Source organism: Kogia breviceps, chromosome 8 (genome assembly GCF_026419965.1).
Source record: "Kogia breviceps isolate mKogBre1 chromosome 8, mKogBre1 haplotype 1, whole genome shotgun sequence".
Taxonomy (NCBI): Eukaryota; Metazoa; Chordata; class Mammalia; order Artiodactyla; family Physeteridae; genus Kogia; species Kogia breviceps.
Window position 1 is genome coordinate 35,010,550 of NC_081317.1, and position 125,632 is coordinate 35,136,181.

At 38.7% G+C, this 125,632-nt stretch overlaps 1 protein-coding gene across 13 annotated transcripts; it reads left to right on the forward strand.

Moving 5' to 3' along the window:
* The first annotated feature begins 13,758 nt into the window (after positions 1-13,758).
* On the forward strand, positions 13,759-118,768 carry CDC14B (cell division cycle 14B). 13 transcript variants are annotated; one of them, XM_067041183.1, is made up of 15 exons: positions 13,759-13,998; positions 21,746-21,772; positions 61,851-61,941; positions 62,486-62,561; positions 64,855-64,947; positions 84,779-84,855; positions 90,905-90,971; positions 93,563-93,625; positions 95,713-95,800; positions 96,047-96,277; positions 99,352-99,490; positions 99,663-99,822; positions 100,534-100,631; positions 110,063-110,179; positions 115,109-116,298. In XM_067041183.1, exons 1-15 carry the CDS (start codon positions 13,842-13,844, stop codon positions 115,143-115,145), a joined length of 1,521 nt encoding a protein of 506 aa, XP_066897284.1. In that variant the 5' UTR covers positions 13,759-13,841; the 3' UTR covers positions 115,146-116,298. The 13 variants fall into 13 exon arrangements, with proteins under 13 accessions (XP_066897284.1, XP_066897290.1, XP_066897285.1 ...); XM_067041189.1 differs by lacking the exon at positions 115,109-116,298 and adding an exon at positions 114,744-114,891; XM_067041184.1 differs by lacking the exon at positions 21,746-21,772 and having other exon boundaries at positions 13,795-13,998.
* Positions 118,769-125,632: the final 6,864 nt, after the last annotated feature.

Here is a 125,632-nt window from a genome sequence, read left to right on the forward strand (position 1 = left end):
CTGGACAGTGTTTCTTTCCTGGCACTGATGAATGACCATAGGCATGGAGTACTGCCAACCAGGGAAGCTCATCCAAGCCAGTATCCAGAGTCTTTACTGGGGATCTATTGTTAACTCCCCAAGTGGCTGACCTCAGTCTCCAGCCCCTCCAGAGGTTAAGCTGATACCACATGACTCAAAACTTCTACCCTAAATTGCATTTTTTAATAGCTTAATTTTTTTTGTTTGTTTTTGTTTTTTTAATTTTATTTATTTATTTTTGGCTGCATTGGGTCTTCTTTGCTGCGTGCAGACTTTCTTCTTTGCTGGCGAGCGGGGGCTACTCTTCGTTGCGGTGCGTGGGCTCCTCATTGTGGTGGCTTCTCTTTGTTGTGGAACACGGGCTCTAGGCACGCGGGCTTCAGTAGTTGTGGCACACGGGCTCAGTAGTTATGGCTCACAGGCTGTAGAGTGCAGGCTCAGTAGTTGTGGCACATGGGCTTAGTTGCTCCGCGGCATGTGGGATCTTCCTGGACCAGGGCTCGAACCTGTGTCCCCTGCATTGGCAGGCAGATTCTTAACCACTGAGCCACCAGGGAAGTCCCAATTGCATTTTTTTTTAATTGAACAAATTTTACATTGTGTAAATTTAAGGTGTAAAATGTGTTACTTTGATATATATTATAATATGATTGCAGTTGTAACAAAATTTATCACGTTATATTTTTATAGTACAATACTGTTGTTTATATTCATTATACTGTGTATTAGATCTCTATGGTTTATTTACTACTTGTGGCAAGTTTGCACCCTAAACAACATCAATCTTATCCCCTCACCTCTTATGCCCTGGTAACCACCATTTTACTCTGTTTGTTTCTTAATGGGCTTGACTATTTTAGATTCCACATATAAGTGACATCATACAGTACTTGTCTTTCTCTGTGTGACTTAGTACAATTGTACTAAGTCCATTAATGGCCTCGAGGTCCATTAATGTTGTCACATATGGCAGGATAACCTCCTTTCTCACAGTTGAATAATATTCCTCTGTGTGTGTGTGTGTGTGTGTGTGTGTGTGTGTGTATCTCACATCTTCTTTATCCATTTATCTGTTATTGGGCACTTAAGATTGTTTTCCTATCTTGGTTATTGTGAATAATGCTGCATATATCTCTTCAAAATCCTGTTTTCATTTCCTTTGGGTATATACCCAGAAGTGGAATTGCTGGATTGCATGGTAGATCTATTTTTAATTTTTTGTTTTCTGTAGTGGTTGGACCATAAATTATTGGTGTTCGGGTTTTTCCATAAGATGATACGGAAAAACCTGAACTAACTTTCTGACCAACCCAGTATATTGTTAATCCTATCATTAGCCTATCTGGTATGACCCAAGGCCGTCAGGCAAACTAAAACACTCCTATCAGGCATTCCAAGGATTTAGAGATTATCTCTAAGAAGCTGAGGCCAAAGGCTACACCTCTTTTGGGGAACGACCATGTTCTTTACTATACAACCACAAATTTATAGGGGAAAAAAACCTCGTAAAAGGTTAATAAACATATGAAAGTATGTCGAACCTCACTAGTAATTAAGAACTTGCAAATTAAAACTACAATGAGATACTATTTTATACTCAGGAATTTGGTAAAAAATAAAAAGTATGACAATACAGGTGTTGGGAATACAGAGTCATGGTACTTTCACACACTGACAGTGAGAGCATAAATTGAAGAAACAATTTACAGAACAATTTGGCAATACCTAGTAAAATAAAAAACATGTACAGCTCTAGAGTCAGTCTTATATAAATCAGAAAAATGCACAAGAATGTCTACAGCAACATTGTTTGTTCATAGCTATAAACTGGAGACATCCTAATGTTCATCACCAGGAAAATGGATGAATTAATTGTGGCATTAGATTTCAAATAGTATGTATTGCTTAAGGATACCTACATATGTATTACAGTTTTAAAGAAATGCAAGGGAATGATAAATAGCAAATTAAGGATAATGAAAATGTTTTAGGGGATGAAAGTCGAGATAATTAGAATGGTTATGGTGGGCTATGGCTGAGCTGGCAACACTTCATTCTTAAGTGGCATAGTGGGTACATGGGTATCTGTAATGTCATTCTTTATACCTTTTGTATTCTTAAGTGGTGTATAGTACTTTTGAAAATTAAATGTATAGGTGTATATATACGTACACACATAAATATATATAATATATTCAAAAAATATATATATACCATAGCCTGTTATGTAGATGTATTAATTGCTTTGTGCCTTACATTATTATCCAATAATTGCCTTTACAGCTTATGCATTGAAAGAGAGGGCAGTCATCAATTTTATATTTATACATGGGAAGTGGAAAAATAATTTGTACACCTTTAGAACATGTAGCTCTCCTTTCAGTTCCCACCTAAAATGATAACAGAGGTATATTTCTTGCTTGGGATCTGTGCTGCGGTTCTGTCTTACAGGTGATGACTGATAATCAAGGAAAAGATGTTTTGGAGTTCCTATTATATGTTAGGTAGTGTGGGAGACTTAAGGGATACATAAAGCAGAATTTCTGCCTTTAATCATTCAGAATATATTTGGGGAAGGCAGGAAGAATATCAAGGTAACCAACAATATAGAGTAGTAAAATAAATAGCCCACTGGAGGGGCAGTAAACCTCACAGTGGTTTGAAGAAGGTCCTGCAGGGAAATGCAGGAGACTGAAGAGCTCAAAGAAGGTTTGCACATGAATTTCTAAAAGCAGCTCACAAGGACCCTAAGTGTAATTGGCCTTATTCATCATGATGAAGTATTTGATCAAAGCTCTTTTGGAAGTAAAGCTGGTTTCTAGAAAATTATTTTAAATATTATGCCAATCTTCTTACAATGCCATTTTTAAAAATAGGTAGCACTCAGAATATTTTAAATGTTTCTTTAGAAATAATTCCAGCTCTGTTAACTTTACTCTGAGAGCAGCCTGTAATCACTGACATTTCCAGACGTTGACTCCTAAGGACTTAAAATGCCATATGTGAATGTATTTACTGATTTGATGTAAATAAAAAATAGCTTCATATTTCCAAGCAACATGCCTACATCTCTTATAAACACAACATTTCATCTTTCTTTCTGCCTAAACCAGCGCATTTTCCTCTCCATTTTTTAAAACGGAAAGCTCAGCTTTTGATGTTTTGTTGCTTGTGTCTATATTGGCAAGTATCAGGGTCTCCTGTCAATTAATTCTGTTTGCCACACAAGAGGAAGATGAAGCAAAAGAAAATGCTTTAAAAAAATGTATTGGAGGGTCTTCCCTGGTGGCGTAGTGGTTAAGATTCTGCCTGCCAATGCAGGGAACACAGGTTTGATCCCTGGTCCGGGAAGATCCCACATACTGAGGAGCAACTAAGTCCGTGCGCCACAACTACTAAGCCTGCATGCCACAACTACTGAAGCCCTCGCACTGCAACTACTGATGTCCACATGCCTAGAGCCTGTGCTCCACAACAAGAGAAGCCGCTAAAATGAGAAGTTTTCGCACCACAACGAAGAGCAGCCCCCACTCACCGCAACTAGAGAAAGCCTGCACACAGCAACAAAGACCCAACACAGCCAAAAAACAAAAAAGTATTGGATGGACTTCCTTGGTGGTCCTGTGGTTAAGACTCCACACTTTCACTGCTGAGGGTGCGGGTTCAATCCCTGTTTGGGGCCTAAGAACCTGTAAGCCGTGTGCAGCGGTCAAAAAACCCAAAGAAAAACAAAACCCAAAAAAACCCCAAAACAAACAAACAAAAACCCAAAACAAACAAAACAAACAACAAAACAAAACAAAACTGTACTGGAGACATTTTTCCAGGAAGACATACAGACAGGTACATGAAAAGATGGTCAACATCACTAATCATCAGGGAAATGCAAATCAAAACTACAATGGGGGGTGGGATAGGGAGAGTGGGAAGGAGGGAGATGCAAGAGGGATGTTAAGTCCATTGTAAGGATGTTAAGTTTTCTGAGTTTGACAATGACATTATGGTTATGTAAGAAAATGTCCCTGTTCTTAGGAAATACAGTCATGATGTCTGTAACTTACTCTTGGATGGTTTAGATACTAGAGTTTTTCCCCTAAATTAAACTTTCCATAGGTTTGAAACTTTTAAAGCTAAAAAATAAAAAGTCCCAAATCCTTATGCTGTACACCTTAAACTTATACAGTGATGTATGTCAATTATATCTTAATAAAACTTGAAGAAAAAAAAGACAGAAAATAAAGATCACTCTCATAGAAATGTATAGGATGGTCCAGCAAATAAACTCAAGAAGACTTTCCCTACATGGGGCAGGGAGCATTCTAATTGATAATATGATGCTATTAGATTCGCCGTTTCGAAATTTTACTAGGGGAGCAGGGTGGAACATAGTCCAGGACAAGTCTGATCCCCAAACCCATCACTTGGATTCTCTAAATACATTTTAGTGTTACTTTGGCAGCTAGATTTAAGTCAGAAGCATAGGTTTTAAATATAATTTTTAGTAGTGCACAAACTAAAAGAATTAATACATTAAATGTGAAAACATAATTGCTTTTCTTTCAATAAATATTGTTAAATGAAAATTCACTTTTACATACAATTTCTAGAAACCGATTGCCTATATTATGGATCTTTTCAGGCTTCCGATTTTTTCTTTTGCACAGTCCCTACCTTTGGATAAAATAATTCACTGCTCACGTGAATCTGTATTTAAAAATGAAAAGAGGAAATTCATGGAGAATCCAACTTAATCTGCCCATTTGTGCTCTTGTATCGCTGAAGGAGAAAACAAGTCATGAATAGTGAAAACCTCTCACCATGTAAGAATTTAAAAGTACAGATCTGTGGATTTTATTCTTTCCTGCCTTCCGTACTTCTATAGGAAATAGTGGGTGCAAGTGGAGAACCAAGACTTGGCCAAGATTTCCTCATAGATGGGAAAATTTATAACAAAAAGACAGAAAAATCACCCAATGTATTGGAATTGGTAGCTAGTTTTCTCTGAAAACCTTTACAAGGAATTTCCTTCCTAGCCATAACAGGAGATAAAGAATAAATTGCTCTTACACTTCTACAATTAGAGAAGTGACTTGAAATTGATGGCTTTAATCTACTTCTTTGTGGATGGGGCAGAGTCAGACAAAGATGTCTTTCTTGTCCTGCAACAATTGGAAAGAAAAATGTGTGTAATAAAGTGAAGGAGGCTATTAGCTACTTCAGATTACCTGGTTGTCTCTCCTGATTACTAACCTTGCAAGCTCTATCCTACAACGACCAAGCCCCAGTGGGAGGAGACCTGGTGGGCTTGGCCCAGCAGCTGGGGCCAAAGGCAGGGACAACTTGGGTCTGCAGAAAATTTTGCAGAGTCCAAGAGAGAACAGTCAAGTCCTGTATGAAGAAAAAGACTGAGACTCTAGCCAGCAGAGACCATCCAATTCAGTCAGGGTGAGAGAGCAGGAAGAAAGTTTCAGAAGCTGAGGTATGGCACCAAGCGGTGTCAGAGACGATGGAGAGCAGTAAGCAGGGGCAATGGAAGAGTGGGGGAATGGATTGGAATGGTAAGGGGGATTGTCAGGATAAAGGCCTGACACAGGGAACCATGCTCACCTTTGCATGGATGGTATTTTTAAAAGGTCTGTGATTCTGTATCTTGTTTTGGGTGGTGGTTACACAGGTATATATAATTTTAAAACTCATTGAACTAATATCTAAAATCTTTGCTTTTATTGTATGTTAATTATACCTTGATTTTTTTAAAAGCCTGTTGGAAGTAAATACAGCAGGAAACTTCTGTAGCTGAAATCACAGTTTTACCAACTGTACCCCCAGAGTTTACTCTGAACTTAGGTTAATAAATCCTCACAAGGCCTCCTTTACACTTATAAAAATGAGATGATGAGAGACTGCACTGCCTAGAAATCAGGCTAAAATAAAGAAGAGTTTAATTTTGAAGTTGTGTTTGGCCTTGGTGTAAATAAAAGTGTCCCAGATGTAGTAGATTCTCATTTTTGGTCAGACTGTAATAGGTGTAATTTCTTTTGGTCCAGTAGACCTCTGGGCCTTGTGAGAAGCCAGGAGAAGGAACTGAAATTAGTCTGCACAATAATTTAAAATACTGTCTCCCTGGTGAACAAAAGAAGCTGAGAAATGTATGTTTAATAAAAAAAAAAAAACTTTGCATTTCTTAGTATGGATATAGGCTGTACCTTGTAGAAACAAACGTAGGATATAAGAACAATACGTAAAATCAATAAGCTTCCCTGTCCACCAGCATTGATCAAGTAGAAACTGTATAAGAGAAAAAAAGAGGCCCTTTCACAATTGCAGCAAAATCATGCAATGCCTCATAATAAACCTATGATGATTTACTTACTGAAGGGCATAAGAGGACTTAAATAAATTGAAAGCTATATCGAAAGCTATACCTTTTCCATTAATTAAACAAATTTGGTATTCTATGAAATTTCTATTAAAGAAATTCAATATTATAAATATATCAATTTTCCTCAAATTAGTGTAGCAATTGAATGCTACCCCAGGAAAAATCTACGTAAGAATTAAAAAATATCTAAGACTATAGAGAAAAATTGACTTTGATTATAAAAATTCCAAACACAGAAAAAAGTAGAAAGACAATGAAAAAACAAGTAACCATTACCTGGACTCAACAATTCTTACTGCTTTGCCATAGATGCTGCATAGATAGATGGACAGGCAGACAGAAGGTGATATAGGGTACACATTTACTGAACCATTTAAAAGGGTTACACTCTTAACACTTAATCCATAAATTCTTCAGTATGCATCTTACTGGATGTATTAGATAGTTTGGGTGCTATAACAAATACCACAGACTGGGTGGTTTAAACAATAGACATTTATTTCTCATATTTCCAGAAATATTCCAGCTGGAATCTGTCCCCTGTGGACAGATACTCAAGAAAAAGATAATGGCAGGAGCAAGGAGAAGCTGAGCCCCGTTTGGATAAAAGATAAAGAAAGCACATATTTCTCATTCTTGAGGTCAAGGACACCTCCCTGACTAAACATGCGCAGAAAGGCTCCTTGGGGGTCAAGGTGTGGGGGTGGGGGCGCCACCACATAATAGGTGGTGTCAGCCTCCTCATAGGCTTCTGTACTGGAATCCATCTTGGCAAAAAGATATGCATGCATGTCAGGCAGGGGCCTAGGACATGTCCCTGTGGAAAAGAAATGAGATAATTGGCCAAAGGTAAAAAAAGACCTGGAAGAACTGCCCTATATAAGTGATGTGAATCACCTCTCTGGTGCACTCATACTCATTAGGGAGGACTCCCACACCCCTTCTCTCAGGGTGTCTATATCTGCCTTGCTTCTGTCTAAAACAAACTGTTTCTCTGTGTGCTCTCCCACTTGTTGTGCTGTGTCTCGAATAATAAACTTTGTACCTGTTTTTACAGTTTTTGCCTCCTTGAGAAATTCATTTTTCAACAGGGGCAAGAGCCAGGGCAACTTTGTTTCTAGCCTCTAGCCCCTGGTGGGCTGGTGGCTAGGATTTCTGGTTTTCACCCAGGCTACCCAGGTTCAATTCCTGGGCAGGGAACTAAGATCTCATTTCAAGCCACTGCTCACTGCTATCTCCTCGAGATCAAAGGTGCTGGTGGATTCGATTGCTGGTGATGACTCTCTTCCTGGTTTGCAGACAGCCATCTTCTAGATGTGTCCTCACTTTCTTCCTCTTCTTACAAGGGGGGGGGGTGCTAACCACCACATGAGGGCCACACCCTCTTGACCTCATCTAAATGAGGTCAAGTAAATGTAATTACTTCCCAAAGGCCCCATCTCCTAACACCATCACACTGGGGGTTAGGATTTCAAAAGATGAATTTTGAGGAGACACAATTCAGTCCATACCACCAGAATAAGACCATTCTCCTACATAACCATATTATTATTATCATACCCCAAACACACAACAATATTTTCCTAATATCACCTAGTGCCCAATCCATATACAGATGCCTCCAGTTGTCCTAAACATGTCATTTACAGCTGGAGAGTATATGCATTGCATTTGGTTGTTATGCTTCTTAAGGCTCTTTTCATTTACCACAGATCCCCTCACTTAGTAGACTCCAGTTTTTTCCCCCAGCATTTGCTTGTTGAAGAAACAGTTTGTAGAAGGTCCCACATTCAGGATTTGTCAGATTGTTTCCTTATAAGTCATTTAACTTCTTCCTCTACCCCCTATATTTCCTGTAAACTGAAATTAGATCTCAAAACTTGATTAGATTCAGGGTAAACATTTTTGGCTCTAATACTTTATTGGTGATGCTGTGTTCATCAAGAGGCACATCATCTCTTTTTGTCTCAGTCTTAGAGAGGCAACATTTAACATTTGGCTTAAAGTGGTGATAGTATTATAAAAATATTTTTGGAAAAGAAAAACTGTAAGGAGGAACTAATCCCATTGGACACCAAACCATAGTATAAAGCTACAGTAATCTAAATAGTGTGCATAGACACAGAAATAGACAAAAAAGATCAATAAAAAAGAACAGAGATTAGAATCAGGCCACAGTATATATGAAAACTATACATACAAAAGGGTAGCATTTCAAATCACTGGAGAAAAGATGGACTATATGATAAAAAATGTTGGGGGAAAAAATAGATGCCTACTTTATCCTACTCCTCCAAATAAAATCCAGGTGGATTAAAGACCTAAATATAATAACATCTCTAAAAATATAGAAAATAAAGAATACTTTTAAAATATTGGGATGGGACAAACAAGATACAACATCTAGAAGCCTTAAAAAGATTGGTAAAATTGATTTGACATTAAAACACAAAACTTTTGTAGCAACATGAAGAGAGTAATATGACAAAGAATAGACAGGTAATATCAACCAAAATTGAAGGGATGATATCCATAATATATAAATATTCCCACCAATTTAAAAGAAAGTGAAAACAAACAGAGAAACGAGCAAAGGACATAAATAAGAAATTCTTAGAAAATATACTGTAAACATCCAATAAGCACTTTTATAATATGCTTAGCTTCACTAGCGATCAGGGAAATGCAATGAAAATAACTGATATCATTTTTATCCTCAAACTTAAAAATACTAATTATATCCAGTGATTCAGGGTGTGGGTGTAGGGAAACACCCAAAATATTGTTGGTATCTATTAAATTCTAAAAGTGAATACCTTTTGATTCAGCAATTCCGTCTCCTGTGGATATACATATGTTAGAATATTCATCGCAGCACTGTTTGTAATAGCACCTCACCCAACACAACCTAAGTGTCTATCTATAGGAATATAAATATGGAAAACACACAGGGAAGCCTATGCAGCCATCAGAGTGGATGAAATTGGCCATAAGGACTGACATAATTTTCAAGACGCAGTATTAAGTGAAAAAAATAAGTTCACAGAACAATATGCACAGTATAAACCAATTTATTTTTACAAATCTTTAAAATCTAAATATAGACTGTTAAAGGTGGTTATCTATGAAGGTAGGATTGAGGTGTGAAGGAGAACTTTCATATATATATGTACATATATATACATACATATATATATTTCTGCTTTTCATTTAAATTAAAAAAAAATACAACCACATGTTCATGCATTATTTGGTCATATGCTATAAAATCAAAGAGAAAGAAAAACTCCTTACTAAAAAATCTTTGAGGTAAAAAGCCACTATCACAAAATAAGACCTAGATTTAAGAAGCTAATAATGAGCATGTATGTTCATTCAGTCTTGGTAGAAGTGTTTAGTTAAGGAGCACATGAATGTGCTAATCTTCATGTATCATTTTCCATTTTTTCCAAATTACTAAATTCCACTCTACTGACATACTGAATATTTGACAGTATGTCAAAGGCATGTCAGCGTGTTTTGAAAGGTAATGTGAGAGAGTTTGGTACTGCTCACTCAGCCCCCTAGGCACAGAGCTCTTTGGCTTTGCGGTGAAAGCATCCTCAGTCATACTTGATCACAAGACTCAAAATAACCAGAATTCTCCTCATTCTCTACCCCACCTCCACCCCAGCATTCCATTATTATTACTATTATTATTATTATTTGGTGGGAAGAAGCGTACATGACCAAAAAGTCCAAATTACCATCAGGAATATTGTTTTAAAAATCCACAATGTTATAGTCTGATCTGAGGTCCAAAAAATTAATCAAAATTTACAATATTTACACAACTATAGAGGTTATTCAATTTCAGAAACCTACCTACAAGGAAAGATCCCTTTAAACTCTGTTCTCAACCTGTGATGAATGACACTGGCCCCAAGAAAGAGCCATGGGTTTTCAAACCAAACTCACAGCAGGAGGTGGGTGGGATGACTGCCTTGACCTGTCAAATGAGGGATTTCTCACCAATAAAATAAGAACAATACCATCAAACAGGGCATTTGTGTGAAGCCCTTAGCACTGTGGCCAGCATGTGGTGGTAGCTCTCTCTCTATATATTCATTTTCTTCCTTTTTTGCAGTTCTAAGAGATTTTCAGTCTCAGGGTCGGGAACATAGGGGATTTCAGATTAACACTGAGTTTACCAGAATAACCAATGAAATAAAACCAACTCTTCTTAAATATGCTGTGAAGATTTTAGTGTGTTTTCCCATATGCCTGCTACCTAAACCCTCTAGTTTTTATGGAAATTTGACCTTAAACAAATTATCTTCACATAATTAAAGCTATAATTAACTGATTCTGATATTTATATTATCATTTGAAACTTTAGCATCATATATATACCCACCAGTTTTTACTAATTTTAGGGCAAGATTTAAATTCTTCAGAATATGAGTTATCTAAAATGTATAAGAAAATGTTCCATAATTGTTTTCCTTTCAGGGTCAATTTACCTAGTAGAAAGGACTATTTTAAAGAACCCCTCCCTTCCCTTTTAAGCTTTTCACTGTGCTGCCCATGATGTTGAGGAAACAACCAGAAAGACAATCAGAATCCTGGAGAGTGTCTGGATTCTGGGCCCAGGGCTGCCAATGCCACTTAGGTGGGTCCCCATGTCCTGACTGTAAAAGAACAGCCTTGCACCAAATATTGTCTAAGGTGCTTTCAAGCTCTAAAATTCTATGATCAATGGCCAATCTGAACAACAAACTAGCCAACCCACCAAGCAAACTAAACTACACTTCCTGTGGCCAAATTCTCAGAGCCCAGGAGCCCAGAGGTCAGCTTATTGAACAGTGGGAAGAGTCAATTTGTTCAAATGACGTGCTACACACAAAACAAGTATCAGTAAGAAATAGCACTTTTCTGCCACTATGTAAATACGACCTAAAAACAAAATATAAATAAGGTTTTAAACTTCAATATGTATACTTAGCATATGGACTACCTATTCCCCAAAATGGAAGATATTTATGCATAATTTCAAAGTGTAATCATATAACTTCTCTCCTAATGTTATACTAACAAAACCATAAAATTTTAATGTTTTTAAAATGTGAAAATACTTAACAGTATAGTTATCTGTATTTATAACACTTTTTCTTTTATTTAAATCATATACATTTCATTAGAATTTCTAGCCCAAACATTGTATTTGAAGGTGAGAGAAAACAAACTGATATAGGTGAACTTCTTGGCACTTTAGTCTCAGTCTGACATTTAGATAAGTCACTCTCAAACAAATACAATGTCAAAGCGTACATGAATTTCTTTAATCTAAGGAGCCAAGTGGACAACATCCAAGTATTATCTATTCAAAACAAGACCTACTCAGTGTTAACTACATTTATTTTGATCATTTTGCAGTATATACAGATATCAAATCACTATGTTATACAACTGAAACTAATATAATGTTATATGCGAATTATACCTCAACACAACAAAACAAAAACCAAGACCTACTCTTGTAAAATGCCAGATAGTCCAGGAAATGGCAGCCTTTCTACCGCTGAGCCTCTAGGCCAGTGTGAAAGGCCTCCTCTTCTCGGTCAGAACAGAGGACCTGGGATGGGTAGGTTTCTGCTTACCTAGACTCATTTGCACAGTACTTCACAGCCTCCCAAGTCTCTTGCTTCTTTGCTGCCCTTACAGACAACACGTAGGCCATTTTTAATTTAAGGCCTTCACTGACTGATTTCCTTATGGGAAATGGGAAGACTGAACACGATTACTAAATTTCTGGTCTAAGTGTCAGATCTCTAGCTCCAGACTGTTCAAATGCCAGTGTCATGCAGAGCCCTCTATCCCCCAGCCCCCATTCCTCCTTAATTAGTAGTACTTAAGGTAAAGGGCTTCAATAATAGAAGTCAAACACCCTCCCGCCCCACCCAGGTACTCCATCAAAATGTGCATTTCTGAGAGGCTTCCTGGAGGACTGACTCAAATTCATCTTTTTCTTCTAGAGGTTGGCAGTAACTGCGGAACTGCAGGGTAAAACGTTAAAATACTGGTGAAAAATTAGGAAGAGCTTCCAAGATGTAGAAATTTGGGGTATGAAATCTAAATACTGCCCTCCAGTCTTAACACCCTTTTCTATGCCACCATGGAAACTCATTTAAAAGCCTTCCAAAATGACAGTTTTGGTGAAGTTCTAGAAAGATCAGGCATTATTTTAACCCAGTAGAAAAAAAAAAAGAAATATGACTACACAGTTTGCAAGATAAAAGTTAAAGGATTAAATTCGCCACTTGCTTCAATATTTCAATAATTGGACCTGTCGATACCTTAGGTAAGAAAAACATAGCAACTGCTGTATAAAACTACTGAGTCAATTCGGGCACAGGATTCCGATATGAAGAACTTAGAGGTGCAAACCTTTACAGTATATCGTGTTTCCACGGTATTTTATTGACTCCTTAAGAAGCCCTTGCTTGGTCTATTTGAATCCTGGGCATAGGTCAATAAAAAGACTGTAGCTGATTTAGATAGTTCCTAAGTTCTGACATCAACTCTACCTTAAGTCTATATAACAGCAGACAATTTAAGAAGTCCATGTTTCTTCCAAGCCAGCAGCCATGGCAAGAGTCCCTTTCACTTGGCGCTATTACAGGAAAAAACAAGAAATACTTAAAAATATATACAGGCCAAAGAACTGGAGTTAAGTTACTACGGTGGGGCTGTGTAAAGCTTTGGTGACTCACTAAATGAAGTTGTGAACTGGGGTCTTGGCACTCGGGGAACACAAAAGAAACAGAAAAGTTGGGGGTCTTGCGTAAGGCGGCGAGCACACCTTTATCTTTGATTGGCGGAATCACTCAGACTTTTCTTTATGGCGTCACCGGCTACCTGCCTGTAGAAAAGCTCCGTCTCTGTGACGTCACGCCTCACTGACCAATGAAGGCCTCAGTCTGCGGGCCCCGAGGAGGGTTGTGGGCCCTTTTTTTGTGAATGAAGCTTCACGGACCAGCCCTCCGCGGCCCGCTGTGCTCGGGCGCCTCGGCGGCAGCGTCCGCGGCTGCGGTGGGCGCGCACGGTTACTTCGGGTAGTCCCAGCCGCCGGCGGCAGCACCGTCGCCTCTGCCACGCCAGCGGGCTGCAGGCACCTGGGGGCGGGCTGGGGGTCGCCGGCTGCGGCAGGAGGCGCTGTAGCGAGGGCTGTGGCGCGGGTCCCGCGGGGGCCGCAGGAGGGAGCGGGACAGCCGCGGTGGGCCAGGCCCCTCATCCGGCTCCTGCGCGGCCACCTCCCGCCGGGCTCCGCCGGCGCCTGCAGTCGGCGTAGCGCCGCTCCGCGCCCGCAGCCCCGCGCGCGGGGCCAGCGGGGGCTTCGGCGGGCTAGCGGGCGCGCGAGGCCATGGTCGTGGTCCCCTGACGGGCCGCGGCCGCCTCCATGAAGCGGAAGAGCGAGCGGCGGCCGACCTGGGCCGCCGCGCCCCCCTGCTCGCGGCAGTGCTCGTCGTCCTCGCTGGGAATGAAGAGCCGCAGGTCGACGTCGCAGGAACTGCACCACCTGGACCGGCAGGACGACCTGTACCTGGACATCACCGGTGAGCCGGCGAGCGAGCGCATGGCGGGGCACCCCGGACACGCGGCACCCGGCGCGGGGGTCCTAGCCCACCCACCCGGGGCAGTAGAGGCGCCTCCCCGGGCCAGACTGACACGCCTCCACCCCCACCCCCATAAAAGCCCGATCCGGCCACACCCCCTTCAGGATCCGGGCCCTGGGAGCGCCCCCCTACCCCGAGTTTTCTTCTGCGTTTGTTGCAAGCTGTAACTTTATCCGTTTTGCACCCTCCTACCCCAGCAAGATGGCCCCAGGGGTCACCTTTCTAAATTGCGGGCGTCTTCTCGGCGCCTCGGGATTTTCCTAAATTCGAGTTGATACCGCCTCCCGGGTTGCAAGCTCGGTTGGCCCTTAAGGAGTATGAACCTTCGAATCACTCCAAAGGATTCCCCGAGCGCGCCGAACACGCTGGCGCGGGAGCTGCAGTGTTTATTTGGCGTTTGCCAAACCTCCGCTGCTCTGTGGGAAATGGAGTCCCTCCCGCCTGGGGCGGCGTTCCCCGGCCCGGCGCGGAAGCCAGGTCCTTGCCCTGGTCCTCATTGCCCTCGCTCCCTCCCCAGCGCGCGTACGAGCACGCCCCAGACCTCCTAGGGATAGTTCCCCTGCCTTGCTTATGGAATGTCACTTAGATGGCATTTGAACTGGTCAGCTTGATGAATGTCCAGAGTTGTCACTTTTGAGAAATCACAGGTAGAAAAGCAGCCGTTTGATAACTGCTTTATTATTAGTGCCTACCTATTCTACAATTCTTGAAGACTTTATAAATCCAATTTGGGAGCCGTTGGGTTTGCCAGGATTGACACTGAAGCGTGTGAAGGCATTAAATGAGATGATGTTTGTGGAAATGCTTTGTCTACAATTTTGAGGGATTTTTCAGTCTGTTTTCTGTGGCGCAGAATGTGTAAACCTCGGTGTGTTGGATTTTTATAAACTGTTTCCCGCCCATTGATAAACCAGGTAAGCTGGAGTGGTCAGACATTAATTAAGAAGATGCTCAAACACAGAAATTTAGTAGAAATTATTTTCTAGGTCGATGGACAGTTGTTTTGAAACTAAGGTCCATTTCACAGAAAGTTGATAGTAGAGTGGAAGGTATCTCGGCGTTGAGTGAACGGACCTTGGCGACAGAGGAGGTAGGCAGGAAGGGGTTGCCTTAAGTACCTGTCTCCAGCTTGCATCTGCCCAGGTCCACCGTAGCGCCTGCCGCTTTAGGAGGTGAAGCCCACTTGATGAGGCTGAGACCAGGTCCCACCACGTTTTGCGCTACCGGGGAGATGGCCCCGCAGAGGAGGGCCGCGGGTGCAGGACCCACACAGGCCTTAGGCCTTGTTATGTATACCTCTTCGAAGGACCTTGTTGAATAGCATTTAATTTGGGGGCAAGTAACACACTTACTTGGTACAGAATTCTTAATTACAAAGGTAAAGAGGAGTATTATATATAGTGAAAAGTTGGTCTCAGCCACCGGGTGTTTTTCCCCAGAGGCAACTTATGTTCCTAGTTTCTTGTGAATCCTAACAGAAATGGACTGCATGGTTACACGTTACATTCTCTACCGTAAGCAAGTACGCAAGCACGGCAGCATACAATACGTTGTTTTGCACATTGTTTTCACAGTATTTCTTAGCAGAAAGATTGTTCTGTATTAGTACTTGCAGAACTGCCTCATTTGGTTTTAATTACTGCTTCTGCCAAAATAGATAAGGTTTTAAAGTATAAGACCATAAAATGGTATATGTGGACTTAAATGTATATGTTTTATGACTTGTTTATATATATGTGTATGTTTTATGACTTGTTTAGACAGTTCCCTATTGGAGACACTTGTCTCCAATCAAAAAGGAAGTGTCTGACAGCAAAGTCGTTGGGGTAAATCTTCCTTTTTTATGGAGAAAAAGATGCAATGTGGCTGGCTTTCCTGAGGTAGTGATCAATGAATTTATTTCAGAAAACATCACCAAGCAGAATATTGAGGAAATAGTTGGTGCACTATATAAAATCATAATACTCTTATTTAGATGACGAGCCCAGATAATGGAAGGGTCCAATCTCAGTGTAAGATCACTCCAGGGGAGTTAAGGAAATCAACTTCCCCTACGATTTCTCCAGATGTCCCTTAGTGACAGTCTTGTATTCCTGGGAATAATGATACTTAATCAGTTTGATTGGGTGTGATATACAAGACAAAGTAACTTTGGATGCAAGGTGGGGATTTCTTTTTACTGGGCTTGTAGGAAACGCTTGAGGCCTCATCCTCAGCAAATGGCAACCTGGCACCATCCTTCCCAACTTGGTTTTCCCTCAGTTATTGTTTTCTAACAGCAGTGCATGCACATTTTAAATATCAAACATTACTAAAGGAGATATATAAATATAGTTAGTCCCCCTCGCCTGGTAATATTTTCTTTCCCTTCAGTTTTCTACTCATATTCAAGTTTCTACAAATTGTGCCGTACCAGTAAGAGTGGTCCTCTTTTTAATGGCTGCATGTTGTTGCATTGTATGGCTGAATTGTGATTTATTTAATGCTAATAAATAAATGGTTATTTGGGGGTTTTCCAATCCCTACTGCAAATGGCTGCAGTAGCATCAGTGTACATGTCTACCTACATGTGTGACTGTGTAAATTTGAAGTGAAGAGGCCAGGCCAAAGTATATATAGGTTTATCCATTTGTGAGTGGGCTTTTGGGGCAATTATGAATAATGCTGCTATGAACGTTCATGTACAAGTTTTTGGGTATATACTAAGGAGTTGAATTCCCTTGGGTATATAACTAGGAGTAGAACTGCTGGATCACATGGTAACTGCCAGGCTTTTTTCCAAAGCAGCTGTACCACCAGCATTCTCACTAGCAATGTATGGATTATTCCACATCCTCACCAACACTTGTTATAAGATTGTGAAGATTCTTTCCCAGTGGGGTTGGTTTGTAAACATTATTACTTCTGCCCACTCTGCCTTTAAATACATTACTTTTTAATTTTTTTAAACTTTGGTCCCTTCACATTTTTATTACAGTCTATTTTATCTATAGGTTGAATTCCCATAGATCCCAGGGTATTTCATGTGTGTACATTTAACATAGGAGGCTTAATTCCTATTTTTGTTCCTCTCTCTTTTGTAACGTGGCCACTGTTTATTGTCTATCCTGCCACCCCGATATACTAGACACTACTCTTTCTAGGAACAGACTGACCCAGGTTTTATTCCTAAGCAGACCCCATCAACCTCTCATTGAGCATTCATTCAGTTCTTGCCATATGCAATGACATGGAATTTTACCTGTATTCCTGGTGCAGTTCCAGTGCACCATGTGAAAGAAAGGTTATAAATACAGTATAAATTGTATATGTTAATGCTAAAGAGATAACTGAGTAAAGACAAGATCCTAACGAGTTATCAGTCAGGAAGCAGGGGGAAGAAGGGAAGTGAGGAGGGCTTTCAGTTGGATTTGGAACTACTAGGTATCTAGATGAGAGAAATACCAAGGGAGAAAATGTTGGACACAGTCAGGTTTTGTTATAGTTGTTTGTTTGGTTTTGGGGTTTTTTTTGGCCATGCGGCTTGTGGGATCTTAGTTCCCCAACCTGGGCCCTTGGCAATGAAAGAGTGGAGTCCTAACCACTGGACCACCAGGAAATTCCCCACAGTCAGGTTTTTGATTTTCCTATGAACCTCCTTGCGGCCAGACGTCTGAATCTTTTTGATCTCTATACATTCCTGTCCCTTAAATAGGGCCCTCTGTAAATGACATTGTACATTTTCATTTCCTCTTTATTAATATAGAAAAAAAATTAAAGGCTATAACATTACTGCATAATCCGTGTTTGATAATTTATAGGATTTAATAGTTGGTACAGAAGTTCAATTTATTTTACTTTTTTTTGTTTTTTAAATTTCTGACTAGTAACAAAAATTGTCAATAACTGCTGGCTTAAAAAATGTTCTTGGGGCTTCCCTGGTGGCGCAGTGGTTGAGAGTCCGCCTGCCAATGCAGGGGACACGGGTTCGTGCCCCGGTTCGGTTCGGGAAGATCCCACATGCCGCGGAGCGGCTGGGCCCGTGAGCCATGGCCGCTGAGCCTGCGCGTCCGGAGCCTGTGCTCTGCAACGGGAGAGGCCACAACAGTGAGAAGCCCGTGTACCACACACAAAAAAAAATGTTCTTGGTGGTATGTCTTAAATTGAAAAATACTTTTTTTCAGTGTCTGCCATTATATTCTACCTTTTAAAGAGTGTCTATATTATAACAGTAAATAATTTTATTGGAGAAGCTCTAATTGAGGTCAGGATTGTTATTTAAAAGCATTGATTAATGGTGTATTGGATACTCATCAAATAAAATTAAACAGATACAGCACTACTCCTCCCCCCTTCTTTTTAGGATTTTAAAAATCATGCTAGACATCATTAGACAGGGAAAATTTATTCATTAATTGAAGTATTTTTTGAATGCTTACTATGTAAAGTAGTCATGCGTATTCATTGTTTGCAGTGATAGAAATATATTTTTCTTGATAGAAAAGGAATGCTGTTAACCTGGGGCACTGATTCAAGGAGGAAATAAATTAATTTTTCTTCAACAGTTTCATGTAGTCGATTATTGAGCTTCAGTAACTGAAACTCATCAAAGTCTATAGTGTTCATTTTTCTTCTTACTTACGACTTATGTCTATACTTACTGTCTGCATAATGTGAATTTATTTTCTTGATTTATGTGCTTGCTTAATTCTTCAACATCTTTACTTCTGATGGTATCATGTTAGTCATCTGCTTTGAGTCTCATTCCTTAGGCACCAATAAAAAGGCAAAAACAACACAGTTTCAGTGTTGCTGCCACATAACGAGTGGGCATAAAGATGAAGGGGAGGTGGAATAACTGGGTTACAGAGATAGTTTTTTTTTTTTTTTTTTTTTTTTAATATTTCTTTATTTATTTGGCTGCACTGGGCTTAGTTGCAGCATGTGGGATCCTCATTGAGGCATGTGGGATCTAGTTCCCTGACCAGGGATTGAACCTGGGCCCCCTGCATTGGGAGTGCGGAGTCTTAACCACTGGAGCACCAGGGAAGTCCCACAGAGATGGTATTAATGCCAGGAGTTGACAGCACAAATTAACTGCGCTGTGCCTTAGAATGGGAATGAATTTCTCCAAATTTTGTTGGGGTTGGGGAGTGCTGGAATGAAACCACTTTGTGGATTTTTAGGATGGGAGGAAGGCACTGGCACATACCAATGACATTTCTTGGAAATTTCTGAGATAGTCTCTGGGGAACTCTGAATTGATGGACCTGGTATTTTTTGAAAGAATTCCCCTAGGAATTTCACAGTTGTCCATTTTTCCCTGTGAAGAAGCCAAGACCAGAGATAAGTAATTTTGCAAATTTGTAAAATAAGTTTGCAAACTGCAAATTAATGCAGTTTCTTTTTGGGAAAGTCATGATCACTGCCTTTTATTCTTTCTGACAGATAAAGCTGCTTCACAGTTATACATAAGTGATTTCTTGAACATCTACTAGTTAGTCCTTTGCTACTTTGGCTAGTAGATGATGTCATAGTAGATGCTCCATAAGTAGTATCTATGAAGTTGAATTTAGAGAGATGAATAATTATCTAGTGAATTTGGAAAAATGAGCAAACTAAGTACACAATTCAGGTCTTTCAGAGCTCATGCTATTTTCCAAGTTGACCATCATTTACACCCCTGATCTTCCAGATATTTCATTCCTTCAGCAAACATGTAATGAATATCTATTCTGCCAGCCTGTTTTTTTTTCCCCCTTCAAGTGCATAAAATAGGTCAGTGCTGGAGATAGTCCCTCCTCTCATGGAGGTTAAGTTCTCTGCTTTATTTGAGAAAATATAAAACTTGGAGGGTTTGAAGGAGAACTAGCCTGAAGAGGAACCATATCTTGGTTGAAATCTTTGGGGAAGAAAAACTTCGATGGTAGAGTTTTTGAAGAGCTAATTCTGGTAGTTAGGCTCGAGGACACCAGGGAAAGCTGGTGTCACCCCACACGGGCTGAACACAGCCAGATTTAATAACCTTTTGGAGCCTGGATTCTTTCATCTGTATAAAAATAAAAAGTCTGCAGAGTTGTTGGGAGGATGAAATGAAGGGGATGCATGTTAAGTGCCTGGCTTGGTGCCTCGCTGACAACCGGGGCGCCATAAATGGTCTCTGGTATTACAAGTGTGCCAGCAGTGGGCAAGGCCGGGGGGTACAGAGGGCACACTGAAACAGTCATCATGGTTGGGAGGGTTTCAGGCTCAGAAGCAAACATTTCCCCCATACGTGTACTTGCACAAAAGGTTCGGTGAATCAAAACAGTGAAAATGGGACTTCCCTGGTGGCGCAGTGGTTGAGAGTCCGCCTGCCGATGCAGGGGACACGGGTTTGTGCCCCGGTCCAGGAAGATCCCACATGCCGCGGAGTGGCTGGACCCGTGAGCCATGGCCGCTGAGCCTGCGCGTCCAGAGCCAGTGCTCCAAAACGGGAGAGGCCACAACTGTGAGAGGCCCGCGTCCCGCAAAAAAAAAAAAAAAAAACAGTGAAAATGCAGTGTGTTCCTCTCCCTGCTCCTGAATGTAATCTTAAGGGCAGAAACGCTGCAGATGAGGCTGGCTCAGTATTTGTCGGAGACGTGGAGGAGGTTTGGCGCCGTGTTGATCTTTCTGCCTTGGGAAAAACGTTACAGTTTCACTTTAAAGATTTCTTGTAAGAGGAAGAATAAACCAAAACTCTTCGGAGGCTGTTGTTACATGCTTTTATTATACTGAAGAGTTTGTATGTTGCCTACTATTAAATTGCAGCTGTTTATGGGGGGTGGTTCTTAATAAAAGTGCAAAGTCCTCATGGGAGAGCCTCAGGTAGAAGGTTATTTTTTAAAAGTGTGTTATTTACTGATAAAATACAAATTTTTCAGAGTGGCTAGCTTAAAGCATGACTCTGCCCTAGTACATCCGTTTTAAAAGAGTATTTCACAGATCCAAAAGCTTTGATACTGGTGGTGCATATTATTGGCAGACAGGGTGTTTCTTTGTTTTGGGTAAAACTAATTATCTTTCAAAAGGCCTTTCTAATGTTTAATGTGTGGCACAGAGACCCAATTTATTTGGAAGGGGTGGGAGTTAGAAAATAAGATAAATAAGTAATGATATCTTTAAATCTATTTTTTTAAATTACACTGGGAAAAAATAATTTTAGTAGCTAGTATTTTGTTTTTCTTCCCGTCCTAGCTACAGAATATTTTTATTTTAATCTTAGTAAGTCCTTTAAGGTCCTTCACATTAAAATTACTTTTATAATTGTCTTTAAAAAGAAATGAAAACATGGGTAGATTAGTTTATCTGAGTATTTAAAAGCCAGTCCTCACTTAGCTCAGGTACCATTATGAGTGAGGTAAGTAGGTCCAGGGGTTACTCTGGGCCAAAAGTGGAGAGATTGTATGGAGACAAAGAAAGTGGTGCAACAGGAGCTAACCAACTTTCAAATACTGTTTCTTTACATTTTTTGATTTTTGGCTTCTAAGGTTGGTTAGTCACTTAATTTGTAGAAGTGCTGACTACCATATTAGCCAGAGATTACCTTAGAAAACAATTTCAAAAATAAAATTGATTTTAACTTCTGAAACACAAGGTTTTTTAACTCTAATTTGTACATCTCATCTGAATTCTCTAGTTTATTTGAAAGTTTTACGCCCTTCTCTCTCTCTCTTTTTTTCTATAGCTTTTCATGGATACTGCTCCAACAAAGGTATTCAGATCATTGACTCTACTTTGCAGTTCTTTGATGATTTTAAAACTGTAGATTTAATCTGTTGTGATTCTTGGTTCCGTCTCTTCCTGTTTGCTTGTCTTAATTTTAGTCTTAGGTAGCAGTTTTAGTTTTCTATAACTGTAGAGTATCTTTCATATGTTTACGACTTAAGTTGAAATCTGTCTTTATATGAAAAGTTCTGTTGGTTTCTGTGTACAGGTAATGCTGGAAGTAGTTTCTGTGATATTTTATGGGGTTAATTATGAATGCTATGTTTTGGATGGTGGATATTTTTGGTAATACTAAAATTTTATTTTAATTAAATCTCATTTTTGTAAGCGCTTGCTGAAAGGATACTTAGAATGAGTTGTTATGATAGCTGTTCTTGATTTTTCCCCTCCCAGGTTACTTTAGTTATTTCTAGGCATTTCTTTGCTTAGTGGACAGGCATATATCTCACTTACTGTGTTTGATAAGAGGGATATCTCATGAAATGCCAACCTGAACTTTGGGAACAAGGGGAGTTCTTTTGTATCCTATTAAAACAATTTTTAAAAAAATATTCTGATTCCCTTTGATTTTCAGGTTCCTCAACCAAGGCCATTTACCAAAAGAACAAATCTGAATGGCCCCATATACTTACTATTTTCAATTGAAAATTTTCTGACTTTATCCTCTTCATCTTTTATTCAGCTCCTTTAATTCTTAGTATCATTTATATTCTAGAGGAGCAATTCTCTTAAGAGTCCTTTATTCACCAGTCAGTTCAAAGATTTGGTCCCATTTTCTTTGAGTCTGAAGAGCTGAGGAAGCTAGGCAGGGTAAATTCATTCTAATTGCTTAATATCGCATATTGATTTCATTTCTCAGGTAGTTTACTTTTATACCATTAAAATTTGGTCGACAGTGCACTTTTCACAAAAGAAAAAACATCTTGTTCCTGATGTCAGTGATATTTGTTGTTCCTTCAAGTTCTAATTGGACAGTAAAATTACTTTCTTGGCACTGCTGTGCAGTTTATGACATTGATCTTTTTATACCCAATCTGTAATGCTATAATATTATAGATTATGAATTCTGCAGCGTCCTCTAGTTTAGGACCATCTCAGCTGAATCATTCTCTGCATTTTGCTCATTTATGCTCATTTGTATTCGTATGAATTGTGCTGTGGAATTTATTCAACAAATATTTATTGAGCAACTACTTTGAACAAGGCAGTGGGCCAAGTATTACTGAGGAAGGGAGGAGGGGATATGAAGATTTAATAACAACATGCTCATTATCACTGAAAGATTGAGAAGGCATACACTCTTAAGTCATCATCTCAATGAAGACAGGCAGTGAAGGAATCAGTCATTATGTGATTTTGCTCTCTTAATTCAAACAGTGTCAGTTTGAGAGAAATTTGTGATGGAAATGTTACTTGATAATTCCTACACAAAGTGAATTATTTTTTTCAATATGTGGTCAAAATGATCTGTCTTATGGTGTCGTGTGTGTGTGTGTGTGTGTGTTTTAACCTTTAAAAGAAATGAGAAAAAGCTTCATTTTGGTATATAACTAATCATATATATGTATGATATGAATATATGCATATAGTTAATAATATCCTGAAAACTATATCTCTACTAACACAGAGCCAAAGTGAAAGGTCTGAATTCCAATTAATTCTGTATCACTAATTTGAATGTTAAAGTATCCCACAGGGCATAACTTAAAATGAGATACTTCGTTTTATTTTTAAGAATACCTTATTTATTGGTAAGAAGTAATTATAGAGCACCTTTTAAGTTGAGTATTGCTTTTTAAATTGGAGGCACTAAAGATGGCTAAATATTTTAAGAACTATATTTGGTATGTGTGACTTTTAAACTGAAAAGCATTCTGATTTTCACATTCTTTTATAGGTGCTGAGGAAGAATTGCTTTGACACGAATGTGTAGCAGAATTAACATTATGGTTTTACATTTTTGGGAGCTGTTCTCAATCTGCTCTTAGAATTTTTTTATTGTACTGCTATCATTAGATATCTTTTTGGAAGCACCTAATACATGAAACAAGCATCTTAACATTCATTTACTTCCTTTTTTACAGTGTACTGTCAAAAAAGCTTAGAATTTAGCTAACAAACACAACTGAGGTTGGGATTTTAACTCCACTATTATATTCTAATTTCAAACTATTGTGACTAAAAGGGCTTGAAGTAAAAATCCACTCAGGATATGTTTGAGTGCGTATTATAGTCTCATCCTTGCAATGGGTGCTGCAAGAGCTGCGATAGAGATTTCATAGTCGACCCCAGATCTCTGGGAAGTGACACTAGTACATGGAACTGGGTGATATTTATATATCTTCTGTATCACATAGAGGAACTTATCTGTGAATGTCATGGACACTCAAAGATAGATGCCTCTGAATGAATGTGATCCTTGGAAAGGAGGCTTGAGCTATGTTTTAAAAGATTCTCGTATTTTCCACTGCAGAACCAGCAGGAACTGTTCTTGATCACAGTAACACAGTAGTCTCTGCTTTCTCCTTCCTCCTGACAATACCATTGGTACTACTGTGGTGGCATTTGTATGTGTGTAGGGTGATTGCTGGGATTGGGGATAGACTCTATCCCAGCATGGGATATCCCCACTCCCCGACCTGTCCTGCTCTTGTATTCAGCAGTTAACCTGAATTAAATAATAACTTTGCTCCAAAATGGAAAAATACTTTATTTAGTGAAATCTCTCTTACTCAAGAGGGCAGGAAAAGGAAGATAAACCTTAAAACATTCTTTATTTAATAGGACCTATTCAGATTATTTTGAACAAATACATTTTTAGAGGCTAAATTTGTGGATTCAGAAGACAATCATTTCCAGGTACAGTGCTAAAGGAATTTTTTTTTTTCTTGTGGAACACTTGAGAATTTCCAAAATAAAAATGTTGGCTATTCCAAAGGCTAAGCAATAAACTTGGATTTTTTAAAAAAATCCATGCTTTGGTTTAAGGGCTGTATTTTAAAATGATTTCAGAAAACAAGTATTATTCTAATATGGAGATTTATGAAAAGGATTAATAAATTTTGTTTTATGCCACAAAAGCAATTTTTAAATAATGCCAATTTCTTTTGTGTACCTTTTACACACCCCATTTAACATAACCATATGCAGTGCTGCTTTGTTGTAATTATATTGTCTTCAAAACATTTTACTAAGAATAAATAGGCATATATAAAACTGCAGTCAATGTCTTGTTTCGGATTCCCCCAGAACAGACTGAGTCAAGGATTCCAAGGCAAGTACTTTCTTTAGGAGATGGTCCCAGGCAAATCTCAAAGTGAAGTAGGTAAGTGAGAGGATCAGGAGGTGCAGGCCATAGACCACTCATTAGCAAGCAAGTTACTTACTATGGTAGCTGTAGTTTGATCCCACAGGGGAAATCTAGGAGCCAGTGTAGAACAAGTGAGGATGGAAGGGGGCTGGGATATTTGTACACTAGTAACTCACAGGGTGAGTGATAATTTTGAAGTGCTGTGAGGGCAGCCCAAATGGGCTCTGCAGGTGGGAGAAAGTCCTGAAAGAAATGTTGGTTTAATTGGAACGTGTGCTGAGAAGGGGAGGGTGGGGAGTGGTGACTCCTGCAGTCTGTCATAGTATGGTTAAATTTTTTCTGTGTGCTCTTAGTGCTAATAGTGTTTTTTCAGCTATTTAGCCCTCAACCATTATCCCAAGTTGAGTGTGTTATTGTCACTGTGCTGTGTCCTGGTGAGGCAATTTTGATAGCAAATGTTGGGAAAAGGCACATACGTGACAGGGCGGGTTTGTTAGAAAGAACCAATGGGAGAGTACTAAGCTGGATGTTTATGATGTGAGCTTAATGAACCATTTGCAAGGAATTGTTTAAGGAAACTAGGTAAAGATCTGTGTGCAGTTAAGGACAGTTGGAAGTTCTTTGATTTTTATGAAAGGCTTTATAAAGATCACTGTAGCCTGGAGATTTAACTAACAGTTGTGATTAGCATCTAGAAGAATTATGGCCAGAGACAATCCTGACTTCAGTGAATGTGAAGTGACTGGAAGGAGCTGAGCCATTGCCAATGTAGAATGCCAGGACTGATCTCCTTGGACACTATGGATTCCGTGCAAGTACCATTTCCAAGAACTCCTCACCCCCAGCTAAATGGAGTTTATGCATACATGTGAAGTCAACCACCTTATGTCATTTATTTCCAATAAGGCCAGATAACAAGCATTAGGTACTCTTGTGAGTGGTTCAAGATAAATAAATATACTGACTTAATTGCTCAAGAGTTTATAATCAGTGTATCATATGCATGTACAAAGTGTTACACAAAGTAGGGAAATAACAGTTTACCTTGTGTAAGTAAGAGTTATTTTCCTGCCTTTTGGATGTTTTTCCCATACTATTAAAGCTTTGCATAGTCCCTTTTCATTTCTCTTTGGAAACAATAATTCAGTCTGTTTAACAGAGGGGGAGAATAGTCATACTGCTAATCTTGTGAGAGGTAGACTTTAACAATAATGAAGCTTTCACAGGGTATCAAGATTCAGTAATAAAAGCCTTGACTTTGGAGAAATTAGAAATAGTTTTTCATCATTTTCCTAAATATGAGTGGGCAGCTTTTAGAACTTATTAGAAAAACTAGTGCTGGTGATGTGTCCTGCCCTATAATCCTGTTCCATGTTCTTGAGGTGCATTCCTGATCCTGGGTTCCTGACACATTTATCATTGGTCCATGCAAGCCCCTTTATTAGGCTTTCTGTTTTTGAAATATGGCCCACTAAACACTCAGTATACTCTTCAGCTAGAGTTGCTTGTTTTTCTTTTATGTGTTTTCTTTCTTTATTTTTTGAATAGATAATACATGCACATGGTTCACAATTTAAAAGATACAAAAGAGTAAAAAGCACAGAGTAAGACTCACACTTTCACCTGTCACCTAGCTGCCTGTTACCCCTCTTCAGAATCAATTGACAAAGCTGACCTCTTGTGTCTTACCAGAGGTTTTCTATGTGTTTACAAATATATGTATATATGTGTATACAGATGTCTGTGTGTTTGTATCCTCTCATGCAAATTATGGTCCATTATTCCCACTGATCTCTACCTTGCTTTTTTTCACTGCTCTTAGGTTGCTCATTGAGCCCAGAATTGGAATAAAGTGAGCTGGAGGGTCCTAGTGGGCCATGTTTTCAAGATGCTTTAGATTAAGATGTGATGATAATAGCCTCTGGGTTAGTCAGTGTATGCTCCATGCTAAGGCCCATGCTAAAACCTGTGTCTGTCCTCCACCTTCAAATAAAGTTTCTAAGATATAGGTGCTCATTATTATTATTTATTATTATTATTATTATTTTGCGGTATGCGGGCCTCTCACTGTTGTGGCCTCTCCCGTTGTGGAGCGCAGGCTCCGGATGCGCAGGCTCAGCGGCCATGGCTCATGGGCCCAGCCGCTCCACGGCATGTGGGATCTTCCCGGGCCGGGGCACGAACCCGTGTCCCCTGCATCGGCAGGCGGACCCCCAACCACTGCGTCACCACGGAAGCCCCAACTTTTTTTTTTTTTTTCATTATTTTTTAAAAAGACAACACATAAGAAAAAGATCAGTGATGCTACTAGCAAGGGTGTTTTCTCTATCAGTTAGTTTAGGCTTGGTTATACTGTAATAGCAAGCCCCCTCCAAATCTCAGCAGTTTAAAATAAAGATTTAATTCTTGTTTCTGTTTCACAGCCACTGTGGGTTGGCAGGGGTTTCTGCTTCCTGTAACTGTTTGGGAACCTAGGCTTATAAGTAGCAATGGTCTCTAATATTGCTGGTCCCTGTGCCAGAGGAGAAAAGAATGCTGTGGAGGGTCTTGATCAACAATTAAATGCTCATTTTCGTCATAGTTCATTGGCCAAAATTAACCATGTGGTCCCACCCAACCACAGAGGGGCAGGAATGTGCCTGTTAGGTGAACAGCATTAATGAGTACCACAGCCTTTTAGATTGTTCAGTGTATATTTGTATACATAGATATCTATAGAGAGATATATTTCTATATCAATAAGATAAACACTAAGTAATTTTATCATTACTTTTTTCCACTTCATATGTTAGAGTAGAATCTTTCCTTGTCCTAAGTATGTGTCTAAATATGTATCTCTTTTGGATGCATATTATTCTTTTATATGCCTATATAATAATGTATTTCCTTGTGGCTCCTCTCCTGAGGAAAATGTACATTAATTTCCATAAAATTGGTAGAAATATTTACAGGTTGTAGACCCTCCCCAGCCAAGCATTGGATTCCTATCATGGTCTCTAAGTTGTAAATATAAGTGCTATTTAGAATAACCTCTCTTCATCCCCTTTGTCCCCTCATAAAGTACCATTTTATAATTTTTTAAACTTGGTATTTTGTTTTGTATTGTTTTTTGTTTTTGGCCATGCTGCAAGGCTTGTGGGATCTTAGTTCCCTGACCAGGGATTGAACCTGGACCCTTGGCAGTGAAAGCGTGGAGTCCTAACCACTGGACCATAAACTTGATATTTTGTATAGGTAAATACAGTTGTCCCTCAGTATCCATGGGGGATTGGTTCCAGGAGCCCTGTGTATATTATTAGGGAAATTATTATCTGTGATGATTTACAAATGTGTTTTCCATTTGTCATTTGCCTTTTGATTATCTTATAGTTGTGGTTGTGATGTGTGTTTGCCATGCAAAGTTTGTAGGTGAACCTGCTAATCATTCCTCTTATGGCTTCTGGATTTTAAGTCATAGTTGAACTCAACAAAGCTATTAAGGAATTCTCATGTGTTTAATTTCTCCTGCCCTGGCCTGTATGCTTTTGTTCTTAAGCGTTTTACTCACACATATCATATATTATAAACCCCACAATATTGGGTCGGCCAAAAAGTTCGTTTGGGTTTTTCCATAACACACGACCAAAAACCCGAACGAACTTTTTGGCCAGCCCAATATATTATTACTTTTATTAAAACAATCATCTTTTAAAGAGATATAATTGAGAAAAATCTTATATATTTACCCATGTAGTTACCATTGCTAGTGCCCTTCATTCCTTTGTGTAGATCCAGAGTTCCAAAAGGTATCGTTTTCCTTCTGCCTGAAGTATGGAGTTTGTTTTGTTTTGTTTTTGAACATTTCTTATAGTCAGGTCTCTTTTACCTTTTTTGTAAAAAAGGTAAAAAACATTTTGAGTGTTTAAAAAGGTCTTCATTTTTGAAACGTTCTTGCTTACTATGGGATTCAAGTTTGGCATTTTTCTTTTTTCTTTCTGTACTTGTAAAGACATTGTTCTACTGTCTTATCACTTACATTGATTGGTTCCTACAAGAAATCTGATGTCCTTATCTTTGTTTCTCTGTATGTAATATGTACTTTTTCCTCTGGCTGCTTTTAAGATTTTCTGTTTTTCACTGGTTTTGAGAATTTGATTATGGCATATTTTTCTTCACATTGTGCTCAGTACTTGAATTTCTTGGAACTGTGGGTTTAAAGAGTTTATCAATTCAGGAAATTTTCAACCATTATTTCTTGCAATTTTTTTTCTGCTCATTCCACCTCCTTAATATACAATTACCTGTATATTAGGCCATTTTAAGTTGTCCAAGAGCTCACAGATGGTCTTTTCAGTTTTTTTGGATTTTTTTTTTCTCTCACTCACTTTCATTTGGATAGGTTTACTGCTATGCCTTCATATTTACTAATATTTTCTTCTATTTTCTTATCAGCCATTAATCAAATCCAATGTATTTTTCATCTCAGATTGTAGTTTTCATTTTTAGAAAAGCTCGATTTGGGCGTTTTTTTATATCTTCCATGTCTACATTTTTTTACTCTATTTAAAAAATAATAGCCCTTTGAGATGTAATTCACATACCATGTAATCCACCCATTTAAAGTGTACATTTCAGTGGCTTATTTTTTTGTAATAGTACATTTTATGTAGTATTGAAATACTAAATATTAAAAAAATAGTATTTTGGGGGGGGATAAATAGTATATTTACAGAGTTGTGCAACTATCCTCATAATCTAGTTTTAGAACGTTTTCATTATCCAAGAAAGAAACCTTGGGCTTCCCTAGTGGCGCAGTGGTTGAGAGTCCTCCTGCCAATGCAGGGGACATGAGTTTGTGCCCTGGTCTGGGAAGATCCCACATGCCGCGGAGCGGCTGGGCCTGTGAGCCATGGCTGCTGAGCCTGTGCTCTGCAGTGGGAGAGGCCACAACAGTGAGAGGCCCGCATACAGCAAAAAAAAAAAAAAGAAAAAAGAAAAGGACCTTGTACCTAATAGCAGTTACTCCCCATTCCCTTCACCTTCTCTACCATCCCAGCCCTGGGCAACCACTAATCTACTTTCTGTCACTATAGATTTCCTATTTTGGACATTTCATATAAATGGGATTAAACTATTATTGATATTTTGTGAGTAGTTTCTTTCACTTAGCATAATGTTTGAGGTTCATCCATGTTGTAACATGTGTCATACTACATTCCTTTTTATGGCTGAATAATATTCCATTGTATGACTAGATCACATTAAACTTATATGTGTGTATATATAACTTTATGTGGACATAATATTTTATGTGGACATATATTTTCATCTACTAACTGAACAAATGAATGCAGTTATGATAACTTTTAATGTTTTTATCTGCTAATTCTAACTTGTGCATCAGTTCTGAGTCTATTTTGATTCCCTGTGGTTTGATTCACTATTTCATTATGAAGAGTAGCTCTTCATAATGGGTCATGCTTTTCTGCTTCCTTGCATGCCTGGCAATCTTTGAATCTTGAATTTTACCTTAGTGGATGCTGGATATTTTTGTATTTTTATAAATCTTCTTTTTGTTTTGGGATGTTTTTGTTCAGGGATGCAGTTAAGTTACTAGTTTCATACTTTCAGTTCTTGCTTTTATGATTTATTAGGTGGGCCTGGATCAGTATTCAGTTGAGGACTAATTATTCATTATTGAGGCAAGACCTTCCCGGGTCTTATCCAATGCCCTGTAACTTGGGAGTTTTCACAAGATGACCTGGAAAACAAGTGCTCTCCCAGCCTGTGTGAATGCCAGACACTGTTTGCTGTAATCCTTTCAGATGGGCTCCAGTGGTTTCCTAACATGCGTGTTCTGTATGCTCAAATACTTGAGAGTTTTAACAAATCTCCAGGGTTCCCTCTCTGTGCAGCTTCCTTCTCTTTGGTACTCTGTACTATGAACATTTGCTGCTTGGTTTCCCTGGATTCAGCTTCATCTCAACATGGAGTCTGCTGGGTTCTGCCTTGGTTTACCCTCTCTGTGCAGTGGCTGTAAGCTGGGGTAATTTCAGGACTCGCCTTTTTTTGTTTACTGTGTGTTGGGGATCACTGTCCTCCATTGCCTGATATCCAGAGTCCTGAAAACCATTATTTAATGTATTTTGTCTGTTTAAAAAAAATTTTTTTAAGGTGGAATGGTAAATCTGGTCCCTGTTATTCTATCTTGGCTAGCAGTGGAAATCATGTGTTTTCTTATATATTTTATGTTTCATTTTCTTACATTTAAATATTTTCTCCATTTGAAATTTATTCTGCTGTGAGGTCATGGGACCACTTTTATTTACTTTTTCAGATGACTACCTAATACCATTTATTTATTCGACATCTGGTTTGATTTATCATCTTTATCAAGCGTTAAGTTCCTGTATATGGCTGGGTCTGTTTCAGAACTTCTGTTGTATATATGTCTGTCAGACACTAGGAACATTCTGTATTAGTAATGGAGTAATAATCTGGTAGTGCTAGCTCCTTCTTAGAACTCATTAAAAAAATATTTTTCCTCCAGCTATTCCTGTTTGTTTATTCTTGCATATTTTTCCATATGAATTTTAGGATCAACTTGTCTATTCCATAAACAAACAAAAAATCCTGGTAGTTACTTCCATGAATTAACCTGGAGAAAAATAATCTTTAGGATGATGGCTCTTCTGTCCACAAACATGGTATATCTTGTTGTTTGCTCAAGTCTTCTTTTCAGTAGCTCATTAATGCGTTAAGATTTCATACCATGCAATGTCTTACACTTTACTTGTTAAACTTTTTCTTAGGTACTTTAATCTTTGTTGTTACTATTATGAATGTGATCTTTTTTCTCTTTTGTTTATTTCACATATTAACAATTCTCTGAACAATTAGCTGAACTCTTTATGGAAAATATATTTTTTTTTTTTTTTTGCTATGGAAAATATTTTAATTTTATTTAACTTTGACTCCACAGTGCCTACCAAAGGGTTTGAAAAGTAGAAGTGGCAGTTCAATGTTTAGATGTTAGAATAAAGACTGAGGAGTTACTGTAACTACATTAATACTACATTTACAATGTAGATGATTACCTCATGGCTTTGTTTTTAATTATTTAAGTTTAGGGATAGGTCATTTTGATCTTGTTGCTATTTTCTTGTCTACCCCTTGTAAATAAGACTCTATTAATATCATTGTTTAGCTACCTGTTTTTGAAATATGTAGAGTAAGTTAGTATGGCTAATAGTGATTGTAATTAGTGAATAGATTTTTATATTTGATAAGTGAGTAGGAATTTGCTTGAGCAGCCAAATGGTCTTTTATTTATTTTTATTTTTATTTTTTTTTGTGGTATGCGGGCCTCTCACTGTTGTGGCCTCTCCCATTGCGGAGCACAGGCTCCGGACACGCAGGCCTAGCGGCCATGGCTCACGGGCTTAGTTGCTCCGCAGCATGTGGGATCTTCCCGGACCGGGGCACGAACCCGTGTCTCCTGCATCGGCAGGCGGATTCTCAACCACTGCACCACCAGGGAAGCCCCCAAATGGTCTTTTAAAAACTTCGGGTTGGACTTCCCTGGTGGCGCAGTGCAGGGGACACAGGTTCAAGCCCTGGTCTGGGAAGATCCCACATGCCACGGAGCTACTGAGCCCACGCACCATGAATACTGAAGCCCGCGCACCTAGAGCCCGTGCTCTGCAACAAGAGAAGCCACTGCATGAGAAGCCCACGCACTGCAACAAAGAGTAGCCCCTGCTCGCTGCAAATAGAGAAAGCCAGCGTGCATCAACGAAGACCCAACGCAGCCAAAAATAAATAAATAAATAAATTAATAAAAACAAACAAACTCTGTGGAGCTAAAACATAAAAAAACCCACAGGGGTTTATGCTGCTGTAAGAAATTAAAGCAAAGACACAAATAAATGGAAAGACATTACATGTTTGTGGATTGGAAGACTTAATATTGTTAAAATGTCCATAGTGCCCAAAGCGATCTACAGATTCAATCAATTCCTATCAAAGTCCCAATGGCATATTTGTAGAAATTGAAGAAACATCCTAAAATTCATATAGGAAGACAAAGCTAAGACCTCACACTTCTGATTTCAAAACATACTACAAAGCTACAGTAATCAGTAAAACAGTGTGGTACTCACCAATAAAAAAGGCAAAAATTTTAAGAACTCCCCATACCAAGTGTTGGGGAGGATGTGGAGCATTTAGAACTCTCATATCCTGCCATAAGGAGTGTGAAATGATACAACCACCATGGAAACCAGTTTGTCAGTTGCTTAGAAAGCTAAACATACATGTCCCAGTGATCCCACTCTTATGTATTTACCAAAGGGAAAAGATAACACATATTCACACAGACTTATATATGAATGTTCAAAGCAGCTTTCTTTGTAATAGGCAGAAATTGGAAACCACATAAATGTCCATGACCAGGTGAATGGATTATCAAATTTTCATATATCCACACAGTGGAATAATACTATTCAGCAATATAAAGGAAAGAATTATTGATAAATGCAACAAACCATATGGACCTTGAAATCATTAGGTGGAGTGAAAGAACACTGGTAAAAAGACAAACATACTCTTTTTTTTTTTGGAGTATACTCGCTTTACAATGTTGTGTTAATTTCTGCTGTACAATGAAGTGGATCAGCTATATGTGTACCTAAATCCCTTCACTCTTGGATCTCCCTCCAACCCCCCTCCATCCAAACCATGTAGGTCGTCACAGAGCACCAAGCTGAGACTCCTGTGCTTTATAGCATGTTCCCGCTAGCTATCTATTTTATGCATGGTAGTGTATATATGTCAGTCCTGATCTCCCAGTTCGTCCCACCCTCCCCTTCCCCCACTGTGTACACATATCTGTGCTCTACGTCTGTGTCTCTATTCCTGTCCTGCAAAGAGGTTCATCTGTACCAGTTTTCTAGTTTCCACATATATGCATTAATATATAATATTTGTTTTTCTCTTTCTGGCTTACTATTCTCTGTATGACAGACTCTAGGTCCATCCACATCTCTACAGATTACCCAGTTTCATTCCTTTTTATGGTTGAGTAATGATTCCATTGTATATATATACCATATCTTTATCCATTCATCTGTTGATGGACACTTAGGTTGCTTCCATGTCCTGGCTATTGTAAATAGAGCTGCAATGAACATTGTGGTACATGACTCTTTTTGAATTATAGTTTTCTCAGGGTATATGCCCAGTAGTGCGATTGCTCGGTCATATGGTAGTTCTATTTGTCATTTTTTAAGGAACCTCCATACTATTCCCTAGAGTGGCTGTATCAATTTATGTTCCTGGCCTTGCAACCATCAGTTGCTTGTGCCCTTCTGATCCCATACCTTGGTGCGTTCAGTTCCCTACCCCCCTCGTCGATTGTTGCTGCACTTTGAGGACCCGCCGCGGCTGGCGGCAAGTGGCGCCCGAACAGGGACTTGACAAGAGGGACATCTGAATCTTGGTAGGTGAATCCCCGGAGTGAAGAGTGAAAGTGTGGCCACATAGTAAAGTTGATAGTAACTCGGGGCGATAGTCAGAAGTAAAAAAATATGGGACAAGAAGTATCCAAGAAGCGACCTGAAATCACTGATCAAGAGAAGGAGTTGTCCACCAGTGCTTTCCAGGCTTTTACAGCTGGAAATTATGATGTCTGTCTGCAACACCTTGCCTGCCTACAAGATATAAACAAAGACGATTATAAAATAATTTTGAATACGGCAGTAGCTGAGTTTTTCAAAAGTAACCAGACAACAACAGATAGTTTAAGACAGACACTTAACCAATTGAAGAATCAGGTGCACTCGGCTGTTGAAGAAATGGATGGACTAGATGATCTTGAAAACGGTATGTTGTATTACAATCAAGCAGTCATCCTGTATCATGTCCGACAGTATACAGAAGCCATATCCATTGGTGAAAAACTTTATCAGTTCATAGAACCTTTTGAAGAAAAATTTGCCCAAGCAGTGTGTTTTTTGTTCGTAGACCTGTATATATTAACCTACCAACCTGAGAAAGCTTTACATCTTCTTGCTGTTCTAGAAATAATGATTTCACAGGGCAACAATAACAAAAATGGAAAGAATGAGACTGGTAAAGATACTGTTTTTGTGTTGAAATATATGTAGGAGGACAAGGGACTTTACTGGCCGGCCATAGTTTAAAGGTAGTTAAAGCTGTTACAAGTTTGAAGTTTCCCTCCTTTTTTCCTTCTGATTTTCCCCAATCTGATTTTGAATTCTCAAATCTGGTGCACCTTAAGTTATAATAATGGTACCATTCTAATTTCTTCAGTTTCTGTTACTGATAATAATTTGGTTTTTTATAAGCATTGGGATTTTGGGAAGTTTGCATTGTCTTATTCTTGTCAACCGGTTATTACTTGTGTTACACCCTCATATGCCTTGCTAATAGGAGATTTACAGATTGAGTTTACTTCTGGTTCCTTAGGATATAATATAACTTGTCAGAATTGTATTTTTAGTACTTGCCTTCTGCCTATGAAAGGAACTTTTTCTGTTATGATGTTAAAACAACCTTCCTATGTAATGCTGCCTGTAAATATTTCTGAACCATGGTATCATAGTACTAGCATACAAGCTTGGCTAGAATTATCTGAAGCTTTAAAAAAAGACCTAAACGATTCATTGGAATAAGTGTATGGACTGATGGATACATTAGTTTGAACATACAAAAACTTAATGCGGAAATACAAGCAATTCAAGAAGCTCATCTACAAGAAGACGGGCCCCAACAATTAATTCAAGGACTCTTGGATCAGCTTCAATGGTTAAACCCAATGCATTTGGTTTCAAAATGGACTCACAGGATTGATTACCGTGGGGTCATGTGTATTGTTGATGTTAATTGCATTACCTTGTTTATTACGCTTTATTGTTGGCCGTCTCGCTGCTCTTCGTCAGGAGGTGTATGGGTTGAAATTGCATTATCAAGCTTTAAAAAATAAAAGAGGGGGAAATGTGGCGAGCATTGCCCTCTGAGGAAGGCACCATTAAGACCCTCATAAGCCTCAGGGCCCGATTGTACTCTCCTTGGTATGCATCCTGGACTTTATGGTATGAACGTAAAAAAGGAGATGGCCTTTGGCCAAATCGCTCCAGGGACCTGCTCAGTTACTGGGAGTCCCTGGTTGTTCCCTAAAGCTAGGAAAAGCAACCCTGGAGGGGAAATTGGTGCCTTTGAGGGAGAAGCCTAGAAGCCAATCAACCAGCTGATGCCGATAAGGCGTGACTAAGCCGAGAAGCCAATCAACCAGCTGATGCTGATAAGGCGTGACTAAGCCGAGAAGCCAATCAACCAGCTGATGCCGATAAGGCATGACTAAGCAAATTCCCTGCTTTAGGGGTATATATACGGCTACGCTTTGTTGTTAAACTTTCCTTGCAACCAACAGTTGTCTGTGCCCTTCTGATCCCATACTTTGGTGCGTTCAGTTCCCTACCCCCCTCTCGTCGATTGTTGCTACACTTTGAGGACCCGCTGCGGCTGGAGGCACCCATGAAAAGATTTTAAATTGTCTATGTGACGGCCTCAAGGTACGATTTTATTGCTATTACTTGGATTGTACATATGGTGGTCAAGAACCTGGATATTTGAGTTTGATAGTCCTTTTTCTCATCTCTAAAATGGAGATTATTTTACATTGTTTCACATGATTGTAATGAGTAAAAGAAATTACCTATATTAAGCATTTGGCAAGACACAGTCACAAATAAATTTATCATTATAATCTTCTGATTAAAAAAAAAAAATTTGTGTTCCCACCAACAGTAAGGAAGGGTTCCCAGTACAAAAGTATTCTCCAGCATTTATTGTTTGTAGACTTTTTGATGGTGGCCATTCTAACCCGGTGTGAGGTGACACCTCATTGTAGTTTTGATTTGCATTTCTCTAATAATTTAGTGATGTTGAGCATCTTTTCATGTGCCTCTTGGCCATCCATACGTCTTCTTTGGAAAAATGTCTATTCAGGTCTTCCAGCCATTTTTTAATTGGATTGTTTGTTTTTTTGCTATTGAGCTACATGAGCTGTTTGCATATTTTGGAAGTTAATCCGTTGTCCATTGCTTCGTTTGCAAATATTTTCACCCATTCTGAGAGTTGTCTTTTTGTCTTGTTTATGGTTTCCTTTGTTGTGCAAAAGCGTTTAATTAGGTCCCATTTGTTTGTTTTTATTTTCCTTACTTTAGAAGGTGGGTCAAAAAAGATCTTGCTGTGGTTTATGTCAAGTGTTTTTCCTATGTTTTTCTCTAAGAGTCTTATAGTGTCTGGTATTACATTTAGGTCTTTAATCCATTTTGATTTTATTATTGTGTATGGTGTTAGTGTTCTAATTTCATCCTTTTATATGTAGCTGTCCAGTTTTCCCAGCACCACTTATTGAAGAGGCTGCCTTCTCTCCATTGTATGTCCTTGCCTCCTTTGTCATAAGTTAGGTGACCATATGTGCGTGGGTTTATCTCTGGGTTTCTATCCTGTACTATTGAGCTTTATTTCTGTTTTTGTGCCAGTACCATAGCTTTGTCGTATAGCTTAACGTGGGGGAGCCTGATTCCTCTAGCTCCGTTTTTATTTTTCAAAATTGCTTTGGTTTTCTTGGCCTTTTGTGTTTCCATACAAATTGTAAAATTTTCTGTTCTAATTCTGTGAAGAATGCCATTGGTAATTTGATAGGAATTGCATTGAATCTGTAGATTGCTTTGGGTAGTATAGTCATTTTCACAATATTGATTCTTCCAATCCAAGAACATGGTATATCTTTCCATCTGTTTCATCTTTTGAGTTCTTTTATCACTGACTTGTAGTTTTCTAAGTACAAGTCTTTTAACTCCTTAGGTAGGTTTATTCCTAGGTATTTTATTCTTTTTTGCTGCAATGATGAATGGGATTGTTTCCCTAATTTATCTTTCTGATCTTTTGTTGTTAGTGAATAGGAATACAAGAGAATTCTGTGCATTAATTTTGTAACCTGCAACTTTACCACATTCATTGATTAGCTATAGTAGTTTTCTGGTGGCATCTTTAGTAGGATTCTCTATGAATAGTAGCATGTCATCTGTGAACAGGGACAGTTTTACTTTTTCTTTTCCAGTTTGTATTCCTTTTATTTCTTTTCCTTCTCTGATTGCTGTGGCTAAAACTTCCAAAACTATGTTAAATAATAGTGGTGAGAGTGGGTAACCTTGTCTTGTTCCTGATCTTAGTGGAAATGCTTTCAGTTTTTCACCATTGAGAATGATATTTACTGTGGGTTTGTCATATATGGCCTTTATTATGTTGAGGTAGGTTCCCTCTTTGCCTACTTTCTGGCTAGTTTTTTTTTTTTTTTTTTTTTTTTAATTGTAAATGGGTGTTGAATTTTGTCAAAATTTTTTCAGCATCTCTTGAGATGATCATATGGTTTTTATTCCTTAATTTGTTAATATGGTCTATCACATTGATTGATTTGTGTATGTTGAAGAATCCTTGTATTCCTGGGATAAATCCCACTTGATCATGGCATATGATGCTTTTAATGTATCGTTGGATTCTGTTTGCTAATATTTTGTTGAGGATTTTTGCATCTGTGTTCATCAGTGATATTGGTCTGCAATTTTCTTTTTTTGTGATACCTTTGTCTGGTTTTGGTATCAGGGTGATGGTGGCCTTGTAGAACAAATTTGGGGGTGTTCTTCCCTCTGCAATTTTTGGGAAGATTTTGAGAAGGATGGGTGTTAGCTCTTCTCTAAATGTTTGATAGAATTCCCCTGTGAAGCCATCTGGTCCTGGACTTTTGTTTGTTGGAAGATTTTTAATTACAGTTTCAATTTCATTACTTGCAATAGGTCTGTTTATATTTTCTAATTCTTCCTGGTTCAGTCTGGGAAAATCTTACCTTTCCAAGAATTTGTCCATTTCTTCCTGGTTGTCCATTTTATTGGCATATAGTTGTTTGTAGTAGTCTCTTATGATGCCTTGTATTTCTGCAGTATCAGTTGTGATTTCTCCTTTTTCATTTCTAATTTTATTGATTTGCATCCTCCCTTTTTTTCTTGATTAGTCTGGCTAAACGTTTGTCAATTTTGTTTATGTTCTCAAGAACCAACTTTTAGTTTTATTAATCTTTCTATTGTTTTCTTTGTTTCTGTTTCATTTATTTCTTCTCTGATCTTTATGATTTCTTTCCTTCTACTGACTGGGTTTTCTTTGTTCTTCTTTCTCTAGTTGCTTTAGGCGTAAGGTTAGATTGTTTATTTGAGATTTTTCTTGTTTCTTGAGGTGAGATTGAATTGTTATAAACTTCCCTCTTAGAATTGCTTTTGCTGCATCCCGTAGGTTTTCGGTCGTCATGTTTTTATTATCATTTGTTTCTATGTATTTTTTTTTCCCCTCTTTGATTTCTTCAGTGATCTCTTGGTTATTTAGTAGTGCACTGTTTAGCCTCCATGTATTTGTGTTTTTTACAGTTTTTTTTCCCCCACAATTGAAAAAGTCTGATCTAACCTCACAGTGCTGTGGTCAGAAAAGATGCTTGATACGATTTCAGTTTTCTTAAATTTTCTGAGGCTTGATTTGTGACCCAAGATGTGATCTCCCCTGGAGAATGTTCTGTGTGCACTTGAGAAGAAAGTGTATTCTGCAACTTTCAAGTGGAATGTCCTGTCAATATCAAGTAAGTCCATCTGGTCTAATGTGTCATTTGATGCCTGTGTTTCCTTATTTATTTTCATTTTGGATGATCTGTCCATTGGTGAAAGTGGGGTGTTAAAGTCCCCTACTATTTCTGTGTTACTGTCGATTTTATGGCTGTTATGGCCATAGCGGCCGTAAAATAACATATGGTATGTTATGCTTATGTTTTATGGCTGTTAGCATTTGCCTTCTGTATTGAGATGCTCCTATGTTGGGTGCATAAATATTTATAATTGTTATAACTTTTTCCTGGATTGATCCCTTGATCATTATGTAGTCTTTCCTTATCTCTTGTAACAGTCTTTATTTAAAGTCTATTTTTTCTGATATGAGTATTGCTACTCCAGCTTTTGATTTCCATTTAAATGGAATATCTTTTTCCATCCTTTCACTTTCAGTCTGTATGTGTCCCTAGGTCTCAAGTGGGTCTCTTCTAGACAGTATATACATGGGTCTTGTTTTTGTATCCATTCAGCCAGTCTGTGTCTTTTGGTTGGAGCATTATTCCATTTACATTCAAGGTTATTATCAGTATGTATGTTGCTATTACCATTTTCTTAGTTGTTTTTGGTTTGTTTTTGTAGGTCTTTTTCTTCTTTTGTGTTTCCTGCCTAGAGAAGTTCCTTTAGCATTTGTTGTAAAGCTGGTTTGGTGGTGCTGAATTATCTCTTAGCTTTTGCTTGTCTGTAAAACTTTTGATTTCTCCTTCGAATCTGAACAAGATCCTTGCTAGGGAGAGTAACCTTGGTTGTAGGTTTTTCTCTTTCATCACTTTAAGTATATCCTGCTACTCCCTTCTGGCCTGCAGAGTTTCTGCTGAAAAATCAGCTGATAACTTTATGGGGATTCCTTTGTATGTTATTTGTTGCTTTTCCCTTGCTGCTTTTAATATTTTTTCTTTGAATTTAATTTTTGTTAGTTTGATTAATATGTGTCTTGGTGTGTTTCTCCTAGGGTTTATCCTGTATGGTATGCTCTACGCTTCCTGGACTTGGGTTGCTATTTCCTTTCCCACGTTCGGGAAGTTTTCCACTATAATCTCTTCAAATATTTTTTCAGACCCTTTTTTTCCCTCTCCTTCTTCTGGGACCCCTATAATTTGAATGTTGGTGCATTTAGTGTTTTCCCAGAGGTCTCTGAGATTGTTTTAATTTCTTTTCATTCTTTTTCTTTTATTCTGCTCTTCAGCAGTTATTTCCACCATTCTGTCTTCCAGCCCACTTATTCGTTCTTCTGCCTTAGTTATTCTGTTATTGATTCCTTCTCTTGTATTTTTCATTTCAGTTATTGTGTTGTTCATCTCTGTTTGTTTGTTCTTTTGTTTTTTAGATCTTTGTTAAACATTTCTTGTATTTTCTTGATCTGTGCCTGCATTCTATTTCCGAGATTCTGGCTCATCTTTAGTATCCTTAATCTGAATTCTTTTTCAGGTAGGTTGCCTACTTCCTCTTCATTTATTTGGTTATGAAGGTTTTTACCTTGCTCCTTTATCTGTGACATATTTTTTTTGTCACCTTTTTTTTTTTTTTTTTTTGATGGTTTGGATTGTTTTCTTGCCTTACTGGACAGGAACAGTTTGGCCTGAGGCTTCCAGCACTGGAGTTTGTACACTGTTGGGTAGAGGTGGGTCTTGGTGCTGAGATGAGGACCTTCGGGAGACCTTACTCTGATGAATATTCCCTGGGGTCTGAGGTTCTCTGTTTTTCCAGTGGTTTGGACTTGGAACTCCCACCGCAGGAGCTCAGGCCTTACCCCCAGCTCGTAAAACAAGATGCTGCAAGCTGTGCAGTGCTGCAAAAAGGAAAAGAAAAAAAGGAGCAGAACAATAACAAGAGTAAAAAATAAAATAAGATTAGAAAACTAACAGGTATGTTAGAAAAAAATAAAAATATAGGTGAAACAACAACCAGAAGGTAAAACAGAACCACAATAGCAAAAAAGAGGAAAAAGAAAAAAAGGGCGGAAAAGGACTTGGCTGTGGGGGGGGTGGGGCTTAGGCAGGGGTGGGGTTTAGGTGGGGGCGGGGCCTATACTTAGGACCCACAGGGCTGGAAAAAGCCCTGGGGTGGCGGTGGGGTTGGGGCTTAGGCCCAGCGGGGCAGGAGGGGTCCAGGAGTGCCTCTGGCCTTGGAGGGTGGAGGACCAGGCCTGGGACACCAGCAGGCTGCCCCGGCCTGAGTTGGTAGGGGAAATGCTAGGAATGCTCTCCCCTGATCCTCTGATCCTGGAGGGCCCTTCCCAGTCTGCCTCTCCTCTTATCCCCCACCTCTCTCCTACACCCCTGGGACCAATGAGGCTGGAGGGGGCCCCGAGGTTGGAGGAACCTGCCCAGGGGTTTATCAGGTTTCCCAGGGCTTGATTGGGCAGGGGAAATGCTAGCTGCACTCCCCCTTGATCCTCTGAGCCCTTTAGGGTCCCTCCAGGCATGGGAACCCCTCCCCTCTCCCAGCCACCCCTCAGGGGTGCTGGTCCTGTCTGGCCCCCACTTCTCCTTCCCTCTCCCTCTCCACCACGTCCTTCCCGGTCACTTGGGGGTTCCTCCCGTCTCCTTGGGCATCGAGGTTCCCCACCAGCATCTGGCAGGTGCCCTAGTTGTGGGGAGACATGAACTCCACCAAGAAGCACATACTCCTAATATTCCATTTATATAAAATTCTAAAAATCTTCAAACTATTCTGAAGTGGCAAAATATAAACAAGTGGTTGCCTGGGAATGGAAATGGTAGGAGGGATGGATTACAAAGGAGCAAGAAGAAACTTGGTAATGAAAATATCTATCTTGATTTATTGTGTATATGTATGTCAAAGTTGATTTTAAATATGTGCACTTTGTTGTACATAAATTATATCTCAATAAAGCTATTTTAAAAAATAAAAACAAATGAACAGAAAAACCAAACTAGTATTATACTAGTATTTAAGCTAGTATTAAATACTAGTAAGTGTTATACTAGTATTTAAGCTAGTATCATACTAGCTTAAAGACAGACATAGACCAATGGAACAGAATAGAGCCCAGAAATAAACCGTCATGGGTATGGTCAAATGCTTTTTAACAAAGGTGCCAAGGTTACACAATAGGGAAAGGATAGTCTCTTCAACAGTGGAGAGGGAAAACTGGATATTCACATGCAGAAAGTTGGACTCTTACCTTACATCATATACGAAAATTCACTCAGAATTAATTAAAGACCTAAAGTTAAGACCAAAAACTATAAAACTCCTAGGAGAAAACATGGGGGAAAAGCTTCATGACATTGGACTTGGCAGTGATTTCTTGGATATGGTACCAAAGCACAGGCAACAAAAGCAAAAATAGACAAATGAGACTATATCAAACTTAAAAACTTCTGCTCATCAAAGGACAGAATCAATAGAGTGAAAGGCATCCTCTGGAATCGGAAAAATATTTGCAAACCACATATTTGATAAATGAGTTAATATGAGGGGTTAAATATCCAGAATATATAAATAACTCCTACAAGTCAACAACAGAAAAGTAAACAGTCCAATGGGAGGGAGACACAAAAGGGAGGGGATTTGGGGATATATGGATATGTATAGTTTATTCACTTGGTTATACAGCAGAAACTAACACACCATTGTAAAGCAATTATACTCCAATAAAGATGTTAAAAAAAAGAAGTGGGCAAAACTTGAATAGACATTTCTCCAAAGAAGATATACAAATGGCCAACAGATTGTATTGGGAAGATATTTCCCAGTGTACCCTCCTGTGTTGTCTCCTTTACTCTCACACAGAACACTTCACTTCTGGCCTTTCTGGTTTTCCCCACACCAAGCAAATCTGTGGCACTGGCTGGGTGTTCTACAATTTAATTTTGACGTTATCTATCTGGAGATAGTGTCAGATCTCACAGATTAGTGCTCAGTCTGAGAAGACTACCCACCCCACCTTCAGATGCCAGTCGAAAATCCATGTTGTTACCTGTGCTTTGACCAATCAGCTGTAAATCAGAGGTTCCCATGATCCTGCCTCATGTTTGATTAATTTGCTAGAGTAGCTCGCAGAACTTAGGAAACAGTTTACTTACTCTTTGTTATAAAAGGATGTAACATAGGATATAGACAAATATCCACATGGAAGAGATGCAGAAGGCAGGTATGTGGGAAGGGGCACAGAGCTTTTTCACCCTTTCTGGGCCCACCACTCTCCCATCACCTCTGTGTTCACCAATCTGGAAGCCCCCTGAACCCCATACTATTAGGATTTTTATGTAGGCTTCCTGACTTAGACATGATCAATTATCAATTTCATTTCCAGCCCTTCTCTCTTCTTGAGAATTTGGAGCAGGGCCGAAACTTCAAGCTTCTAATATGGCTTGGTCTTCCTGGGGACCATACACACCCTGGAGCCCACCAGAGCCACCTCATTAGAACAAGAGACTCTCCTGCTACCCAGGAAATTCTAAGGGATTTGGTATCTTGGTGTCAGAAACCAGGGTCAGAGACCAAATATTAGAATCAAAGACACTACTAGTGTTCTTATCACTTAGGAAATCACAGGGGTTCTAGGAACTCTGTGCCAAAAACTGGCAGCAGATATATGTAATATATATATCTGTGCGTATCTAAATATACACACACATATATTGATATTTTTTTAAGATCTCACACAAGCATATGAAAAAAATGCTCAACATCACTATTACTAGGGAAATGCAAATCAAAACCACCATAAGGTATCTCATACCTGTTGGGATGGCCACTATCAAAACCAAAAAGCCTCCAACACATGCACAAAGTAACAAGTGTTGGCAAGGATGTGGAAAAATTGGAACCCGCCTGTACTGTTGATGGAAATGGGTATAGAGGTTTCTTAAAAAATTAAAAATAGAACTTCCATATGATTCAGCAGTCCCACTTCTGGGTATTTATCCAAAAGAAGTGAAAACAGGCTCTTGAAGAGAGAGTTGCACACTCATGTTCATTGCAACATTTTTCACAATAGCCAAGAGGTGGAATGTCTATTGATAGATGAATGGATAAAGAAAATGTGGTATATATGTAGAGCAGAATATTATTCAGTCTTAAAGAAAAAAAGAGCAACCCTGTCGTATGCTACAACATGGATGAACCTTGAGGACATTATGCTAAGTGAAATAAGCCAGTCACAAAAAGACAAATAATGTATGATTCTAATTATGACATATCTAAAGTAGCCAATTGCCTGGAAACAGAAAATAAGTGGTGGTGGTAATGAAAATATCTATCTTGATTGGGGGGAGTTTCAGTTTTTCAAGATGAAAAATTCTAGAGATCTGTTGCACAACAAGGTATATATATATATATATATATATATATATATATAGTTAACACTACACTCAAAAATGGTTAAGATGATAAATTTTATGCTGTGATCAAAAGATCACAAAAGGAATTTATGGTTATAAAAAACTCAGTTTCACATCTACTTCTATTTCATACTAATCTTAGTATTGTTATTTGTGTAGGTATTTCTTCCTGAATTTATTAAGCTCTTGGAGATCAAGAATCCAGATTTCAGAGAATGTTTTACCTGTATTTTAAGCAAATAAATTCATCTGAAAATTATAAGGTTTACTCTTAGGAATGGAACAGAATATTTGAAATTAGAATTGTTTAGGAAAATTTAGGATGTGTGATTAAGCATAAGGAGAATGCTTGCACATATCCATTCGATTTAAACAAAAACGATAAAGTATACTTACCAGTTGTAAATTTTATCAGAATATTTAGTACTTTGTGATTTTAAAAAAGTATTAATTAATTAAGTTGTTTGGCTGCGCCAGGTATTAGCTGTGGTGGGATCTTTTAGTTGTGATGTGCAGGCTCTTAGTTGTGGCATGTGGTATCTAGTTACCTGACCAGGGATCAAACCCAGGCCCCCTGCATTGGGAGCATGGAGTCTTATCCACTTTGCCGCCAAGGAAGTCCCAGTACTTTATGATTTTTTTCAACAGGAAGATTTCACTCTTGTTTTTAAAGAGAAGGGCCAAACAGCTGATACAGCTCTCTTACTGTTGCCACTCCTCAGTTACTCCCCTTAAAGTGTACTGAGAGTCAAACAACTTTGAATCCCCTGTCCAGGGATGAAGGATAGACCAAGATAAGGAAGGATCGTGAAAGGTAACTGGCTGGGATTATTAACTCATCTTTCCATTTAAGAATACTAGCTGCTGATGCTTTATTTAAACTGTCTGCACTGTGGTGGTAGATCTTGTCCTGGTTGGAAGTAGCTGTTGTTTTACCACAGGTATTATCAGGGAAGTAGGGTACCCAAGTTGAGGGGAAGACAGTCTTGAAAGACTTCATTCCCCATCCCTCCCTTACTCTCCAGAAGAGTATATTTTCAATTATAAACGAACACCAAGATGTTCTAAAAACCCAAGTAAATACTGATAAAGTAAAAATTTCCTTCACCATCCCCCAATCCCAGTGCCATCTCCATAAGCAGTTTGGTAGGGTTATTGTTTCAGTTGCTTTTCTGTTTATTTTCATACAAATAAATTTGCCTGTGGCTTAGATTTGTTTTATCATTTTTACATGTATCTGTTGAACAACTAGTTTTTTAAAAAAATAATTTGTATTACTGTGGAAATATTTCATATTGATCTATCTCATTAATTTTAAGTCATGGTATGACTGCCACAGTTTCATGTAATTATTCCTCTATTGCTAACAGTTAGTTCAATTTACTTTTACTGCAGACAGTGCTACAGTAAACATCCTTATAGCTTCTTACTTGTCATATGCTACTTTTTCCTTGAGGTAGATGTGAAGAAGGGGGACTGGCTGGGTCAAGGGATACATGCATAACAGATTCTGCCAGCTTGCTCTCCAGAACACCTCTACCAATTTTCAGTCCCATCTTCCTTGTATAAAGGTAACAATTTCCCCACAACCTTTTCCCTAACTGATAGCACTGTTAATTTTTTTTCCAGTTTGATGGTGTGAAGACAATGTCATTGTTTTATACTTTTTATTTTTCTGTTTACTAGTTATTTTAAACATCTCGCCTTTTTTTGTCATTTCTATTTTTCTGACTTACCTTTTCCATACCTGACTCAATATTCTATGTGACTGTTTGCAATTTTAAGATATTGCATAGGAATTAAAAAATATTTGTATAATATATATATTTTTTGTTATGTAAGTTACAGATATTTTCTCCCAGTCAATTGCTTTTCTAAAATAACTTTTATTTATTTTTTTAATTTAATTTTTATTTTTATACTGGAGTATAGTTGATTTACAGCATTGTGCTTCAGGTGTACAGCAGTGATTCCATTATACATGTACATATATCCATTCTTTTTCAGATTCTTTTCCCATATAGGTTATTACAGGATATTGCATAGAGTTCCCTGTGCTATACAGTAAGTCCTTGTTGATTATCTGTTTTATATATAGTAGTGTATATATGTTAATCCCAAATGCCTAATTTATCCCTTCCCCCCACCTTTCCCCTTTGGTAACCATAAGTTTGTTTTTGAAGTCTGTGGGTCTGTTTCTGTTTTGTAAATAAGTTCATTTGTATCATATTTTTAGATTCCACCTATAAGTGATATCATATATTTGTCTTTCTTTGACTTACTCCACTTAGTATGATAATCTCTAGGTCCATCCATGTTGCACAAATGGCATTATTTCATTCTTCTTATGGCTGAGTAATCCATTGTATATATGTGCCATATCTTTTTTATCAACTCCTCTGTTGATGCACATTTAGGTTGCTCCCATGTCTTGGCTATTGTAAATAGTGCTGCAGTGAACATTGGGGTGCATGTATCTTTTTGAATTATGGTTTTCTCCAGGTATATGCCCAGGAGTGGAATTGCTGGATCATATGGCAGTTCTATATTTAATTTTTTAAGGAATCTCCATACTGTTCTCCAGAGTGGCTCTATCAGTTTACATTCCCACCAAGAATACACGAGGGCTCCCTTTGCTCCACACCCTCTCCAGCATTTATTGTTTGTAGATGTTTTGATGATGGCCATTCTGACTGGTGTGAGGTGATACCTCATTGTAGTTTTGATTTGCATTTCTCTAATAGTTAGCAATGTTGAGCACCTTTTCATGTGCCTCTAGCCATCTGTATGTCTTCTTTGGAGAAATTTCTGTTTAGATCTTCTGCCCATTTTTGGATTGTGGGTTTTTTTTTTGTGGGGCGGGGGGGATGTTGAGCTGCATGAGCTGTTTGTATATTTTGGAGATTAATCCCATGTCAGTTCCTTCATTTGCAAATATTTTCTCCCATCCTGAGTATTCTCTTTTTGTCTTTTTTATGGTTTCCTTTGCTGTGCAAACGCTTTTAAGTTTAACTAGGTCCCATTTGTTTAGTTTTGTTTTCATTAGCATTACTGTAGGAGGTGGATCCAAAAAGATACTTCTGTGATTTATGTTAGAGAGTGTTCTGCTTATGTTTTCGTCTAAGAGTTTTCAGTCTTACATTTTGGTTTTTAATCCATTTTGAGTTTATTTTTGAATATGGTGTTAGAAAATGTTCTAATGTCATTCTCTTACATGTAGCTGTCCCATTTTCCTGGCACCACTTATTGAAGAGACTGTCTTTTCTCCATTGTATATTCTTTGATCCTTTGTTGTAGATTAATTGACCATAGGTGCTTGGGTTTATTTCTGGGCTTTCTATCCTGTTCTATTGATCTACTTTTCTGTTTTTGTGCCAGTACCATACTGTTTTGATGACTGTAGCTTTGTAGTGTAGTCTGAAGTCAGGGAGCCTGATTCCTCTAGCTCCGTTTTTCTTTCTCAAGATTACTTTGGCTATTCAGGGGTCTTCTGTATTTCCATACAAATTTTAAAAGTTTTTGTTCTAGTTCTGTGAAAAATGCCATTGGTAATTGATAGAGATTGCATTGAATCTGTAGATTGCCTTGCGTAATATAGTCATTTTGACAATATTGATACTTCTAATCCAAGAAAATGGTATATCTTTCCATCTGTGTCATCTTTTATTTCTTTCATCGGCGCCTTATAGTTTTCAGAGTACAGGTTTTTTGCCTCCTTAGGTAGGTTTATTCCTAAATATTTTAGTCTTTTTTATGTGATGGTAAATGGGATTGTTTCCCTAATATCTCTTTCTGAGCTTTCCTTGTTAGTGTATAGAAATGTGAGGGATATCTGTGTATTGATTTTGTATTCTGCAACTTTACCAAATTCATTGATGAGTTCTAGTAGTTTTCTGATACCATCTTCAGGATCTTCTATTTATAGTATCTTATTATCTGCAAATAGAGACAGTTTTACTTTTTCTTTTCCAATTTTGATTCCTTTTATTTCTTTTTTTTCTCTGATTGCCATGGTTGGGACTTCCAGAAGTGTGTGGAATAAAAGTGGCAAGAGTGGGCTTCCTGATCTTAGAGGAAATGCTTTCAGCTATACACTGTTGAGTATGATGTTAGCTGAGGGTTTGTCGTATATGGCCTTTATTCTGTTGAGGTAGGTAGGTTCCCTTTATGCCTACTTTCTGGAGAGTTTTTATCATAAATGGATGTTGAATTTTATCAGAAGCTTTTTCTGCATCTCTTGAGATGATCATATAGTTTTTATTCTTCAGTTTGTTAATGTGGTATATCTCACTGATTGATTTGTGAGTATTGAAAAATTCTTTTTAAAAAAAGATTATTATTTATTTATTTTTGGCTGCATTGGGTCTTCGTTGCTGCGCGTGGGCTTTCTCTAGTTGCGGTGAGTGGGGCTACTCTTCATTGCATTGCATGGGTTTCTCATTGTGGTGGCTTCTTTTATTGCGGAGCACAGGCTCTAGGTGTGCGGACTTCAGTAGTTGTGGCACGTGGGCTCAGTGGTTGTGGCTTGTGGGCTCTAGAGTGCAGGCTCAGTAGCTGTGGGGCATAGGCCTAGTTGCTCTGCGGCATGTGGGATCTCTCCAGACCAGGACTCGAACCTGTGTCCCCTGCATTGGCAGGCGGATTCTAACCAGTGCACCACCAGTGAAGTCCTTGAAAATTCTTACATTTTTGGGATAAATCCCACTTGATGATGGTGTATGATCCTTTTAATGTATTGTTGGATTTGGTTTGCTAGTATTTTGTTAAGGATTTTTGCATCTATGCTCATCAGTGATACTGGCCTGTAATTTTTTTTTTTTCTTTTTTTTTTTTTAATCTTTGTCTGGTTTTGGTATAAGGGTGATGGTGGCCTCATAGAATGAGTTTGGGAGTTTTCCTTCCTCTGCAATTTTTGGGAACAGTTTCAGAAGGATAGGTGTTAACTCTTCTCTAAATGTTTGATAGAAATCACTTGTGAAGCCATCTGGTCCTGGAATTTTGTTTGTTGGAAGTTTCTTAATCACAGTTTCAATTTCAGTACTTGTGATTGGTCTCTTTGTATTTTCTATTTCTTCCTGGTTCAGTCTTGGAAGATTGTACCTTTCTAAGAATTTGTCCATTTCCTTCTAGGTTAAATATCTTAGATTTGCAGAAACATTACAAAGATACTACAGAGAGTTTCTGTATATTCTTCACCCAGTTTTAGTTTCCTTGAATGTTATCATTTGTATTAGTTTGCTCAGGTCGCCATAATAAGATATATACGCTCATTGGCTTAAACAACAAATTTATTTTCTCACAATTCCTGAGGTTGGAATTCTAAGATCAAGGTGCCAGCAGGATTGGTTTCTGGTGAGGCAGCTGCCTTCTTGCTGTGACCTCATGTGGCCTTTACTCTGTGCTATGCATTCCTGGCATCTTTTCCTCTTCTTATAAGGACACCAGTCCTATTGGATTAGGGCCCCACCCTTATGATCTCATTTAACCTTAATTACCTCTTTAAAGGCCCTATCTCTAAATACAGGCACACTGAGGGCTACAGCTTCAACATATGAATTTGTGGGGACAGGGGGCACAATTTGGTTCATAACATCATCCTGCATTACCATATGGCATTAAGAAACAAACACTGGTTGGTATGTTACTGTTACATATACTCCAGACTTTATTCATGTTTCCCCAGTTTTCCCATTAATGTACTTTTTCTATTCCAGCATTCAATGTAGGATACCACCTTGCATTTAGTTGTCATCTCCTTAGCCACCTCTAAGGTTCATGACAATTTCTCAGTTGTGCTTTTCATGATATTGACAGTTTTGATGAGTATTGGTCAGGTATTTTGTAGAATGTCCCTCAAATTTTGTTTGACATTTTCTAATGACTAGACTGGATTTTTGGAATAAAATACCAGAGAGGAGAAGCGCCCTTCTTGTTGCATCACATCTAGGGGTATATGACATCCACATAACATCACTGATGAATTATGAACACTTGGTTAAAGTAGTGCTGGCCAGGTTTCTCCTCTGTAAAGTTACTGTCTTTCCCTTTCCATACTGTTGGGCGGGCCAAAAAGCTCATTCGGGTTTTTCATAAGATGTTATGGGGAAAACAAACGAACTTTTTGGCCAACTCAATATATTCTTTGGAAGCAAGTCACTAAGTCCAACCCATACTCAAAGTTGAGGAGAGTTAAGCTCTACCTCTTAGAGGGAAGTATCTATATTACTTGGAATTCTTGTACAAGGAAGATTTGTCTCTTCATTTATTTATTCAATCACTTTTTTATATCAGCATATATTCATGCATATTTATTTAAAAAAATTTTTTAAGATTTTTTTTTTTGATGTGGACCATTTTTAAAATCTTCACTTAATTTGTTAAAATATTGCTTCTGTTTTATGTTTTGGTCTTTTTGGCCACAAGGCATGTGGGATCTTAGCTCTCTGACCAGGGATCAAACCCACGCCCCCTGCATTGGAAGGCAAAGTCTTAACCACTGGACTACCAGGGAAGTCCCCATATTTATTTTATACTTTCAGTTATAATCCAATATTATGTACTTACTTCATTGCTCAAATTGTTCCAGCTTTGGCTGTTGGGAGTTTTTTCAGGTTGGATCCTGTATTCTACTTTCTTCCCACCCCCTTTCTAAAAATATTTTAATGGTGCCTTTTGTAAACTTATCAAATCCTTTCTTTTTATAGCTTTTGCATTTTGTGTCTTAGTTTAAGACTTAAATATCTAAAGATATGTATCATTCAGGATAGGCTAGGTTATGCTGTGATGACAACCCCAACATCTTAGTGGCATGTAACAAGTAAAGGTTTATTTTTTATTCATGACACATGTCTATCACTGGTTAGTAAGAACTGTTATAAATCTTCTTACTTTTGTGACCCAGCTAGTGGAGCATAACTACTACACATATAACTTTTAATTCAGTATAACATAACTGAAGTCTAATTTATTTTATAATATACACATATCTCTATAATATGTCATAATGATTCATACGTACACAGAAATGTGCACAACGTGAACAACTTGATAGACAGCTTTGTACATCATGGGTAAGTAACTAGCACATAGATTGAGAAAGAGAATATCACTATACCCCAGAAACTACTCCTTCGTGCTCTTTCCCAGTCACTCCCCTTCAAGAATAAACACTATCATAATTTTTAATTGCCATAGATTTGTCTGGCTTTGAAATCTGTTTGAATGGAATCATACTGTGTGATGAAGCCATACTCTTGTTTGGCTTCTTTAACTACAGTGTGTTATTGAGAGTCATCCATGATGTTGTGCATGGTCAAAGTTCATTCATTCATTCTTACTGGTATATAATATTCAACTGTGAGAAAGTACCACTGTGTTTCAGTCCACCATTTCTAGACATTTGGTTTGTTTTCAGTTTTTGGCTATTACAAATAATGATTCTATGAACCACTGTTTGTACCTTTCTTGATGAACATGTGTATGCATTTCTGTTGTATATATGCCTAGAAGTGGAATTACTAAGTCAAAAGATGTGTGATGTTCATTTTTTATGAATATGGCTAGTTTTCTAAAATGGCTGTATTTCAGCTATTATCTCAATTGCTGCTGGTCAGAGGGAAGGAGAGTTCTGTAGGGTTTTGTACCATCAGTTAAATGGGCTGGGCTGGAAGTCGTATATTTCACGTCTGCTCATTTAATATCAGAGGAGTCAGGACAATCCTACCATGGCCTGGAATGTAGGGAACCAGAACTATTATGTTCAGCTTTTTAATCCAGGTAGAATTTATTTTTGTTTGTGAATGGTGTGACAGAGGGAGCATTTTTTTTAGGCAGATGATTTTCTTCAGATTTTTGTTTAAGCATATGCCACAGATTTTAACATGAATTCTTATTGAGATTAATTTTAAAGTAATTTGTGATGAATTGTCATTTTATTAATTTTTTGGGGGGGCTGTGTTTGGTCTTTGTTGCTGTATGGGCTTTCTCTAGTTGAGGCGAGTGGGGGCTACTCTTCGTTGCGATGTGCAGGCTTCTCATTGTGGTGGCTTCTCTTGTTGCAGAGCATGGGCTCTAGGCACGTGGGCTCAGTAGTTGTGGCTTGTGGGCTCTAGAGCACAGGCTTAGTAGTTGTGGCGCATAGGCTTAGTTGCTCCGCAGCATGTGGGATGTTCCTGGACCAGGGCTCAAACCCGTGTCCCCTGCATTGGCAGGCAGATTCTTAACCACTGCGCCACCAGGGAAGCCCTGTTGAATTCTTTTAATTTCCCTTTGTTGCAAGTTATTTAGAAACAGGTTTTAAACATTTGCAGGTTGATAGATTTTTGCTTGTTGTATTTTCATCAATGAATTTCAAATTTTGTATTGTGTTAACTGTGTGATCTGTATGATCTTTGCTTTCCTAAATTTGTTGTGATTTCCTTGTGATGTAATACGTGATGACTTCAGTGAATATCCTATTTTTTGAAAAGTTTGTGCTCTCTGTTGAAAATGGTTCTCTGTATTTAGTAGATCAAGCTTCTAATTACTTATTTTATTTTTTGGAGGTGTGTTAACCTTCTCTTATTATGGGTTTACTAATTTTTCCTATTTTCACTAGTTTTTGTATTATAGATTTAAAATCTTTTGTCATAAGGTGTGTGATTGTTGTAATCTCTTGTTAGATTACATAATTGTGAAACATCTTTGTCTTTATTTCTTTTTGCTGTGAATTCTATTTCATCTGCCATTGATATTAATATACCTGCTCTTTTTCCTAGCAACTGTATAGCATACCATTTTCTGTCCTTTGATTTAAATATTTTCTATATGGTTTTGTTTTAATTATCTCTATTAAACAATATATAGGTTGAATTTTTTTTAACTCAATTTGAAAAAATTTTAATAGGTGAATTAAAATATTTTGCATGTTTTATTTTTACTGATATGTTTGGACTTATTTTGTTTTCTGTTTGCCATGCTTCTTCTTACTGTTTGGTGCCTTGATCACGTTTTCTTAGTTTTGTTTTTTCACTGGCTCCAGTGATTTGAAAGGTATGAAAACTATTAAGATTCTTCTAGTGGCTCCCTTTTAAAAAATTCATTTTTAAAATATTTTAGAAATGTAGGTGAATATGGAGACTAACATAATTTTGGGGGAGGATGTCTGGAGCATCTTTAGACAAGATTACTCTTTTCCCCACCTTAATTCTGTACTAATTGTTTGAGGAACATAAGAGTTAAAGATTAAAGAGATAAAGATTAAAATGTAAGCTTTATTACTGATAACATTATGGGGCTGGGTTTATACCTGTGTACATTTAGATCTGTAGGCAAGTGGAATTATTTACACAAGCAGTCACTGGCAACCCCAGGGATAAATTCCAGATGATGCATCTGCAAACTGGTGGAGCCTCCATCATCTTGGATCCTTGGGCTGAACATAGCCCCCCAGCAAGAAATAGACTCTGTTGTAAATTAAATCACTAAGATTTCAGGGTTATTTTTGCCATACCTTACTCTGACTAACAAACTCAATTCATCACAGGACATAGAGTAGACCAAAACCATACTCACTGTAGGTAGATTGGAAAAAGAGGAGCAAGGTAGGACAATTAGGTTTCTTCTTTTGTGAATTTCTTACTCCCATCCTCTACCCATTTATTTGTTGAGGTGTTAGCTTTTTTCTCTTTGATTTATAGTTCTTTGTAAACTCAGAATACTAATCCTTGTTGCTTTTATGCATTGTACCTATCTTCCTAGTCTGTGAGTTATCTTTTTAAATTTTGTTTTTGGGGTCTTATGTTGAGCAGAAACATTACATATTCATATAATTTCTGAATCTTTTGCTTTATAGTTTGGGCTTTTTAAGTCTTGTTTAAAAAAAATCCATCCCTACTCCACTGTTATGAGTTATTTTTCTATATTTTCTTCAAAGACTTGGCGAAGTTTTCTTCTCATAGCTAGGCTTTTAATCCACCTGAGATTTTTTTCTTCTTTGGGGGGTGGTGGCCTGTGGTATGAGATGAGGATCGTGAATTTCCCCCCTCCTTCCACCCCAGACAATATGGACAACCAGTTGTCACCACACCATGTGTGTTGAGCATTCTTACTTTTCCCATTGATGTCTAATGCGTGTCATAAGGGAAGTTTCTGTGTATATGTAGTCTCTTACTGGGCTGTTGTATATAATAGATAAAGATCTAGTATATCTGTTCCAATTCTACAAGCCTAAATTATTGTAACTTTTAATATTTGGTAGGGCAAGGGCTCCCTTCTTGCTCGTTTTCAGAATGGTCTCGGTTCTTCTTGGCCCTGTGGTCTTCTAGATTAATTTTGGGATCAGCTTGTTAGGTTCTGTGGAAAGCTCTGTTGAGATTTTAAGAGTTGCATTTAGTTTGAGGGAAATTACCATCTTTGTGACATTGAATCTTCCCATTAAAAACCTGCTTTATGGGGTGTGGTGGTGTGATGAATTGGGAGATTGGGATTGACATATATAAACTAATATGTATAAAATGGATAACTAATAAGAACCTGCTGTATAAAAAAATAAATAAAATAAATTTTTAAAAAACCCTGCTTTATCTTTCCATATGTTCATAAATAAACACTTATATTTCATAAATTAGTTATTTCAAGTAGTATATAGAAGAACTCCTGTTTTTTGTGTTAATCATCTATATCCAGAAAGTTTACAAACATTTGTTTATTTATTCTAATAGTTTGTCTACAGATTCTTTTGTAATTTCTAGGCAGACAATCGTCTGTAAATAAGGACAATTTTGTTTCTTCCTTCCAAAGTCTTCTCTTATTTCTTATCTTGGCATCAGTGAGTATTTCCAGTTATTACATTATTAAATAGGAGTAATGGTTGTAGGAATTTTTTTCTTGATTTTCATTTCAGGGAGATACTTACAAAGTTAAGGCATGAAGTATTATATTTTGCTAGAGGTATTTGGAAGATAATCTATCAGTTTAAGGAAATTCTCTTTTAGTCTCATTGTATAAAGGCTTAATTGGGAATGAGTTGATTTTAATGACATAATTATGTGGCTTTCTTCTATAATCTATTCATGATGTTGGACTTTTTAATGTTGAGCCACTGGTAAGATTAATTTTCTTTTAATATGCTATTGGCTGTTTGTATTTCTTTTCTGAATTGAGTGTTGGTAGCCTTTATAGATTTTTATTTTCTGTTGGGTTGTTATATTGCTTTACAGGTACTTTTTATCAGTTGTGATGATTAGCCCTTTATTATATATTTTCTGTAAGTTTCTCTTGCTTTTTTTCCTTTCTAACTTTTGTGCCATGCTTAAAAACCCCATTTAAATTGTAAAATTATTTGCTATAATTTTATAGTTATCTGACAGATTTTAAAAACTTATTTCAACTGGTATTTGTTTTATATAGTATGTGAGATTGGAACCTCATTTTCTTTTCATACTTACAGACATTTGTCCCTTATTGAATATGGCTTTCTTTGTGACTGATTTGAAAAACAAATTTTCTCATATATGCCTGGGTTCATATTTTTATGTTGCTGTGCTAAAATCGTATTCTTTTAATTACTCTTGCTTTATATTAAGGCAAGTCTCTGAGGCAGGAATTTTAAAATCTCAGGCTTCACCCAAATAGCCTGTGTTCAGACCCTGATTCTGCTAACTGTACAAGTTTTGTGACTCTGCTCAGGTTAGTCATTTTGCCTCTTTAAGGGTAGGTTTCCGTTCTGGGAAATATTGATAGTTGTAGTAGTATTTGCTTTGTAGGTTATAATGAACTTATTACTATAATACCTGGCACTAGACTCTCAATAATTGTTAGCTGTCATTGTTTTAGGGGGTACTGCTTCTTTTTATTAATCAGTAGTTTTATGAACATTTCTTCTGCTCCCCTTGGTCACTACTTATCTCTAAGAATGAGGGACTAATCATAGATGAGAGAGATGGCTATTGACCCTCTCTGAGGGACAGTCACTGTTCAGGTGGAGCCTGTTCTTTGGCGTGTTCTCTCTTGTTCCCAAGGGGTGTGAATTCTCCCTTCTGCTTGTTTTACAGTTAGCTCACCAAGGGCAGACTTCCCTATCTGATAGAGAAGCCTTGCACTTCTCCATTTCCTCTGCCAGAACTTGTGAAGTCAGTCTAGTTCCAGGGGGGAACAGAAATAGTGAGAAGTTCATTGTATCCATAGTAGAGTTATTTTAATCATTTCTACTAAAACGTAGATACCGTATTATCATTGCCACCTGACTGCTACATATACTTCTCAATTGGTTTAGAACAGTGGTCCCCAACCTTTTTGGCACCAGGCACCAGTTTTGTGGAAGACAGTTTTTCCAAGGATGGGGAGGGGGATGGGGGGAATGGTTTCAGGATGATTCAAGCACATTGATTTATTATGGTCTCTGTGCAGTCAAACCTCTCTGCTAATGATAATCTGTATTTGCAGCTGCTCCCCAGCTCACTGCGTCAGCTCCAGCTCAGATGATCAGGCATTAGATTCTCATAAGGAGGGTGCAATCTAGATCCCTCCCACGCGCAGTTCACAGTAGAGTTCATGCTCCTATGAGAATCTAATGCCACCGCTGATCTGACAGGAGGTAGAGCTCACGTGGTAATGCCATCAATGGGGAGCGGCTGTAAATACAGATGATGCTTCGCTTTCTTGCCCGCTGTTCACCTCCTGCTGTGCGGCCTGGTTCCTAACAGGCCACGGACCCGTACAGGTCCATGGCCTGGGGGTTGGGGATCCCTGGTTTAGAACATACCTCTCTCTGTTTTATGATCAACTGTCCCCGAGATAGCTAGTTGTTATGCAGGAAAATGTTATTCATTTATTTAACAAATATTTATTAAAGGAAGAAGTAGTAAACTGGAGGCACAAAAGCCAAATGCGAACTGTAGACAAATTTGGCACAAGGATGGATTTTGAATTTGTCAGTATTTTAAAACCATGAGATTTCATTTCTTTCTACTGTATTATATCAGTCAAAGAAGTAGGAATGGTGACATTATGTGACGGCATATAGAGGGAAGAGAGTTTACCACTTCAGTTTTTGACAGCAAACACATTAAAGGGAGGATATGTGTGTTTACAATAGGATTATAAGTTTAATCATGAACTTTTAAGCAAAACGAAAAGAGACCTGTTTTCTAGCTCCAGGTTTCTAATAAATAGCTCTCATCCCAGCACTCTAGCCTCTATTGTAGTTTATCACAATATGACTCTTAACAATAGACTTTTGAGAATATATTGTGCAGAGATAATTGGACATAAAAAATCAGTGATTCCTCCCTGACCCATAAAATATTTCCTAGGGAACTGAATTTCAGGCTTGGACTTGGAGGGAAAACCTCTCCCCGTTTCCTTCCAGTTTTATTTGGGTTTGTTAAAAGAAACTGGATTTCAAGAGATGGTAGCAAGCAAGAGGTTACTAAGCAGTTCTGTTATTTAAATGTGTGCAAAGGACATTTTCCATATTGTCTTATAGTACATTTACTGAATGCTTCATATCATATCTTCAGCCTTGGAAAAACACTTTTAGTCCACAGGTTCACTTTTCAAAAGCTTCATAATTTTGAATAGGTAATATATGTTACAAAATTCAAAAGTTACAAAAACGAAGAAATCTTTCTTACCCTTCCCTATATTACAGATACTCAGTTTCCCCTTATAAAGGCAAACACCAGTTTCTTGTGTTTCATTCCAGAGATATGCAAGATTTCATATACAATCATATACATTTGTGTTTTAAATACACACCTATAAATCATCCAGCCTGTAAACACTTATAAAGCTGTCCATCTTGGCAATCTTGCCCGTGTTCAATTTTCAGTCTTGGAAATTTCTGCCAGATTTGCCCTTTGTTGCCCTTCATGGAGGTTGTCCTAGTTTGTGTTGTAACGCACAGGCACTGAGAGTACCTGTTTCCCCACCTCACCAACACAGTGCCTTATCAAACTCCTTTCATTTTTGCCAGTCTGAAGGAAAAGTAGTACCTTGTAGTTTAAATTTGCATTTTCGCAATAACAAAATTGAAGTTGGGCATCTTCTTGAGATGTACTTAAAATATTTTTCCAGTTTATCCTTTGAATTTGTGTTCATTGCCATGAAGACCATTTAAAAATGTTTATTAGTTTAACAGATTCTCATGGCTTTTAGATTTTGTTTCATTTAGAAAGGCATTCTTTTTGAAAAAATAATTCTTGGTTTTGTTTTTTTACATTTAAAGTCTTTGATCTGTCTGGAAGTTTAAATAAGGGTAGTAGGTATGCAGCTTAACTTTTGAGGCAAAAACGTATATATTGTGATATATAATATGTATATTGTATTGAGATGATAAATAAAGTGTAATTCTTGGGAAAGAGTTGTTACTGTATTGCTTGTTCGTTTTAAGGGAGAGTCATTGAAAATTTTTTTCACGTATTATTAAAGTAACACTTTTCTGTAGGAAATTTAGAAGAATACAGGAGGGAATAAAAATCAACCATAATCCCACGACCATATTATATATAACAAAATTGGGACCGTACTCATACTGCAACTTATTTTTTTCTTACTTGAGACTAACATAGGAACTTAGGTTTAGAAAATAAATTGTCGTTTAGCATGGTGTCAGAATTTTTTTCAACCATCCTAATATTTTTCTGAGGCGAAATCTGAGGCCTTTAAAGGAATGAATGACCTCGGCTTTAGGCATACCTTTACATTTTGAACAGTTTTAAAGTGCTCCATTTTAAATGAGACACCAGCACTCAGGCGAGCGCGACATTCAGTGGGTTTCGACTCGAGAGAGGACGGAACTCCAGGCCGGCTGGGGTCCTCGAGCCTGGCCGCTGGCCTCTCAGCCCGGCTTGGCTGCAGTGCCCCCTGGTGGCGGAGGCAAGGGCGGCCAAGCACGAGGCTGGGGGTCAGATCCACCGCTGAACCCTCTCTTCCGAGAAATCCTTTTAATTGCTTTGGGAGACGCTTTCTTTCACAAGGCCCGTATTTGCCTGTCTGACCCTTTGCCGCACATGCCGACTTTGAGCGCAGAATTGTGGCGCTAGAGCGCCCTGGTGCTGCAGACGACCGCCAGGTGTCCCCGAGGCGGGGCGAAGCTCAGCCCCGGCGGCTGGGTCTGGTTTCCGCGCCCCGCTCCCTCGCTACTCCGTCTGGGGAGTTTGAGAAGTTTTGAACTTCCGGGTTGGCTCTCCCGGGCTTGCGGTGTGGTGGCCAGCCGAAGGGCGTCGCTGTGCCCAGTGTTTGGGCGTGTCCCTTTAAACTTTTGTTTTTTAAACTTCGGGGGTGTGGTCACAGCCCTCCTCTCTCTGCGGGTTGCTCCCTGGCCACCCAGTCCTACCCCCCGCCCCGGCTTCCAGATGCTGTGGAGTCATGAGCCTGGAGGGCGCAGGGACCCCTCTGGTGGCCGAGGTGATCAAAGGTTAGTGTGGAGGGCGCGCCCTCGGGACACCCCCTATTTAGAGGGCATCGGGCAGTGTACCCGGTCGAGGAGGCCCCCATTGCTGGCCAAGATGCGCCTTTAAACTTCGGGGCCAGGGCCGATGCTGTCTCTCGGGCGTGGGTGGCCTCCTGGGACTCCTAGTCCCCAGGCGTGGTCCTGCATTGGGGCGAATCCGCACAGATGTGTGCAGTTCGGAACCTTGTGTCCTTACACCATGGCTGGTAGGCTCTCCACCTCAGGGAGCAAAATCCGTGGTCACTGCATGGGGATCAAGGGTCATTTTTGGTTGAAAAGGAGTCAGCCCCGTCATCCGTTTGGGTGTCTGTGGTTGCAGGACATTTCAGTTGAGGCGTTTATAGGGAAATAAATACAGCAATTGTGTGTACTGAATTGTTTAAATTACTATTACAAAAAATTGTTTAAATTACTATTTGGGGAAAGGATGCCAGCTGGCGTCCTTTGTTCCTTACTATTTTAAGGGCTGTACTTAATTTTGCCACAATTTGAATCTATTCTACTAGCACTATTACTAGTATTACTACTGCTAGGTATTGCGGATGATTTTGCTTCATCAAGGATTTTTAGGCAACTCTTTTTGGGGTGGGGCAGGAGAGGAAGGGTGACACCTCTGAACCTTACCCTGTACCATTCTTGCTAAACCTCACAGCAGCCTAACTGCTTTTATGCAAAGCAGGTTCATCTCATACTCATCGTGCAGAATACTCTCATTTCCCCCTGCTATAATGGTCCGATTGTAAAAATCATTACAAAAGTACTGATTTCGAATCAAAAAATAAGTAGCGACCCCTAAGAACATTGGATAAACATGTGGTTTGTTTTGTGTGTTATAGCCGTAAACATTAATTTTGAAGCAATTTTGAAAGCGTTTTCTCTCTACTTAAAACATAGTTTCTTATTGAAATGACTTTTCATGATGTCTTGAAAACATAGCAAAACATAGGGAAAGTCATCCAGGCTGGTGGGCTAGCTATCAAATGCATGCTGCCATTTACCGAAATTTCTTAGTCCAGGGTAACTAAAGTTTTCCAGAAATCAAGCCGTATCGCTGTATGAAAAGTCATTTACACTATTGAAACTTATATTAAAGGCAATTTCTCCTTTTTAAAAATTGCTTTCTTATTATTACCCACCAAAATAGAACATTTTGAAGTTACTCACTGATAACCTTACCATCTGAAACATGCATGGGAAAAAGATAAAAATTTGACTTCATCTGAAAAGAGTTGCAACATGATATGTGAAACGTTTTTTAATAATGTGAAGGAAGGAACATTACAATTTTTCCATTTCAGATCGCCTTTGTTTTGCCATTCTCTACAGCAGACCAAAGAGGTCATCAAATGTACATTATTTCAGCATAGATAATGAACTTGAATATGAAAAGTAAGTATTGCTTTTTAAAAGATTGTTAGTAACTTTTTTATTTTGAAGAATCTAAAGGTATGTTTATAAAATTGGAACATTACAAATCTGTTGACTGTTAGTTGCAGGATACTTTTTCTTTAACCCTTGGTATAAAATAGACCCTTAGGGGAAAAAAATCAGAATGAAAGAACTTGCCTAGATTTAACAATTTACATTTGAAATTCTAATAGTTTACAGTATAATGAGATATAAACTAGTATGTACTAAGATGTGTTTTGCCAGTGGAAAAATATGTGTGGAAAAACAGCTTTTTTATTCAGAAAGTATTTTTATTTCTTATTTGAGGTTAGATTTAGGCATTGTAACACTTGTCATGTATTTTTAATAGTCATCTTTTACCAGAGTATTTCTTCCATTAGTAAGACAGTACCTTTAAGTTGTGTGAACTATAATGATTTGGTGTGTGCTTTCTTGCTTTATTTTGATCGTGTAGCTACAAAAAGGCATTTATATTCAGAGCATCTGGAATATACATACACATTTTTGTTTTTCATTTTTGCAGCTTCTACGCAGATTTTGGACCACTCAATCTAGCAATGGTTTACAGATATTGCTGCAAGATTAATAAGAAATTAAAGGTAAAGTATTCCTTACTGAAGATTTCACTTAAGTAATCATTATTAGCCTGATCTTGTGGGGAGGAAGGGAAATCTGTTTTTAAAAAGGAAAGGTCATGTTTTACACTGCAGTGGTGTTTGAGACATACATGTGGTTTATTGTTTTATAAAGTCATAGTATATCTATTTGTTTTCCAGAGTTTTGATGAATGGCTTAAGTTTGGGTCATTTGGTTCCTCTTATTGTCTGAGCCAGTGTCACCTAACAAGAGGAGCTTTCTTTCCTTTGGTCATTGTTCTTTCTGCCTTCACTTTGATAGGGAGTGTTACGAAACTAAGAGAAATTGGATTCATCTTACTTTATTTCATTATGCCTTGAATCTCCCATGATATTGTACTACTTGTGACTCTTCACTATGACCCTTTACACATGTGATTAAGGAGCAGAGAAGCAAGGGCAGACAGCATACAGTCTTTAAGACTGTATCACTGAATTGTAAGAGTGTATTACTATTAGTTTGAACTTACACCTTATTCATTTATTTTAAACAAACTTTGAATTGTTGGTCATGTACAATAAAAGGTGTTCATATACTGCTAGCAATTCTAAGTCACTATATTCTCAAGTAGAAATACTGGATTTGGGGGCAGGTGCTTTTTAAAAACAAGTTTATTCAGCTGATTACTTATTAGACTACTACACAGAAATAAAATTCATTTTCAATTAAAAATTAAATTATACTAAAAATTTATGGGTGAGTAAGGCACATCTGTTTCCCCTTGAACATCAAACTTAAAATTCCACACAATAAATGCTAGAAGCATCTGTCAGAAGTTACTAATATGTAAAAAGGAAGTTGCAGCATTGCTTTTTCTTTTTTAAATTAAATTTGTATTCACTAGAGATGTATACAGAGATGGAGACTCTTCTTTCTGGACTTTATTCCTCTCTTCTCTGGAACAGGAATATAAGCATTTGTGGCCTTGGGTATTTATGTTCCCCCCATTCCGTTTTTCCAGTTGCCAGTGGCAGGTTTTTTGTTTCATACAGGGCTGAGAAGCTAAAAATAATTTCCTTTTCCCCTGCTTGTGTTCCTTTGCTTTAATTTTGAAAGGTTTTTTGTTTGTTTGTTTGTTTGTTTTAAACATACTCGACCATCCTTTTATCCTTTGGGTCAACCAAGAATATATTTGTCCTTTTTTCAAACTTTAAAAAAAATTATTTACCAGAACAGCTTGCAGTGTTGACCATCCCACCTGACTGAAACTTAATTCCTATTCAATTAATAGTGGTAAAAGTGTGTTGAGAATTTGTATTGAGTGTCTTGTGCGTATGCTGCTTGAGGGCTGGTTGGTTTTTTTTTTTTTTTTCTTTAAATCAACTTGAATTTCTTACTCTATGTAAACAACTAAAAGAAAATACGTAACATTCATTGTTGAAATACCCAAACATTGGCTCACAGAAGCAAAAGAATACTGTGCTTATTCAACTGAATATATCCTGTTTCTTACCCTTACTTGAAACGTGTCTACTCACATTAGTGAAGTACAGGTGAGGAAGAGCTAATAAATCATGTGTTCCTTTGGTTTTTAAATTCCATATCCTTTTTATTTTTAACTTTTTATTGAAGCACAATGTACGTACAGAAATATGTACAGATCATGAATATACAGCTCAATGAATTTTAGAAACTGAATATACATGGATAATCATCTGGATCATCAGATCAAGAACAGAACATTAGCAACACCTCAGAAGAGCCCACTTACGCTCTCTTGGTTATCTCTGTACCACCCTCCTCACTCCACCCCTCCCTACTCCATTCACTATCCTGATTTCTAACAGAATGAATTATTTTTGCCCGTTTTTATACCCTTTGATTGTAATTTAAAGGTTTTAGGAAGAGATTAACAAAAAAAGTCAGACAGTAGGAAAAGGAAAGAAAAGGTCTCTCCTACTACCTTTTCCAGCTTTTTATGTATTCTTTCAGAGGTAGTCTATACTTAAAGTGTATCTGTTCGTAGCTCCTCTCCTTCCTTTTTTAAAAATTGAAGTGTAGTTGATTTATGATATCATATTAGTTTCAGGTTTCTCCTCTCCCACCCTTTAATTGTACATTTGTTCTGCTCCAAGGATATGTCTTTTATGGGAAGGTACATGGTATTTTTGGGCATCAAAGTTTATCTTTTTAAAAGTCTTGCTAATATGAATGCTTCAACATTGTGAGGTTTGGAATTTATTTTAATCACAAAATAAAGTTTTAGAAAACTTGAAATTAGAAAGGAAATACTAACAGCTGTTTCTCTTTATGCAGTCCATTACAATGATGAGGAAGAAAATTATTCATTTTACTGGCCCTGATCAGAGAAAACAGGCAAATGCTGCTTTCCTTGTTGGATGTTATATGGTAAGTATTTAACTACTTTTCTAACGTATTAGTGAAAATACGTACAACAGTGGTACTTTAAATTTGTGGTTGAAATTTTGAAATTACTTTTTCTCAGACATCTTGATTTCTTTCCAGAAAGAACATGTTTTGCTTTATAAAAATTGACCAACTGGGAAAGGCTATGGAGGGGGGAAGGGGTATATGGGCGATCTCTGTACCTTCTATCGGTTTTGCTGTTCTGAACCTAAAACTGCTCTAAAAAAGTCTATTTTTTAAAAAATTGACCAACTAGTGTGAAAACCTTTTTATGTGTTATGGCACTTAAGGTTAGAAAATAATGCCCCAAATCTGTGTTTTTATTAACTCATGATCCATTTATTAAAGTTGTGAAGGTGGAATCAGGACCAATAATTGATTTAAAAAAAACAAAAACAAAAAACATCAAAAGTGTGTCACATGAGGTAAGAGTGCTGTATAATTTGAATACAGGCAATGTTTTCCTAAATAAGGTGTGATTCTAAACACATCAAAACATGCCATAAGGACATGGCATGTCAGTACTGTAGGAAAATGGGTAACATACTATGTAGATTATATACAGCATTGAGTGGTTGGTCTTTTTGGGTTATTGGAAGTATGCTTTGGAATAGCCAGTATTTCATGAGTTATGAATTTCATTTATTTGTAAATATCATGGAAAGTGGTTATTTAGAGGCAGATTTTATCTAGTGCCTGCATTCATCTTCAGGAGTACCTAAGTAACAGGTTTTCCTGAATAAGCTAAGAGGTCCTCCAGAGTGGTGTTCCTCATGTTTTTGGTGGTGTGGAAGCTAGCTGTTCTACTCAGTGGAGAAGAATATCGAGTAGTTATTCCAGATAAAAAAGGATTGGTGTTGAAGTTCTTGAGGTAAGTGCTTTCTTCTCCCAGGTTGCTACTTGGTTCTGTCATGCTTTCTTTTAAAATTTTCTGACATGTAGTTTGAACGTCTGGAATTTACAATGATAAGACCAAAATTTGGTGGTACTAGTTGAAATTGCACCTCAAAATTGGGTAGTTTCCTTTTCTACATTTAAGGTATATCATTAACGATGACTAAGGCCTTTTTGGGTTTTGTTTTTCTATTTGTGCTCACAAAAGTAACTGAGAGAAATGTTTCTGAGATAACTAAGTTTTATTATCATCTCTGTATAAAACACAGGTTGTAGATTATATCTCTTAAAAATTGATTTTTTTTTAAGCTTACCCAGATAAGGACTTTTGTTTGTTTTTTGGCTTTTGTCATCTCTCCTGATGTTTATTGTACTTAGCAGCAAAAATCCCGAGAGGGGAGGGTGGGTGGAAAGAGCCTCTGCAGGGTCCCAAGAAAAAGAATGGAGAAGGTAGCTGTTTTAACTGGGGTAATTGGTCCCATTACTTGGCCAGTCACTGGGGAGAGGAATGCCATGGATTAGAGTAAATTGTGACAGCTTTACAGGAAAAGGGACACAGCCAGAATTCTTGGTGTTCATAAAGTATTAAAGGGAACCATGGAGAAATGGCCCTTGATGTAACAGTAAAAGTCATTACACTGCCCCGGAGAAAATCTGGATGGCTGAAGCAGTTCCACCTAAGAAAACGTTCTCCTGAGCAGAGCACATAGAACTTGCCTGGGCTGCATTGGAGTCAGTCATTTGTCTTTCTTTGTTAGATGAGATGTCCCTAAAACGGTGGGGTCTTGAGTAGCCAGATATGGTAAGTTCAGTGTGAAAGAACCCCTTAGAGGGTAGCTGTGGGCATCATGCAAACCAAGCATTGTCTTAGAAGTAAAACACTTGATAATTTTATAGATAAGAAATCTCTCTTTTTAGATCTTGTTGTTGTTGTTTTTTTATAGCTAGTGAAAAAGCAGTAACCCATTGGCATACTGATTGAAAATGTGTTAACGTGCTTGTTCCTAGTTTGGTTTTGGCCATTTGACTTTGTTTATGGTTGTATTTTGGCATGCAGAAGTTTATTTTTCTACAGTTAATATATTTTAGATTTAGAAATCCTTCCAGGATTTTATACTCCCAGGTTAGCACTGATTTGATTGGTTAGGAAAGTGCCAGGTAAGCAATTTGGACTCAAGGAATGAACTTGAGTTCACTCCTCTGTTCAGTTAGAAGCCAGCTTGGCAGGAGGTTTACAGCTTTTGGCTGTAGTAAATGTCTTTGCACCATCACTGGCTGGCTAAAGTAGGAGCTTGGAGCTGTAATGATGCTAGGTGGGGAAACAGGAGAAAAACTTCTAAGAAGAGGAGATTTATTAATAGTAGGAAAGGAGTGTCAAGACGTGATATGGATACCCCAAAAGATTAAACATCAAAGTAAGTAAGTAGTGTAGGTTTAGTCTGGTTGAAGTCTATTGGATCCTCTGATTAAAGATTTGTAGGGATGAGTGAGAATTCCCTAAAAATTGATCTTCAGGCCTGATGACCTTTTCTGGAGTTGTTTGAGGAATTTTGGAAATAATAAGTCTTTTTAATGACTGACTTAGAGGATGGTGTAGTAATATTAAAACAAAAAGTCTGGAGGAAGTACAGACAGGAAGGAAGTATTCCAAATAGACTGATTCTGTTTAAAAGGACTGACTCTGTCTTTTTAAAAAGGACCTAATAGGGGATGTGGAGAGAGTGAGAGAATAAAGTATTAGTAATTATATTTATTTTTTTACCTTAAAAACAGAAGGTGTTAGGCTTTATAAATAAAATACTCAAATACTTAAAATAGGATTGACATGACCATACTTTTCAAATACATTATATTTCTAAATATTACGGTTTATGTGGCCTGGCAAATGGATTTGCCAACTATCTGAAATGGTAGATTCTTGGGTAACAAATTAGGGTGCAACTAAAAATCTTTTTGTACCACTCACCATAAAAGAGTTGAGGAACATAAAAGATAACTGGATTTTTGGTTTTTTTTTTAACAAAAAGGTAAGTGAACCATATCATTTTACAAAATAATAAGTTTGCTACCCTGTTGTGATAAGTCAGTGGCTGTTTCCTAGCCAGATTTTGGGGGGGTGGTACCTAACCTGTCATTTCAAGTAAAGGTGAAATTCTAAGTGGCAAAGTAATCAAAACAAATTCACGATTGAGAGTGTATTTCTAAAATAAAAGTTTAAAACTTTGTCATTTTGCTATAAAAAATGTCATGTGCAAAACCCATATTTGGACCCTTGAGAAATTTAGAAAATTTTCCTTTAAAAAATACTTTTATATTTATTTATAGAAGCAGGATATGTTCACCAGTATAGTTTTATCACCTGATTTTTTTAGTTAGTGATCTGTTCTTTCATTTTAGTACATGTTTTATTATCTTTATACCCAGATTGCATATTTTTCTCAATTGATCCAAAGTGTCCAAACCAATATCTAATCCAGGACCACACATTGCATGTGGTGGTTGTATCCTTAATCTCTGTCACACATAGTCCTTTTTTGCTAACAGATTTTTATAAAGAGGCCAGACCTATTTTCTTGTAGAAAGTTCCACCTTTTGAATTTCTCTGGTTTCTTCTTTGTGGTATTTTTTAACTTGTTTCTCCATTCTTTGTATTTCTTGCGAACTGAAGTTTTACCTATAGGCTTGTGCATTAGTAGTATATGTTGTATTCCATAAGAAGACATGTAATACCTAAATTACCATTAGTGGTGCTAAAAATGGCACCACTGGATTAGGTGCCAACCATCAAATCCCTTCAGTATATTGTTTTCTCCTTATGATTTAATAAGCATTCTGTATGGTGTTGCTTTGGAACTGTTTGTATATTCAGTTCCCCATCAGCCATGCATGTTGGTGTTTTAAACAACAATTGATCATACTTACCTGGATCAATAATGTTATTAGGGTTTCAGTATAACGTTTTTCTAATTATTTCATTCATCCTTCACTTATTAGCTGGCTTACTTTTATGGAAATTGAGCTTTCCCTCATTCATTTGGGGCTCTTTGGTTACCCTGAAACCAGTTTTCCTATTGAGAAGGCAGAAAGAGTGACTGTTTCCCTTTAATCACCAGTTTTTGAAGTATTACATGAATAGCCACAAAACAGAATTTTAAAACCTTATTTAAAGTCATTCAGGGCTTCCCTGGTGGCGCAGTGGTTGAGAATCCGCCTGCCGATGCAGGGGACACGGGTTCGTGCCCTGGTCTGGGAGGATCCCACATGCCGCGGAGCGGCTGGGCCCGTGAGCCATGGCCACTGAGCCTGCGTGTCCGGAGCCTGTGCTCCGCAACGGGAGAGGCCACAACAGTGAGAGGCCCGCGTACCACACACACACACAAAATAAATAAATAAAGTCATTTAAATAGTGTTTCATTGCGTTTTGAACTCATTTGCTAAACATTTAAAAACTGTGCAGCACTTCCCCAACACCTGATTAGCATTTGGGAAATTGGAAATTAACTAACCAAATGCACATCATTGCTGAATGGGATTAAAAAAGTAAGTCTAATCATTCCTCCATTTGCATTTACATATCATGGTAATGTATCTTTTTTAGTTACAGCAGCCATTAAAATCAAGAATTGAAATAGCTGAACTTACAACTAGACTTTTATTTATTTTTATAAATTTATTTATTTTATTTTTGGCTGCTTTGGGTCTTAGTTGCTGAGCGTGGGCTTTCTCTAGTTGCTGCGAGTGGGGGCTATTCTTCATTGCTGCGCGTGGGCTTCTCATTGTGGTGGTTTCTCTTGCAGAGCACGGGCTCTAGGCACGCAGGCTTCAGTAGTTGTGGCTCACAGGCTCCAGAGCACAGGCTCAGTAGTTGTGGTGTATGGGCTTAGTTGCTCCGCAGCATGTGGCATCTTCCCAGAACAGGGATTAAACCCGTGTCCCCTGCATCGGCAGGTGGATTCTTAACCACTACACCACCAGGGAAGCCCACAACTAGACTTTTAAATTGAGATTTTAAAAAATTGAATCGGGGCTTCCCTGGTGGCGCAGTGGTTGAGAGTCCGCCTGCCGATGCAGGGGACACGGCTTCGTGCCCCGGTCTGGGAGGATCCCACATGTCGCGGAGTGGCTGAACCCGTGAGCCATGGCCGCTGAGCCTGTGCATCCGGAGCCTGTGCTCCGCAACGGGAGAGGCCACAACAATGAGAGGCCCGCGTAACGAGAAAAAAAAAAAAAATTGAAACGTATCAATCACATTAACTGTTAAATTTATTGTTTTAGTGAACAGAATTTTAAAAACAATTACAGTATGTAATAATTCATTTTAGAAATGTTACTTTTTAATTTTTTATGTGTATACTTTATAATGATGGTGGTGTGTTATTACACTAGTAGGTGCAAACATTAATACCTAGTTGCGGACAGTTACTTGGAAGAGGCCAGTGTATAGGGGATGAAGTTTAGGGATTTAGGTTCAGATTGAGCTAGCTTTTAATTTCAGTTTGGTAGACTATCTGGCACAAATTAAGCATTTACTAAATGTCATTCTCTTTCTCTTTTTTTGGTTCTGTCTACCATTATTACACCTTAAATCTGCTTTTTATATTAAAAAACAAGAAAGTTACCATTGTATCTTACTGATTATCAACTTTGGTTACATCTTACTGCCCCAGCATTTATATTTTCCTATAGATACATAGTACTTAGCTCTTCTATAGGTTAAATGTACTTTTGAGGGCCTGGGAAATTAACCATTGCTTCTAACAGTTTTCTGTGGTTAAAGCATCCTGAGTATAAAATAAATGACACAAGCAAACTGTTGGTACATAATTTGCAAATTTGCCCTCCTGTAATGTTCAATAGATTACTTTGGTAGAGCTAATTGTGGTAACATATAGATTCCCTGTTTAAAATGTATCACTGTATTATATTTTTATTTTAAGCAATTTTTATATCCTTCAGAATGGTTTACCTTGTAAACACTTATACTAAAAACTGTGATACTAATTAAATTCTAGGAATATATTAATTCAGCAATCTGAGTAGAATCCTAAATTGCATTGAATTTGAGATTGCTTCAACACTTGTAATAAGAGCTCAGGGGCTTAATTTGTTACTTAATGATGGTCTTTTGAACCTGTTGTCCATTTTTCTTAATGATTTAATTATTTTGGACTCAGAGTACTCAATTCTGGGTTAAGGTAGCTGCAGGGTGAAGGCATTAGACAAGAACTTAAGACAAGGAATGCTGAGGGGAGAGGATCTGGAAGCAGTGGGTGGGAATCCAGTTCAGCAAATAGCAGTCTAGACAGGGCAATAGAGACTGGAAGACAGAACCTGGTGGGATGGCCAAAGTCTTTGTAAACACCCATCCCTGGGCAAACACCCTTCCTGGGTATCTGTGAAAGGCAGAGCAAACAGCAACTAGGCAGAGGTAAATAGCAACCAGACACCAGGCAGTGTGAGGTGCACCAGAGCCACAGAAAGGGGCCAGCATGGCCCCCTGCCATAGGAAAAGGCCCTGTGGTGGAGGCAGCTGGCTGTCGTCACCATCATTCATCAGAACTTTACTTCCCTTTTCACCTTACTGAGCCTATCTGATATTTCAGCTGCCTGTGAGACTTGCTAGGGGCTAGCAACTCTCGGGAAAGAGTGAAGAGAAATGGCCCCTCTGACCATTTATGATCTTTGATTGCGATCTGTTAAGTTCTGTGGAATTTTGGATCCCATTCTTGTTTGAGTACTTCTTTTACATAGTATGGTTTCTTATCTGTAAGTAAGGCTTGAGCAGTAGGCCCTCTTCCATCAATAACAAGCAGTGTGGTCTTGGGTGAGCAGTTAACACCAGAGGTTAGAAAGTAGTAGCCTGCCAGCTTTATATAACTCAGAGTATTTATAATTAATAGTTTGTTTTTGCCAATGTTTACAGATTAGGTGCCTTTATTTTAAAAATTCAATATTTTTGCTTTCTCTTAAAAAAGTCCCTGCCACTCACATAGAATATATCCATGTGTGCTTATACCCAAGGCCAATTCCCTCACATTTATTAGTCTGGCCTTGGTAAAGGTGTGTTTGCTACTCTAGAGTTCCAGTTTCCTTTTATCTAAATTGAGCATCATTATACCAGCATACTATACATACAAATAAAAGTAATTTGAGAAGTTATAACTATTGAAATATAAGGCCATCTGAAGTTTTTATAGAGATTTATGCTTTTTTTTTTTTCTTACTGGTATTTGTGCAGGAGCTGTGAGAGTGATTTTATCTTATTTACTTACTTTATCACATAAAGTTACTTATTATAATCTTTTCCCTGTTCACCTTTTTTATTCAGCAGGTGAATCTTTAAGCCTGTTTCCAACTTGCATTGATTCATGAAAGTTCTATGTTAATCTGGATAGAGTGATTTTTTTTAAAAAAAGATCAGTCAAGTTCTTGGCATTGGAATGACTGTGTCATCTGGTTGATGTGAAAATAATTAAATATGGGAAACGTTGTGACATTTCTCCATGAAGAATAATTGAAAATAGTTCACTGAAGTGAGAGAGTGGCATGGACATATATACACTACCAAACGTAAAATAGATAGCTAGTGGGAAGAAGCTGCATATAGCACAGGGAGATCAGCTAGGTGGTTTGTGACCACCTAGAGGTGTGGGAGAGGGAGGGTGGGAGGGAGGGAGACGCAAGAGGGAAGAGATACGGGAACATATGTATATGTATAACTGATTCACTTTGTTATAAAGCAGAAACTAACACACCATTGTAAAGCAATTATACTCCAATAAAGAAGTTAAAAAAATAAAATGAAATAAATACTGCAAATTCTGTCAAAAAATAGTTTACTGGTTTATTGGGTTGGAATTTAAATATCCTTTGTTATACTTAACTCTGAGATATGATGACTTGTGTGATTTTTTTTTAACATATTTATTGGAGTATAATTGCTTTACAATGTTGTGTTACTTTCTGCTGTATAACAAAGTGAATCAGCTATATGTATACATATATTCCCCATATCTCCTCCCTCCCACCCCCCCATCCCACCCCTCTAGGTGGTAACAAAGCACTGAGCTGATCTCCCTGTGCCATGCAGCTGCTTCCCACTAGCTATCTGTTTTACATTTGGTAGTGTATGTATGTCAATGCCACTCTCTCACTTCGTCCCAGCTTACCCTTCCCCCTCCCCATGTCCTCAAGTCCATTCTCTACATCTGTGTCTTAATTCCTGTCCTGCCCCTAGGTTGATCAGAACTTATTTTTTTTTAAGATTCCATATATATGTGTTAGCATATGGTATTTATTTTTCTCTTTCTGACTTACTTCACTGTGTCTGACAGACTCTAGGTACATCCGCCTCACTACAAATAATTCAATTTCGTTTCTTTTTATGTCTGAGTAATATTCCATTGTATATATGTGCCACATCTTCAGCCATTCATCTGTCAATGACACTTAGGTTGCTTCCATGTCCTGGCTATTTTAAATAGAGCTGCAGTGAGCATTGTGGTACATGACTCTATCTGAATTATGGTTTCCTCAGGGTTTATGGCCAGTAGTGGGATTGCTGGGTTGTATGGTAGCCCTATTTTTAGTATTTTAAGGAACCTCCATACTGTTCTCCATAGTGGCTGTATCAGTTTACATTCCCACCAACAGTGCAAGAGGGTTCCCTTTTCTCCATACCCTTTCCGGCATTTATTGTTTGTAGATTTTTTGATGATGGCCATTCTGACCTGTGTGAGGTGATACCACATTGTAATTTTAATTTGCATTTCTCTAATGATTAGTGATGTTGAGCATCTTAATAGATGTGCCTCTTGGCCATCCGTATGTCTTCTTTGGAGAAATGTCTATTTAGGTCTACTGGCCACTTTTTAATTGGGTTGTTCGTTTTTTTGATATTGAGCTGCATGAGTTGTTCATATATTTTGGAGATTAATCCTTTGTCAGTTGCTTTGTTTGCAAATATTTTCTCCCATTCTGAGGGCCATCTTTTTGTCTTATGGTTTCCTTAGCTATGCAAAGGTTTTAAGTTTCATTAGGTCCCATTTGTTTATTTTTGTTTTTATTTCCATTTCTCTAGGAGGTGCATCAAAAAGTATCTTGCTGTGATTTATGTGATAGAGTGTTCTGCCTATGTTTTCCTCTAAGAGTTTTATAGTGTTTGGCCTTATTATGTTTAGGTCTTTAATCCATTTTGAGTTTATTTTTGTGTATCATGTTAGGAAGTGTTCTAATTTCCGTCATTTACATGTAGCTGTCCAGTTTTCCCAGCATCACTTATTGAAGAGGCTCTCTTTTCTCCATTGTATATTCTTGCCTCCTTTATCAAAGATAAGATGACCATATGTGTGTGGGTTTATCTCTGGGCTTTCTATCCTGTTCCATTGATCTATATTTCTGTTTTGTGCCAGTACCACACTGTCTTGATTACTGTAGCTTTGTAGTATAGTCTGAAGTCAGGGAGCCTGATTCCTCCAGCTCTGTTTTTCTTTCTCAAGATTGCTTTGGCTATTCGGGGTCTTTTGTGTTTCCATGCAAATTGTGAAATTTTTTTGTTTTAGTTCACTGAAAAATGCCATTGGTAGTTTGATAGGGATTGCACTGAATCTGTAGATTGCTTTGGGTAGTAGAGTCATTTTCACAATGTTGATTCTTCCAATCCAAGAACATGGTGTATCTCTCCATCTATTTCTATCATTAATTTCTTTCATCAGTGTCTTATAGTTTTCTGCATACAGGTCTTTTGTCTCCTTAGGTAGGTTTATTCCTAGATATTTTATTCTTTTTGTTGCAGTGGTAAATGGGGCTGTTTCCTTAATTTCTCTTTCAGATTTTTCATCATTAATGTATAGGAGTGCAAGAGATTTCTGTGCATTGATTTTGTATCCTGCTACTTTACCATATTCATTGAATAGCTCTAGTAGTTTTCTGGTAGCATCTTTAGGATTCTCTACGTATAGTATCATGTCATCTGCAAACAGTGACAGTTTTACTTCTTCTTTTCCGATTTGGAATCCTTTTATTTCTTTTTCTTCTCTGATTGCTGTGGCTAAAACTTCCAAAACTATGTTGAATAGTAGTGGTGAGAGTGGGCATCCGTGTCTCGTTCCTGATAATAGGGATAATGGTTTCATTTTTTTCACCATTGAGAACAATGTTGGCAGTGGGTTTGTCATAGATAGCCTTTATTATGTTGACGTAAGTTCCCTCTATGTCTACTTTCTGGAGGGTTTTTATCATAAATGGGTGTTGAATTTTGTCAAAAGATTTTCTGCATCTATTGAGATTATTCTATGCTTTTTATCCTTCGGTATGTTAATATGGTGCATCACATTGATTGATTTGCATATACTGAAGAATCCTTGCATTCCTGGGTTAAACGCCACTTGATCATGGTGTATGATCCTTCTAATGTGCTGTTGGATTCTGTTTGCTACTATTTTGTTGAGGATTTTTGTATCTGTGTTCATCAGTGATATTGGCCTGTAGTTTTCTTTTTTTGTGACATCTTTGTCTGGTTTTGGTATCAAGGTGATGGTGGCCTTGTAGAATGAGTTTGGGAGTATCCTCCCTCTGCTATATTTTGGAACCATTTGAGAAGGCTAGTTGTTAGCTCTTCTCTAAATTTTTGATAGAATTCACCTGTGAAGCCATCTGTTCCTGGGCTTTGTTGTTGGAAAATTTTTAAACACAGTTTCAATTTTAGTGCTTGTGATTGGTCTGTTTATATTTTCTATGTCTTCCTGGTTCAGTCTCACAAGGTTGTGCTTTTCTAAAGGTTGTGCTTTTCTAAGAATTTGTCCATTTTATTGGCATATGTTTGCTTGTAGGAGTCTCTCATGATCCTTTGTATTTCTGCAGCATGAGTTGTTACTTCTCCCTTTTCACTTCCAATTCTGTTGATTTGAGTCTTCTCCGTTTTTTCTTGATGAGTCTGACTACTGGTTTATCACTTTTGTTTACCTTCTCAAAGAACCAGCTTTTACTTTTATTGATCTTTGCTATTGTTTCCTTCATTTCTTTTTCATATATTTCTGATCTGATTTTTATGATTCTTTCCTTCTGCTGAATTTGGGGGTTTTTTTTGTTCTTCTTTCTCTAGTTGCTTTACGTGTAAGATTAGGATTTTTATTTGAGATTTTTCTTGGTTTTTTTGAGGTAGGATTGTATTGCTATAAACTTCCCTCTTAGAACTGCTTTTGCTGCATCCCATAGGTTTTGGGTCGTCGTGTTTTCATTGTCATTTGTTTCTAGGTATTTTTTGATTTCCTCTTTGATTTCTTCAGTGATCTCTTGGTTATTTAGTAGCGTATTGTCTAGCCTCCATATGTTTGTATTTTTTACAGTTTTTCTCCTGTACTTGATATTTAGTCTCATAGTGTTGTGGTCAGAAAAGATACTTGATACGATTTCAATTTTCCTAAATTTACCAAGGCTTGATTTCTGACCCAAGATATGATCTATCCTGGAGAATGTTCCATGAGCACTTGAGAAGATTGTGTATTCTGTTGTTTTTGGATGGAATGTCCTATAAATAGCAATTAAGTCCATCTCGTGTAATGTGTCATTTAAAGCTTGTGTTTCCTTATTTATTTTCATTTTAGATGATCTGTCCATTGGTGAAAGTGGGGTGTTAAAGTCCCCTACTATGATTGTGTTGCTGTCGATTTCCCCTTTTATGGTTGTTAACTTTTGCCTTATGTATTGAGGTGCTCCTATGTTGAGTGCATAAATATTTACAATTGTTATATCTTCTTCTTGGATTGATCCCTTCATCATTATATAGTGTCCTTCTTTGTCTCTTGTAATAGTCTTTATTTTAAAGTCTATTTTGTGTGCTATGAGAATTGCTGCTCCAGCTTTCTTTTGATTTCCATTTGCATGGAGTATCTTTTTCCATCCCCTCACTTTCAGTCTGTATGCATCCCTAGGTCTGAAGTACGTCTGTTGTAGACAGCCTATATATGGGTCTTGTCTTTGTATCCATCCAGCCAGTCTATGTCTTTTGGTTGGAACATTTAATCCATTTATATTTAAGGTAATTATCGATATGTATGTTCCTATTCCCATTTTCTTAATTGTTTTGGGTTTGTTATTGTAGGTTTTTTCCTTCTCTTGTGTTTCTTGCCTAGAGAAGTTCCTTTAGCATTTGTTGTAAAGCTGGTTTGGGGATGCGGAATTCTCTTAGCTTTTGCTTGTCTGTAAAGGTTTTAATTTCTTCTTCGAATCTGAATGAGATCCTTGTTGGGTAGAGTAATCTTGGTTATAGGTTTTTCCCTTTCATCACTTTAAATATGTCCTGCCACTCCCTTCTGGCTTGCAGAGTTTCTGCTGAAAGATCAGCTGTTAACCTTATGGGGATTCCCTTGTGTGTTATTTGTTGTTTTTCCCTTGATGCTTTTAATATTTGTTGTTTGTATTTAATTTTTGATAGTTTGTTTAATATGTGTCTTGGCATGTTTCTCCTTGGATTTATCCTGTACGGGACTCTCTGCCTCTCACTGCTGTGGCCTCTCCCATTGCGGAGCACAGGCTCCGGACGCGCAGGCTCAGCGGCCACGGCTCATGGGCCCAGCCGCTCCGCGGCACGTGGGATCCTCCTGGACCGGGGCACGAACCCGTGTCCCCTGCATCGGCAGGCGGACTCTCAACCAGTGGCCACCAGGGAAGCCCTAGGGAAGTTTTTTTTTTTTTTTTTTTTTTTGCGGTACGCGGGCCTCTCACCGTCGTGGCCCCTCCCGTCGCGGAGCACAGGCTCCGGACGCGCAGGCCCAGTGGCCACGGCTCACGGGCCCAGCCGCTCCGCGGCACGTGGGATCCTCCCGGACCGGGGCACGAACCCGTGTCCCCTGCATCGGCAGGCGGACTCTCAACCGCTGCGCCACCGGGGAAGCCCCCTAGGGAAGTTTTAAACTTTAATCTCTTCAAATATTTTCTCAGACCCTTTCTTTTTCTTCTTCTTCTGGGACCCCTATAATTCGAATGTTGGTGCATTTAATGTTGTCTAAGAGGTCTCTCAGTCTGTCTTCAATTCTTTTCATTCTTTTTTCTTTTTTCTGCTCTGCAGTAGTTATTTTCACTATTTTATCTTCCAGGTCACTTATCCGTTCTTCTGCCTTAGTTATTCTGCTATTGTTTCCTTCTAGAGATTATCTTTACTCTTATTACTCTGAATTCTTCTTCAGGTAGACTGCGTATTTCCTCTTCATTTGTTTGGTCTGGTGGGTTTTTACATTGCTCCTTCATCTGCTGCATATTTCTCTGTGTTCTCATTTTGCTTATCTTACTGTGTTTGGGGTCTCCTTTTTGCCGGCTGCAGGTTCGTAGTTCCTGTTGTTTTTGGTGTCTGCCCCCAGTGGGTGAGGTTGGTTCAATGGGTTGTGTAGACTTCCTGGTGGAGGGGACTGGTGTCTGTGTTCTGGTGGGTGGGGCTGGATTTTGTCTTTCTCGTGGGCAGGGCTGTGTCAAGTGGTGTGTTTTGGGGTATCTGTGAACTTAGTATGATTTTAGGTAGCCTCCCTGCTAATGGATGGGGTTGTGTTCCTGTTTTGCTAGTTATTTGGCATGGGGCGTCCAGCACTGGGGCTTGCTGGCCATTGGGTGGAGCTGGGTCTTAGCGTTGAGACAGAGTTCTCTGGGAGAGCTCTCGCTGATTGATATTATGTGGGGCTGGGAAGTCTCTGGTGGTCCAGTATCCTGAATTTGGCTGTCCCACCTCAGAGGCTCAGGCCTGACACATAGGCCAGAGCACCAAGACTCTGTCAGCCATATGTCTCTGAAGAAAAGGGAGAAAAAAGCAAAGAAAAAAATAATTAAAAAATAAAGAAATAAAATTATGAAAATAAAAAATATTTAAAAATTTAAAATATAAAAGTAACTTTAAAAATAGAGACCATCCACACCAATAAGCAAATCCACCAATGATAAGAAGCTCTGAAATCCGTACTAAGATATACATAAAAATCAGAAACAAGTCAGTCGCAGACAGCAAACCCCAAGTCTACAGTTGCACCCAAAGTCCACCGCCTCAATTTTGGGATGATTCATTGTCTGTTCAGGTATTCCACAGATGCAGGGTACCTCAAGTTGATTGTGGTGATTTAATCCACTGCTCCAGAGGCTGCATGGAGAAATTTCCCTTTCCCTTCTTTGTTCGCACAGCTCCTGGGGTTCAGCTTTGGTTTTGGCCCCACTGTGTGTAGGTTGCCCTAAGGCTTCTGTTCCCGCCCAGACAGGGTGGGATTCAAGCATCGGCTGATTAGGGAGCTCTGGTTCACTCATGCCAGGGGAGGGAGCAGTATGGTAGTTATAATTGGAATGCAGGGTGAGCCTGTGGCGGCAGAGGCCAGCGTGATGTTGCAACAGCCTGAGGTGCCCCGTATGTTCTCCTGGGAAAGTTGTCCCTGGATCACAGGACGCTGGCAGTGGTGGGCTGCACAGGCTCTGTGTCGGGGTCGGGTGTGGGGGGCATGTGGATAGTGACCCATGCTTGCACACAGGATTCTTGGTGGCTGCATCAGCAGCATTAGCATTTCATGCCCGTCTCTGGGGTCCGAGCTGATATTTGCAGCTCGTGCCCATCTCTGGAGCTTGTTTAGGCAGTGCTCTGTCTACTGTGGGTAGACAGGGAAGGAATCCCCTCTCCTTGCGCACCCTGAAGCAATGGTCTCTTGCCTCTTAGGCAGCTCCAGGCTTTTTTCTGGACTCCCTCCCAGATAGCTGTGGTGTACTAGCCCCCTTTGGGCTGTGTTCATGCAGCCAACTGCAGTCCTCTCCCTGGGGTCTGACCTCCGAAGCCTGAGCCTCAGCTCCCAGCCCCCACCCGCCCCGGCGGGTGAGCAGACACGCTTCAGGCTGGTGAGTGCTGGTCAGCACCAATCCTCTGTGTGGGAATCTCTCCGCTTTGCCCTCTGCGCCCCTGTTGCTGTGCTGTCCTTCTTGGCTCCAAAGCTTCCCCCCAGCCCACCCCCATCTCCACCAGTGAAGCGGCTTCCTAGTGTGTGGAAACTTTTCCTCCTTCACAGCTCCCTTCCAAAGGTGCAGGTCCCGTCCCTATTCTTTTGTCTCTGTTTTTTCTTTTTTCTTTTGCCCTACCCAGGTACGTGGGGAGTTTCTTGCCTTTTGGGAAGTCTGAGGTCTTCTGCCAGTGTTCAGTAGGTGTTCTGTAGGAGTTGTTTCATATGTAGATGTATTTTTGATGTATTTGTGGAGAGGAAGGTGATCTCCATGTCTTACTCGTCCAACATCTTGAAGGTCCCCCTCAATATTTTGGTTTTTTTAACTCTACCAGAGGCTTCTCTAAGTACATAGATTAAACTTCAGAATGTTCTGTAGAAGAATAGAAATGAGAAGCACATCTAAATAACTGGGCTTTATTATTTGAGACCTGAATTGTCAGGATTAAAACTATACATGATCAAGTTGTGATCTTTTTGTTTCAGTCCATTAATTTATCCATTGCTACTTGAGCCTCGCCTAGGTTTTGAAACATCAATCAGCAATCCAAGATCAGAAGTTTTCACAGGGGCTGGGTTAGGCAGATGGTAATTTTTTAAATGGGGGCAGTGGAATCCTAATGGCTACAATATTGTTCAGCAAAAAAGCAAAACAAACAAAAAAACCTACAAAAAACAAAACCAAGAAAGTTTGTGTCATGACTTTGAAAAGCACTACCAACCTCCTAAGTATTTTCTATCCCAGTATTTTATTTTTCCTGTGAGATTTCCTTTTCTCCTTCAGAGAGATTCCTTACCCTGGAGAGAGACAGCAGGTTCTCCTTACTCATGTTTCCTAAGACACGGGGCTTCCTTACTTTTACATCTCTGCACTTGTCACATTTTTAAAAAATTTATCTACTTTCAACAAACTGAAATGATCAGTTGCTCACTCTTTACTGTGTTACTTTGCTGTATTATCTATTGCTGCCTTACAGATTACACCAACACTTAGTGACATAAAACAACAATTAATGTTCTCTCAAACAGTTTCTGTGGGGAAGGTATTTGAGATTGGCTAACTTGGATGGGTCTGCTTCTGGATCTGGCTGGGCCGCAGTCATCTGAAGGCTTGACTGGGGCTGGAGGGTCCACTGCTCAAATGGCCCATTCACATGCCTAGCAAGTTAGCACTGGTTGTTGGCAAGGAGCCTCAGTTCCTTGCCACGTGGGCTGCCCTCACAAAACAAGAACCCGATTTACTTGGGGTGAGGAGTCCTGAAGAAAGCAAGGCAAAAGCCACAACGGCCTTGTGATCTAGCCTCACGTGTCACACTCTACCATTAATGCAGTATCCTATTGTTTACACAGTGGTGACCTATTCATTGAGGGTGGAAATGCCAGAAGATGAGCATTGTTGGGGCTGTCTTGGAAGCTGGCTACCACAGCTGTTTAGTATCTCTCTTGTTCATCTCTTGTTGTTTTCTATTTTTGGACAGCATTGTGCAGTTAAGAGTGGCCGTTCTATATATATAGCTTTCCATGAAAATACACTAAAAGAATTTGAGAAGCACATAGCCTCCAAATTTCTGGGATCACACTGATGCATCATAAAATCTCATTGATTTAGAGTTTACTAATTTGAGAACTAATATAGGAGCCATTTTAAGGATTCTTCTCAAGTAACAAATTTATAATAATTTTAATGGGAAAGGGCTTTTGACTAGAGAAAATGAGTGGGTGTAAAATTAAGAATTATAGATTGTTAGCAAACATTTCTTTGATTGTTATATGTCTTAGTCCTTTTGGGCTGCTATAACAAAATACCAGAGGCTTATAAACAACACAAGTTTATTTCTCACAGTTCTGGAGCCTGGGAGTCCAAGATCAGGGTGACAGCATGGTCCAGTGAGGACTGTCACATGGTGGAAGGGCCTAGGGATCTCTCTGGAGTCCCTTTTATAAGACACTAATCCCATTCACGAGGGTTTCACTCTAATGGCTGTCTCCCAAAGGCCCCATCTCCTACTACCATCACTTTTGGGGGGTTAGGATTTCAACATATGAATTTTGGATGGGACAGAAACATTTGGACCATAGCATTATGTAAAAAACTTATTCTGAATCTGTAAATTTCCTTCAACTTATTGCATTGTACCTAAAATCTCTATGTATGAGCATTCCCCAGTTGGGTTTAAAGGTTATGTCTTTAAAAAGTTCATCACTAGGAATATAGGTTTTGTTTCTCCATAGGAAAAAATGTTACATTGTTCTTGGGTTCTTTGAACTGAATTTGTATTCCAAGGCTAACCCACAATTATTTAATGTATTAGAGACTATTTCTGTTTTGAAAGTTATAAGGAAATAATACCATTGCAATTTTAGTAATTAAAGAAACCAAGGAACTGCAATCTGAGTTGGAGGAATTATCTTTAACCTCGTGCTTAAGAAAAAGTTTATATAATTTGAGAGAAGTTTGTATTAGAAATTTGGGGAAAATCTGAATGAGGTTTCTGGATTTCATTTAATTAATTTATTTAAATTATGTATGTATATACATACATCAGTGAATCAAATCCTATTCTTACCCTCATTGGCGTCAAGGTATTTTTTTATTTGGTTTTGTTTTGTTTTGTTTTTGTTGTTTTTTTTTTTAGAGGAAATTTTTTGGAGGAGTCCTGCTAAGAAGTCCTAAAATAGAATGGAGAAATGAAAAGGCTTTCCTAAAGTTATTCATTAAGCCTTAGAAGAGAAAGGAAGCAGGTTGGAGACTAGAAGAGAATGAGTTAATGTAGAGAAGGTGGGGGGCACTAGATTTAAAAGACTTTTTAGTTTTTCTTAAAGGAACTGTTATGCTCTATTTCCAAATAAATAGTAAGACAATAGAAAGTCAATTGATAGACGATTGATTTTTAAAAGATCTAAATAAGTAATATATAGATAAATATAATATTGAGTGCAATTATAGATGATTTTGATTAGTTAATTCATGATAAATTACAACCTTCTCTGAGTCAGTAATATTGTACTTGAAAATTTGTTTGATACTAGGTAAGAAGGCATTCCTTTGTTCTTGGGATTGGTCTTTGTGGGTTTGTATGCTGCTATAGATAAATGTTAGAAGATTCTGTATAGTTAATTATAGTTCTGTATTATTTTTAGAGTAAATGGGATAAAATCATTTTCAGAAACAGCATAAACATTTCCATTTATGAGTCTTAAAACAAAATTGATAAATTGCCCTCTGGAGGGCTTCCCTGGTGGCGCAGTGGTTGAGAGTCCGCCTGCCGATGCAGGGGACACGGGTTCGTGCCCCGGTCGGGGAAGATCCCACATGCCGCGGAGTGGCTGGGCCTGTGAGCCATGGCCGCTGAGCCTGCACATCCAGAGCCTGTGCTCCACAACGGGAGAGGCCACAACAGTGAGAGGCCCGCACACCGCAAAAAAAAAAGCCCTCTGGAAGTGGACTTGTTTTAAGATATATCCTTCTCTAAGTTTCAAAGATTCTTGCTGGATCTTTGATTTTTATAGTTTTTCTTAATCCAATGATATTTTTATATTTACATTAACTTTTTATCAATTATTTTAAAATTTCCTAACTATTATAAGTAGATTTAAGTTCAGTGAATTAAGGATCGAATCTGAGTCCATATAAAAGGTATTGGGTTGGCCAAATAGTTCGTTTGGTTTTTCTGTAAGATGGGATGGAAAAACTGAATGAACTTTTTGGCCAACCCAGTATGAATCTGGAGTTACAATGAAACATAAGACATGGGTTCTTACTTCAGAATGTTCACAATTTGGTTGAAGAAACAGCTCATTTATATAAATTTAAGTAATGGAGATAAAAAGTTTATAATTAAATTTTTTAGTTATTTTTACTGGTCAAAATTTAAAGTATTTTATCCCAAAATAAGCTTAAGAATTGAATTGAATTTGGGTAATAATACGTGTGCCAAATCTAATGCTTGTGGCCTCTCTCACGCCTTGCCTCCATGTATGGGTGGAAAATGTCCTGCCTGAAGATTCTGTGTTGGAAAAACATGTGCCTTCGGATAGAGTGAGGGTCCGAAAGTCCGAGGCAAACTTAATTGAGGCTGGGGGATGACTTATTTAGGGGGATGACTTATTTAGAGGGATGCCAGTGGACATTCTCAAACTCCCAACTTTCTAGAACAGGTTGCTTGTGAGGAGGAGGAGGGGGAGAAGAGAATGAGACTAGTAAAATACTTCTGCAATACTGGAAATGAGAAGACAGTGGAACAACATCTATGAACTGTTGAGAGAAAAGGACTGCAGGCCTGAAATCATATACATAGTCCAATGTCAGGGCAGAAAACAAGATAGTTTGGAAATACAAAAAGATCCACCAGCTGTGGACCTCAAATGCTAAAGAATCCACTTGAAGTATTCTACCAGATAAAAATTGAATCATAATGTAGTTCTGAAGATAAAAGAAGCAATGACAATAGTAAACAAATGAAGTTTTATAGGAAACCCGTACAATATTGTAAGTTGTTAAATCTAAATGGATGGAGTTAATAAAAATCTTTGTTCTGCTTTTATATTCCTCTCATCCTCCTCCCAGTCCCAGTCCCAATCCATCCCCTATCCCCATCTCTCACACACTTCTTTACTATCATTTCGGTGTATTTTTAGAAAGGACATGAGGTAAAAGCATGTGCTCAGTCTAACATCTTGATTTAGAAAATCTGTTCTTGAAATGCTATACTTCTTACCACAAAAGGCTGTTGTAAAAAGTTGTTGGTCAGGGCTCTGCAAGCAGCAGAAACCAGCTATAACAGCAGATTTAAACAAAAGGGGAATTCACTGACTGGGTAGTGGGTGACTCATAGGATCCTTGGGAAGGCTAGAGAATCAGGCTCAGTTGATTGGCTAAAGATTGTACAAAGCTTACTTCTCAGTGACAGTACTATATCTTTATTTAGAAGTAAATTGCCTTTTTCTTCTCTCTTCAAATGTAGGTTATATATTTGGGGAAAACTCCAGAAGAAGCATATAGAATATTAATGTTTGGAGATACATCCTATATTCCTTTCAGGTAAATATAAGAATGTTATGGTAGATTCATTTAATCAGGGCCTTGCCAGAAATATCTTGGTGTAGTTGTTTCTGAAAAAAGAAGACCTCATAAATAGTTATTTTGGGGCTTCCCTGGTGGCGCAGTGATTGAGAATCCGCCTGCCGATGCAGGGGACGCGGGTTCGTGCCCCGGTCCGGGAAGATCCCACATGCCGCGGAGCGGCTGGGCCCATGAGCCATGGCCGCTGAGCCTGCACGTCCGGAGCCTGTGCTCTGCAACGGGGGAGGCCACAACAGTGAGAGGCCCGCGTACCAAAAAAAAAAAAAAAAAAAAGTTATTTTGAGGTGGGTGCAAATAACACCATAGATCTAGGTTACTCAACAGTGATGCTATTGACATTTTTTTGGGGGGTGGTTGTCCTGTGTGCTGCAGAATGTTTAACAGCATCACTGGCCTCTGCCCACTAGATGTCAGTAACACCTTCACCCCAGAAAATTAATTGTGAAAACCAAAAATGTCTCCAGACATTTCCAGATGTCTGTGGTGGTGCTAGTGGTAGTGGTGGTGAATCACTCCGACATGAGAAGTCAGAACCACTCTCACTGATGGAAACTGTGCTTTGTAATCAGATGAGAATCCTGGAGTTATAGTATGTAGAACCACTGTTTTTCAGTACTGCGGAGTTTTGGTCCTGAGGAGTTAAGAAATAAGTTTTTCCCAATAATCAGGAGTTACTTCTGGAGCAGATACAAGCCCCTTTTTCCTAGGAACACAGCCAGCAGAAATGGTGGGTGAGGTTGCTAATATAGCACCACTACTTAAAAAACCAAAACAGCTGTCATAGAGGTGGTAGATAAGTAATGTCTTTATATAAGTTAATGACATCCTCATCCTTATGTCAAAGTTACCAGGTGATTGTGTTGAAGATATTTTGAAAAAAAACCCCAAAAACTTGTGTGTTTTTTTTTTTTTTTAAATCAAATGACATTCTAAAAGTTGCTCTTCCTGTTTATCAAAACACTTGACTTAGCTGTATAATTAAATACTTGTATGGTGCTTAAGTATAATAAGTGTGTAAAATGATTTTACTCATTGCATACTGTATTGAGAATTTCAAATGTTGCATTATTCTTCTGCCTGCAAATTAGTTAATAGTTTTAGGATTGTTGCATATACCTCAAGTGCCTGATTTTGAAGACGTGGGCTTGCCCTTAAAGGGGAGGTTATGAACCTGACTTAATTGTGGACAAGTTTTGGGATGAGTGTCCCTAACCTTATGCAGAATCTGTCTCCTTCTTAAATAACTCTGTAGGACTGTCCATGGATTTACTCCATGAATTAGAGATTTTTGTTAGGATAGTCTGCAGAGTTCAGTTTATATATTGCACTAAAGGCTGCATGTATATTATTGATTTAGCCAATTAGAAGAATTGCTTTGGACCCAGTATCACTCTGCCTTTCTTCCTAGCTCAGAGATCATCTTAAGTATTCTTTGTGGTGGGTAGGAAGGGATGAAGGTTATTTTCTAAACTGGAGAGTGCTCCATTTTTCTTCTCAACTTATAACAGCAACCGTATACTTCCTTCAGAAGAAGTGATTGTGTTTGTGGTCCCTGAGTCATAGGCACATTGGTGTAGTGATAATATTGTTCTATAGAACTCTTCTTTTATAATAGTAATCCTTTATAATAGTGCCATTCTTAAAGTTTATAACGCAAGGTCCTGAAACAGGGATAAGCTTACACATTTCACATAATCTAAGTAAGGATCCATGAAACATTGTTAATGTAAGAGAAGTTTTGTGTTAAATACAGAGATCAAAAATAGAGTAGGGCTTCCCTGGTGGCGCAGTGGTTGAGAGTCCGCCTGCCGATGCAGGGGACGCGGGTTCGTGCCCCGGTCCGGGAAGATCCCACATGCCGCGGAGCGGCTGGGCCCGTGAGCCATGGCCGCTGAGCCTGCGCGTCCGGAGCCTGCGCTCCGCGATGGGAGAGGCCGCGGCGGTGAGAGGCCCGCGTACCACAAAAAAAAAAAAAAAAAAAAAAAAAAAAAATAGAGTAAATGCTGTTTACTGCTGTACTCATGTTTAAATTCTTAAAGTTTGGCACTGAAAAATGTAGTTAGTTGCTTCTGGTTCCAGGAACAAAAATCATTAATTCTCTAAAAAACAGGACTTAGCTAGAAGCAGTTCAGGTTTGTGAAATTTGAATCTCTTTAGTTATAGCTGCCAGACATTTAATGATTCTCCAAGTGTGGCCTGTGAACTAGTGCCAGTCTGTGAACTTTTTGTTACCAGCTTGTGATAAGTACAGGAATTGCAAGTAAGATTTTACAGACTTTTTAGCAATTTAAGAGTATTTTTATGTATGTGGAATCAAATAATAGAAGAATTTAGGCTAGTATTTATGTGTTTTTTCCTTCCATTTTCCTAATCATTTTTACTTACAAAATAAGATTATTGCATTATTGTGGGTATGTAATAGTACAAATATTATTGTATTTTACAAAAGTATCAGCCTTTGACAGATTTAAAAGTCTGCTTCACCACATTTTACTGTTCTGAAGAACTTACTAATTCAGAGTAGGTGGGTGGTCCAGTGGTTAAGACTCCACACTCCCAGTGCAGGGGGCCCAGGTTCAATCCCTGGTCAGGGAACTAGATCCTGCATGCTGCAACTAAAAGATCCTGTATGCCACAACTAAAGATCCTTCACGCCAAAACAAGGATCCCTCATGCTACAACTAAGACCGGGCACAGCCAAATAAATAAATAAATAAATATATATTTTTTAAAGTAGGCAAATCAGGATTAATAAAACCTGATAATATTTTGACAGAAATTACACTATAGTCTTTTATCTTTGCCAATTCAAGAACATAGAATAAATATAACTGCTAACAAGGGATTGTGCAAGAATAGTGTTCATTTGTCGTTAATAACTCCTTTTAGGCTCATAGCAATATTTAATTAGATGTAATTTAAGTTACATATAATTCTTCAACCACTGAGTTTAAAAAAATGTATATATATATGATTTCTTAATGAATTATATTAGATATTTCTCTGTCTACCTGAAAAAACAGTATAAAATATAGTTCAACATTTTCTTAATATTTTTGGATCATTGTTATATGAAGAACATATACTTCTGTTCTTTGGTATTACCTATAATACTCCTTGCTTCTTAGTTGTTTTTTGTGTGTGTTTTTTTGGGGAGGAGGCTCTGTTCTTTATTTTCTTGAGAGGTAGTATTACAGAGCTGCTAATAGCTTGGCTGTTGACATCAGACAGATGGGAGTTTGACTCTCCATTCTGCCACTAATATCTCCGTGGTTCTTTACAAATGTGAGCCTTGGTCTCTTAGTCTATAAGTGGGAACGATAGTAGGATCACCCTAATGAGGTGTGAGGATTAAGTAACATCCTGCTTATGAAACACTTGGTGCCTGATCCTTAGATAACATTTGTTAAACATTCATGTTTTTTCCTTTTAAAAACCATGTATAACTTAGACACAATTAAAAACTCTAACTCCTATGTGTACAGCACAGTAAACTCCTATATATGTACATGTAACTACCATCCAGTTCAAGATACAGAAAATTGTCAGCCCCCATGAAGATTCTCTTTTATCCCTTTTCTAAAAGTTTTTCTTTTAATGTCATATAAATGGAATCATACAGTATATATACATTTTTGGAGAGCTGGGATCTAGTGTTTTAAATATATAATGTCTGTGAGATTTATCCATGTGGTGGCAGGTGTTAGTATCAATAGTTTGTCTTATTTTTATTGCTTTTGTAGCATTCCATTCTATGAATATACCACAATTTATTTGTCCATTATCCTTTTGATGGATACTTGGGTTATTTGTAGTTTTAGGCTGTTATAAATGCAAGCTGCTATGAAAACTGTTATTTTTTTAAGCTAGTATTTGACATTGTTTTACAGTTTCTCAGCAGTATTCCTTTATTGATTCTCATCTGCTTTTTCAAGTTTGTTAAATGATCTATGACAAGGTTTTCCCCCTCACAAAGGCTTATATCCAGATTCATAGCTGCTATTTTACCATTTTGAAGAAGTCTGATTGCTTGGGTGGGAGGAAGGAGGTGTGGATGTGTTTAAAGTTGGAGTTGTTAATGAAATAAACATGAGTGAATAAAGAAAGATTCTTGTCTGTTCAGATAATGTGGCAGAACTTTACCCAAGCTCAGATCAAAGCATGACTAGAGCAGGGCTTGGACCACAGTAGGTTTATTCAAAGTTATGCATTGAATAAATGCATCAAATTGTCACAAAAACTGAATCAACATGCCTTTAACTTGATTGGAAAAGAATTATCATAGGTTCAGAAGATAATAATCATAGCTAACTGAGGAGACATGGTGAAAAACATTGGGATGCAATTTGAGAGTTCATCGTCTTTCCACTGATAATTTTGATTTTGATTTAGACTAAACTACTTCATTTTCCTACCTTAGCTTCTTTATCTTAGAAACATTCCTTATTCCATGAAACAATTACTTGTACAAAACATTATTTGTGTTGATCCTATAAGTCAGTTGTTCTTAAACTTGAACATATATCACAATTACCTGGAGGACCCAGCCCCACCCCTAGAACTGGTCTGGGGTGGAGCTCGATAATTAGCATTTCTAACAAGTGGGGTGGATGTTGGTGCTCCTTGCCCAGGGAGTATATTCTGAGAACTAATGCTGCAGGTCATTTTATTTTTCTCCTTCCTGAATATTGCCAGTAAGCTATTGGTAAAAATCATTTTCTCAGTTGCATTGAGACCTTTCCTAGCTTTTGGAAGAGCAGCATTTAAATTCAAAAGCTTACAGAACAAAAATGGCACGCTGTAAGGCCTTGCGTCCAGTCCTCATGAAGCCTAACATATACTGAAGTAAATCTAACCAATTCAGACAGTAATGTCTAAAACTGTCTAGCTAAAAAGGATGCCCTTTTCTTTGATGTTAATGTTGCGATAATAGTCTGTATTCCTAAAGTTTGTACAAGAACTAAACATTTTAAATGTGCCATTAAATTTTTCAAGTAAGTGAATTACAGTGTGAAAACCCAACCACGGCAGGCAATTAATTATGGCTCCAGTAGCAGCCTGGTTCCACATAGGGATCAAATAAGTACCATTCTGATAGGCACAGTTGCTTGGCATGCCTAGAATGATCATAATTAAATTCATTTTTATCCTGCCTAATTCTTAAAATTTTCACTTTGTAATGAAATGACTCAAGGTAGCCAAAAAGGAGAAGCAGGTGGGAATGGAGGAGTACCTTATTTTTCTGGACAAAATCTTAACTGACATAAGACATTTGTAGTGAGATTACTAACAGGTGTTGATGCAGTGTTGGGTGGGGCTGTCTAACTTAATTTAAGCACTGTAGAGTGATTCTCCTAACAGTATTTGACTCCTTAGTTCCTGTGGTTTTATTGGTACTGTTGTCCTTTAAGAACCAGAAAGAAGTTATCCAGTTAAATTGTTAAAAAGTATAAGAGCATAATGAGAGGAGCAAAATGCTTTTTAGCTTGCACCTATTATTTCAAATATTTTCTTGCTTTCCAAATTTTTTTTGCTACGTGGATGGAAATAAACAGACACACATGCACACACAGCATGCATATACAGAATCAAAAAGCAGTCCTTCCTGCTAACAGTTTGACACAGTTGCAAGAAAAAATTCAAATGCCTTTCTGTTTTGAGGGGAGGAGTACATACTACTGAGAAGTTGAACTCAAGAAGGAACTTTTGAAGCTCAACTATTAAAGCCAAAAACAGTCTAGAGAGATCATTTGAAATTTAAGATGTGGTCATTATTGATCCACATCTATGAAACAGTATCTACTGGAATAGGTAGAAATTACAATGAACTGTATAACAGTGACTTATCCTTTATTTAAAAACCAAAAGGCAAGAATTCTTTTTTTTTTTGAGACTGTTCCTGAGTATGTGTTTGATTTTAAATTCTAATCAACTTTGTCTTGAGATAAGTATACAGCAGAAAATTAAATTAACTGAGCTATGTATTTTAATACGTTTGGAATTTCAGAGATGCTGCCTATGGGAGTTGCAATTTCTACATTACACTCCTTGACTGTTTTTATGCAGTAAAGAAGGTAAGTGACTTGTAGGATACACCCAGTGTTGTGCTGGAGAACTTAAGTACAGTGCAAGGAAGACAGGCCTTCTTCCCCAAAGATCTTCCAAGATGTATATGATGTGAGAGGTATCCCATTTCCCTGCCAACATTAGAATGACACTAAACTAGAAAACAGATTATTCTGAATCTGAGTGCTTCTGTGCATGAGTTGGGGGAAAAGCCACTTGAACACAGGGAACAATAAGAAACAGTTTTGTAATTAGGTTCTAAATTCAGAATTGGTTTTGAATGTGTTATGATTTCAAAGAAAAACAAGAAGTAAATAGGTTACTGGTTTCTAAGTTCTCTTTGATTTATGTATTTTATGGGTCTGGTTCCCATCAATTCTGTTTACAACAGACATTTCTATAACACAGTAACTGTCAAATACTTTGTTTTTGTATCTTCAAGCATTCAATTTCTAGTTCAACAGAAGTATTTGAGTAGCCCACTAGTTTGTTACTAGGTTTTATATAATACTAAGTATAGGTCACTACTGCTTTGTCAAAGCTATTTAAAAATAACTCCTGTGTTTTATAACCAGGGCTACTTGCTGTCTTTGACTCCAGGGGACAACCGTCTTACCACATTCTAAATAAACAGGGTCCCCTGGAGTCATGTGATGCAGCAGACCCTGGTTATAACACTCACTCCCTCAGGTATATTTCTTGAACATCAGGGCCGTGCAAGAAACTAGAATTGTCAGTCAGTAGCCCTTGGATCAAATAAACCTTCAAAAACATCTCAAGTTTGTGTGACTTGTATTTTCAGAGGCAAAAGGAACCCAGGTTTACTTTCTTGTATAATGAAACATGGTGGCTTTCTGAGAATTTTGACAGAAATTTTATGGGTTAAACTGAGAGACCTAATTAGTATACAAATTCAGAGGTTAATATATCTTTTTTCCTATATAAGACAATGAGGATGGACCTTAATTTGGGGGCTGAGTCCAGCAACTCTGTGGTGTATGGAGCTGATGGAGGTAGTTGCTGCAGGCTCTGAGACAGCTCCATGAGGCCGCAGTTTAGGCAGGTCATGGGCAGAGGAGGTGATCAGGAGATGGAGGGGACAGTAGGTATAGATGACCCCTTCTAGTTACAGTTACATTCCTTGCCAGATGGACCCCAGGGAACTGCTGATGTAGCCAGGCATCCTTGTCCCTGATCCTAGGGCTCCCTTCTCTCCGCTCCCAGCACCTTTTAAAAAAAAGAAAGAGAAGAAGAAACACTTTTGAGGGCCTTGGAGATGGTCTACTATAACATTGGCTTTGTTTTTATCAGATGTTATATCCAAAGTTTAATTAGCTATAACTATAGATCAAAGATTGCTTTTTTCATGCTACATTTAATTTTATTCAAGAGACAACAGCTTCTGATTTTCCATTTAAACATTTTCTGTTTGTGACTGATTTAGAATATTATTGTGTATTTGAAATTTTTATAAATGTATCAATAATTATGTCTTGATTTTAGTAGTGCTTTTTTTTAAGTGCTACTTCTAATAGGATCTCCTTATGAAATTCAAATAATAGAAATTCCCTGCAAACTGATACATTTTATGGTATCATTCTGTTATTTTATTGTATTACTCTGTTGTTGTATTATTATGTTATTGTATCATTCTAGTCCAAATATGACATATATTGGGTACTCTGCATTCAAAGAAATAAAATTCATCATGGATTTGGTCTTGGAATTAGGACTTAAGCAGCTATATTTTATAAAATGAGTTTTTTTTGTTTGGTATTATAGCCTTCTTATTTCTCATTCATATTTCAGTAGTTTACATTTTGCACACTGGGTTTGCAGAATCACCCCTTTTGAACCAAGAATACCTTCTTGATCAAGAATTGTTGCTTACATACTGTCTGGCTCAGTAAGCTGGGAGAACAGTCGTCAGAGGCCGCCAGCTCGTCCTTGTCTCAGAAAATAGATACTGTGCTTATTTTGCTTAGCATGCTCTGCCATTGCAACTCAGAGTGAGGCTACAGAGTAGAAGAGAAAATTTATATATTTTTCCTTATTGAAAGAAGGGTTTTTTTCCCTCAAAATTTTGCATTTTAGTGTTGATCTCTAGGCTGTCTTTAGTATAGGGAACATTAATCTTTTAATTCAAGACTGTTCAGAATTTGAAAGTGAAGATGTTTATGAAGTGTGTGGGATTTGTTTGATATAAACTAACCCATGGTTTCTTTCCTTTATATTTATAATTTATTTAGCAACCATTGGGTTATGCATTATATTTGGAGCCTGAATGATGTTGATCTAATAAGCTAGTAGGATTACTTTGAAGGCTTGATTATTTAGATATTGCATGGATAGGATGACTGATGAAGGAAAATAAAAAATAAAATTTCATTAAAATAAATATTGTTATAACTAATTTTCCTGATAATGGAAGCATTTAAAAGACATAGCCCACCTCCTTTGAAAACTACTCAATGGAACATAATCTAAATATAATAATGTTTTCCTGGGGTGCCTCCTGATACTTATTATTAAGAAATTGGATTGGAAACTGTTTCCTTATTTGAATCTTTTTTATTAAAAGCTTTCCTTTGGATTTTAGGCAATGCAGTATGGCTTCCTTAATTTCAACTCATTTAACCTTGATGAATATGAATACTATGAAGTAAGTTTTCAAGGATATTGTTTTTAACTCTTTTATGCATGTTTTACTTCCAGAAGTAATATTCTTATTTTTCGAAAAATAAAACAATTTAGATGTGTGTAGAGTGAAAAAAACTCAAGTCTTTTTTTCTCTTATTCCTATTTCTTCAGTCCTAGTTCATATTGATTTTTGCATTTGATACATCTTTCCAGAGTGAATGAGTGTGCTCTGGCATTTTTCTTTAATTTTTAGTTTAAATTTTTTTTATTATTGATGACTTTCATACAGTGATTAAATGAGATAATGTTTGTTAAACCCTTAGCATAAGATCTGATGAAATGAATAGCCATTATACATCTAATTAACTCTGGAAAATATTTGTTTTTGTCAGAACCTATTGTTTCTGAGAAGTCAAGATACTTTTGGATGCAAATTACAAAAAGTAAACACAAATGACTTAAATAAAATGGGGAAAATTTATTGATTTACGTAAATAAAAAGTCCAGGAGCTAGTGTAACTTCACTCATGACCAGATTCAGGTACTCAAGCACTTACCAGAAATTGGGCTGAAGCTAGTTTGTTCCAAGGTCAGTTCTCCCCAGTTGGGATAAAGATGGCTACCAACAGCTTTGACTTACCCGTTTGATTTACCCAACTCATTGGAAAAGAAAATTCATAGCTCCAGCAGAAGACTCTCGAATTCCTCTCATTGGCCTGGCTTAGATCATGTCTCTAGCCCTGAACTAGGTTGTGTTTTTGGTGAGGGTCGGGGATGAGTAGGTGTAGAATACTTTGGCCATCACAGCAGTGGAATCGGGTCAGCCCTATCAAATCATACAGACCAAGAAAGGTGGGGTGGGGGGGGCACAGAGAGGAGAGAGTCCAGGCAGGCAAAACCACAAGTGTCCTCTATGTTTTTTAATGTAGTGTATTTTTTTTTAATGAGTAATTTGATTCTACCATTCTACCTTCCAAGTAGATAATGAGTAAGATGTTATGCTAAAGGTCTTTTCCAGCCAAGAATACTTGTGGAATCTTGTTTTTTTTTTATCCTGCTATAGTTATCTTGAGCAGACAGTCTCACTAATAATGGAGTGATTCCACAGACAGCACTTTATTCAGCAGTATCTTGAATCCTCAGATAACTGTTCTTTCACAATCAATTTTTAAAGTAACTATTATTTTAAACTCCTAAGTATAACTGAACTATCTTATTGATAAATTGGGTTAATAGTTACTACTAGTCATTACTGTGATGTACCAAACATATAAAAGCATATTGTGTGATTCATAGGCCAACCCTGCCTTTACTTCTCTGTAATAGCAGTACATTTATAAAGTACAATATGCATCAATATTTATTTACCATCTTAACTACTGAATATAATTGAATTATTAACACCATTTTTTGTGCTTCTCCTTATAAAATTAAACATTTAAAATAAAATATACTTTCTCTTTTTAGATAAGCAAAACTAATAAAAACACCAGTTGGTATTCCCTCAGTGTAGCACCGTGATGCCTTTATGTGTTTTTTTACTAAGGAGTAATACAGGTGCTAATTAGCTTCCCTCTCACTAATGCGGAAATTGCAGCATTGCGGGAGAGTAGCAGGGTCACCCACAAATGTCATTTACTTTCAGTGAAACTGCATTGAGACACAAGGTAGCTACAAACCACCGTGGTAGCTTTGTTTAGTCTCTATAAGTATATTTAGAAATTTTGGATTAGTGTTTTTCATTGATTCCACGATGCCCATTTTATCCTGTTTTGAATAGGAATTCTCTGAATTCAGGATATATCTTACAATCTATGATGCCTGTGATTCAATGAAATCTATCACACATTTCTCATTAAAAACTCCAAACTTCTGGTTTTACTTCAAAATCAGAACATGTGGCAGTACTTGTCCTCATTCCTGCTTACATCTTTTACCATGGAATGAACTCATCAATTCCCTTGGCTGATAATTAAGTCAAATAAATCAGTTTTGGGTTACTTGCCTGGCCTATAGATCTTAAGGGAACTCTTGATTTATTTCTTACCTGTTCTTAGGCACACGTATACATACACATTCATTGATCTTGTTTTGGTCTTCCCTTTGTAGAAAGCAGAAAATGGAGATTTAAACTGGATAATACCAGACCGATTTCTTGCCTTCTGTGGACCTCATTCAAGAACCAGACTTGAAAGTGGTATGCAATGCAAATACATGGGACCAGTATAGTTTTGTTATTAAAAGTATCCATCCAGTATTTTCTTTTAAAAGAGACCAAAGCTCTGCCTGGATTTTAACTTTTAAATTTATTTTTTTCACAGTTATAATCAAACTGGTATTCAATCCCCAGTCCAGATAACTGTTTCTACCCAGTTACAAGTGAAATTGTTATCCATTGTTTTCTTTCTGCATTTTTCAGCATCTGGTGAATTTCTTTATGTAGGTTACCACCAACATTCTCCTGAGGCTTATATTCCGTATTTTAAGAATCACAACGTTACTACCATTATTCGTCTGAATAAAAGGATGTATGATGCCAAACGCTTTACGAATGCTGGTTTCGATCACTATGATCTTTTCTTTGCGGATGGCAGCACCCCTACTGATGCCATTGTTAAAGAATTTCTGGATATTTGTGAAAATGCAGAGGGTGCCATTGCAGTACACTGTAAAGGTATGTTTCTAGTGTTGGGTAAAAGATGGTGGACATGAATGTATATATGTGTAGAAACACACCATTCTCGTTTAGATTATATGCAAGGACACATGAAGATGCCTTTGTTTTTTAGAGTGCTTTTTTTTTCCTTTTGTGATTTACTTTTTTTTCTTAAAACCACTTTATTGAGGTATGATTGGCATAAAAAGGCTGTACATATAAAGAATGCTTTTAAAACCCTAATTTCATATGGAAAGTATAGTAAATTAAGTTGTATTCATGGGTAATACTACAAAGGCTTATCACATTCATTTATTCATCAAATATCTATTCAGTGCCTACTTTGGTAGGTTCTGGCATATGTCAGTGAGCAGAGCAGACTCCAAGAGCTTATCTTTTGGACTTTATATTCTAACAAGTTGCTAGGCTTTCAGCAGCTAGAACAGTGCTTGGCACTTAATAAATATTTATTGAATGAATGTGTAATAACACATTGTATGAATATACGAGGATTTATTTAATTTTTCTCCTATTGTTAGTTAACTAAGAAGGCAAGGGATACATTTTTGTTAAGAAAAATCCAACACTGGGGAAAAGAAAAACTAAACAGCAAACCTGGGGAATATCAGAAATCTAATCTTGAGAGTTCACACATTATAAGATTCAAATATCCAGTTTTCACCAAAAAATTTCAAGGAATACAAAGAAACAGGAAAGGATAGCTCATTCAAAGGAAAAAAATGAATCAACAGAAACTGTCCCAAAGAAAGACCAGATGGTGGACTTACTAGACAAAGACATTAAAACAACTGTCTTTGGGCTTCCCTGGTGGCTCAGTGGTTGAGAGTCCGCCTGCCGATGCAGGGGACACGGGTTCGTGCCCCGGTCCAGGAGGATGCCATATGGCGCAGAGCGGCTAGGCCCGTGAGCCATGGCCGCTGAGCCTGTGCATCCAGAGCCTGTGCTCCGCAACGGGAGAGGCCACAACAGTGAGACGCCCACGTACCGCAAAAAAACCAAACAAACAAAGAACAACTGTCTTTTGTTGTTGTTGTTCACCACGTGGCATGCAAGGATCCCTGATCAGGGATTGAACCTGTGCCCCCTGCAATGGAAGCTGATCTCTGCATCACCCTCAGGGTCACACTAACCTTCTTTTGAAGGATGAGCCATGTTTGCAACCAGTTACCTCTGTTGTCCAGTCTATAGGATCCCTGAAATGTAAAAGCCTTCCTTTATTTCATCCTGTTTCTGTCCCCTTTAGTCCAAACTGGCAGTCTTCCAGTGTAATCCCATCAGTATTTTTAGCTTCTGCTGAGATGGCTGATTGAATCCATGGGTAATATCTTTATGGAACTGATTTTTCAATCATACTCTCGGTATCCAGAACACACTTTCTCACTTTTTTCAAAATGAATAGGCCTAGAATTTTCTAAATGTTTAGTTTCTCATTCCTTTTTGCTTAACGATTACTTCTTCAATTCATCTCTCTCCTCTCACATCAGTCAGGAGAAACCAGGCTGCACCTTTAACACTTTGCTAATGAATTTAAATCTCCTTTGCTAATTATCCAAGGTTGTCACTCAGAAGTTCTACCTTCCACAAAGCACTAGAACACAAGTCAGCCAGGTTTTTTTTGCCACTTTCTAACAAGGATTGCCTTTCTTCCAGTTTTCATGTGAGTCCGCTGGAATCACCGTTAACGTCTGTATTCCTCCTACTAACAGCCCCTTCAAGGCAATCTAGGTTTTTTCTTTTTTTCTTTTTTTAAATTTAACATCTTTATTGGAGTATAATTGCTTTACAATGGTGTGTTTATCTAGGTTTTTTCTAACATGTGCCTTAAAACTCACCCAGCCTTTAGAATTACAATGCCAAAGTTACTTCCACATTTTTACATAATGTTTCAGTAGCCTGCCACTTCAAAAAATCTGTATTAGTGGGAGTTTTCCAGAGAAACAGCTAGTAGGATATATATAGAGAGAAAAGGAGATTTATTATAAGGAATTGGCTTATGTGACTATAGAGGCTGGTGAGCATAAAACCTGCAGTGTGGACTGGCAGGCTGGAGACCCAGGAGAGCCAATGGTGCAGTTGAAGTCCAAAGGCTGTCTGGCAGAGAATTCCCTCTAACTTTGGGAGGCAAGTATTTTTGTTCTGTTCAGGCTTTCAACTGATTGGATGAGGCCCACACATATTACGGAGGGCAGTTGGCTTACTCAAAGTCTACCAATTTCATCCAAGTACACCTGCCAGGTTGACACAAAATTAACCATCACAGGAGGTAATGATACTAGTCTAGATGAGAGTAAAGGAGGACAGCAGGAATAGAGTGGAAAAAAAAGTCCACGTGCAAATAGGTATAAAAGTAGAGTAGAAAAAACAGTTGGATGAAGGAGAAAGTACAAGATTTTAAGGCTGTATTTTTGGAAAGATGGTGGTTCCATTAACTGAAAACCCAGAGTATAAAACACTGCACTTACTGAGAATCATCGCTTAGAAAGTGATTTTCCATCTTGGCTAAACATAGAATCATGTGAGGGATTTTAGGAATCTCTGTGTACAGGCTGCATCACATACCAATTAAAACTCTCCACTTGGGCTTCCCTGGTGGCACAGTGGTTAAGAATCCGCCTGCCAGTGCAGGGGACACAGGTTCAAGCTCTTGTCCAGGAAGATCCCACATGCTGCGGAGCAACTAAGCCTGTGTGCCACAACTACTGAGCCTGTGCTCCAGAGCCTGCGAGCCACAACTCTTGAAGCCCTGGTGCCTAGAGCCCGTGTTCTGCAACAAGAGAAGCCACCGCAGTGAGAAGCCTGTGCACCACAACGAAGAGTAGCCCCCCCACCCTGCTCACCACAACTAGAGAAAGCCCGCACACAGCAACAAAGACCCAATGTGGCCTAAAATAAATAAATAATAATAAAAAACAAACAAAAAAACTCTCCAGTTGATTGTACTGTACATCAAAACATGAGAACCCCTGTTGAGGGGAGCAGAATCATGGGAAGCTTTTTTAAAAAATTCTACCTGCCCAGCAAAATTCTGGAGCACATGACACCAGGTCTCATTGGTTTGTTTCTTTTCCTAGCTGGCCTTGGACGAACAGGCACTTTGATAGCCTGCTACATCATGAAGCATTACAGGATGACAGCAACCGAGGCCATTGCTTGGGTCAGAATCTGCAGACCTGGCTCAGTGATTGGACCTCAGCAACAATTTTTGATGATGTAAGTGGATGGAAAGCTTTTGTAATTCCTCAGGAACGCATGGGTCTGGAAAGTGATGGGAAGTAGAATTTTCCTTAGGCTCCAGTAACAGCAGATAGTCTAGAAGGAGAAAGTTGTTTGTATGTATCTTTCTGGAAGGCTGTATTTTGATATTGTTACTTAAATACTGTAGGAAACAGGCAAGCCTCTGGATGGAAGGTGACTATTTTCGTCAAAAGTTAAAGGGTCAGGAGAATGGAAAACACAGAGCAGCTGTCTCAAAACTCCTCTTGGCTGTTGATGACATTTCAATCAATGGGGTCGAGAATCAAGACAAGCAAGAACATGAACTGGTAATCAAACCATCCCTATCACACTGTTGTCATTGCTTTAAGTGCTGTTGAGAACTTTTTAAGGCATGGAGAAAATTGTAGATAAAAATAATAAAGAACATTTTGAGGGATTATCATCACACATTTTTTATACTCATTGCCCTCTAGGAACTTTTTAGTCAAAATAGTTAAAACGAGGTTATGTGTCCATAAAGCTAAAGTTTATTTTTTGTTTACTCACAAGGCACTGGTGATAAAAAGAGGTATGTGAAGTACACTCTTTAGATGGACCTTGTGACACCCCTTTCCCCCATTTTTTTCCTATTTCATGGTAGCTGATTTAGGGAACCAGTTGTTCTCAGATGGGGAACTTTAAAGAACCAAGAGTTTAGGGGGTAGCAGTACTATATTAAGTGGTGGTAAGTAGATTGTGGAATTTAAAAGAGAGTGTTTTCGATACTGAAAACCCATTATGCCTCTTCACTGTCAAAATGTTTTATAACAAGAGTGCTGTTGGGTTCTTTGTCTATGAAAGTCAACTTTTGGTTGTCTTGAATTGTGTCCTGTACCTTTATTTTGAAAGCAGCAAAATATTTTAGAGTTCATCAGGATGTTGAAGTATATTTATATGTGTCTATGTATGATCTATATGGGTAAATGTAGCTGCTATGCTTTGCTGCATTAATAAGTACAGCTTAAATCATTAGTTCAGTGTTTTTTTACTTAACACAGTACAGTGATGACGACGAAATCAATGTAGTGACACAAGGTGATAGACTTCGGGCCCTGAAAAGCAGAAGACAATCAAAAACAAACGCTATTCCCCTCACGTGAGTCTGATTTCCTTCATGTGGTTGTAGTTATTTAATTTGTATATAAGGTCCTTCATGAGCATTTTTTCCTGTACATTTTCTCCATGGTTGCATGCCCATTATGCCACTTTGAAATGAATGTCTACTTTATTTAAAATCTAAGGGTGTTGCCTAAGAAGCTCTTCGCTATCCTTTGTTTATCTCTGTCTTCTGTTCCAACCTCGCTAGCTCGTGTAGATAGGAAAGCACTATTTGGAGTGATTTTTCTCCATGGATAATAACTGTATACTAAAAAAATATTCACAGCCTAAAAGTTGAGAGTTATGTTTCATTTGGAGGAAATTTTTAGGACGTGAAGAAGCCCCGGAGGGAGCATCTCAAGTAACCCTGAGAGAACTGCTCCAAGGAGGCGAGGAGGGAGCCAGGATATACAGTTTTGAAGCAAAGGTAGTCTGAATGTCAAAAGATTACTGTTAATAAGAGAAAATAGATATCTCAAGTTAAGGAATTTAGCGCTTTTCTATGTGTGGGAAGATGCAAGAGTCTGGGCTCACTGAAATCATTCCTTTGATATGCACCTCAGCTATCTGGGGCCAGTATCCATGCTGAGTTTCCTCAGGGCTCACCATGGGGAGTGGGAGTGGCTGCAGTCTGGTGGCTGCTAGATGGCAGGTATTCTTTCCTTCCTGAGTTCCCTTAGGGCTCACCAGCTCATTGTTGGCTTGTGGCTGTAATCACTGATGACCATGACATCCTTTGTTTACTGATACGGCACACAGTATTCCATTTCTCATAAACATGTTACATCCTTAAGAGACTGACAGCAGATATAAACTGTAGAATAACTGTAGATTTGTCCAGTTATTAAAATTGTGAATTTCTTTAAATTTACTACTGTATTACACATAATTTGTTTTGATATGGTAAACTTTAATTAGTGGTGACATGGTGGCTTAATGTCATTATATTGTCAACAATGAGTTGATTAAACTATATTTTTGTATTAATTTTTTGTTGGAGGAATTTTTCAAGTTACAGAAGAAGGTTTAGTATGGAGATAGGAAGTTTTATAGTTATTGGGTTGTGTGTGTGTCAACTTATACTTGCTTCTGTAAGTGTTAGTTGGGATTCAATCTCATGGAACGTCCAGGATTGTTAGAAGGATATGTAGAGTCAAAAACTTGACCATTGTACTTTTTTTCTGGGGTATTCCTTAGTAGATGCTCCCACCTATACCAATGGATTCTTTCCTTCTAGTACCTTTCATTGTGGGGTGGATGCCAAATTTCGCACCGCCCCCCTTTTTTGGTGATGGAGATAGGTCATCTTAGTATTCAGTAAGCATCTTGTAATATGGCAAGGAACTATGACATAGTAAATGGTTATGGCAGAGAAGAACAGGCCTTTTTAATTAAAAGTAGTTCTTCACTGGTATCTTCTCATAATCTTAAAATCCAAAGTAGAGTTACACTTAAGGGATGTGTCATCATCGGCCACTGCCTTGGGAGATTCTTAAAAGACCCAAAGAAAAGGAATGAGTTTTCTAAAATAAAGTGCCATGTGAATGAAAGGCATCAGTATTGATTATAGGCATTAGTTACGCATTCTCTTTGCTGTTTAGTTGTGCATTCAATCAACTAGAATGCTTTAAATAATTTATTTAATTCCAAATGCCATTTTGTTTTTAATTTCATTATAAGTCTTCATTTAAGGTCTTAATGGTTCTTTTTTTTTTTAGTTACTATTTTTTAAATTAGTTTATTTTTAATTTATTTTATCTTTGGCCGTGTTGGGTCTTCATTACTGCGTGCGGGCTTTCTCTAGTGGTGGCAAGCGGGGGCTTCTCTTCATTGCGGTGCACGGGCTCTAGGTGCACGGGCTTCAGTAGTTGTGGCACATGGGCTCAGTAGTTGTGGCACGTGGGCATAGTTGCTACACAGCATGTGGGATCTTCCTGGAGCAGGGCTGAAACCCACGTCCCCTGCATTGAAAAGCAGATTCTTAACCACTGCGCCACCAGGGAAGCCCTTAATCGTTCTTTTTATTTAGAAATAGTATAGTCCTTCCAAATAATCATTATGAAGCCAACTTTAGACAGGAGGAAATAGCTAGTGCCCTAGAGCAGTGCTTCTCAAACTTCAGTGTGCATTTGAGTCTCCTGGGAAGCTTGTTAAAATGCAGATAATTATCATTGGGTCTGGGGTGCCATCTGATTCTGCATTTCTGGCAAGCTTCCAGCTGTTAAAGATGCTGCTGGTCCAGGGACCACACTTGGAATCACAAGCCCTAGAAAATGGATGATTTTGTGGGTTGCTTTTAGTCATGTCCAGGTTTTTTGTTCTGTTTTTAAGAATCTGCAGCATCAGTTTATTTCTCAGTAGCTTGTTGCCTTCTGTTCGAAAGTTAAGTTGGGAGTCAGGGATGGGAATTCTGCTTAGTCAGAGGTTCTGGAGTTCGATAGGGCTTATAGGAAATTTTCTTTTGTTACTCTGAGTTTGCTATCTTGTGAATATATCTTATAATAGTTCAAATCATTTGATGCGCCTTTCTAGAAAAATGAGACTATAAAAGTCTCTTCCATAGCTCATGGATTTGTGGAAACATAAAAGAAAACAATAAATGTAGACTAAAATTAGAAATATTGTTGGAAACCAGAAGATGACACTAGATGCTATGACATTTATCTTGGTATGTGAGGTTCCCTGGGATGGTAGTTGATGGATGGCTGAATGATATTAACTAGCAAAGACCGGAGGAAAGACCAGCCTCTGTGCTATCCATTTGCTTAGTTATCTGTTTACACCCCACCTTACCCTAAAAGGAGTAAAGAACACTAGCGCTTTGCTCTGAAGCACTCTTGGCATTCTTGGCATGTGTTAAATCAATCTTTTTTTTTTTTTTTTTTTTTGGCCACGCCTTGCGGCTTGTGGGATCTTAGTTCCCCTATCAAGCGTCAAACCTGGGTCCTCAGCAGTGAAAGCGTATTCCTAACCACTGGGACTGCCAGGGAATTCCCTAAAACAACCTTTTACTTGGTAAAAGTTAAAAAAAAAAAAAAGCTAGCTCAAGATTTCCTTTAATTGTAATTGTAATCCGCCAAATAATAGAATAGTCCCCAAACCACCCTCTTCCCATACACACAATTAACAGGATTTTAGGTCACACTTATAAAGGGAAAAGCAAAATGCTAAAATTCTAAGCTCTTAATTATGCGTAAACACCCTGGGAGATTTAAGATTAGTCACAGCAGATTTTCCTTCGTTCTCCTTCCTTATCCCTTCCTACTTTTTCAGACCCTCTTTGCTGTTACAGTCATCTCATTTTTGCTCTTATTTGTAGCTCTTTTGGCCCTAGAAGAGGAGGTCAACTGGAGATTTCCTTTCCTTCCCAAGTGTTCGTTGTTATTTTAGAAATATTTAAAAGTCCCCTGAGAGAGTTTGCAGCAGCAGCTTGGGTTGAAATATCTAAATTCAATTCCTGCCTCCTGATTTTGACCCATCTGTCAGTGTGGACATGTTATTTTGCTTCACTGTTGGTACTTAGCCAAATGAAAATGTTAAGAGGGAAAGTTAATGAAAAATATATGAGTACTGGTGATTCTTAAAAGAAAGTTATAGTACATAAAGTAATCCAGTCATTGGTTTCTGTTTTACAGTCAATATTTGGGGAGAATTAAGTGTTAGAAATTGTAAAATTAGTAATTTTGTCAGAGAGCTTGTCTGATCCTGACTACCATGAAGATAGGAAATTATGTAGCACCATGATCTTGAAGTGATCTTCAGGACATAATGGCAAGTATATTATTGTCTGTGCTAGAACAGATTGGGTAGATTTTGTAACTTCATCCATGCTGCCTATTTTTCTGCATTGTGCTGATGATTTCTGCTAGGTTTGTTAGGGGCAAAGGAAATGATGCATGAAGAGTGGAAGTGCATCCTATGGGAACAGGTAAAAATACAGATATAATTAGCCTTGAAAATCCCTTAAAACCACCTTAACAGTACAGTGTAGGTGGGTATGTTTCATCATTGAAAAATAATTCTCATGCCATGAACTTTACTAGAGGAACAAATGAAAATCTATAAAACAGACATGCCGGTGTCAGTTCAGGGCTTTTTTTGTTTGGTTGGTTGTTTTTGCCTCCTTTTTCTCTGTGATTTGGTTTTCTGTGTGCATATTATGCTTTTTGAAGAATTTCAACCGCATAGCTATGACTCTCATTTCAGTATCATACAATTAAATTAACCTGGGTTAGTTATCCAACTAGAGCTTGGGTCTAACCTTTCTTTACCAAATATCAAATCTGTTTAAAACTGAAGACAGCAATTTTTCCAACATAAAATGGCAAAACTTGATCCCTGTTTCCTGCTCCTTTGCATCGCAGGGTGTCTAAAATTCACACGTGGCTTTATTTATTTATTATTTTATTTATTTTGGCTTCCCAATTTGAACATCTGTTCTTTCCCCTTCGCCCCTTTCCAGATGTTCCCTAGCTGTGCTGACCTCTGCACTGTGTAGTGTTGTCATCTGGTGGATTGTTTGTGACTACATTCTCCCCATCCTGCTATTCTGTCTCGATGGTTTAAGAACACAGTAGCCATCAGGACCCTTTGACAGATAGCTGCTGTGTAAGTGTCCCATTCCACTTCTCTACTAGTGCTCCCCTCTGGTGTCCAGTGTGTTTCTCATGATGCATGTTTTTCTCACTATCAGCTCTTCTAGCTTTGTTGATTTGCCTTTTTTCAAAGGTTCTTATTCTGAATCTTTGCACTTCATGGGCTGGTGGCAGGAAAGGAAGTCTTCTCTGTCACTTTCATACCAGGGATATTAAAAGTAACACGCTTCGTTTAAGACGTGCTTACTCTTAACAGATGTTTTTGAAATAGCAATTTATGCTGACAGTGACATAGTTTCTTTTTCTTATCAAAAATGTATAGTTAGTTTGGGGTAATTGGGGTGGGTTTCTTTCAATCAGTTGTCTGTACAACTTTCCTCTGGTTTTCTAGGGTAACTATCGTTAATATATCCTTTCCAATCTAGCAAAAAGAATTTTCCCACTGGCTTTCTGCCGTTAGTAAAGACTTTATTTTGTAGCCATGAGGTCTAGTGAGCATTGCATCCTTTTTCACCTCTGATTTTGCCATTGTACACGGTGCTCTCTCAGCAGGCACCTGCTTCCCTAATAAACCTTGTGTCTTGAGTACGCAGAATTGTCTCCTCTACCTTGTTTCACTTCCTCCCGTTTAGGGAATACAGTTATGTATAGTTTTCAACACTTGGTGTTGAATGAAAATAGGAAAGCAGAGAAAACTGGAGTCCCTTGTTTATGTTTGTGTTTCCACATGACAGTCACTGTGCTCCTTTTTCCTTCCCACTTTCCTCCTTTCCCAAAAGTAACCAGAATGCTTTTATTAGGTTAATAGAGGCAGAATTTGTATTCTCTTGATATCTTTCAACATTAAATGAATACCTTCACAGTGAAGAGGCTCCTTTTCTGCAGAAGAATGTGGCAAGAAGCTTTCCCGGGAACATCATGTTAAGACCAAGAGCACAGAAAGGAGGGTGTATCCTGTGAGACTGTGGTTCACCATTACCCTCTTATGTCTAGGCTGCATTCTTTTTTCTCTGAAACTTTTCTTTAGCTCACATTTTAAGAATTTCTTGTCTTGTTCCAACTTGGACTTGGGGGTTATAGGAATACAAAAGTGCCTTCTTGGATCTCCTCCAAAGTAAAATTCCATTGCAGCCAACTCTAGTACTTTGTGGTTCATTGAATGTTTTCAAATGGCTAGAAAAGATTTAAAAAACTAGCAGATGCCATTCTTTTCAAAATTAAAGAAAAGCTGCTTAACATGAACCTATATATGACATTAAAAAAAATCTTATTAATACAAGCTTATTACATAGCTACATATGCTATGTTTCTGATACGGATTATCCCTTCAGGTGTTTTGTTCCTTTACTTCTCTTACTGAGCCTAGATTTCACACATTTGAACTCAGGGCCATCACACACTGCATAGATTTATTCTTCTCAAACTATTCCGAGTGGCAATTTCAAAGAGGTGGAGTCATTGCTAATAATGTTTAGGCACTTCATGATCGTATTATTTTTTGCAGGGTAAGTTTAAAAAATGGTCTCTATCAGGCTCTTTTCTTTTTAATATTCTATGTAAGACATACTGTTTTTTTGTTATTACTGACATTTGCCGTTGTATTTCTAGCCCAAAGCAGAGTATTCACATTAGCCTGCCTTGATTAATTTGGAATTTACAGAAACAAAAGCTTTCAACAATAACAATAATGTAAACAGATATAGTCCTTATAATTATCCTTTGAGGTGACTGCTCATGGGCACTGTTGTTGACATTCACCCCTATTGGCTGATGATGTAGCATCACCTGATAGGTTGTTTCCTGGCACGCCTGGAGAGCTTCCCTCTAACAGCACTTCACATGCTGCTTCAGACCTTTTAGCCAGTGGGAAAGGCATCTCTGCAGGTTGCAGGGCCTTAGGCCCATCATTCTGCAGGCTCTTTTTGTATCAGTGGTGGACAACCAGTGTAAATAGTGCATGGCTGCGCTGATGGATTCTCTTCTTAGAATGAACATTTATTTTCAAAGTACTTTGTGACTTGATAGGTGAGAGACCTGGCTTTTCAATTTTTTGCTTTGCCTCAAGTTGCAGATATCTTTGTATCCAAAATTGGAAAATATTGAGCCTCAAAAGATACTGCAGATGAAAAGAAAAAAAAAAAGATACTGCAGAGAAGAAAATGAACTCTAGTATGGGCAAGAGATAGAAGGTAGGACTGAGGGTTCTATCAGGAAAAGATGGAAAGGAGAAATGACATTTGCTGAATGTTGTCCTGCAGAGCCCTGTGATTGGCCTAGTGTGCAAGGTGGGGGGTAGCGAGTTCCCACATCCCTGTGGCAGAGTGAATACTTCACACGTTTATGAGCTTAACCCACCTTAGGGTGTTAACTTGTAGGATATCTCAGGTAATATCTAAGTGTAGTTGCTGTGTTTCCTTCCCACTTTATTGATGCGTAACCTACAGATGTAATAACTGCTCTGTTTTTAATGCAAATAACTGGTGACCTGAATCTTTACTGATGAGATTGATGCATTCCAAATTTCTATCATGCTCTCATTTTCAAAATTGCACATAAATTATTAGCTATTACTTACATGAATTGTTTACACTAATTTTGTAGAGAAATAAGTACTTTTTTTTTTTTTTTTTTTTTTTTTGTGGTACGCGGGCCTCTCACTGTTGTGGCCTCTCCCGTTGCGGAGCACAGGCTCCGTACGCTCAGGCTCAGCGGCCATGGCTCACGGGCCCAGCCGCTCCGCGGCATGTGGGATCTTCCCGGACCGGGGCACGAACCTGCGTCCCCTGCATCGGCAGGCGGACTCTCAACCACTGCGCCACCAGGGAAGCCCCAAGAAATAAGTACTTTTTAAAAGATGTTTCCTATCAGCCTAAAATATGATTTCGCAGTAATTTCTTGTTTTGAATAGTATTTAAACATAATAGCTAACTTAAGAAATCAGGAAGTAAATTTCCTAAGCAGGCAATATATTGGCTCTTGGTTTTTTCCTCATATTAATGATTTTACAGTGTGATAGTTGATACTTTTGACCATAAGTGGCCTCAAATTATTTGAAAAGTAGATGTTGTATTTCAAAAAAAAGCCAACAGGAGTCTCATTTTCTCCATTTGTAAAAAATGGAGATAAAACTCATGAACCTCACTGAGTGGGTGAGAGGCCTCGGGACACCAGTAGTGGCAGCACCAAGCCCTGGGCCTGGGCCTTAGAAATAGCAGTGGACGCATTGCAGTTTGTTTCTGTTTTGTTTTGTTTTTTTAAATGAAAAATTCTAGATTCACATTCTTAACAGAGACAACTAAATATTTCCTCTTCACTTTATAAAATCAGAAAGAATTTTAAAATAAATCCTTGTTTTCAAGGATAGAATTTATATGCCAGGGCAGTTGGTACCCTCTTCGATAATACAACTATGTCTGCATATACATTTTCTATTGTGTTAAAGCAGTCAACATTTAAGATGATAAAACTTTATCAGAAATCCTGAATCAAGCATTGGCTCATTTACCCAGGATCAGTTTCCCTCAGTGAGATTGAAGGCCTGATTCATAAGGCTTTCAGAAATGGTTCTTGGATAAAGAGAAACAGCTAGTCTAGGAGTTTCCCTCCCTCAGCCTAATACTCCTCTCCCCCAAATGGCTCGAAAACTACTGACCTCCAGACTTCTGCTGTGGTGCGGTACAACCCATTGTTTTTTTACTCATGAGAAGTTAGTATTTTACTAAATGTTGAATATCCTATGGTTTGAGTAATATTAAGATTATAAGAATTTACTACATTTTAAGGACCTGGCTTTGCTTATTAACTAATGTGGTGTTAACACAGGCATAAGGAGGTAGGACTGACTTGCTAGTTTGTTGTAATGGTTTCTTTTTACGCATGAGCTGGGTTCTCATAAGTTGTTGTTGGCTATCTCACCTTTATGTTTGGATATGAGAGGAGAAAGCTTTTTAAAGTATTTTCTCACAGATAAATAAAAGTTGAGTGTATGTAAATGTGTATGTATGCAGTTCAGTGTTTTAGTCATTATCTCTTGAAGAAAAGAATTGCTTGTAAAATTTTTTGGTGTTTTCTGCTGTTGTCCCTCTGACAATTCAGTGAGGAGTTTTAAAACACCCTCTACTTATGAACAGGTATTCTGTGTGGGCTTTATCTGAGGGTGTTCTTTCTGATTCATGAATGTGCCTCCTGGGCAGTCTACTCCCATAGGTCTCAGTTCCTCTTGAGATGTCTAGAGTTTAATTAAATCAAGTTTCACAAAATTTAAACAGCTTCACTTTAATGGTACTGGGTGACTTTGTAAGTGGTTGTAAGCCAGCCCCCAAAATTCTGTTTGAACATACTTTTAAAATTTGAAATGTTATAAAAAATTACTGTTGATTTGATGTCTGTTGCTTGTACTTCCAGCTCTGAAGAGTGAATACTGTATATATATTTATATTCGTAGTCTTTCGAATTTGGGGTTTTTAAATGATTTCTTGTTTTCATGACTAGAATTCTGAGAATTTATTTTTACTTTGGGGCACAAAAATTTGTCTTACTGATTGATTTCTTTGGTGTGGGAATTGCTTGACATGCCAGGTCAGTTCATTTTCCAAAAGCAAAGTTCTTTGGTTATCTTTGTGTAACCCTTCATAGGGAAATGAGATGCTTTATTTCAAAAGACCTTGATGTAAAAGTGTGTTTCAGATTTTTTTTTTTGGCAAATGTGTTTATGGAAAATCCTGTCCGTTCTCAAGAAAATAATTTGCACTAAAGTGCAAAAATGCCTTCCTCTGTCAAGTATTTGCAAATTGCTTCAGTGAATATAATGTTATCTTTTTCCAACTGTTTTCAGAGTAATTCTTCAGTCCAGTGTTCAGAGCTGTAAAACATCTGAACCTAACATTTCTGGCAGTGCAGGCATTACTAAAAGAACCACCAGATCTGCTTCAAGAAAAAGCAGTTTTAAAAGGTGAGAAAAGAATCCTACACTTCTGAAATGTTCTAAACATTGGTTTTCCAGTTTAATCTTCTGGAGATAGAAATGAAGACAGGAGAAAGCAGAGTCCCCATGGTAGGAAATTAATCAAAAATGTTTGACTTGTTCATCATCTAAGAAAATCTGGACCATTTTAATTTGGGGTTTTGTTTTGTTTTGTTTTTACAGAGGTGATTCTCAACACTGGAAATGTGGTCTCTGGGTCATAATATGGGAAAGTTGAGAATGCTGTACTTCTAAGTTCTTAAAATTAAGAACTTCCAAAGCTCTCTGTCAGGACTTGGAGGAAATCTTTCTGTCTGTGTATCAGATCCAGCATAATTGTTGGAGAATTAGTTAAAAATAAGTGTGATGGTGGAAAAATGAGAACTCTCGTGAGTTTGGGATCTTTCTTTACCTAGCGACTATCCTCTTGGCCACAGTCTATATATACCCAAGGGCGCTAGCTTTTTCACTTTCTGGCCCAGCATCTTTCACTTCCTTCATTAATAGAGGCTTTCACAAAAAAATGGACATGTTTTGTGACCAAATCCATTACTCACCATTGTTTTTGGATGTTTATCATGAACTGAGACATTTCATTTTTAACATATTCCCAAAACATCCCCTTTTAGGGGAGAGCAGATTGCCCACTTCCTATCATCTCAGGAGGGGTAGGCAGGCAGGCACCTTTTTTGTGTTTGTGTATCTTTGCCTTGAGCTGGCAACCCATGCGGTCCTAAGCATGACAGTACCGTGCTCAGGGAACGGTGTTGTCTTATAGAGACCACAAGCTACCTGAAGATAATCTGAACCAGACTTTAAAACGTCCTTCACAGTTTTCCTGGCTTCTTTTTGACTTCCCTGCCCTCAGATCTTTGAGGCTTTGGGCCTGCGTTGCCCTTCGGTGCTAAGGTAATCTCCGGTGCAGTCCCACGGCAGCCTGTGTCCTGAGGGACTCACTGACAATCTAGAGAGCTCTGTGTCTTTTGCTTTTGTAAGGAATTGTTCCATTCTGCCACTTTCCTTCTTTGCTGATTCTTTTGTACAGTTTTACTACAATCTTTTACTTGCCAGAGAACGTGCCTCAATACAAGTATTTGAGAATTGGGCACTGACTCATGATTTTAGGATTTAAAACTTTTCACTAGAAAGGTATCAAATATTCATACTCTTTTTACTCTAATTCACTGAGAAGAATATTAGAGAAATACTGACAAAAAGTCAGATTTAGGTACATTATAACATAATATCAGAATGTTATTTATAATAGTAAGAAATAGGAAATGATTGATGAATTCTGCCAAATGAATCGAGAGTCATGTTTTCAAAGGAAAGTTAATGTCCCGGGTTAATTGCTCATGGAGCAATAAGTGAAAAGGGCTACACATAAAAATTATGAACTATTGCTTTAATTTTGTAAATGTAAAATATACTTTATATATATGTGTGTGTGTGTAAATGTATAGATGTGTAAATATTTATAAGCTTAAATATTTACAGATGTGGACATTTCTGTTGGGTTGGCCAAAAAGTTCGTTCGGGTTTTTCTTTAACATCTTACCGAAAAACCCAGTGGAACTTTTTGGCCAACCCAATATATATGTAGAGAAGTAAGATAAAGGAAAAATATGCCATAATGCTAACAGTTCTTCTGCTTGGTAGGACATTTGGGGATTTTTTTCCTTTTTTTTTTTTTATCATTTTCTTTTTTTCTAACTTTTCTACAATAAATGAGGGGAAATGCGAGTTTTTTTAACTTTGACACTTTTATGTAAATTAAATTATTAAAAATTCAAATAAAGGACTTGCTGTTGGTGATAGTTAGACATGTTTTGAATGGACATATTCTTTTCAGACTTCTATCACAGCCGAGTGTGTTTTGCACATTTAATTCTGCTTTCTGCTTTTCTGGATGGCGCCCTGCAGGTTTCAGAGGAGTTGGCTAGAGTCCTGGAGCCGGGACTGCACTTGCCCGGTCATACCACGTTCCTCTTAGGGTGTGGCCGTATGGCAGTTTTTCCGTCTAGGTCTTGTCTAGTGATCTAAACTTGTGCTTCTCAGCAGAGTTGGTTCCTGATTGCGGTGAGCATCTGCCTGAGGTCCCTGGACTTGTTGCTTTGAGGGCTCTAAAGTAGAGTTCAGACTGAATACCTTGACCAAATATTGAAATGGCCCAAAGAAAGCAGTTTTCAGGCATTCGCGATAGTGCTGAAAACCAAAAAAACTTATTTTAGATTCTGAAATGGACTTTCAGAGATTTGGAGGGGCAAAGAAGTAAAACAACGAGAGTTAATTGGGTTTCACAGTGCTTTTAACCATGCCCTCCATGCCGGATCTCCTTTACCTCCTTCTGGGCTCTGGCCTGTATTGACATCACCTTAACTGTGACCACATACAGCTCACAAGAGAAAGGCAAATTATGCACAGGTCCCACTCCCTGCTTCTAGGAAATAATGGGAGTCAGCACCCAAGCTGTAGCCTGAAGTTTTTGTCCTATGGGATAGTATTCATTTTTGGTTGGAGGGTAGTGAGAGAATTAACACAATTGTACATAATCTGATTCAGGACAAAATAATATGAGCTAAGATTGTTGAGTAATTTTAAAGTATTGAATAGAAGTCTTTTCTTTGAACAGTAGTACACGCACACACACGCACACACAAAATAGTACACCGTTTTGCACCATTTCCGTGTACATTCATAAACACTTGCAAGGCGCCAGGGTTGCCAGTCTGATGTTATTCCCATTTGTGAGGCCTTCTCTCTTGCAGGTTTGATGTTGTTTGTACGTCGTCATCATCATCTCTGTTGTGCCATAGAACTTGACCTTTCATTTCCATGTTCTATTCTACTCTTTGAGGCTTTCCAGGATGAAGACCTCACCAAAATTCACTTGCCATTGATTTGGCTCTTTTGATTTTTGACAGTTTACTGAGAGGCTTTACATCTTTGAAGAACTCTTCCACAAACATGTTAAAAGAGCAGTTATTTGGAGACTGAAAAAATATGAGTGTTGTCATAAGTATTTGTTGTTGGGAAGAATTGCCACCATGTTTCTCTCATGGCAGGTGACCGATTATTCTCCCATGTATCCATTGAACATTAGCCACGTCTAAGCTTTAAATCGTGGGTGACAAGCTCTGCTCTGGCACAGCTGTGGCAGTTCAGGCACGGAAACACTGGAGTGTCTGGTGGTGGATGGGGTGCTGAGAGGAGTCTGTGTAGCAGCTTCCTCATCCCCTTTCTTAAGTCCAGAGAAGTAAATTAATGGGCTTCTACACCTCCCAGTTCCTGTTAGAGCTAGAAGCCCATTTTAATGTTTCTGTTTTAATAATTAATCCACTGAAGAACCAGCTAAATAGAATTGGCCCATTTTTCAGTGTTGTTGTATCAACTCTGAAGAGCTCCCTGAGAATGAGGCTCGAACATTTCATCATCGAGCCTCCGATCGAGAACCTGTAGCCACCTCGTTTGATGTCATTCGATTCGGTTCATGTCTTTACACTGCTCACCCATTGAGTGCATGTTTCTGTAAGCTTATACTGTTTCTTTGGGGAAGTCTTCTGTTTCCTTTTTTAAAACAAATTATAACTTCATTTGTTTTCTAAGAAAACTGTCATGTGTAAGTGCCTTTTTTATTCCAAGTTGCATCATTGGGAACCATCACTTTTCTGCTCTACCTGCCAAACCAAACCAATGTTCATTGCTTTGGGGTATTTTGTACCTAATTATTCATAGTTTGGAGGAAGATAAATGCTCAGGCTCTTTCTTCAGCCTCTGAAACCCATGAGTCTCTTCACAAGCCCTTCAGTTGGCGTAACTACATTTAGGACTTTGGCTTTTTAAGTCTTCTCCTTTGTGACGTTTGCCATCATCATACCTGTCACTGCTTCTTGTTCCTTAGAGTCTCAGATCTCAGTGTCTGTCCCATCACCTCTGGGCTTTAATTCTTTCTCATTGTCATTATGTTTAAAAACTATATCACTGTAGAAGCGCCAGAATGTTGTATCTAAATACTCTTTTATGCTGGTTACCTCTGTTCTTTTAAAATATTAATCTCCCTTTGAAATTTCAGATATTTTCCCTCTTGGCTCCACCAACGAACCTGGACCTTTATACTCAATACTCTGTTGGGGTCTCGGAAAACTAAATGTTTGATTCAGATGAGCTGCTCTGATAGAGCACCATTATCATCATCCAAGTGAGGGTCACCTCCAGATTGGAATTGGTTTCTCTCTTTTCTTTTGCTTTAGTTGTTCTCTGAAAGTTGCTGTTTAGTTGAAAGTTAAAGTGATCAGTTGGGGAAGGAAAGAAAGGAGGTTGGGTGAAGATCAATGTAGGTCAATTATTCACGAACAGAAAAGGGTCGGCGGCTGTCCCCTTGCAGCTGTGCAGCAGTGCGGAGCAAGGTGGGCGCAGGTGCGGGGTGCCTGCTGTGCTCTGCTAAACTGGAAACTGCTTGCTGTGCCCCAGCTTTTTCTGTGACTGACTTCTGGCTTTGGAAATAATCAAGTAACAGTTCTTTATCTTTTCGTTCTTTCCACTTTTCCCACAGCCTGATTCCTCAGAGGGAAAGAAGGAAAAGGAATGCTTTGCAACAAATGCCCTTAATGGCATTATGGTACTCTCATTGCTCGGCTGCTTTTGCCCTCCCTTCTTTTTTCATTGTTTTTTTATTGTTTTGTAATTTTTTGCAGAACTGAACCTTTTTCTGCTCTGCCTCTTCTCTCCTGTTTGTCTTTACTTTACGGTTGATATTGTACTGTCTTTTCCAAACTATCTGTCATTAGAGAATTATACAAAGTGTATACTTTTTAGCATGTCAAATATTTTTATTATGTTGCCTTCCTTGTCTTTGATAACTACATATGGGACACTTAAAAGCCTTCATGGTAAAATCCTTTTTTTTTTCCCCTGTAGTCCCTCCATTTCAAGGACTAAAACAGTCTTGCGTTAAGTAAAAACCTGTGACCAGAACTGAAGGAAGACTCTAGGAACAGAAAGCTACAACGGGACTTTAGCACAGTTTATTTGGAAACAAAACAGAATTGCAAAAGCCTTAGCTGCTTTCCACCTAAGAAGTTTATTCAATGAAGAAAATGTCCACTGGAATTTAAATAACTACATGAGTTTGGGTACAAGTGAATGACTTGAAGAGGGCCCAACTCTCCTTCTATAGAAATGTCTTTAACAAAAAAGCTGTTGTAAATTAGTCTCAGGTGTAAATATCAAAGCCCTCTGTTATCAGGAGAGCTGACTAGTCTGTGTGGTGCACATGCGGTCCCTGTGATGGCAATCATTTTAGCTGCTGGCCTTCAGCGGAATTGAGGGTCTGATGGAGGTTTTTTATTTGTTTATTTGCTGTTTACCCTGTGTCAAAATTTATAAAGATAAAACAAGCATTACTGAAACGGTACTTTCTGTAATTTGATACTATTTGGTTTAATCATCTTCACTTTAGTATTTGTGATACTGTTACAATGTTAACTCTGTCAAGTACCCAAGTTGCTTGTCTTCTACCAAAGAGTGCTTTATTAACGAGAATCTGTGAAAACCACATTTAAAGACTGTTGCATGTTGCGGTACTCTGGTAACCTAAAACTTTCAAGAGAATGCTAATAGTAGCTTTAGAAGACTCAGGAGGAGAAACTGGCTTCAGAGTTGGAAGACTGTTGTAAGTCATTCCTTTGTCATTTCGAGACTGAAGAATGCCAACCAAGGCTGCCCACTATTCGGTTGCCCAGTCATACAAATTAAAACCGTATTTCCTTCCATGCAGGAAAAACCCCCACGCTGTTGGTGTTTCCCCTGGAAACAGTGATCCCAAATAATGGTGACTTTTTTTAAAAGTTACTTTGTTAGGGTCTTTCTCTGTAGCATTGTGGATTTTTTTTGTTATGTGAATGACCTAAGGCCATTCACACACCCTTTGGTTTCAGTGATAGTTACTCTATCTGGATTTCAGTTGTTTGTAAATAAGAAACTCACTGTTGCCTTTGGTTAGGGAATACAACTGAGAACTCTTTGCGGAGTGCCTTCTCCCCTCAACCCCACAGAAACACAGCAGAGTCTGTAATGTAAAACGATCACAAAACAATTTATTTGCTGCTAAAAAAAAAAAAAAAATGGGGCCCAAAAGAAAAAAATATTTGTAATCATCTTGGTTACTTCCATAAGAAGTGAATGGTTTAGTTATTGTTAACCAGTGTTTGCCTGTCCTAGTTTGGAGAATGGGGAGATGATACAATATTAAAAGGCAAAATGCCTTCATGTTATAAGACGAATGAATCAGGTCAGTAGGCAATTCCATTTTTAAAAAGCTGCCTTTTTAATACAAATACGAAGAATAAGGAACGGTTGGAATGAACAGATTAAAGTCTGTTAATGCAGAAAGTAATTAGAAGACGGTGGATCTATTTTGGTATTTACTCTCTTGGAGTAAATTGTAAGGTTGCCTAGTTTTGAGGGGAGATGGAAGATGCCATTGTTTTGGCCAAACTAGCAGCTCCTCTTCGTTGGGCACCATGAGGGCCATGCCAGCTTTTTTGCTGAGGACTAGACCTCAGAAAAACAGTGTTTTTCTATCCCTGGAAGTTCATAAATACAAAGACCTACTTACCTGAGGGAAGACAGCTCTTCATTAAGCTTTGAGTGGGAGGGGAATCCTTCTGTTTGCTGTGTTGGTCTGGGAGATGATACTAAATGTTCAAGCTGTGCCCGGGCATTAAACACTGAATTCTCAGGGCAACTCTTCTTCCCTTTATACTTTGAAAGGCCGCCTCCTCCATAAATAATCCCGGTAGTTGTGAAAATCAAACTTCCACCGGAACCGTTCTTGCTGGTCAATGTGCCAATGTGCCGTCACCCTCACAGTGAATAAGCCATTTGGTGTCTCTTCGGCTTCAATGTACTTTTTGTTTTACAAATTGCCTTTTTGTGTGGCTGCTCAAGTTTCCAGCTAGAATTGCTGTCACTGTGGTTCTTTCTAAAAATCCTAGTATTTGACAGGCTCACTGAAATTAGTCATAGCAAACTAGTCATTTGTTAAAGAAGCATTCCTTGGAACACACAATTTGGGATAGTGCTTCAGATGGATTGTATAGCACAGTGTTAAATGTACTGGGGACATCTAGAATCTAGGAAGTCTCTGGATCGGATTGATGGAAAGTTCTTCCTGCTGTGAATAAAAGTAGACTCTTACCCCGGCCCCCAACTGAAACTTTAACATACCCAAGAATCTTCTCAGATTCTCATTTTTAATTTGTTATAGAAGATCTTGTTGCTATGGGATATGAAACAGGGCATGTCAGATGGAGAGATTTCTTTAACTTCAGAGCCTTAAATAATTTTGAAAGTACACCAAGACAGTTTCCATTGGGATTAAAATTAGAAATGAATATTTTTAGGTGCCCTTGAAGCTTTCTGGGGACTCAAACCATCAAGAGTTAGGGACAGTCCAAAAGAAGGGTGTCTGCCAAACTGGGTACCTAGACGTGTAGACAGACTTCCATTATGTAATGCTACAGAAAAACTAGAAATCCCTCTAACCTGTCAGTGAAGAGGGATGGATCCTGAGCAGTGCCTCGCTAAAACAAGCAGCCTTACTTGTCAAGATGTAGCTGCATCTAAGCGGCCCGCCACTCTTCTAGTCTCCAGAACTTTGCTGTTGTGAACTCGATCCTCTTAGCCTGTCCCCCACCCACTTCCTTCCCTGCCCTCCTCTGCCTCTCACAGGGGTGATTTCTACCTCTTGGGCCCCAACCAGATTGAAGGAGTCCCCAAGTGTTCTCATGAGGCGATGTGTCTCCCCTTGGGTGAGCCGTTCGGACCATCGGGTGTTCTGGGCCGCGTCATGCCAAGAGCTCCGGGAGCCCTTCCCTTGCTTGACCAGTGGGCCTTGCGTTCCTTTGATGTTTGTCAGAACGTGGCTGAGCTGCTTCTCTTCATACAGTTTTTAAAGTGATTATTGCATTTTGGAAAGCAGTGCTCATCACAACTTTAAAAACGTATTTTAATTCTTTCATAGTTCTTTCCCACCAAAACTGTCCTTGTGAGGCTAGCTGCTGCTCTTCCTTTTCTCCTAAATCTGAGTATTCTCCATGTCACTAAGTGGAAATACTGCAGATGTGTTTAATTGACTGGACAGTTCACCTAATCTGTGTAGGAAATTACCTCCTTAATTGCCCAGTAGAATTAACTGTCAGATATATTCATCTGATTATATTACTGCAGTTTTATATTAATCATTTGCAGACTTTTATCTAACCTGCACTCATGTATAGATTATTAAAACTTTTAAAATATAACTGATTAATCAGTATTGGATCAATCATTATCTTGATTTTTTTAAATTAAAATGTATATTTCTAATCATATTTTATAAAGCTGAGAGAACTGGTTGAATGAATGTTTATTTTCCTGAAGGTATTTTTAAGATAAAGCTTCATGATGGCATGTAAACTTTGCATATCTATATAGTTTGATACATATTGTCACATTTGTGTATTGTAACTGGTTTTATACGAAATGTTGAATAGTGGGAATTGTATAATTATAATCATGTAATTAAAAGTATTAACCAAAGAGCCTTTTGAGTTTTTTATTCACTTATCATTCTGAATCATGGTAGGCAGTGGTTAAAGTATAAAGTGGATGTAACCCTCTGTAGTACTAGTTTGCTAGGACTGCTGTATACCAAAATACTGTGATCTGGGAGGCTTTAACAACAGAAATTAATATTTTTAACAGTTCTGGAGGCTGGAAATCCAAGATCAGGGTGTCAGCAGGGTTGGTTTCTTCTGATGCCTCTCTCCTTGGCCTTTTCTCTGTGCCCGACAGTCCCTGGTGTCCCTCTGTCTGTCCTCCGTTTCTTATAATACGAGTCAGGTTGGATTAGGATCTATCCTAATGGCCTCATTTTAACTTAATTACCTTTTTAAAGGCAGTGTCCCCAGATACAGTTAGTTACATTCTGAGGTAGTGGTGGAAGGGCCCCAACTTAAGAATTTGGGGGTGTACAGTTTAGTCCATAACATCTTCCCTAGGATAAGACAGTAAGCAAGTGGTGGGGCTCCTGCTAAGAACTCATTCACACACACCCGCTAACCAGCGCAGGCATGCGAAGGTTTGACTTTTCTGGAAACCGCTAAGGACAAGTAAGTCAGGCCCTTAGAGTCTTGTAGGTTATATACACCGTAGCCCCTTCATTTTGCCTGCCAAGGTCAGGATTAAAGTGCTGAGTAAAGGGCAGGACCAGTGCTAGAGCACTTCACATCCCAATGTATAACCCAGGACGCCATCCACAGTGTTAATTACCGTCTTCCCTGTTGGTCTCTTGCAGGGTGGAATCCTAAAAGGCCTAACTGCCCACACCATCATGCAGAGGTTGTGTCTAAGTTGTAGGAGTCTGTCCTGTTAAGAAGTGCTGTCCAGTTCCCCCAAGGAACTTAGCTTTGATTTGTGCTAGGATATGAGTTTTCGAAGTACAAAGCAAAGGGATCTGTCTTCTCACCCTTATCCAAACTCCTCCCGCACACCACTGCTCGCAAAGAGCGATTTCCAGGCTCTGCACCATCTGCCTGCCCCTCTATGGTTTACCCTGAGACCCGAACTGAATCGTGTGCCCTCCTGCTGACCCGCTGGAGCTCAGTTGGCATGGGCCAAGCAACTCAAGGTATGTGAGAGCTGTGAAAGGGGCAGGCTTGGCAGCAAGGCTCTGAGGCTTGCAAGGCTCTGGATGAAACCGTAGGGCGTGTTTGTTTCTCGTGGAAGCAGCTGTGGCTTCCAGAACTGTGCTGTGTGGGCAACCAGCCTCTGAGACCCCGGCCCTGTAGATTCTTGGTCTCCTTCTATGTTGTTGACCACTGTCCAGTTTTCATTATTTACCACGTGGACAATTTGCTAAATTCCTCTGCTTCTGTTCCTCAAGTAAAATGGGAATAAAGAGAATTCCCACCTTAACAGTTATAAGGAGAATTAAATGAGATAATACAGCATTTGGAAAGTGCTTAAAACAGCATTTGGCACACAGCTTTCAATAAATTAATTTCCTTATACATTTAAGGTAATTTTCTCTAGATAATTAGGTAAAGACCAATTTTTTTTTCCCTTCATGTGCTTTATTTTTATTTTTTTTTAACATCTTTATTTGAGTATAACTGTTTTACAAGTGTTAGTTTCTCCTTTACAAAAAAGTGAATCAGTTATACATATACATATGTTCCCATATCTCTTCCCTTTTGTGTCACCCTCCCTCCCACCCTCCCTATCCCACCCCTCTAGGTGGTCACAAAGCACAGAGGTGAACTCCCTGTGCTATGCTGCAGCTTCCCACTAGCTATCTAATTTACATTTGGTAGTGTGTATATGTCCCTGCCACTCTCTCACATCGTCACATCTTACCCTTCCCCCTCCCCATATCCTCAAGTCCATGCTCTAGTAGGTCTGTGTTTTATTCCCATCCTACCACTAATCTCTTCATGACATTTTTTTTTTTTTTTTTTTAGATTCCATATATATGTGTTAGCATACGGTATTTGTTTTTATCCTTCTGACTTACTTCACTCTGTATGACAGACTCCAGGTCTATCCACCTCATTACAAATAACTCAGTTTCATTTCTTTTTATGGCTGAGTAATATTCCATTGTATATATGTGCCACATCTTCCTTATCCATTCATCTGTTGATGGGCACTTAGGTTGCTTCCATGTCCTGGCTATCATAAATAGAGCTGCAATAAACATTTTGGTACATGACTCTTTGAATTATGGTTTTCTCAGGGTATATGCCCAGTAGTGGGATTGCTGGGTCATATGGTAGTTCTATTTGTAGTTTTTTAAGGAACCTCCATACTGTTCTCCATAGTGGCTGTATCAATTTACATTCCCACCAACAGTGCAAGAGTGTTCCCTTTTCTCCACACCCTCTCCAGCATTTATTGTTTCTAGAGTTTTTGATGATGGCCAATCTGACCGGTGTGAGATGATATCTCATTGTAGTTTTGATTTGCATTTCTCTGATGATTACTGATGTTGAGCATTCTTTCATGTGTTTGTTGACAATCTGTATATCTTCTTTGGAGAAATGTCTATTTAGTTCTTCTGCCCATTTTTGGATTGGGTTGTTTGTTTTTTTGTTATTGAGCTGCCTGAGTTGCTTATAAATTTTGGATATTAATCCTTTGTCAGTTTCTTCATTTGCAAATATTTTCTCCCATTCTGAGGGTTGTCTTTTGGTCTTGTTTATGGTATCCTTTGCTGTGCAAAAGCTTTTAAGTTTCATTAGGTCCCATTTGTTTATTTTTGTTTTTATTTCCATTTCTCTAGGAGATGGGTCAAAAAGGATCTTGCTGTGATTGATGTCATAGAGTGTTCGGCCTATGTTCTCCTCTAAGAGTTTGATAGTGTAAAGACCAATTTTTTGATAGATTATGGTCCCTCAGTCTCCACTATTTTTGGTACCTGTAGCATAATTCCATGTAAGTATAATGGTGTAAGTTTTTAAACAGGTCAAACTATTTTGACTTCTGAGTCTCCTGAGAGTGGTTTGTTCAAGGCAGAGCAGGGGCATAGTTAAGTAGAAAAGGCCCCTTCGTGAGGCCCCATGAGTTTATTTAAATAGCAAGTTGATAATGGAAAGAGCAATCAGCAATGTGCGTTCTAAAATGAGCTCTGCCACTTATTCTGTGACCTTCGGGATCCTTTATCTGCCTCTTGGCCCTCCCTTTGTTCATCCGTAAAATTGGACTAGTAAATGTGTAGTGAGTGTTTGGATTAAAAGACCAAAGTACGTGAATTGTGGCATAGTATGGGGCCCAGTGCCAGCGTGGAGCATAACATCCACCACTGCTTTCTTTTCCTCTGCCCGTGGGTCTTAAGTGCAGCTGTGGGTGCGTTGGAAAGCCGTGTAGTGGGAGGAATTCTCCACAAATGTGATTTTACCTTCTCTGCAATATGCCATGACTTCAATAAATCATTCTCTCCCCATTGTTGCCCATGTAGGTAGTTTCCAACCTTTTACCTTTATACCACTGCTTGAATGTTCTCATATGTAAATTCTTTCTGGGTGGTGCTGCTTATTTTCTTGGGATAAATTCTTTAAAAAGGCATTTCTAGGTCAGGGATATGCAAAATTTTAAAGCTTTTGTTGTACAGTGCATCAAAAAGGAGCTTGGTATAATTGTTTGGAACACAGATTCTGGACCCAGACTGGGTGTAAACCTTTGCTCTGCTGCTTGTTAGCTGTGTAATTTGGGCCAGCGTGACAATATCTAATATGGTTGTATGAGGATTAAATGATTTGATATTTGTTAGTTAATTAGAACAAGCACCTGGTACATACTAAGAGCCATATATGTATATAATATATTTATATATATAAAAAAATATATATATATTTTAATTTTATTTATTTATTTTTGGCTGTGTTGGTTCTTCATTACTGCATGCCGGCTTTCTCTAGTTGCGGCAAGGGGGGGCTACTCTTCGTTGCGGTGCGCAGGCTTCTCATTGCAGTGACTTCCCTCATTGTGGAGCACGGGCTCTAGGTGCGCGGGCTTTAGTAGTTGTGAGCCATATATATTATGTTTAATTTAAAAATTAAAATATTACCTTAATGCTCTTCAAAAGGACTGATATGTACAGTCCTCTGTACTCCCTCCGTCCCCCATCAGCAGCTGTTGTGACACTGCTGAGCTGGTTGATTAACAGGAGGACACTGGCCCTAGTGCCATGGGTCATGGCCACCATCACTCCCTGCTATCTATAGTCCTATCTTTTAGCTGCCCCATTATTCAGATTCGGGGCATTTTGTCTTCTAAGTGGTTGGCATAATATGCCCCTATGTTATAGGTAGTCTCACCATATCTCAGCATATTGGAGGAGCACGTGGACTCTGGGAAACCCTTTCAGGTTCCTCTCCAGATAACCCAGCTCCCTCAGTGGGGAAGCCGGCCCAGTCCACGTGGGATGGAGATGCTTCTGCTGCCCCTGAAACGCGTCTGGTCTCCTCGCCTTGTCTCTAACTGTGTCTTATTTCTTTGCTAGCAAGTCTGCATGGCTTTGACGTGCTTCTGGATGACGGGTGCTCTGTCCACACTGAGGTGCCCGGGTAAGGAGGCCTCCTGCGGGTCGAGAGCCTGGCCTTGGCCCCTCTGGTTCTTCTAATGGCCAATTATCATAGGTTAAATGAGGAGAGCCTTTGCGTGGGAATAGAAAGAGTGGGGGAGGCAATGAGGTTTGTGCATCGTTTCACTTGGAGAAAGACAATGGTTTCTCTTCATCGTGGGTTTGCTTCCCTATGTAAAGCAAGATGATTTTTTCAGGCAGACAGTTCTTCCTTGTGTAGGGACTCCAGAGAATGCAGCCAGTCTGGCATTCCTTGCAAACCTACCCCCCACCAACCTACTAAATGCCAGTCATGTCCCAGCTGTTGAGTAATCCAAACCCCGCCCCCCCCCCCCCCATCACCATAGTTTCAGCCACCTTCAGGAGGCAGTGCTGCCCCCAGTTGGGAACTGCTGATTAGGTTCACAGTTTTACTTGTGATGTCACAGAAACAGCAGCAGATGCTCTTGGGACCCTGTAAAGTGAATATTGTTCTCCTGCCTGTTCTGCTCTGGCCCAAGCCCCCGCTGGCAGAGGAAGGGGTCGGAGAAAAGGTTTCATTTATCTAGGAGGCAGCAGAGGCTAACCCTGGGTATAGGGCTCATGAGTATTCATGAGACTGGGGGACCCTGAGATTTTAGGCGGGCCCTTCCTGCCTGGCCCTGGCTTATCAGTGTAGCAGCCAGGGGGAGGTTGCCCATCCTGTTGTCTCCATCCCAACAGACATCCATCTCCAGGGGTCTGTTGTGACAGCTGGACAACACACAGACTACCATAGGCAGACCAGTGATTGGCATGTCCTTAAGTGGCAGTTGAGTGTTCACTCGACATTGGCAGGACAGGAGTGAGGGCAGAGGAGCATGATGGCTGGTGGCCACCCTAGCTCACTCCTGCTCTTGAGCCATTCTCTCTGGCCAGCCCCAGATCTGCCTTGTGGTTAACCAGGGAGTTTAGAGGATGAACCTTGGGGTCTTTTCTCCAGCCAGCATATTAAACTAGTCCTTGCCATATCCAGTAACCCCCTAAGACAGGTTCTGGTGTTGTAAGTACAACTCTGTCTGTCTCCCACCTTTTCCAGGGATGGTTGGATGTCCTGGGCTGTAACCTTTCTGGACCGACTTTTAATCTGGCTCGGGATCCGCAGGGACTAGATCTCCAGAGGTTTCTCCTGGACACCACAGTGCTCACCGTCAGAGATTTTCTCAAGGTGCAGTTTAAACCTGTTTCCTCAGGCCTATGCCTCAGCTTCACAGCAAAGGAGTTTTTGCCTCTTTCTTCCACTGGGTATGGAGATTTCAGCCCAAAGCCAGAGCTGGGGCTTCCTGTAGGTGACCTGGGGGGATGACTGGGTCATCCCATATATCAGGCTGGCACCCTCTCTGGTAGTGGTGCAATCCCAAGTCCAAGTCGACAGCATTCCTTGAACTTTCTTACGTTAGAGGTCCTTGTGACTATCTGATGGGAGTTGGTCCCTCTTGCCCCAACAAAAGCAAAATTTTGAAGACTTCATAGACAGGCCCTCCGCGGCATCACAGCATCCAGAGGTGCTGTTCACACAGGTGCAGTGTGAAGGGTGCCCCCTAGTGGTGTGCCATGGAGCCTATTCACCAGTCATCCCAAGGCCCCCTTCTGGGCCTTCAGGATCCTCGGTGAAAACCCCTGAAGGATGTCTTTCCACCCTGGTCACAGGGCCCTGGGTTGCCACTTCCTTCGCTGGGCCACCTGGGCTCTGTCTTTCTCCTGCTTCCTTTCTACCCCCCGTCCTTTCCCTCTTATTGAACACTTCTCTGGCGTCCCTGCTCACTTCCACTCTCACTTTCCCGACTCACCACCAGAGAACATGTAGGTTCTGATCATTTTGCATTGCCAAGAATGTAGGACTCACCTCACGTACTTTAAGTTTTCTAATGCTGTTGCTCTAATGCTGCTCCTATCTGAGCGTGTGGGTGAAGTGCTGACCAGAGCCACCAGCACAGTTATGCGGGTGGTTCATCAAGGTGAGTGAGGTCCCCTGGGGCTGGGCAGTGCACACCTCTCTGGAGGTATCCTCGATGCCTCTGGCAGGGTGGCTGTTCTCAAGAAAATAGTTTTCCTATTTTCTGAGAACATTTGAGAACTCTCAGAGCCCCCTGAGGGACTTATGTGTAAGTTGATGGCACTCCATTCTCATGACGGGCGTTTCCCAACTTAACAATTGACTGTGCTCGCAAGTCAGTCTTCTGAAATGGGGCCATGCGACCATGCCCATCACAGCCTGCCCTCCTTCTGAAAGGAGCCACTCTCCTGACTTAGAGGAAGCACTGCCCAAGGACGCACCAGCTGCCTTCTTTTTGCAAAGA

What these genes read in the sequence shown, in the direction of transcription:
- CDC14B (XM_067041189.1), top strand. Translation starts at nt 13,842, where the DNA reads ATGAAGCGGAAGAGCGAGCGGCGGCCGACCTGGGCCGCCGCGCCCCCC. An exon ending in CCTGTACCTGGACATCACCG is followed by an intron (nt 13,999 to 21,745) that starts GTGAGCCGGCGA and finishes TTTTTTCTATAG; the next exon opens with CTTTTCATGGATACTGCTCC. An exon ending in CAGCAACAATTTTTGATGAT is followed by an intron (nt 99,491 to 99,662) that starts GTAAGTGGATGG and finishes TAAATACTGTAG; the next exon opens with GAAACAGGCAAGCCTCTGGA.